The sequence below is a fragment of the Tenrec ecaudatus genome, chromosome 7 (genome assembly GCF_050624435.1).
Source record: "Tenrec ecaudatus isolate mTenEca1 chromosome 7, mTenEca1.hap1, whole genome shotgun sequence".
In the NCBI taxonomy this organism is placed as follows: domain Eukaryota; kingdom Metazoa; phylum Chordata; class Mammalia; order Afrosoricida; family Tenrecidae; genus Tenrec; species Tenrec ecaudatus.
Genome location: NC_134536.1, coordinates 55,581,096 through 55,725,274, shown reverse-complemented (window position 1 = coordinate 55,725,274; position 144,179 = coordinate 55,581,096). Strand labels below are relative to the sequence as shown.

General features: G+C 42.2%; 1 protein-coding gene, 1 non-coding gene and 2 pseudogenes across 5 annotated transcripts; 1 reads left to right on the top strand and 3 right to left on the bottom strand.

The window, feature by feature from the left end:
• Positions 1–14,355: 14,355 nt before the first annotated feature.
• On the bottom strand, positions 14,356–15,384 carry LOC142452755 (glyceraldehyde-3-phosphate dehydrogenase-like; annotated as a pseudogene).
• Positions 15,385–47,804: 32,420 nt separating this feature from the next.
• Positions 47,805–47,934, bottom strand: LOC142454134 (small nucleolar RNA SNORA76). Its single transcript, XR_012785655.1, has one exon. It is a non-coding gene; the product is annotated as a small nucleolar RNA SNORA76 (small nucleolar RNA).
• A 10,790-nt stretch (positions 47,935–58,724) lies between these two features.
• LOC142452371 (bifunctional phosphoribosylaminoimidazole carboxylase/phosphoribosylaminoimidazole succinocarboxamide synthetase pseudogene) lies at positions 58,725–68,295 on the bottom strand (annotated as a pseudogene).
• Positions 63,305–143,893, top strand: DSE (dermatan sulfate epimerase). Of its 4 annotated transcripts, none has more exons than XM_075554643.1 (6): positions 63,310–63,661; positions 106,000–106,468; positions 132,850–133,103; positions 136,190–136,429; positions 138,984–139,191; positions 141,171–143,893. In XM_075554643.1, the coding sequence occupies exons 2-6, from the start codon at positions 106,053–106,055 to the stop codon at positions 142,939–142,941; spliced, it is 2,889 nt and encodes a 962-aa protein (XP_075410758.1). In that variant the 5' UTR covers positions 63,310–63,661; positions 106,000–106,052; the 3' UTR covers positions 142,942–143,893. The 4 variants fall into 4 exon arrangements, with proteins under 4 accessions (XP_075410762.1, XP_075410758.1, XP_075410759.1 ...); XM_075554644.1 differs by lacking the exon at positions 63,310–63,661 and adding an exon at positions 81,847–81,990; XM_075554647.1 differs by lacking the exon at positions 106,000–106,468 and having other exon boundaries at positions 63,305–63,661.
• Positions 143,894–144,179: the final 286 nt, after the last annotated feature.

Genomic DNA, 144,179 nt, shown 5'->3' with positions numbered 1-144,179 from the left:
GTCTAAGTTCTTCTGGTTATAAAAATGCTTTACAATAATGCTCTGCCCTAAGCAGATTTTGGAAATCAGCTGGTACTGTATATACTCGTGTACAAGCCAAGTTTTCAGCACATTTTTAATGCAGTTTTTGTGGTAAAATTAGGTGCCTCATCTGATATTTGAGTCAGCTTATATTGAGTATATACGGTAATTCTTAATCATAAGATAATTCTATTTTACTCGAGGGAAATTTCATTAACAATGATAACTATGCTAAAGTATGTTAACAATGCATTTTATTATCTCCTTTAGTAACTGCTGAAATACTTATGATATAGATTGTAGCTTTAATTCATGATATTCAGTCATTTGATTTGCTAGAGTTGACTGGAACTGCAGGCATGGTGAGTTCATTTTATCCATTCCCACAGGGGTGTCCAATAAGTTTCATTTGGCAACATTTAACTCTAAAGAATGGCCCCTGAACAAGCAATAGTCAGGTACAGGACTCTGTGTCAAGAGGAAGGCTCTGACCCGGTTCTTTTGCCATCTGTCTTTCTGTTCCAGATTGAGCTTCTGCTAGGAGTTGAGTAGGGTGGGGGAGGGGAGAGTCCTGGTTCAGACTTGCTTCCAAACTCTTAGAGTCATTTGGGTAGATTTCTTCCTCTTTCACGATATCAGTCTCATCTCAGTCCTCTGGGGTGGTAGTAACTTATCCTTATTGGACACGATGTACTAGGCACTATTTTAGCATGTTGTACATATGATTATATATTCATCTAATATTCACAATAACGCTATAAGGGTGGCAATATCCAACACAGAAACACTCTCAAAACCTCCTCTATGCTTCCCCAACTCTACCTTGTTGTCTTATGGTCTTCAAATATATATTTTCATTTTCAAATATACATATTATTATTTTTGCTCTTGTTATTTTGTCAGGTTTCATGTTCTAGGATTTCGATGTCAGACTCACTGCCATTGAGTCAACACCAACTCATAGCAACCCTATAGGACAGGGTGGGACTGCTCTGTGCATTTCCAAAACTAACACTTTTAAAATTTATTATGATGATGATTATGAAAAGTTATGGAGTTTATTATGGATGTAACAGGCTACATAAATTCATGTTCCAGAAAAGAGGATCTGGTTCTTTGATCCAGATCACCTCTTCTCAAATGTGCCCACATGTTTGTCCTTCTGTGGTCCTTGACCCCTTCGACTGACCCCTACTCAACTTGGGTGAGTGTTTCAAAGATCTTCTGACTTGACTCTATCAATAAGTGATCAGAGGCAACCCACTATCATCAGCAAACCTTCTGCCTGAAGCCACTCAGCTTTCTTGTTTCATGTGCCAGAAGGCCCGTTGCTGTGTCTCCTGCAGCCTCTCGGGATCTGCTGCATCTGCTGCCGCCACCATTTCTTCTTCCTTTGCCTGGTGTCTCAGCCCTCTGTCTTCTGGATGGAGAAGGTTCCCAGTGCAGGGACTCCAGATGCAAAGGACAAAGTCTGCTCCTGGCTCTTTGTTCGTGATCGTCTTGACACCCACCTGTCCACTAGGATCCCCCAACCAAAGTAAAATTCGCTGTCATCAAGTCTGTTCCAACCTATAGCGATCCTATAAAAGGTTTTCAAGGCTATATACCTTTATGGGAGTAGATAGCCTCAATCTTTTCTTTCAACAGATTTATTAGCATAAAGTTCACATCTCATACAATTCAATAGTTCAATCACATCAGGAAGAGTTGTACAACCATCACCACAATCAGCTGAAAAAGAACACTTTCTTCATTCTTTTACTGATCGTTATTAGCTCCCCATTTCCCTGCAAACTCTGATCCATACCTCCAAGGAATCGTTAGTCCAGCTGCTGTCACTACATTTACCTGTCCTGAGTCCATCTAAGGAGCCCTGGTGGCATAGTGGTCATGTGCTGGGCTCCCAACCACTGGCTAGCAGTTTGAAACCACCAATCACCCTGAGGGGGAAAGATGAGGCTTTCTATTCCCATTAAAAATTGCAGTCTCAGAAACCCACGGGGGTAGTTCTACCCTGTCCTATAGGGTCACCAGAAGTCAGAATTGCCTCAATGACAGTGAATATGGTTTTTTGGTTTGGATTTCTTATACCTTAAAAAATTACAAAACTAACAAGAGTAACAAAGTAAAAGAGATAGAAAAACATCAACAGAAAAGAAAGCAGAAAATATTAAAAACTAGAACAAATTTAAAGGGATCATAAGGGAGAACAAATATTAAATTTTAACTTAGCTGTATCTACAACAATCTACGTTCCAATGCATGCTTCATGTCAGGAAAGGTATTCACATCCCTGGTCCAAGGTCAAGGACTTAACCCAAGTGTATTTCCTCTTCACTTAAAAAAAGAAAAACTGAAATAGCTCTAAAATGTGTCAAAAGGGAGATAAAATGATAAAATATTACTCTTTGACCTAACTATTTCTACCATAATTAACTTTACCTTGCTCTCTGTCTGATAGCAGGGCTATTCCTGTCCCACAACTTTTATCCTAGGGGATTCCAGAGGCTTACTCCATGTGGGCACCCTGTAAATGGATTTGGGGCTTCTACAGATATAGACAGCCTTCTGCAAACCAGGTGCTCACAATTTAAGCCTTGATACCATTCCCTCTTTCAGATTTGGGTGATATTATTTACAGTCCTTGGATCACACAGGCTGGTATCGTTCTTCCATGTGAACTTGGTTGACACCTCACTTAGACGGCTGTTTGTTTGAGAATAAGCCTTTAAGACCCCAGGCACTAATCTTTCTGATAGAAGGGAATCACCTAGTTTTTTCAACCATAGACTCTTACTCTTTATGGGAGTCGAAAATTCCTTCTTTCCCCAGAGGAGCTGGCTCATATTGCTGACGTGTGGATCAAGCCCAACTTGTAACCATTATGCCAACAGCCTCCTTAAATGTCACACAGGCAGGGACTTCTATACTTTTTGTTTACTGGTAAATACCTAGACTTATACCTGGTCAAGTACCTAGACTTGAGCCTGGCAGTCAATCAATATATATCAGATGCTGAATGAGTGAAGAACAAAGAGATTAAGAAATATACTAATGTTCATTTTGCTGGTGAATGGCACACCTGATCCCAAGCTGTTTACTTCCAAAACCTGAACTCTAACACACATAAAATTGGATCTTGATAGTTTCCAGTCATGACTTAAAATCTGGTTTTATATCAGAATTATATATTTTTTATAAAATGCTGATACCTGCTGCTTAGAGCTACTACCTTTGCTCTCTATTTTTTTGAAGTTTGCTATCATTGTGGGGGAAAAGTGTTTTGATTTGCATTTCCCAAATGGTTAGTGACTGCGAGAATTTCTGCATGTTTTTGTTTGTTTGTTTGTTTTTGCATTTGAGGATCTTCTCTAGTGAATTCTTTATTCATGCCTTTTGCTCACCTTTTAATTGGATTATTTGTTTCCTTCTTGCTGAGATGTTGCAGAATTCTACATATTTTAGTCATTGGCCCTTTCTATGTGTCATTGCTAATGACTTCTTCCCATTTGATGTGTTCCTGTTTGAGTCTTTGAATGAAATCTTTTGAGATGCGTGTTTTCTTTTTAATAGGTCCCAATCATGTATTTTGTCTTCCGCTGTATGTAATTCTTTTATTATGCTTGGTAGTCTGTGTATTCCCTGGAATCCTGCCCTTAAGTTTACCCCAGTATTTCTCATTGATGAGATATTTTTGATGTAAGATTTAAGGTTTATCTCAGGGAAAGTCCTTGGAGCCCAGGAGAATTTGAATTTCTGTTATCCAGTTTCTCTGTTTTGGTCAGAGTTCTTCAACATAATTCTTGTTCAAAATGGTCCTGAATGGTAGGCAGGCACCACCCAGTTTTTCTGGTCTCATGGGAAAAGAAGTAATTGCTCAGGGAGGCAATTAGCCACACCTTCCATTTCTCCCTCCTACCCCCGAGTCTCCTTCTTATTTTCAATAAGAATATAATAAATTATATTTACATATAATTGTTTCCTTTTATAAGAAAAAAAAGTACCCATGTAAAAAATCCCAATAGTGTCTTCTAGAAAGAGAGAGCTGATGGTAGTTTACAAAACTTTTTGCACTTTGCAGACATTTCATTATTGAATCCCCACATTTGTAGAAACTTTTCATAATATAGTATTTTCTAATGTTACTTTTTAAAAAGTCAGTGGGGGAAAACCAAACGTCCAGTTTCCTTGTAAAGTGAAATTGCATATCAAGTATAAACCAACTTTTAAAGGGTTTTCTTGTAAAACACTTTCCCCCCACAATTTGTTAGCAAGTCCATATCATTTAGCCAGTAGGAAATCTTATACTGAAAAAAGAAAAGAAATGATCATTTTTCACGTTTTGTTCGAGGGATGTGCTCAGTTTTATTAAATTCTTCTACTGTTAGGCCAGCAAGTACTTTGGTTGTCCATCTTCTTGTTATTGAATAGTGAGGTTTTTACTTTACTTGCTAGAAAATTTAATAGGTGGAATTGCAACAACCACAAAAAAGTGGAATTGCAACAGTGCAGATAAGAAATAATGTTCAATCATTAACTTAATTGGCAGGTTCTATGGTATGCTTTTATTGTACATGTCTATGTTAGACAGGGTTCTCTAGAGAAACAAGACCAGGACAGCCTGGACAAACAGCTAATTAATCTATAGAGCAGTACAAATGGCTCAGTGCAACTCACTTCCATGAGACAGCTAATACACTGGCAGTCCTTCAAGTCATGAGGGCCACCACGTGCAAGTCAAGGAAGTAGACAGCTGAGTCCTCTGAAGAGCAGTTCAGGCAACCCAGTCACAGGCAGCAAATTGCAAGGCAGGTAGGTCACCAACAGTCAGCCAGATGACAGGGTCAGACAGTCCCCAGTTCAAGTGATGTCCACCAGTAGCATGGCAAAGCAGGTCTAGAAGGGTGCAGCCACCTTAACTAGTTCCCTGATTCAGCTAGCAATGCCCACTTTCTGCAAGACATCCCCAAGGAGAAGCCGCATGGACCTACCCCGAAGCAGCCCTGGGTGCTGGAGCACCCATGTGGACACCCCAGCCAGCGCTGAGATGCTTACACATTCATTGACTCAGCTTTCCTCCTGCAGTTGGCATCATTGTATCTGTTTTGTGAGATGGAGGAGGACTTTGTGGATTGGTGTTGGACATATGGGTTAATGGATTAATGTTGGACTTGTGGGGTTGGGATGTTTTCTTGATGCACACTTAACCTTTATATAAAACTCTCTCTTCTACATGAGTTTCTATGGATTTGTTTCTCTACGGTACCCAGACTCACAGTGTGGGCATCAGAGGACTCTTTCAGACACATGAAATGCTTACATTTCCAGGCCAATGGGAAGAAGTAGATTGACTGCAGAAAGAAGATCTAGTGGACTGCACTTGGAGAGTCATGTGGCTCATGGCCTTAACTTTGTAAAGTCCTGAGCCCGTCATATTATTTCAGCAGGTTCACAGGGAGACTTAGGCAACTTTTTAGAAAATTATCCACTACAGTTTTGGTGTGCACTGCTGGGAATGACCGCTGTGGTGAGTCCTCTTTAAGACCCCATCCTAGCTCTAGGGGCAGTCAGTTATAAACATGGGCTTGCTCACATACTGTATTGGAGAAAGTATATAAAATGTGGTTTAACTTCTGTCTCATCTTCAGTCTTCAATGTCTAGTGTTTTTCATCACATATCTTAGTACAGAATACCATGTATGACACCTGGGACAGGTAGATGATCTCCTGCAAACCCAAGGTATTGATCCAACTTCTGTTTGTCACATTCCGGTGCATGTTGAAGCATTTTCTTCTGCCTCACTTATAAGAACCCCTTCTTTCTCTTTTCTAACTCAATTTTATCAGATCTGTAGCTCATTTATAATTGCTGTCTGATTACAGCTTACTTTCAGACTTTTTTTCCCCTGGTCCTTCACTATAGTAACGGAGATAGCCATCAACCTAGAGAAGCTCGGAGGCGACAAAGGCAGGATGCTGAGGGGTCAGAGCACTGAGCCAAGAAAGGAAAATATCAGATGTGGGTTTCCTTCAGTTCTTCCCTTGAAGGTAATCTTCGTATTTGAAATACCTTGGGCTGCTTTTGCCAAGAGCGATGAAATCTTTTGGCAGTTACTGCAATCTTCAGGCTGCTGACCTCTCTCTACTGAGAAGTATTAAGTGAAACTTAGATGCTGTGTTTGACCATCTGTCTTCCACTGCCATGTGCTTTCAAGCAGTTCTGTGGCACCACAGGTGTCTCTTCGCTGGTGGGGAAGCAGCCAAGTCCTGACTCACTGTTGTCATGCTCCATTCCCCTTTTGCTTGGCCAAGAAAGCTGGTAGGCTCTCTCTTCATTCATCCAATGAAAGGATATTTGCCACTCCATGAAACTTATAGCTGAACTGCAGGTATGAATTTAGGTAATGATTTAATAGAAAGAAAAATAAAAATGTAAGGTCTAACCATGGGGAATCATATCTAAAAGTAAAATGAACTAGAGCAGTTACTAGTGAGATTAGAAACAAATGCATTTTTCTAAACTCGTTCTTGTGGAACAATCTATTAAAGTCCACATCAAAATAAAATGCTAAGTACGTTTTTCAAAATGATTGTAATCTGGCAGTAACATTTTTATGATGCTTCACATTTATTAACTCGGCCTATACTGTACAAATGTGCCTGAGACAACAGTTGCATGTATGGATTGTGATAAGAGTTGTATAAGCCCCCAATAAAATGATTGGGGAGAAAATAGGCAGACCTTCCATATAAGCCTTTTAACCCAAAATAAAATAGTGGGTCCAAAGAGAGCTGGACATAAAGGACTGGTGGTCCCATGGTAAAATTCTCACCTTTCATAGAGGAAAGCTGGGTTTGATTTATGGCCCACGTACCCCAGGCCCAGTCATAACCTGTCCATTTGTCAGTGAGGACTCGCCTGTTGCTATGATGCTAGACGGGTTTTGGCACCGCCACTAGACTAAGGGCGATGAAGAAGAAAGGCTTAGCATTCTGTTTTTGAAAATCAGCAACCCATCACAGGGATGGCCAGGACCAGGCAGTGTTTGGTTCTAGTGGTCATAGGGTCACCAAGGGTTGGGGTTAATTCAGGGTGACTAACAACAAGCACAAGCAAGGGGCTTGGCCATGTAGACAGACAGCAAAAGAAATGCCAGGGAAAATGCATCTCCAGTTTGCCACCAGAACCCAACAGAAAGCACCAAATACCCCTTTCCCCAACTGGTCTTGATTGACATATCAATCATATAATGCAGACAGGATAGCTTTCTTTCTTTCTTTCTTTTTTTGAGAGGGAGGGCAAGTGCAAAGTCTAGTTACAAAAGAATGTAATGCTCTTTTACTAGTTATTTTACTCAGTAAAATATAATGATGAATTATAAGGAAGTTGGAATTTTTAAGAAAAACTAAGTAGACCCCAAATGTCCTTATTGTTTTGCAACTATTAACCAGAAGTGGCACTTGCTGCCGCCATCTAGCAAGGTCCACATTCTGAGTCACTTAGACTTTAATTTCTGTATTTTTTCCAGATAAGCTATCTAAGATAGATAAGCAGGACACTTTCACCACTCTTTAGTTTCTGATAGGGCTCAGAAAGTTTCTGGTAAAACCAGGAAGTAATCTCAAGTGACATGTCAGCTGTCTGTGCCTAACCCAAATGTCTAACCTTGGTGTGTCAAGAGTAGTGGTGTTATCTTTAGGGTCGCTATGAGTCAGAATCAACTAGATGACAGCAGATTTGGTTTTTCAGTTTGGAGTGTTATTTCACTGCCAGATGGTAGCTTGTCAACTGAGGCACAGAGCAGTGATTCAAGCCAAGGACAGTGTGTATGACCCGAATTTTTATGAATCTTTCCAGAAATTAATCAGCATGCCACTACATTATTTTTATGATACCTGGAATCTCTTAATTCCAGAAGGATCATTGGTATGACACAGGAAGAACTCCCTAGGATTTGCTAACTGAAGGATCAAAGAAAGCAGTCTGGAAGGATGGCAGATGGGCAGAAACTTAAAGGCAAACAACACTGAAAATGAAAATGCAGGTAGCTAAAAGCTATGGAAGAGGACAAATTGGGTATTCAAAACCAAACCAAACTCACTGCCATTGAGTTGATGCCGACTTATAGTGATATTATTACAGGACAGAGTAGAACTGCCCCTGTACATTGCGGAGATTCGAACCCTTTACGGCTGTAACTCTAAGAGAGTAAAAAACCCCTTGGTTTGCACTGTAGACTTTGAAGTTAGCAGCCCCATACATAACCATCAGCGTACTTTTGGAACCGGGTACTCTAAAAGATGCTTCACTAGAAACCCAAGTCTGGTTGTAGGTCACTGCTGAAAGGAGGGGGCATATCTACCAAGATCACAGCAAGCATGGGTGATATCCTATAATAAGCCTTGGCTTCTGATACTAGAAGCCCTTATGATCATGATTCATCTTAGAGAAGAACTTTACATGCATCCTATTAGCAGAGTCTTGCCTATTCCAAGAAAACACCAGCTTTTGCCCAGATTTGAATGACTATGGATAACATCCCTGCTGCACTTTGGAAGGACAAAAATCCCACTGGGGAGATGGCGGGGTGGGGTGGGGTGGGGTGGGTGGGGAGAGGTAATGGGGAACTGATAACAGAGGTTACGAGAAGGAAGAGAATATTTCGAAACAGAGTGTGGTAGCGATTGTACAACACTGCTTGACACGACAGAACTATCGGAGGGTATGGTGTCCAGATGATGCCCTAATAAAATGGTTGGGAAAAACAAAACTAAGCTAAACCCTGCTAGCTTCAGGAAGACAAGGAGGTGCACTGGTTAGGCCCTCCTCATCTCTGCTGGCTGTCATCGTCTGTAATAAACCTTCGTGTGTTTGGAAACTGTGCTTTGTCATTCTTGGTCAACAGAAGGCCAGAATCCTCCTTTTTAGGGGTGGGCTGAGGACAGTGACACGGCTGGCCACAGAGGTGCTGGTTAACAGGAAGTGATTGCTCCTTTTCCGCATACTTCCTGAGCTTTCTGACCCCTTCAGTGCCGTAGCCTGAAAGAGTGGCCCATCCTCTATAGGAAATAGAAGTGCTGTGTGTGAAGAGAATATTAAAGCAGTAAAGCAAAGGTAATAAAAAAGCCAAACTATTTTTGTTATCACTATGCACTGATAATTGTAAACAAATCTATGTTAATAATCCTCTTCTAGAAGGCAATCTTTTATTGGCACTATTGATGAAGAGCTGTCATGGTTCATGATGAAATTTAATAATATATATAAGAAGCAAATCAACATGTCCTTATTTATTATCCTTTTTAGTTTATTTTAATAAATCATCTTATTGGGGGCTACTTGTCCTTCAGAGTTATAGAATTCTACATGCAAATTAAGTCTAACTCTGAGGTGCACATGCACTCACCTATACATGTTTGTTGCAAGAATAAGTCAGTAGTCAAAGTCTGTTTATTATCTTTTAGTTACAACTTAGTTTTAACTTTATGTTTAAATACACAAATACTTCCTATCACAGGGGTTGAAGATATGAACTTGAAGTGAGTTCAAGCAATTCAGAACCATTATGAGCTCTGGAAATTTTAGCAAATGTGACTGAAATTTATTACGAATTTTCTGTTGAACTCATTTGAATAGAAAGTTTTCAACTGCAGAAACATTTATGAGTTCCTAAAAGCTATCCTACAGAAACACAGACATGAACAATATTGTGATGTCTGGAATTTATTGTGAAATAGGATTTTATGACTTCTAAATTTTAAGACTTCTCTATAAAAGTGGTGAAGTGGGTTGTGAGTTGGGCTGCTAACCACAAACTCAGCAGTTCAAACCCACCAGCTGCTCTGCAGGAGAAAGATGAGGCTTTCTGATCCCTTACAGATTTGCAGCCTCAGAAATCCACAGAGACAGTTCTAACCTGTCCTCTGGAGTCACCCTGATTTAGAACTGACCCAGTGGCACTAAAAACTACCTGATAATCACTGGGTTTCTTACCAAAAGGCCAAGTGGTTCAAATTCCAAATACTCTGTAACCCCACAGAATTCTTTACCCTGGAAAATAATTATGGTTTTCTAGCAAATTATTATGGTTTTCTGCCATCCACTCTTGGTAAAGCAGACGGGTGAAAAAGAGGAAGCCTCTTCGTGAGATGGATTAGATGGACTGGCGCAGTGGCTGTAGCAATGAGCTCTAACATAGCAATTGTGAGGATGGTACGGGACTGGGTGGTATTTCTGTTGTACGTAAGTGCTGTGGGTCAGAACCAGCCTAATAACAAGAACAGCAAATCAGTTGCCCAAGATCCTAACTAGGAATGCGTCCTGCTCCGAGTCTACCCTCTCTGAAACCCTCGCATCATAGGCAGGGAACTGACAGCTCAGTCAATGCTTTGATCTCCCGGGGCCACATTGAGGAGTTCAGAAGCTTATTCTAACCTTGTCCCTCAACTTAACCCTCCTCTTCATTACTTACCTATGGTGGGAGTACAATAAATCAATGAAATATGTATATATTTCAAAAGGTTTCTGCCCCACAAGGATTTACACTCTCAGAAACCCTGTGTCAGGCTGCCCGGATGTAGAATTGACCTGATGGCAGCGAATACGGTGTGTGAATAATATCTATATCTGTTTCTCCAAGTTAGAAAAGCCTTCTAAACTAAAATTAGTATAAAAAGGAGTACAATCAACGATAAGTGGTGGTAGGTTGACACATTTAGCTATGCTGTCTTTTGACAATATATATGTAAAGAATATCAGTTTTGACAAGGTCAATGACAAGATTGCAGGCCTTGAGGCTCAGAAAAGACAAATATAGTGTTATTGTTTATCTCTAAGGTAGTCCAATATGTATGGCATGTATTTTTCTTCTTTAATGTAAGCATTCATGTGCTTAAAATATTAATTTTGTTATTTCTTTTTAAGTTAAAATATGTATTTTATTTTCACTAACATGCTTATATGTGCAAAATTTAATGAGATTGATAATATACCAGTAACTGCATTTCTTTTCAGTCCATGGTAATTACTACTCTTTTTAATTTCATGATTACTACTGAAAATAATTTTGTCATATAGAGGAGAGAATATTAAGAAATGATGCCTTTTAGGGACCTTCCTTCAGTAACTCAAACAAAATGCGTTCTTAGTCCTTTTAGTACCACATCTCTGTTTATGAAAATTATAAGCTTAATGCAATGATACAAATGCAAAAATTGGACCTGAATACATAGAAATGATAAATACCTCAGAATGACTAAAGATGTTGAATTTTTAATTTAAAATCCTCCACTACCAGTCCAGATGATTTCACCATCGAATTCTGCCAAATGTCTAGGGAACAAATAAACCAAATCTCACATTTTTTCAAAAAGCATCAAAAGAGACAAGATTTTCCAACTTATTTTATGAGTTCAGCACAACCTAGAAATAAAAATACGAACAGGAAATGATGACGAAGAAAGGTTGTTGGCAGCCTCACTTCAGATGCATCTGCCAAGAGCCTTTCTGTCAGCTCCCCAAGCACGCTGACATAGATGCAAAGGGTGATATGTCACAAGCACTCGGAATGCATTGCAATTATGAAATGTTACTTTAACGCTAGAAAAAGCAAGTAATCAAATTTATCACATTTAATAATATAAATGAGGAAAATTTACAAAAGTACCTCACCAGATGCAGAAAAACAGTTGATTATGGTCAACATTGTTTATGATTAAAATACACTTTTTTGAAAATTAGGAATAAAAAAGGACTTCTTTAATTTAGTAGAAGATTTTACAAAAGGTCAATTCTGGGTGGCACAAACAATTAAGCACTGCTACTACTTGGCCAAAAGGTTAGATGTTTGAATCCACCCAGAGGTGACTTGAAAGGCAGAACTGGCAATGTGTCTGTGAAAGGTCACCACCTTGGAAAGTCGATGAAGCCCTTCTGTTCTTCCCACATGGGGTCACCCTGGGTTAGAATCAATTAAGCAGTCACTAAAAACAAAAACATGCATAAAATAACAGCAGCTGATACCACAGAAATGTTGAAATCTTTCCTTCTGAGATCAAGCGTAAGACAATCATGTTCACTGTCACTACTTCTAATCCACCTTGTACCAGTGGTCCCAGTGAGTGTGGGAAAGAAAGAAAATAATGAAAAGGTCAATTGAAATGGTCCTTATTTGATATGCTGTGTGTATAGACTATTCAAAATAGAATGATCTATTTTTAACAAAATTTGTTAAAGAGCACAAGATTTACAATAGGATGAAAATATTGAAAGCTAAATCATAAATTTAACCCCCAAAAAAAGGTTTAATGGAAAAACCTCACTGAGGTAAAAAAGACAAATTAATGAGGTCCTATAAAGAATAAACTCATGCTATTAATTCTGATTCACAGGGACCCTGTGACCACAGATCTGTCCTCGTATTTCCACAGCTGCAATCTGGCGGAAGCAGACTGCCACATCTTCCTCCTCAAGCGTGGGTGGCGAGATTAAACCACTGACAGGATGGCTAGCAGTTGAGCGCTTTAAGCACTGTGCCACCAAGATTCCTTAATGAAGGGATGGACCTTGCTGCTATAGTAGGAGACGCTATTTTAAATACGCTCGTTTCCCTGAAACTCAGCTTTAGAGTCAATGGCATTTCAATCAAAGTTCCAGTTTTATGTGTATGTTTAAATCTGTATGTATGTGAGAGAAAAACTTGAAAAGATTCTAAATTATGCATGAAAAATCAGAGAACACTGTTGAATAGGAAGAAAAAAGATTGAAAGTATTTCTGTATTAGATATTAACCTTGTTATATGTTTATAATCACTAATATTGTGTAGTTTGGGGTAAAGGGGTACTGGGTACTGAGTTAAGCATTGGGCAGCGAACATCCATGCTGGTAGTTCAAAACCACCAGCTTTTCCTTGGGAAAATTGATGAGGCTATCTGATTCTATAAAAATTTAAAGTCTCAGAAATCCCAAGGAGTAATTCTACTCTGCTCTATAAAGGGAAAGTACCACGGACTGCCCAAAAACAAAACAAAACAAAACAAAAAACTGTTTTACAAGTACAGCCGGAATGCTCCTTAGTGGCAAAGATGGTGAGACTTTGTCTTACTACTTACTCGGGACTTACGGTCTGGAGAGACCAGTCCCAGGAGTAGCAAGTCATGCATGATAAAGTAGAGGGACAGAAAAAGCGAGGAAGGCATTCTGATGAGATGGATGGACACACTTGCTGTAACAAAGGGCTCAAACATAAGAGCAATTGTGAGGATGGGGCAGGACTGGGCAGTGTTTGGTTCTGGTGTATGGAGGTGGCCGTGAGTCAGAAACAACCTGACAGCACCCAGCAGCAACATGAGTCCGAATCAATTCAGCAGCAGGGATGAGAGCACAGGATAAGTATACACAAAACGATCAGTGAAACACGTGAACGCCTAGACAAAGATCCACCTTTGTAAAAAAAAAATCAAGCATTCAAAAGGTCCTTAAAAAATACAGGACACGGGCAAAGGGAGCCCTCGGACAGTGCTATTTATAAATGATCAAGGGTTCATGAGGGAGTGGGGAGCAGGGATGGAGGGAACAAAAGGAGGAGCTGATACCAAGGGCTCGAGTAGAAAGCAAATGTTTTGAGAATGATGAAGGCAACAAATATGCAAATGTGCTTGACACAATGGATGTGTGTATGGATTGTGATAAGAGTTGTACGAGCCCCAAAGAAAATGATTTGAAAAAATTAAAAATGATAATAAAAGTATCAGAACTTCATTTAAAGGGAAAAAAATTACAGGACACAAAAGGTATCAGACATAAAGATATAGGTTGATAATTAGGTTATATTAAATTAAGACTATCCATTTTTTAAAAGATGCCATAATTGGTAAAATGTCAAGTCCCAAAGTAGAAGAATTTATTACATAGACGTAAGTCTTGCTTCCATCATGGACAGATAGATAGATAGATAGGTAGATAGACTCATAGATATATAGGATATATAGGATATATAGGTGGAGAGCCAGGAGGATGTTAAAAAATGCTTCTAGGGCTCCAGTTCATATGTGCAAATATTTATTCCAAACAAAATGTGTTTAAATATCTCTGCACTCAGTAGACAGATGCAGAGAAGTTCTTTCAGCTATATATATATATATTGGGGTGCTGGGTACAGTGTACTTTATTGATGGTACATGACAAGATCGGGCTCTCTAAGCCCCTCCCCTTCCTTCAGGGCGTTTGGATGTTATATTCTCAGTATGTTGGGGGATTGAATTGGGGGCAGGCTCCCCAGCAGCTAAGGGCCTCTCTTCCTCCAGTGCTGTTGCTGGGACTGCTGGTCCAGGGGGCTCTTACTCCTTGGAGGCCATGTGGACCATGAGGTCCACCACCCTGTTGCGGGAGCCAAATTCATTGTCATACCAGGAAATGAGCTTGACAAAGTGGTCGTTGAGGGCAATGCCAGCCCCAGCATCAAAGGTGGAAGAGTGGGGGTCATTGTTGAAGTCACAGGAGACAACCTGGTCCTCGGTGTAGCCCAGGATGCCCTTTAGCGGACCATCGGCCGCCTGCTTCACCGCCTTCTTGATGTCGTCGTACTTGGCAGCTTTCTCCAGACGGCAGGTGAGATCCACGACGGACACATTGGGGGTGGGGACACGGAAGGCCATGCCAGTCAGTTTCCCATTCAGCTCCTGGATAACCCTGCCCACAGCCTTGGCAGCGCCAGTAGATGCGGGATGATGTTCTGGGCAGCCCCACGGCCATCACGGCAGAGCTTCCCAGAGGGGCCGTCCACGGTCTTCTGGGTGGCAGTGATGGCATGGACGGTGGTCACGAGTCCTTCCACAATGCCAAAATTGCCATGGATGACCTTGGCCAGGAGGGCTAAGCAGTTGGTGGTGCAGGAGGCATTGCTGACCATCTTGAGGGAGTCGTACTTCTCGTGGTTCACGCCCATCGCAAACATGGGGGCATAGGCAGAAGGGGCAGAGATGATCACCCTCTTGGCACCGCCCTTCAAGTGAGCCCCGGCCTTCTCCATGGTGGTGAAGACACCGGTGGACTCCACGACATACTCGGCACCGGCCTCGCCCCACTTGATGTTGACAGATCTCGCTCCTGGAAGATGGAGATGGCCTTCCCATTGACGACAAGCTTCCCACCCTCAACCTTGACGGCGCCGTTGAACTTGCCGTGGGTGGAATCATACTGGAACATGTAGAGAATGTCGTTCAGATCAATGAAGGGGTCATTGATGGCAACAATCTCCACTTTGCCGGAATTGGAAGCAGCCCTGGTGCCCAGGTGTGGCCAAATCCGTTCACTCCGACCTTCACCATCTTGTCTCGGGGATGCGGCTGGGATTGCACGGGAACGGGAGGGGTGGCTATCAGTCGCACGAGGAGGAGCAGAGAGCCTGTATTTTTTGTACCCAAATAAGCAAACATTTTTGAGGTCAGGGTTCATATAACATTTTTTTTTCTTCTTTTACATTTTATTAGGGACTCAAACAACTCTTACCACAATCCATACATATACATACATCAATTGTATAAAGCACATCCATACATTCCCTGCCCCAATCATTCTCAAGGTATTTGCTCTCCACTTAAGCCCCTTGCATCAGGTCCTCTTTTTTTTCCCCCCTCCCTCCCCATTCCCCCCTCCCTCATATGCCCTTGGTAATTTATACATCGTTATTTTGTCATATCTTGCCCTATCTGGAGTCTCCCTTCCCCCCTTCTCTGCTGTCCCTCTCCCAGGGAAGAGGTCACATGTGGATCCTTGTAATCAGTTCCCCCTTCCCAACCCACTCACCCTCCACTCTCCCAGCATCGTCCCTCACACCCTTGGTCCTGAAGGTATCATCCACCCTGGATTCCCTGTACCTCCAACCCTCATATGTACCAGTGTACAGCCTCTGTCCTATCCAGCCCTGCAAGGTAGAATTCGGATCATGGTAGTTGGGGAGAGGAAGCATCCAGGATCTGGGGGAAAGCTGTGTTCTTCATCAATACTACCTCACACCCTAATTAACCCATCTCCTCTCCTAAACCCCTCTATGAGGGGATCTCCATTGGCCGACACTTGGGCCTTGGGTCTCCACTCTGCACTTCCCCCTTCATTTAATATGATATATATATACATATATACACATACATATATACATATACACATATATACACATACATACACACACTTATATCTTTCTTTTTTGCATGATGCCTTATACCTGGTCCCTTGGGCACCTCGTGATCGCACTGGCCGGTGTGCTTCTTCCATGTGGGCTTTTTTGCTTCTGAGCTAGATGGCCGCTTGTTCACCTTCAAGCCTTTAAGACCCCAGACACTATCTCTTTTGATAGCCGGGCACCATCAGCTTTCTTCACCACTTTTGCTTATGCACCCATTTGTCTTCAGCGATCCTATCATGGAGGTGTGCAGTCAATGATATGATTTTTTGTTCTTTGATGCCTGGTAACTGATCCCTTTGGGACCACTCGATCACACAGGCTGGTGTGTTCTTCCATGTGGACTTTGTTGCTTCTGAGCTAGATGGCCGCTTGTTTATCTTCAAGCCTTTAAGACCCCAGTCACTATCTCTTTTGATAGCCGGGCACCATCAGCTTTCTTCACCACATTTACTTGTTCACCCACTTTGGCTCCAGCCGTTGTGTTGGGAGAGTGAGCATCATAGAGTTCCAATTTAATAAAAGAAGGTATTCATGCATTGAGGGAGTGTTTGAGTAGAGGCCCAAGGTCCTTCCGTCACCTTAATACTTGACCTATAAATATAGACACATAGATCTATTTCCCCATCCTCCTATATATGTTTGCATGTACATGTCTTTGTCTAGACCTCCATGAATGCCCTTTGACTCCTAGCTCTTTCCTCCATCTCCCTTGACCTTCCTCCTGCCCTACTACCATGCTTCATCGCCACCTGGGCTAGAGTATACCTCTTCTCTAAGCAACCTTACCCTTGATCATTTCCCACCAGGCCTGCCACTCCCCCTTCTCTACCATTTGGGGTCCCATGTTGTTCCCTTGTCCCTGGGTTTGTTAACACCACTTCCTTACCCCCCCTACCCCCCCACCCCAAGTCCCCCCGGAACTGTCGGTCCCGTTGTTTTTCATCCAGATAGTTCATCCAGCCTGTCCTATTCAGACAGACCTGTGGAGTCACTAACATGCACGAAAACTAGACAGAGGAAAAACAAAGCAACAGTATACAACCAGACAACAAAACAACCAAGACAAACCACTGAAAAAGAACAGAACAAAACAGTTCACAAGAGAAAAGCTTGTAGTTAGTTCAGGGATCGTTTGCTGGCCCTTAGGAGCGTTTTCCAGTCCAGTCTGTTGGGGCACCACGCCCTGGCCCCAAAGTCCACTTTCAGCATTCCCTGGGGACCTTGCCACTCCATTCCCTTGCTGTTCCGCTGCACTCCCCCAGTGATTTGCCTCGGTGTGGTGGGATCAGGTCAGGTGCAATTCCCACACTGTGTCTCCGGTGCTGTCCCCTGTATTGCCCTTAGTAACTGAGGGGCATCATGTCTCATAGTAGGGCCAGCCATGTTGTTCTCTCTGTGGACTGGCTGCTCTACTCAGGAACATCATCATCACGGCCTGGTGGGCCAGGCTGTGCTCCACTCTCTCCTCCTGCCCCTTCATCTGCTCCCGTGTGCTCTGATCAAATATGTCCATCTCCCATAGCTGCAGAGTCAATGTCGTCCTTTGGAACAAGTTTCACAGGGGCAGAAATCCGAATGGCTAACAAACATATGAGAAAATGTTCCCGATCTTTAGCCATAAGAGAAATGCAAATTAAAACAACAATGAGGTACCACCTGACACCCTCAAAGGTAGCCCAATTCAAAAAATCAGAAAGCAACAAGTGTTGGAGGGGCTGTGGGGAGACAGGAACTCTCATCCACTGCTGGTGGGACTGTAAGTACGTACAGCCACTATGGAAATCAATCTGGCGATACCTAAAACAGATGGAAATAGAGTTACCATATGACCCAGCAATCCCCCTACTGGGCATATACCCAGAAGAGGCAAGAAACAAACCAAGACCAGACATCTGTGCTCCAATGTTCATTGCGGCACAGTTCACAATTGCAAGGAGTTGGAAGCAACCCAAATTTCCATCAACTGACGATTGGATTAAAACACTGTGGTATAGACATACAATGGAATACTACGCATCACTAAAAAGCAGTGATGAACGTATGAGGCACATAGCGGCATGGGAAGAACTGGAGGAAATCATGCTAAGCAAAGTAAGTCAGGCACAAAAGGACAAGTACAACATGAGTCCGCTGAGGTAAGAATTAAAAAAAATTTTTTTTTAAAAAGCAAAAGTGGCATAGGGAAAAAAGCTACTGTATACAAACATTTTAGGGGTGAAGACGGTGTAGTATGGAAGAGACCAGACCAAAACCAGGGATGTACATGGTAGACAATGGTGGAGGAGGTGGGGAAAGGAAAACAAAAGGATGAATACAAGGAAGAAAAGGGTAGTGGGGTCATAGGGCATTAATCCACCCAAGGGGAGGGTATTGTTTATATCTCCACAGGGAAAGTGGGACCAGACTTCAACCCACTGTCGCAAGGTGTGAATGCAATATCCCGGCGTGGAGGAGGGAACCGGTGGAGAGGTCTGGGAGGCTGGCCCCAGCACCATAAATTAAGTGGATTCCTGCCCCTCCCCTGAAAAGAATTTGTTCCAAAGGACGACATATAACATTTTTAACAAAACTCAAGTGGACATCTCTCCAAATGGCTGAAGTTTTGCAACAAATTTACTGGAATTTCCATAACACAAGTTTCTAAATGGATCAAGTGTTTTATGGTCGGCGAGAAGCCCTCAAAGGTGAGTCAAGAGAAGGGAAACCCTCAGCCCCACCAAGTGAAGGAAACATGGCTGAAATCCAGAAATTAGTGGAGCAGGACTCTAGAACAAAGGTCATTTTATAGAAAAAAACAAACTTAACTGGGACATTGTTTGGTTGTTCCAATCCAATCCAGAGAGCAAACTCCAATCAAAGCAGTGGCTTCTGTAGATTCTTGCTGGACCAGTTACATTCAAGGTAGAGAAGGCAGCTCAGAGGTAATGGTGACTTTATTCTGAGATTCCAAATAGCAATCTTCAAAGATTTTCCTCAAAAGGCATGGGATGATCACAGGAGCTTATTAGGAACAATTAAGAATATTGAAACTTTCACTGGTGAAGAAAAGGCCAAGGAAGTTGTACTAAGAAATAATTTTCTGTCACAACAATGTACCTGCTCCTTCTTGCAGGGTAGTAAGGGTAATCTTGTAAGAACTTTGTTGGGAAAGTGTACCCCATTCACCCTGCAGCCTGAACTTGCCCCCTCAGACTTGTTTGTTTCCCAAACTCAAGAACATTTTAAGTGAACATTATCTGAGTCTCTCAAGAATGCCAAAATGACAGTTTTGAAGTGGTATAAATCAAAGAGCAGAGAGTTCTTTGAGGAAGACTTAGAGAAATGGAAAATGGGCAAGAGATTTAAGCAAGGCATTTTGCAAAATAAAGGATACGCCAATTGTTTCCTAAAATGATGTAAGAAAAGGCCCTCGGTTTCTATAGTAACCAGGGAAATACAACTGAAAACCACAGGTTAATACCAGAATAACTAAAATAAATAATGCTGTCAATGTCAATGGTGGGTGAGAATGCAGAGCAACAGGAGCACCCGCACATTGTTAATAGGGTAAGGTGCTGATAAAAGGATAATGGGATTAACATGTACTTACATCAATTCATGCATTCAGATGGTCACCAATGACCATGTTTTGTCATGGTAGGTACCATCTAGTTAAAAGATAAGGAAAATGACACTAGAAATCAAAGATCATTAAGAAATCTATAAATCAAAGCTGAAGAGTCAGCACCTAAGCCTGTTCTTTTTGACTCTCAAACTTGTGCTCTTTCCATCTTCTCTGTAAAAAACATCTGTAAAAACTCTTTTCTCATTAACTTGCATAACTACATTGCTGGCTGTCCTCTGTTCCTCTTAGAGGCAAGACATTTCAACTTACAAGAAAGAAATCCAACTATGTAGGTCTCTACCGAAGCTACTGGGTTTTACTTAGTGGCTATGACTGTGCTAATCTGTTTATAAAAGGAGTCCTGGTGGTGAGGTGGTTATGCGTTTGGCTGCTGACCACAGAGTCAGCAGTACAAAACCCCCAGCTGCTCTGAGAGACAAAGATGAGACTTTCTACTGCTATAAAAAGTTACAGTCCTGGAAACCCGCAAAGGTATTGCAACCCTGTCTTATAAGGTTGCTATGAGTCAGAGTAGATTTGGTGGCAGTGAATTTGTTTTGTTTTTGAATCTGTTTCTACATTTATCTCCCATCATGAGATCCTAATATTCTTGAGCATAAGCTGTTACCTTTGTGTCCTGTGTTCCCAGTATTTCAACACAAATGTCCATTGAATGAGTGGACATTTATTCTTGATATCTTGACCCAGAGTAAGTGCCTATTTCAACCCTTTTTAAAAAGCTTGAAATTAATTATACTGCTACATTTTAGAAAAATTAAAGTCAAATTATATTCGGGCAGATAAATGATTCTTCTTCATCCTAATAAAATTTGAAATTTCAAATACCAGTGGACTTTAATTCACATATTACCCAAGTTTTATAAACTATATTTAAAAGGAAAGAATATCTTTATTGAAGGAATATTTTTTCTTTTGTTTAGATTATTGTTCATTAGTTTCAAATTTCTCCCTCAGAATTATATTTATTTCACATATGCTCCTGGTATACAGACCTATTTAGATGTCAAGTTTTTTGGAATTTAGTAAGACTTTTATTTGGGCTGTATTTTATTATAAACAAATCTCCGTTTGAGGAGAAGATGGCTATGACTCAAGAAATCGTATTTTCGTTCATCTCATATGCATGTGAGAGCTGGACTATGAACACAGCTTATGCATCTGAATTATATTGTTGGAGAAGATCTTTGGAAGAACCATGGACGGCTAGAAGAATAGACAAATCTATTTTGGAAGAAGTAAAGCCAGAATGTTCTTTAGAAGCGAGGATGATTAGATTTCATCAAGACATATAATCAGGAGGGACCAGTCTCTGGAGAAGAACATCATTCTTGACAAAGTAGTCAAGAAGAAGAAGCCCCTGGACAAGAGGGTTGATGTGGTGGCTATCACAAAGCTCTCAAACATAGCACCAATTGTGAAGATGGCATAGGGCAGTGCTCCATTCTGTTGTCCAGAAGGGTCTCTGTGCGTTGGGACCAACTTAATGTCTCCTAGCAACAACAACAACAACACGGCTCTGCTTTATTTAAAAACAAAACACCTCAGCCTCACTGCAATGAATGGGCTTCCAACTCAAAAGAACCCTTCAGGACAGAGTAGAATTGCCTGTGTGGGTTTCTGAGACTATAAATCCTGCTGGAAGTAGAAAGTTTCAACCTTCTCCTATGGAGCAGGAGAAGGGTCTGAACCACCCATCTTATGGTTAAGAACCAAACAGTAATCCCAAATTTAGTTGTTCTACTGCCCCCTTTTTGGGAAAAACAAACAAAAGCAACCTCAGCGTGCCGCAGTAATGAAACCCTTGTATGATAGCCTACAATCCAGGATAAAGTGTAGACACCTGCTTTTTGCAAACCCCATGGATCATTCCTCTGTCCCGCAGGGAGCTGAGTCACTCATTTTGGGAAATGTTGTTATCGCTGGAGCCCTGGTGACATAGTGGAAACACATTGGGCTGTCGACTAAAAAGTTGGTAGTTTGAAACCACCAGCCCCTGCAAAGGAGAAAGATGAGGTTTACTAGTCCAGTAAGGAGTTACAGTATTGGAAACTCACAGGGGCAATTTTAACCTGTCCTCCACAATTGCTATGAGTTGGCTTCAACTTGCTGGCAGTAGGTTTGGTTTTTTGGTTAGCCTCTGCTTTATAGAAGAATATACAAGTGTGAATCTTAGAATATATTAACCGAAAGTACATTCCTATTGAAACGTTTCATAAATGATCTAGGGTACATGTAAACAGCTGAATCAGAAATTTTCCAAAAGCTGAGTTAAAAATGAAAAAAAATGTGTTGATTTATTAGGACTTTTTACTTCAGTTTTCAGGACACTGTGAAATTTTGGATAATTATGCAGATTGTTCCTTTAGCAAGTGCAGCATAAATCTGCAGTTACCTCGAGTCTGTTAGGTCAGAGAAACAACCATCACAGAAAATAAAACTCTTCAGTTCTTTCTTGTAACGGGAGATTGTTGTTTTTCAAATCTCTGTTTAATTTTCTAATTAAGCTACCTTGTTCTGGCAGTCTCCATCTTTAATGAATGTGCATCCTTTCCTAGTGAAACTTTTTAAAGTTGGATCTTACGATTTCAAAATTCATTATAATTCATGAATGGAACCAACAATCACCTTTGGCCTAAGTACAGAGGCAGTAGAAGGCTGAGCTAAACAATCTGATGCAGTCAACCAACAGCTACAGGTTTTGTTACTGAATCTGCATAATTTACACTTCTTGTTCCTTTCACCGAATTTTAGATTGATAATGATTTTGGCTTTTGTTTCTTTATCTGTTTCCCAGCAAAGCACTGCCCAGACAGCAGCATGTTTATAAATACGGTGCAGCTTCGTACCAGTTAATCAAGGTTGTCCAGCTTTGCATTGTCACGTATCTTTGGACCGCAAAGGGTTTACCCAGACATCCTAGCCTGATCCTTCTGGAACCAGTTTGTCACTGGTGCCAAATAGCAGAACACAGTATGCTACAAATGTTTACTCTCATATTTGTCCTATTTATCACATACACTCTGCACTAGAAGACCTCTGTTCATCTGCATCCATGTATTAACAATATGCTCCTGTTCAGTAGATAAATCCGTTTGTCTTCACGTCTGAAACTGGCTGAAAATATCCAGGGTGGAGATCTCCACCTCAGTCCATCCATCTGCTCACCAGATTCCACAGCCACGTGTCCTGGATTTTTCATCTCCAGGAGCTGATGTGGCCACTCCATGCTTCCAAGAACTTACATAATATTAAATCTTAGAACATTTACAAGTTGTAAGGGAACATACACCCACCCACAAGTAATAGCCTTTTTCCTTCTTTCTTTTTTTAACCTCATGGATTAATTGAAAAAATCTTCAAGATTTTGTCACAACTGGAATTTGAGGTTTGTGAAAGCAATTGTGAAGTGTGGTTTGGAAAATAATATTAAAATTTTATTTTCTGAACCTTGGAGAATCAATGAATCTCTCTCTCTCTCTCTCTCTCTCGCTCTCTCTCTCTGTGTGTGTGTGTGTTTAGAACAGGGAAAATGTCAGAGCTAGTTTTTAGTCATATTAATCTGACGACTATGTGTAGGTTGAGTTTTAGAGAAAAGAGAAAAAGATCATGAAATATAGCTAACTGCTCCAGGGCCAGCCTGAGTGAGAAATTAATAAAATCATGAACTAGGAAATGACAGTAGGAATGCATAAGAAGATGATAATGGTCAATGGAATTGCCAGATCTCAGTAATTGGATGAGAAGGAAATGTCGAAGGTAATTGAGGTCTCAGGTTACTTACTACCCACTGTTAAGAGTGATAAAAATGAAACAAAACCCAGGTGCCACTGAGTCCTAATCAATTCACGGTGTGTCAGAGCAAAGCAGATCTCTACAGGATCTTTATGACTGATGTTTTAATAGTCGTGTGCCATACTTTTCTTCTTAATTACCTCTTGATTGACTCAAACCTCCAAATGTCAGTTAGCAGCACAATACATTAAATATATGCACCACTCAGAGACTCCAAATACTGATACTATTTTAGAAATATGAAGCAATAGAAGACTCCCTTTTGTGCAGTTAAAATTCTAGTGAAATAACCAAGATGAGATACTTACAAACATTATCAGCATATAAGTCTTCATATAAAAAATGTTAAATCTCTTATGGTCTATGTGAGTATATTAGTATAAAACATAATAATTTTGTGGGACTTGTAAATTAATTTACAATAGAAAAGGATTGTGGTAGTTATATAATCTGTTGTCAATTTGAGAGGATTAAGAGTAAAGGGTGGAATTTTGCCTGTCAATCAGGTCGCAGATTGATGACCTCATTTGGAGGCACTAAGTCAATAAATATCTTGCTGGAGGCTGGATGCTAGCTAAACTCTCTGGGAGATTTTGAAGCTGACAAGATACATGGAGCTACACTAGTGCCCTGAGCTGAAGGAACCACATGGAGACCCTGCCAGTGCTTAGATGCTTACAACACCACTGGATCCACAAGACTTACCACCCACTGGCCTGTGATCTTCCTGTATTCAGCATTATTGCCCATGTTTTGTGAGTCTGTAGAGAACTTTATAGATTTGTATCAGACATATGGGCTAATATCGGACTTATGGGCTTGGTCTGGACTGGGCCGGGATGTTTTCTCAACTATAATTACTCTTTATAGAAAGCTCTCTCTTATACACATATGAGTGTCTCTGGATTTGTTTCTCTAGTCAACTCATACTAACACAGGAAGGAAAAGACATAAGGGACGCACAGTCAAGGAGATATGAGAAGATAATTTAAGTATATTATCACAGACAGCCAGAGAGGAGAGTGCCAGGCAAAGTTTTATCTTATATAGGGTTAATTGACCCTCTTTAATATGCAAATCAATGCTCTAAATTAAATTTGGTAAAAATTTGGCCACTATGTTTTCTGGCCCATTTCCATCCTTTTCTGAATTTCCATACCATAAATATTGGTATAGTTGATATTGTCCCACAGACATCTCTGTTCTTCACGTTGGATAATTTCTACTATCCATCTTCAAATTTATCTATTTTGTTTGTGATTTTGAGTCTATTGAGCTATTTTAGTAAATTTTTCACTCCATTTATATTTTCTTTAAAAATAATTTTATTGGGGGCTCAAACAACTCTTATCACAATCCATACATACATCAACTGTATAAAGCACATTAGTACATTCATTACCTTCATAATTCTCAAAACATTTGCTCTCCACGATGATGCTTCTTTTAAAAAAAATCTATTCTGCCACTCTGTGGGGTTTTTTTTTGTTTTGTTTTATTTAGCACATTTGTACATTCATTGCCCTCATCATTCTCAAAACATTTGCTCTCCACCTAAGCCACTGGCATCAACTCCTCTCCATTTATATTTTCAACCCCGGGATATATAAGATAATTCAAAAGGGTTGTAGCAGTACATCAACTGGGAGCTGCCAGAAATTAAAGCAAGATTCAGAGGGGGGGGCTGGCATAAGGGATACTGTTGCTCATGTCAGATTGGTCTTGGCTGAAAGCAGAAAATACCAAAAAGATGTTTACTTGTGTTTTATAGGCTATACAAAGACAGTTTGGATCATAACAAACTATGGATACCGCTGAGAAGAATGGAAATTTCAGAACAGCACATCATGCTCATGTGGAACTTGAATAAGGACCAAGAAGCAGTAGTTCAAATAGAACAAGAGGTTACTGCCTAGTTTTAAATCAGGAAAGATGTGTGTCAGGATTATGTATTTTCACCATACTTATTCAATCTGTGGGCTGAGCAAATTGGCCTATATGCAGAAGTTGGCATCAGAGTTGGGAAAGGCTTATTAACAACCTGCCATGTGCAGGTGACAAAACTTTGCTCGCTGAAAGCCAGGAGGACTTGAAGCCCTTGCTGATGAAGATCAAAGACGGAAACTTCCGATATGGATTGCAATTCCATGTAAAGAAAACAAAAATCCTTGCAATTGGATCAACAGACAGCATCATGATAAAAGAAGAAAAGATTGAAGTTGTCAAGGATTTCATTATGCTTGGATCCTCCAATCAAAACTCATGGAAGCAACAGTCAGGAAATCAAACAGTGTATTATTGCACTGGGCAAATCTGCTGCCAAAACCTGTTTAAAGTCTATTAAAGAGCAAGAACGTTCCATCAAGGATTCAGGTATGCCTGGTGCACGCCAGGGCATTTTCAATTCCCTCATATGCATGTGAAAGTTGAATTTTGAATAAGGAAGACCAAAGAAGAATTGGTGCATTTGAATTCTGGTGTTGGTGATGAAGTATGGTGTTGACACTCCCTTGGATTGTCAGGAGAACAAACAGATGTGAATTGAAAGAAGTACAATGTAACGCTCCTTTGAAGTGAGGATGTGAAAAAGAAAGAAAGAAAACAAGTGGACTTGTAGTCTTTAGTAACAAGTTCATCTCAAGGAAACAGAAAAAGAAGTGAGCATGACAATACTTTGTCTCATGTACCTTTGACACGTGACATGTGATAAGGACAGACTAATCCCTAGAAAATGACATCACGCTTGTATGATGTCAGCAAACAAGAGGAAGACCCAGAAATAGAAGGCTTGACACAGTGGCTGCAACACTGGGCTCAAATGTAGCAACAATTGTAAAGATGACACAGGACTGGACAGTGTTCTATTCTGCTGAACAGAGGTCCCTATGAAGTGGGGCCAACTCAGTGACAACTAACAACAACAACATGAGAATATATAGTTAGTTCTATTAAAAATTATGTTTATCTCCTTATGAAGAAATTCCATTTGTTGATTTATTTTTGTCATATTCTTTTTAAATTCTTTAAGGATAGTTTCCTTTATTTCTTTAAAGGAGTCCTGGCGGAGTATAGTCAGGTTAGCACTGGTCTCCTAAATGCAAGGTCCGGGGTTAAAACACACCATCCAATCCACAGAAGAAAGGTGAGGATATCTATCTGCTCCCATGGAGATTTACAGCTTCAGAAACTCTTTTATAGGGTTAAGTGAATTGGAATCAAATTGATAATAGTGAGTTTGGTTTTTGGATTTAATTTCTTTAAACACTTGGTTAGAATCTCCTGAGCATCTCTTGCCACCACATGACACACCCTTGTGCTGCCCAAGGACCTGTGTGACTACCGCCATGCTCTCTGGAAGAGAGGAATATTACATCAAGCCTCTGCCCTTCATGGGCATGCTACCACCTTGTGGTTGTTAGTTTCCATTGAGTGGATTCCAACTTTTAGTGACTCAATGTTACAAAACAGAACTGTTTCCTAAGGAGTTATCTTTATGGAAACAGATAACAAAGTATTTTCTCCTGTAGTGCACTAGGTGGGTTTGAATTGCCAACCTTTCAGTTAACAGCCAAGTATTTAACAATTGCCCCAACAGGACTTCTTTACAACTCTTTAGTATCAGGCAAACCTCCTGTATGGATATACCGACTTCTCTCTCCATGATCCAGCAAACCCAGTGCAATTGATTATCACTCTGTGGATCAATCAGCCCACTGTCTCTTCATCTTCAGTGTTACAACTCTCTCTTGTAGGTCTAGAAGTTCTCAATAAAGGTAGCTTGGGTCCAAAGCATGCACCCTCTTCCAGACTCTTCTAGATAGTAGTGAGATTCCACTGAATCTCTTATTTCATTCGACTGGGATGGCAAAATTTATTAATCCCCTAGTTGGTTCACAAGGCCCTCAATTGTTTGGGTAGATTTTTCAAGCCCCTATTTGCATAGTGAATTGACTAGTTCTTTGCAAGACTGTGCGCTAACCCAATTTCGTGGAAGTTACGCAGCTAGAAAGGCCATATGAAAATGATTTATTGTACCACAGTCACTTCCACCAAAAGCGTTGCCCAGAATGGTGTGTTTCACTTCTCCAAATCATCGGCACACCCATGAACTAATGTAGAGAAATAGCCAATCCTAATGATCTGCCCTGCGTTGGCAGGACCTTTGTGCTTCCTGAGATGGGGGAAGAAATATGAACAACTCAGGTCAGAATACCACAAAGCCTCATTAAATTTACCCCAAATTTTCTGCTTTATAAGCCTAAATAATTCTCAGAGTGTTTTATACTCTTGGTCAAGTTTCTCCTTGCTGACATGATTGTTTTTGGTTAATTCTGGCCAGCATTTATACATGCTATTTTGGAGAAAAGATTTGCCATCAGCAGCAGTTCCCACACCCCTCTATATATGTTAACTCTGTTTCATGTTCATGTACACAAAATTTAAGAAATCTTACCTAAATATGCTTTTCTTTTTAAATATTTAGGAATCTGACCTTGCAATCAGCCCAAATCTGTTTCATTTTCAAATTGTGAGTGCTGCTTTTTTCTCTTTCAAAATGGTTCATCGGACTTCTGCTACCAACTGTTCTGAAAGGGCAGAAGCTCCTGGGTAAGAATAGCATGAACATGTGGAACAAAACTCAAAATCATAAAAGAGACCCACCAAGACCATGGCTCAATTTTCAGATGAATAGTAGACAAGTTGTGTTAGTAAGGAAGGTGCATTTTAGAACAATTGATCATTTGAGACCGGAAGGGCACCATTGACCCAAGAGCAAAGTTCAGAAAGGTTAGAAAATGTAACAGTGGTGTTACATTGAAGAGATCGCAATGAGCAAAATAAAGCAACAACTCTATGAATAATGAACTGCAGAAATGATTATCTGCCCTATAAACCTTCACTCACTTTACATTGAATAGTTCAAACAAAGCGATTCACGTGTCAGTAAAGGAACAAGATATTTAAAAATTATTAATAATTGTGTCTTATAAACTGTCCAAAACATAAATGAGGAATAGTAAAAGGTCAAAGTAAGACAGCTCTACAGTGAATGAGGACCAACTTGCTTCCCCCACAAAAAAGGAAATTCTGCTCCCTAGTTCACGAGGCAAAACTCTGTTTTAAAAGAAGCCTCGTTATGTCGGTACTCACTATTCAGAGACTCTCTTTTCACATCTCACGAGCTAATTCCAGGGATCCTGGTCAAGCCAATCAGAAAATAAAATTCAGAAGGTTTAGATTCTTGAACTTCTTTCAAAAATTTCTCAAGGTAAACTATTAATGAGGTCCATGACTGACCCAACAGTTATCGGCACAATCGACCCACTGGCATAGCTGTCTGTTCATTGAGAAGGCAAAGAATCAAGATGAGCTCTGTGTTGTATTCAATAGGTAATTATTATATTAAACTAAAGACCATTCTTCAAACAGACAGTGTCAGGCAATCCCCCATGGCTGTGATAATAGTCTCAAAGAGAAATCATGCCTTACAAACATAACTTGAGAACAATTGAATCTCCTCCAAGACAGAAAAGAAAGCTAAGAAAAATGTGGGTGTTTTCCATGACTTTAGACATGATGAAGATGGAATATTTAATAATACAAAGATGTTCTTGGGAAATCTTTTTTGGTGGGGGGTGGCTGGGTGTAGTGGAGGGGTGGAATGTTGAAAGTCCCTGAGTTTCATGAAATGCTTTTGTCTTGTTCTGCATTTCCCTGTTTTTCATGGAACTTACAGTATTAGGAAATAATTTTTGTTTACTTTTTAATAGCTACCCGAACTGACTACTCAAGAGGACTTCAAAAATTTGTGGAAAACTTCCATTATCCACTCATTCCATCATCTCCACTAACTATTTGCAGTCCCCTTATATGATAAAGTTCCTAAGGGTGGAGTCAGCCGTGGGTTCATTGACTTGTGTACATGAGTCCTAGTGGTGCTGTTAATCACAAGGTTGGCACTTCAAGCCCACTAGCCTCATTGTGGGAGAAAGATGAGGCTTCCAAAAAGAATTACAGTCTGAAAAAGGAGCGAGGAAAAACAAAAAAATGGGGTAACAGGGCACTTACCCACCCAAAGGGAGGGTATTGTTTATATCTTCACAGGGAAAGAGGAACCAGACTCCAACCTGGTGCAGCAAGACGTGAATGCAACATACTGGTATCCAATAGAGAGATCTGAGGGGCCAGTCCCAATCCGAACTACGTAGACAGCCCTGCCCTTCCCCACGGAAGAATTCACTTCAGAGGCCAGCACTGAAGCTACAGGTCAGGAAGAGGACTGATCAGAGCACACAGGAGCAAATGAAGGGGGAGGAAGAGAGAGTAGAGCACAACCTGGCCCACCAAGCCCTGATGACGATATCCTGCTCAGAGCAGCCAGTGCACAGAAAGGACCATAGGACCAGCCCCACTATGAAGCACGACATCCCTAACTGATCCATAGTGGAAGGGGACAACACTGGACACACTGTGGAAATTATACCTGATCTGACCCCACCACACTGCGACAAAACACTAAGGGCGTGCAACAGAACAGCAAGGGGAGCAGAACAATGAAGTCCCCAGGGAATACCAAAAATAGACTTTGGAGACTTGACTGGAAAACAGTCTTAAAGGTCAACGAACAGACCTTGAACTATTTATAGGGTTTTTGTGTGTGCTTGATTTGTTGTTGTTTTGTTTTGTTACTTTGTTTTGCTCTGTCTTGTGTTTTGTGCATATCATCTCTGCATGTCTATTGAGATAAGATAGGCAGGATAAACAATCTGGAGGAGAAAACAATGATTCCAGTTTCTATGGGGGTGGGTGGGCATGGGAAAGGGAGACATGGGGGAAAGGAAGTGGGTGTTAACAAACCCAGGAACAAGGGAACAACAGGTGATCTAAAATTGATAGCAAGGAGAATGTAGGAGGGCTAGTAAGGCTTGATCAAGGGCAATGTAACCGAGAGGAATTACTGAAACCCAAGTGAAGGCCGAATATGATAGTGGGACAAGAGGAAAGTAAAAGGAAATAGAGGAAATAGCTAGGAGGCAAAGGGCATTTATAGAGGTCTAAATACATGTACATATGTAAATATATTCGGTCTATTAACCTGACATTCCATGATATTCACCTTCCCAACATGATCACTGAAGACAAGACAAAGCAGGAACATAGCAGATGTGATGAAGAAAGCTGATAGTGCCCAGCTATCAAAAGATATAGCATCTGGGGTCTTAAAGGCTTGAAGTTAAACAAGCAAAAAATCTAGCTGAAACACAAAAAAGCCCACATAGAGGAAACCTGTGTGATCATGAGGTGTTGAAGGGATCGGGTATCAGGCATCAAAGAACAAAAAATCATATCATTGTGAATGAGGGGGAGTGTGAATTGGAGACCCAAAGCCCGTTTGTACGCAACTGGACATCCCCTTACAGAAGGGTCACAGGGAGGAGACGATCCAGTCAGGGTGCTGTATAGCACTGATGAAACATACAACTTTCCTCTAGTTCTTTAATGCTTCCTTCCCCCCACCATGATGATCCCAATTCTACCTTACAAATCCAGCTAGACCAGAGGATGTACACTGGTACAGATAATAGCTGGAAATACAGGGAATACAGGACATATAAACCCATCAGGACCAAAAATGAGAGTAGCAATACCAGGAGGGTAAGGGAAAGGTGTGGTGGTGGGGGGGAGAGAAAGGGGGAACTGTCATAATGATGTCTATGTAACCGCCTCCCAGGAGGATAAACAACAGAAAAGTGGGTAAAGGGAGACATCGGTCAGTGTAAGACATGAAAAAATAGTAATAATTTATAAATTATCAAGGGTTTGTGAGGGTGGGGGAGGGAGGGGAAAAATGAGGAGCTGATACCAAGGGTAAGTAGAAAGAAAATGTTTTGAAAATGATGACGGCAACAAATGTACAAATAGATGTGCTTGGCATAATGGATGGATGGATGGATTGTGGTAAGAGTTGTACAAGCCCCCAGTAAATGATTTTAAAAATAAATAAGTAAAATTATACCAGATGATTCTTCATAACTGATGTCCAAATAATAAACATAATTTTACAAAAGGAAATATTAAAATTACTACTTAACAAGACCTTAATATTGCATCCTGGTCAACTCCATAACACGTTTCTCATTATATGCATGTATTTTATTAAAATAATTTTATGGTTTATAAAAATCTAGAATGGAAAAAAGGAATTACAGTCTGGAAAACTCTAAAGAGCAGTTCTGTTTTGTCCTATAGGGTTGCTATGAGCTGGAATTGACTAGATGGCAGTGGAGTGAGTTTATTGTGTATATAGTAAAACAAACCTGTTGCCATTGACAATATAACATTGTGAGGAAGCAGGAATGTTTTCCTTTGTTTCCCTGTCTCTTTGATTCCAAACAGGCAGACCCATTAGTTTTCTGCAGTTCCCATTCCTTGCAATGGTAGCCATCCTTTGTTATGACTCACACATTCAAATGTCTCTGAATAGTTTGTAAAACACAGGTAAACATCTTTGGTATTGTCTGCTTTTACTTGCATATGATACACATATTATTGTTCAATTAAATATATTCTAGTGGATCATCTTTCTTTGGATGCAGAAGTTTTTCTCTTTCTCAATTCCCAGTCTCTGGGATCCTTGTTTTAAGAGAACAGTCATTTGATCTGTCTGGCTACCCAGATTTTTTGGCAAGCAGAGTAACCCTTGCTGGTACCTAGGAAAGAAAACAGAGAGTCTGTGGTAAAGGGTAATAAATAAAATCAAAACTTCATCTTCATCATTTAAAACCTCTGTTTCGTTTTTAATTTAAGAATTAGTGATCATTAACATTTAAATTTGTGGTAGCCATTTTTAGATGATTATAGTATTATACTCTAATTCAGTGGTTCTCAATCTTCCTAATGCTGTGACCCTTTCATACAGTTCCTCATGTTGTGGTGACCCCCAACCGTAAAATTACTTTTGTTGCTACTTCGGAATTGCAATTTTGCTACTGTTATGACTCATAATGTAAATATCTGATATTCAGGATGTATTTTCATTGTTACAATTGAACATAATTAAAGTATAATGCTTAATCACAAAACAATATGTAATTCTATATTGTGAAATATTTATTGCTAATTACAAATAAATGCAATTTTGTCGTAAAGCATGATGTAGCATGGGTAACAGTCTTTACGCCAAGTACTTGTATGTGGACATATCTGCATGTGGGCGGATCTCCCCTGGAGACAGACAGAGCAGCAGTGTCTTGGTGCTAATTCCATCAGAAATATGTGCTTTCTGATGGTCTAAGGCAGCCTCTGTGAAAGGGTCATTCGACCCCCAAGGGGGTTGCAACCCACAGGTTGAGAACTGCTGCTCTAATTGATATCACAATTAGATTTATTACAGTACAATAATTTAAATATATTTGCTTCATCTTAAAATAGCTATTTATATAATGGCTATCCTAGTTTATAGCATACGCAAGTTATAGGGAACTGTACTTAACACCATTATAGAATTTTAGTAATTTCAATATTTTCATGTTCACATGCACATCTTAAAATATATATGTAATTTTACACATCATGGTTTCAATCCCTAAAGACAAATATGATCACATTTATAAAGACACTGGTAATAAAAGGCAATAGGAAAGGACCCCCCCGCCCCGCCTCCAATAAAAAAAAAGAGAGAGAGAGGCAATTCAATTTATTTCAGACCCAACTAACAAGGAAGTAAGGGGAAAAGATCTCATCATGCATCATGGCCTATTGTTAGTGTCAATGAGTCGGTTTTGACTCAGTGCAACCATATGTACAACAAACAAAACACTGTGGAGTCCTCAGAGCATCCTCATTGCTAAATTTCAGCCCATTGTTGCAGCCACTGTGTTAATCTATCTTGCTGATGATTTGCCTTTGGTTTTTGGCTGACCCTCTATTTAACCAAGCATGATGTCCTTCTCCGGACCTTGGTCCTTCCTGAGGACATATCCAAAGTATCTGAGAGTAAATCTCACTGTCCTTGCCTCAAGAGAACAACTATACTTCTTCAAAAACAGATTTGTCCATTTTCTGGTAGTCCATGGTATATTCAATATTTTTGCAAATATCATAATTAAAAGACATTAGTTCGTCTTCAGTCTTCCTTATTTATTGTCCACTTTTCCCATGTATAGGAGGTGACTGAAAATTCCATGATGAAGGCACATCTTAGTCTTCAAAGTGACTTCTTTGCTTTAAAGAGGTATTTTGAAATGAATGTTCCCAACGAAATATTGATTTCTTTCCACCTGTTTCCTTAGGTGTTTATTGGGGATTCATGGAAAATGAAGGATTTGAAAACCTTGGTATTTCTTCATTTATCATGATGTTGTCCAGTTATAAGAATTTCTGTTTCCTTCATGTTGAGGCGCAATCCATGCAGAAAGGTTTGGTTTGTTTGTTTTTAGCAATATCAGTTGAGTATATGGAGTTAGAAAAACAGCTGTAGTCTTTGATATTCATCAGTATATGCTACAAATCCTCTTCACCTTCAGCAAGCAAGGTTGTGCCATGTGTACAGGACACATTGGTCACATAAAATGCTGTGTTCTTCATGCTAACCAGCTTCTCACTTAATTTGCTCAGCATACAGATTGAAGGAGTACAGTGAAAGGATAGGGCCCTTACAATATCTTTCCTAATTTTCTACTAGGCAGTACTCATTTGTTCTGTTTGCATGACTGCCTCTTTGCCTTGGGCTGTGTATAGATTTTGTATGAGCACAATTACGTGTTTTGGAATTCCCATTATTTTCAATGGTATCCATAATTTGTTATGATCCACACATTTGAAAACTTTTGCATTCAACAAAACACAGGCTACTAAAACCCAGTTGCACTCAGTAAAACGCAGCTAATAAAACAAAGGTCAACATCTTTCTGGTTTCTTCTGTTTTTACTTGCATGCAATACTAATGATATTTTTCATTAATTTCAATATTTTGATGAAGCCCCTTACTTTGGAAATGTGCATATTTCAATCAGTCAGTCAGGTTTCTTAACAGGGACAAGTGATCACTTCCAGCATTGCATCCACTTTTCGAAACATCTTAAGTGGCATTTCATCAATCGCTAGGGCAGTGGTTCTCAACTTTCCTAATGTCGCGACCCTTTCATACAGTTCCTCATGTTGCGGTGATGCCCAAACTATAAAATTATTTTTGTTGCTACTTCAAAACTGTAATTTTGCTACTGTTATGAATTGGCCAACCTCTGTGAAAAGGCAATTTGACCCCCAAAGTGGTCGCGACCCACAGGTTGAGAACCACTACCTAAGGCCTTCTTTTCTCCAATCCTTTCGGGACAGGTTGGACTTCTCCTTTCAATATAGTTAGTTATGGTATCATAACTAACGGTATCATAACTATGGTATCATAACTTGATCAAATGCTATCTCCTGAAATGGTTGAATGTGCTGAATTCTTTTTGGTTCGGTGACTCTGTATTCCTTCTATTTCCTAGGTGCTTCCTGTGTTATTCAATATTTTACCCATAGAATCACCCATATTAAATTTTAAGGGTTGAAGTTTTCCTTAAAATCTCTGATGTTCTAATTCCAAGATTTGGCACATTCATTGGAATATTTTGCTTTGTCTGTCCAGCTACTCTTTGAAGTCTCCTGTACATCTTTTAACTTAGCCATCTCTTCCATTTGCTTCAGCTACTCTATGTTCAAAAGATCATGCAATGTACAAGCCACCACCCTTCAACCAGCTGTCAGACAAGCTGTGGAGCCAGGGACTACCTGTACTCACGTTTTTAATACTGTCACAAACAAAAGAAAAGGGTAAGGAACACTAGCTTCCTTGTGAATATTATCTTGAATTGAGGCTTTGGGTATAATTTTAGAAACTCAATTTTATCTACATTTTAAAAATTATTAATCTCTTCTGATCAGGAAAAATATGTTTCTGTCACCCAGCATAATGCCCTTCTAATCCCAGGGGATTTAGGAATTGGGCGGGGGGTGGTGGTGGTGGTGATAATCAGACAATTCCTTGGTGAACTGAAGCCATAGGTCTTAGGGAATAATCTGTTTCAACTCTAATACCAGTAACGAGTTATTGTTGAATCTACTAGAACTGTGCTCTATGGGGTTTTCGTGACCATTCAGTAACAGATTGCTGTTCTGAGGTGTCTCCGCGTGTATTTGAACTTAGAAGCTTTCTGTTAGTAAATAAATGCTTTACTGTTAATGTAAGGAATTTTGGGGCACGAAACAGAACCAAAGATCCAATCGGCAAAATTTAGAAGCAGGCTTTATTGGGAGGCTTGCGGGCGGATTCAACAACTCAGGGAATTGAGCTATTGAAACCGCGCTTTGGGAAATTTAGGCTGCGGTTTTTATACCACTGCTGGCAGACAAAGCTGGGAAGGGTCCAAGCTGGGGAGGATCTGTGCACACAGGTGCTTCAGAAGGGAGAAGATCTTTGACCTTATCTATATGCCAAGGACGGCTAGAGTGGAGTGTGTATATCTTCAGAAAACATTCTGGCTCCAGGAGGAGCCGGCTCCAGGAATTTGAAGGTTGAGCAGGGGAGGGGGAGATCAATGAGAGAAGGAGGTCAGTGAAAGGGAAGTCTATGAGAGGTGAATTCTGAGGGCCAAGCTGAAGGCACCAGATTCAAAATGGAGTCCCTTTTGCCAAGACCAGGCAGTTAAAGCACCCAGGGACTCCTCCTAACTGGTAGTTGGGATAATTTTCTTCTATATCATACACCTTTCTAATGACTTCAGTTCTCCTGTTGCATGGTGGTTCTCTTTAACGTATGAGAACGCCAAGTTTTATAACGAAGCCTTCCTGGTTACACTCAGTTTCCACTTTATTGAAGACAAACTTAGTCCAGTCTTTGGGAAATTGGTTAAAATGTCTAAACCTCAGTTCTCTCTGTAAATAACTCAAGCTAGACTCCATTTATAATATTTGATTAGCTGTTTCTACATTCTCAAAATCAGAATTAATACAGAGTGGTCTCTCCCCAAATGTTTCTTTTAAAAAAATTAATAAATCTTTTTATTGGGGCTCATAAGGCTCTTATCACAGTCTGTACATACATCAATTGAGCAAAGCACCCTTATACATTCGTTGCACTCATCATTCTCATAATTCACCTTCCACTTGGGTTCCTGGAATCAGCTCGGTTTCCATTTTCCCCCTCCCCCTCCCTCCCCGTTCCCCCCTTCCCCCTGGTCCCTTGATAGTTTATAAATAATTATTATATCTTATCTTACGCTCCTCGGCGTCTCCCCTCACCCGCCTCCCCATTGCCCATCTCCCAGAGAGGAGGTTACACATAGATCTCCGAGATCGGTTCTCCCTTTCTACACCCACTTCCCTCCTGGTGTCGCCACTCCTACCGCGGGTGTTGAGGGGTTCATCTGTCCTAGATTCCCTGTGCCTCCAGATCCCCACTGCACCGCTGTACATCCTCTGGTATAACCAGGTCCGCAAGGTAGAATTGGGGTCATGATGATTGGGAGGGGAGGAAGCGTTCAGGAACTAGAGGAAGGTTTTGAGTTTCATTGTTGCTACACTGAACCCTGAGTGACTCATCTCCCCACTACCCCTCTGGAAGGGATGTCCAGTTTCTTAAGATAAACAACCATATCTCTCTTTGGCACAGTTGATCAGTTCAGATCTTAGTCTGTTACATTATCAGGTATGATGATCAATTCCACTCAATCACAAACAGTTCCCCAAGCACAGGGCTACCTCAAATACTAAAGTAATTAATCTAGAAGAATCTCACAAAGTGGTGCAGAATATCACATGACTCCTGGCTGTGGGTGTAGGTAGCTGTGCTTGGAGTGAAATGATGGTACTGAAGGCATGAGGATTTGAAGGGCCCAGGGTTAGTGCTACGGTGAGGCCAAGGTCAACAGATTTTGTACTGAACGGTAAACACCACGGACCGGGGCTGCCTGGAGGAGAGAAGAGGAAAGGCGTACACTGAACCCTCCCACGCTTTCGAGATGCCCCCACTATCTTGAGAGGACGCAGAAGAGATGGTCAGCCAGGTCTGTGAATGCACTCATTCCAAATCACTGCCCATTTTGCAACATCACCTTAGGGCAAATCTGGACAGGCTTTGGGTGGGCAAAACCCAGCTTTCCAAACTGACTCAGTTTACCAGCCTAATCCATACATATGCCCTCCTCGGCCCTACTCCAGAATCATTCCCTTCACTACTACTCCTTTTTCCTTCTTTTGTTCCCCCCCCCCCCATTTCCTATGTATATTGTAAACTCCAAGTTATTCCTTCCTCCTTTTTGGGGATTATGGAATGTATTTTTCAGACCAGTCCTTCAGAGAGAAAAAGGCAGTCTTGTGATCACAAGTGGGACTGACATCAGTGGGTGGGGCGCTTCCCTCCTTCCATTGAGTTTTGCTTGCTAAGTACTAAAATCAAAGTCCTTGGTCATGTATCATTCAATAGACATGTGCGTGCATGTGTGTTTCTGTGTTTCATTTGGAAGGAAAAACGTGTGGAGTCGTTGATGTGAAAACACTGATGGGTATTTTCCTACATGAACTGAGGCTGACCTCTGATTTGTGGTTTAGGAAAAGGAACTTTATGTTCTACTTTTTCTCTGGAGAAATGAAAAGGTTGCTGGACGGAGGGGTCATGAGGAGGGAGGTGGAAGAAGTGTGTGTGTGTGTGTGTGTGTGTGTGTGTGTGTGTGTGTGAAGTAATATTGGGTGGAACTAAAGGGATATTTTCCTTTGTAGTAGTCCAAACCAATATACTAGGTCATGGATAATTATTTGGAAAAATATGTTTCTCCATGAGGGCCTTCCAAAAAACCTCCTAAATGTTCCTCAGTAAAATCCCTAAATAGATTTAAAAAAATAATTATAGCTAGCACTGAACATTTACTCTGTGCTGACATTTTGTCAAGCACTTTTCATTACGTACTTCTTCCCCTCGTGACCTCACAAGACGGACACTCACACCCCCAGAAAACGTTGCCCAGCTCCTATGTGAACATATGTCTAATTGACCCCTGCACACTTGACCACTGTGACCGGATGGGATGCTGATGGACTTGGCACATATTTTATAATTAATTTTTCTCCGTCAACGAGAGTTTGTCCATAAAGATATTTGCTTTTCCTGGACGCTCATAACTGTTGTAACATAATATTAGAAACTTCATTGAAACATACTCATATACCATGAATTAGGATTCTTAGAAATGCTTTTGGAGTGGAAGTGAGAAGACTTCAGACATGAAATCATATTGGCAACTGCTTTAAAAGGGGGAGGACGCACAGCTTCTCAGAATCGACACTTCCGGTAGCTTCCAAAAGGATACGTGTATCAGAAGCAATCTCTGGATGTAGTACTTCCTGAAACAGCGTCTTTTCCTTGAAATGCAGCGAATACTCAGTGCTGGCTGCACAAGAGCAGCATCTCCTTTCTCATGTCCGTCACATAGGAGGCAAAGCTGAGGATCCATTAAGACAGTGTTAACTCAGACTACATAAATGTAATGATCAAAGTCATATTTACATTTTCTTTAAGATTGGTAAAAATAAGTATGCTTATTTCTTTTAATTAATATTTTGCTGCTGGGCACTGAGACAAGTAAACCTTGGAACTCACTGAGGGACAGTCACTGTTCTCAAGTTAGCCTCGTTTTGATAAAAGAGTCAAAGTCACCTCCTCGTGCTACCTCGCAGGAGGATGAGTTGCATCCTCACATCACCACCACCGTCTAATTGGCTACGAGGTGTGTTTGTGTGTCTGTCTTTCTCTTTCTCCTTACCTGTGTCAGTCTCCTGCTCTGTCTCCTCTTTTTTCTCTTCCTGTTGGATCTGGTTTTTTTTTTTTCCTTCTACTGACCATCCACAGCATTCTCATATCTATATAATAGTCATTCTCCACTTGGGGTTTTATATCATGATACAAGTTCCCTGTGTCTTTTCTCACGAATCTGTTCTATTTTATGGCCTGCTTTCAGCTTCAGTTCTTACCACTAACAGACTTACCTTTGGCTTTGTTTGTTTTCCCCAAATTCTCATCTCAGATTCCCAATGGAGATAATTAAAGAATCACTTTATCTTTTCAGAATATCTAGTCACCAGCCATCTGGGGAATTGTCTGTCTGCACAAATGACGTCTATCCCTCTGCCCTGTTCACCTGTGATTAGGTCAGGACTGAGATACATGTATGGAGCAGTTACCCTTAGAAAGGTCACTTAACCTGCCAAAGAACTCATGACCATCTAACTGATTCTGACTCATAGAGAAACTAGAGAATGGGGTAGAACAGCACTGCGGGATTTCAAGACTGTAAATTTTTATACGAGTAGAAAGCCTCATCTTTCTCCCTCAGGGTGGCTGATGTTTTTGAACTGCTGACTTATAATTAGCAGCCCAACACATAATACACTACACCACCAGGGCTCCTTTAGTTACCCTGATATGCCTAAAACAGTAGTCTTGTCCTACTATACCAGCAGGTACAAATTCAGCAGGATGGAAGACCTCGAGCATGAGTATACAGCAGTCTGGATCCAAAGACCATACTGGGGAATGACTGACCAACCATGCCATATGGTTTCTATTCTTGGACATATTCTGAAAGTCCTATGTGTCACCAATCCTCACAAAATATGTGCAACAAAATCAAACAAGAAGCAGCCTAGCTGCAGTTCCAATCTTTAAAGTGTTTAATTTCTCTGGTCCACCAATTCTGGGCACCAGAATGTTACAGGTAATACTTTGCTGGTACAAGTGTCCAGATATCTATCTATAACCAAACCTGGAATTGTTCTGAACTCAAGACTTCAATAAATAACAGAAACTAACTAAATGTTCAGTGAAGAAATGGTATAGTCAGGTTACTATACCATTCACTTAAGCATATAAAACAAATCAAATGATATACTATCTTTAATTTTTTTTTACTACGGAATGATTGAATATGTGTGGCCAGCTCTGCCTTGGATGTTCTTCCTAATTTTAGCTATCTATATTATGTTGGCTCTCTTTTCTTATCTGATGAAATATTCATTATATCAGATTAATACCCATAGTAGAGAATTATGTCTCTGTCTAAATGGTTTTTAAAAAATCATTCTTTAAGTAAGTATTCATCAGCTAATTTACTAGGAAATTTTCTTTCTAGTACTAAATTTTGCATGATGTCTGCCATCAGTTACTTTCCTTTATTGGCTATGTAATAACCTGTTAACCTCCGGGTCAGTGGTTCATTCCCACCAGCGACTCCACAAGAGAAAGACAAGGCTGTCTGCTTCATAAACTTTTAAGAGGAGTCCTTGCAAACCCTAAGGAACAGTTCCATCTGTCCTACAGGATCATTATGGATTGGAATCAACTCGATGGCAGAGTGCTTTAATTTGTACAATCATGGGAACGGGGCTCTATTTCAGGATTTGGATGAAAAGATTTATGTTGAGAATGGGATCAATCTGAAAGCAGACTCCATTGGGCAGAAAGCTAAGGTCTATTATATATAATAATAAATTAAAATGCATCTGTGGGCAACTGGACATCCCCTTATAGAAGGGTCACGGGGAGGAGATGAGCCAGTCAGGGTGTGATGCAGCAACAATGAAACATACAACTTTCCTCTAGTTCTTAAAGGCTTCCTACCCCCATTATCATGATCCCAATTCTACCTTGCAAATCAGGCTGGAGCAGAGGATGTGCACTGGTACCGGATAGGAACTGGAGACACAGGGAATCCAGGACAGGTGAACCCCTCAGGACCAGTGGTGAAAATGAAGATATCGGGAGGGAGGAGCAAAGGTTGGGGGAAGTGGGGAGCTGATTACAAGAATCTACATATGGCCTCCTCTGGGGGATGGACAACAGAAAAGTGGGCGAAGGGAGATGTCGGAGAGTGTAAAATATGAAAAAGTAATAAAAATTTCTAAATTATTAAGGGTTCATGAGGAAGTGGGTAGAAGGGAGGGAGGCAGGGGAAAATGAGGGGCTGATACCAAGGGCTCAAGTAGAAAGCAAATATTTTGAGAATGATGATGGCAACAGATTTACAGATGTGCTTGACACAATGGAATTATGTATGGATTGTGATAAGCATTGTACGAGCCCCAATAAAATGATTAAAATAAATAAATAAATGAAATGAATGAGGGGGGATGGGTGCCGTGGCAGGAGATGACCAAGGAATATCTGCTTCTACAAGGAGACAGAATCAACCATGTGGTCACTTTAAGGCAGCCTAGCTGTTAGGGGAGAAACTGTAGGAATGGTACTTAAAAAGCATTGTTATTTTTACAACCTTTATATAAAAAGTAAAGAACCATGGTGACACTGTGGGCTAGGTGTTAGATTGCTAGTCCTAAGGTCCAAAGTTCAAGCCCACCAACTGATCCATGGTGTATAGATGAGGCTATCTGTTTTTATGAAGATTTATTATCTCAAAATCCCTATACAGGGCTACTGTGAGTCAGGCTCAACTTGATGGCAGTAGGTTAGTGTCCTAGGCTGGATTCTGTTAAAAAACAAACAAACACCCAAACCAGTAATAAATAAATATAAAGCAAAACCAGTAATATATATATATATATATATACATATATATGTATATATATATCATGGAGGGAAATATCACTAGGACTATATTCCCTAATTTATAACAAAGGTAATCTGAAAAGCTATTATTCCATGGTAGGAAAACCATCACTTTGGTAAGTTAGAGATAAAGTCCAAGTACATTATCCTGCTTTAAGTATCATTCCTACAGTTTCTCCCCTAACAGCTAGGCTGCCTTAAAGTAAGCACATGGTTGATTCTGTCTCCCTGTAGAAGCAGACATTCATTGGTCATCTCCTGCCACGGTACCCATCCCACCTCATGCCTTCTCCCAAGGCAGGTATAAGGTTTCCTCACCTGTGAGCTCAGGGACTTTACTGTGTGATGTACATAACTGTTGAATATGCATGTCTTATGGCTACCTATAAATAGCCCAAGACAGTAAAGGCCCGCTCTCTCTGCACGGACCTGCTGAGCTCATGGCCACCCCTGAGGTGAGCATGCTACCATAAAATGTGTCTCAGCTCCTTTATTTTATTCTCTCTGCGATCTCTCCTAATTTCGATGACTTTACTATGATCTTTATTTATTATAAATCATACAATTGCACCTATGGACCCCTCAGTTGTTAAGGGCTGGTTTAGTGTGTGTGTGTGTGTGTGTGTGTGTGTGTGTATGTGTGTGTGTGTGTGTGTGTGTGTGTGTAGAGAGAGAGAGAGAGAGAGAGATTTCTACAAAGAAAATCACTCACACAGTTGGAGAAGCAGACAAGTCCAAGTCTAGGCACGTTCTAAGCCCATGAGTCAAGTCCAGGTAAATTCTGAGTCTATGGGTCAGATATTGGGCTGGACACTCCTCCTGACTCTCATAGCTTCAGGGTTGACTAACCCAAGATCAGCAGGAAGACAACGGATTGCCTACAAAGGGAAATACAGAAACAAATGGATCTAAGGTCAGCAAATCAAATGATTGGCTGCTGACGGCCTCCAGGATCAGCAGGCAATATGGTACACTGCTGGATCAAAGTCAAAGGGCTGGAGGCAGTTAAGCCAGGCACAGAATCCAGACCCAGCAAAGAACAAGTGAGTATTTCCACAGTGTCCTCTTATATTGGAAGCAGGCCTAATACCCAAGTAAACTTCCTTTTAGTTGACTGCATCCAGACTGTGATCTAAGGAAAGGTGTTACATCCCACCCAAATCTTACAGCTGATGGCTCTCACAACAGATCCCATTATGAAGATAATACATTGGGTAATCATATCATGGGGTCTTAATTCCCAAACCACTGAGAATCCCGGAGCAGCCAAGTTAACACATACCTATTATAGTTGGGTATATAAAAAAGTAGTTTTCCATAAATTCTTCTACAGATTTTTTTGCATATTTCATAAGGAAATATTAATGGGTGTTATAGAATATATATAATTGGCTTTTTCATATATTTTCCAAAGAAAATTTCCACATCCTATATCATCATCATTCAAGTCAATGTCATTTCATACACAGAAATGCTTAGAGAAAACCAAAAATTCATGTAACAATATTTTATAAGTAGATATCATTTGAATAAGTTAATTTCAACCCATATTTGGAAGGCACACTGACGAGGGGACAATGACAGTGGGTTATACAGGTTATTATATAAATTTCTCAGATGAGAACATCAAACATGAGTAGAATTTCAGTGTTCACCAGTTAAAGAAACAAATCACCAAGGACATGACATATAACACAGATCCCAGAGTTTCTGCTCTGGAAGCCAGCCAGCTAAATGACTTTCTGAAAGAACACATGCCTATGACCAAATAATGTCTGCTTATCTGCTTACCAAGCTATTATTTGATCGCATTGTGATTCCAGCAGTAACCCCAGTGACATCGTGCACACTACAAATTGGGCTATCAACCACAGGGTCAGCAGTCTAAGACCAGCACAAGCTGTGCAGGAAGAAGAAGAGGCTTTCTGTGTCAGTAAAGATTCACAGTCTCGCAAACTCAAAGGGATAGTTCTACTCTGTTGGAATTGACTCACTGGCAGTCGGTTGGTGACACCAGAAAACCAACTGCTTCAATGATCAAAAGGGTTCCCACAGATCAGGTGTGTCTCAATTCCATGAGTCCAGAAATTTGGATTCCAAGAGAACCAAAATGATTTGTCACCTTTGAACATTTGGATTGTTTCTCCTATTTTGCTATTTTAAAAAGTTGGGTGACTATCCTTGCATGCATGTAATTTCATACATGTATGCATATACACTAAGTCCCCAGGTTCAAAACCTCTCACTCCTACTTGCCCTTTTATGTTAGGCAACTTTGTCCTCACGTTGAACTAAGGAGACCTGGTGGTGTAGTGTGCCATTCCTTGGACTGCTACCTGCAAGGTCATTTGTTTGAGCCCACCAGCTTCCCTAAGTGAGAAAGATGAGGCTTTTGACTCCTGTAGATTTACAGCCTCCAGGCCAACAGGGGCAGTACTACCCCAGCCTACATTTTCCCTAGGAGTCAGAATTGACTCAATGGCAGTGAGCTTTGGTTTGAGTTTTGAAACTATGGAACCAACTTCTCCACCTACTGGAAACAAATTTTCATCAAAATCCTACTTCCCCTTAAATCTTATGTATATTTGCCCTCACTTTGAGGCAATTGAACCAACTAGCACTTGTAATGAATCCATCACAATCATTTTCACTTGCTCCACATGCAAGTTATCTGTGGCTTGTAATTTCTGTTGTTTGGTGGGGCTTAGTCCAAAAAAAATGGTTCAAAGGCATTTTCATGATTTAAAAGCTGCACACACGCACCTAGTGAAAGCACTATGGACATATATTCCTAATACTCACTGTCATTGAGGCGATGCCGACTCATTGTGAACCTATAGAACTAAGTAGACCTGCCCTCGTGGGTTTCCGAGACGGTCACTCTTTATGGTAGTGGAAAGCCCCGCTAGTGCCACTCTAGAAGGTACTAGTTCCATAACTAAGAAATTTTCAGTTATAGAGCTCTAAATTAAAGGAAATGTGTAGATTAAACAACCCCCTTTCCCCCCCCTCTTTCTCTTTTTTAACGTGAGGAAACTGATGACCAGGAATGCCATGTGACCTTTTCAGATACTTTGAGATGGTGACAGAGCCAGCACATTTCTGAATCGTAGGTCCCTGACTCCCAACCAATGCAGAAGGATTTCAGTAGCCACCCGGAGTGTTTCAGAGTTCCTTCGACTCTGGACACACCAAGACTCACCGCTTGCAGCCTCGGAGGCGGGCTCTGCTCACCAGCTTGTCTGCCGAGTGCGAGCTTCCCTAACTTATTACTGATAAGGCCTACATAGACCTTGGCATTGCTGCCTCTCCTTCTCACCATGTCACGCCAACTATCAGTATTGATTCCAAGCAGAGCTGTGGTTTAGTATCATGTCAAAGCATGACACTGAATAAATAAACAGTGCTCCCGCTTACTGAGCAATGTGAACTCATCAACTTTACTGAAACGGATGTTTCCACGTACACTTCCTAGCACTTTGCTTTCTCTGGCCTAGAGGAAGGCTGCCCTTCTCCAGTGTTATTTCGCTCTTCAGAAGGACAAAGTGCTGGTAGGTGGTGAGCCACTCCTGTCTCTTGCCCTTTAGCCTTAAGAACACAGTATTTCTTTCATGTCATCACAAGAGCCTTGCTTATATAAGGCTTTTATTAAGCCTAAAAATATTTACCTCTTTCTCATCCTTCAATATGATTTTTGAGAATGTCACATAAATAATATTATTGGCAGCATCTAAAAATATTCCAAGAACAATCCTTTTCCCACAGGGATATTTGCTGCCCTAAATGATACATTCCAGTTGTCTACATTCCCTCATGATGTCTAGTCTATTGAGATTCAAGTACATACACGTCCAAAAATGTATGAAAATGATTGTGATGTGTGTGTGTGTGTGTGTGTGTGTGTGTGTGTACCAAAGTCAGTAGAGATGCAAAGACATAGTCTGGCTGATGTCTTTGAATTTTGATGTACTTCCTTCTGTTTAAGCTGAGCTGTCAAGTTTAGAATTTATAGGAACTAATTTAAACCAACTTGAAAATGTGAATAAACCTGACTTAAGGAATCCCTAGATCAAAAAAAGGCTTTCCAACTTCAGACCTGTTCTATCTGGTTGAATCCTTACAGATGGTAACCGATAGGCAAGTCTTCTTTCTCTGGTTTCAAATTTCTTTATACAAGGCAGCAAGATGTCTGACCACAACCCTCTTACTCTTATAAGTTATATATATAATTATAGTACATAGACATATTCTAGTATAATTATAGCTATATCATAATTTAAAGTGCTGCTGATTGTTTCTCACTGTAGCAATCCAGGGTAATGATTCTCTTTGGAAAAAAATTACACCAGTGGGCCCAGTATCATCTTCAAAGCAGTGTACCTATACTACCATATATATGGCGATACAAGAAGATGAAAATGGAGAAGATAGGAGGAGTCTCTTTGTTGAGGCGTCCTGCGTAGAACAGCCATTGATGGGCTCAGATGTAAACCGAAGGCTTACAAGTTTGAGCCCAACCTTTATACCTTGGGTAAAGGGACTGGCAATCTGTTTCAGAGAAAGCATCCATGGAACATCTTAGGGAGCACAAGTCTACTTTGATGCACATGGGGTTGCCATGAGTTAGAAGTAAGTCAAGAATAACAGATTGGCTTCTCGTGGTTTATCCTTGTTGAAGAGGAAAGAAATTCTTAGCTATTGAAATTCTGAGATTTACTGATGAAGACTATGGCAGAAGCGATGTAAGAAATGTAATCCTTGGAAGTGTCCTCACCAGTAGCAGGGATTGATAGATGATGATGTCTAGGTTGTGGGAACAGCTGACGCCTTACGGTGCGAACTGTGAAAATTCTTTTTATCTTCCTGCTGGAAGATCTATGAGGGTCAGTAAAAAAGTATTGCTCCTAAGTTTCCAGTTAACATCTGCATATATTTGTTCTAAATAAAATGTGTTCAAACACGTCTCTACAATGAGTCCAGGGTCCTACAGTAATATGAGGATACATCACCAAGTAATGATGAAAAAAAAATCACAGAAATCGCCAGAGCATGTTTCTAAATGCTACACGCTGTTTGACCTTCAGCAAGGTTGGCTCTTCTTTTGCCTCTTCATTAGCAAAAGCATGAAGGCATCTTCGTGTGTGTTTATCAGGAAGATGTACATAGGTTAGCATGGTCTCATATGAAGTAAGCCTGGGGGATCTCCTCTGACCATCGACCAAGAACAAGCTATTGCCTTGCTATTGGACAGAGTGCATGGGAAAGTGGATTATTGCCTATATAGTGAGGATAAAACGTAACGCCTTATCATTTGATCTCCCTTTGATCCATTTTAAATTTGTACTAGTGTTTATTATTCTCTGCTTTAATTTTAATAGGTTTTCCTGTTATATTTTGTTATATTTTATGGTGTGAATTTCTGTATATGGAAATACAGGATAGGTAAATATATAGAGACAGTAATTGGCTTAACAGTTTCTTAGGATTATGGGAGGGGAGGTTGGGAGAAAATGGGAGCCTAATAATGAGTACAAGAAATAGAATGTTTTAAAATTGTTTTCTTCCTTTTTTTTCCTCCCTTTTCTGCCATGTCGCTCGCGGTTAAAAGGGCCGCCCGCAGAGGCTTGGCAGCCCCAGTTATGCGCCAGCACTTGCTCTGGCGCTGCAGCTTAACCCCCTGCGCCACGGGCAGGCGCGGTGGGTTCAAAGGCAGTGCCCGAATGTTTTAAAATTTAAGAATGTTTTAAAATTGTGGACATGCTTGTGCAATTCTTTTAAAGATAATTGAAATATTGAATTGTATGTGAATCATATGCTAACAACACTATTAAAAAGGTAAATAGAGAGTTGTTTTTATTTTTAAATCAATTTATTGGGGACTCATACAACTCTTATCACAATCCATACGTACATCAATTATATAAAGCACATTTGTACATTGGTTACCCTCACCATTCTCAAAACATTTGCTCAAAGAGAGAGTCTTGAAGCCACTGTTACCATTTCACAGAAGGTGATTATGAAAAGCTTTTATTCCCTTGAGGGCTATGACATGAAACTTTTCAAGTGAATTTGAAAATTATTTTTGAATGCCTATGCGATTGGTCTTAAAAAAAGGTAACAAAAATGGAATTAAAACATAAAATTGAAAATTCAAACTTTATTTCTCAACATAAGCTCCATCAAAACTGAAGCACTTTTTCCAAGCAATGGTCCCAGCCATTCATTCCACCCCTAAAGACAGAAGGTCTCGGAAATTCAACCTTGTTAATGCAGGCTCTTTTTACTTCTCCATTATTAAATGAAGAAAAATCGGTATCCTTAAAAGATTTTCTAAGATTAGTAAACAGAGAGAAGTGAGATGGAGTCAAACCAAGGGCTGTAGCGTGGATTCCTAATGATTTCACGGAAGTGCTCTCAAAACGTCCCTTGCTTAATCAAAGGCGTGAGCAGGAACGGTGCTGTGGTGGACAAGGACTCTGAGGAGCTTTCCCAGGCATTTTCCTGCTCAAGTTTTGGGTTTTTCAAAACACTATCATAATGAGCAGAGGTTATAGTTCTTGGCCCTGTAGAAAATCAACAATCAAAGTGCCTTGAGCGTCCAAAAAATCCTGTTGCCACGGCCTTTGCTTTTGACTTTGCTTTTGCTTTGACTGGCCCAATTTCACCTCGTGGAGTCCATGGAGTTGATTACGCGTTGTATTCAGGATCGTAATGGGGCAGCTGTACTTCCTGTGCTGTAACAATCTTTGGAGAAATGCTTTAAAATCTTGACCCCACTTATTTAAAACGTGCACTCTTGTCTGCAGCTGATGTAGGCGCCATAGTGTGGTCACTCACTGAGCAGAGCTTTCATTGTTAAACGCAGAATTATGTACTCTGAACCAATTTAACTTCTTGCTGTATTGGGTTTTATTTCTACTGTTAGTTGTTGGGCGTTTTCAATTAGAGCAGGAATAAGATTAAGCTTCCCTCCCTGGTTCATGTGGATTGCCTCCCACCGCAGCCTTCATCTTCTTGTTCCTTCTTGAAATGAGTTATCTGTTGTAGACTGCTCATAAGCTTTCATAAAGCATAAATGGTTTCACCACTTATCCATTCAAGCCTCACCATACATTTTATGCTTTGTTCTTATTTCAATTTTAGCAGAACTCATGTTGATCCTCTAGGAGCTCTTTTCACAATGTTATTTTATTCTTCCGCATGCCTCAAATTAGATTCTGTTCAGACATGTTATAACAAAGTAATACGAGTTTACTTGGGTGCAAAAGTTACCGTTTTGAAGCCCACGCATAGAATTTTCAGAATATATATTTTCAAAGAATTTTTGAAGACCCCATTCATACAATAACCTCCATGTGATATTTTCAAGCTACAAATTAAAGTCCACTAGTAGGTTTTGAATTTTAGTTGTTCAAAATCTGGTTTTAAAAAATGAAATACCGTATATACTCGTGCATAAGCCCCATTATCTGGTGGGTGATTGCCATTTCTCCGCTGTTCATTCAAAGCCCTGCCAACACTGCAGGGCTTTGAATGTTTGTTTACTCACATCTAACCAATCAGCGCCGTCCTATGACGTGGATGGCTCCTATTCGCAGAAACCCCATAGTGATTCACTTAGGCCGGCAGCTGAACTGGTAAGGATGTGTCTGTGGCTGTGCTCTGTCTCTCCCATCTGGTCTCTGTGTTAATTCACATCCTGCATCCCCTTCCCACATGGACTCCCCCTCCCCTCCTCCAGGCTAACATGTCGTGGGGGTGGGGCATTACCATGAAAGTTCTTTTTCAAAGTCGTGTTTTTTTATCCTATTAGAAATTGAACCAAAGCAAAACGGCGATCATATGAGGCTTGTTTCAAAATGAAGGTGTGTCAAGAGCAGAAGAGAGCAATAACGGTATTGCAAGTAGGGAATTCTGTGTTGAAGAAAAGCAAGTGAGGGAGGGGCGGAAAATGAAGGCTGACTTGGAACAGATTCCAAAAGCTAAAAAACTTGTCGTGGTTTAATGTCTTTTTATGGGGCTCTAAAGAGTGAATTGCATAAATGAGTTGTGGAGTGTCGTCAAAATGGTTACTGTATAATACACATGGGAATCTGCATACGTGCTCTACAAATGGCTAAGGATGACAAATATAAAGCACCTGGCATGGAAAAATTTGCTGCGTCAGCAGGATGGTGTACCCGCTTCATGAATAGGTTTTGCCTACTATGTTTGAGACAAATAATAAAGATTTCCAAGAAATTGCCACAAGACCTTGAAGAAAATTATGTGATTCCAGTTAATTATTATAAAACAAAGAAGGATTTATAATTATGACCTGGCAGATATTGGGAATGTGGATGAAACTGCCATGACTTTTGATCTTCCAAGCAACAGAACTGTGGCAAGTTTAGGAGAAAAAAAACATTTTTCTCAAAACCACAGGAAATGAAAAAAAACACACACTTTACAGTTGTTCTATCATGTTTGGCTAATGGAACTAAGCTGTGTCCTGTCATTATTTTTAAAAGAAAGACTTTGCCTAAAAAGATTGATTTCCCACTAAGAATTACTGTGCATGCACATGTTAAAGGCTGGATGGATGAAGACTGAACAAAAAAATGGCTGGAAGAAATTTGGAACCGACAACCAGGAGCAGCCTTAAAGAAAAAGCCATCATTCCTTGTTTGGGATATGTTCAGAGTCCACCTATCAGATGACATAAAAAAATTGGCAAAATCTAGTAAAGTTACTTTAGCCATTCCAGTTGGGCTTACATCTATACTGAAGCCTCTGGATATATCTTTGAGTAAGCCTTTTAAAGACCGTGTGCGAAGGCTGTGCATGAATGGATGTCATCTGGTCAAGCCCGACTAACAAAAGGAGGAAATCTCATGAAGCCTGACATGGAGTTAATAGCAAAGTGGGTTTGAGATGCATGGGAAGACATCCCAGAAGACATGTGTGACGTGCCTTCCAGAAATGTAGTAGTAGTAATGTTATGGATGGCAGTGAAGATTGCGCTTTGTAGGAAAATGACAGCAGTGAAGATGATGACAGTGATCGACCTCATACCAGCTGAAGCTCTGCATTGGGATACGGCTGATAATGAGGAATCCACTTTTGAAGGATTTTAACTCTTTACATTTTAGCTTGGTAGTTGATTGAGCTCAGGGAATAGTACTCTTAAGGTATCATTGTTGATACCTTATTGTTTTTGTTGAACCTATTTTCCACTTACTGTGCTGGTTTACTAATGTTAACTGACTTGTCCTTTTATTTATGTTTTTATTTAAAATAAATATTTAAATACATTACCCCACTGATGTCTCAATTTTTAGTAACTTTATTTTCATTTGTTTTGGTTATTTAAACTCACCAATTGCTTCTGCATTTTCCACCCTAGGCTTATACTCAAGTCAATCAGTTTTTCTGGTTTCCCAGGTAATCAGGTACCTTGGCTTGTACTCAGTTCAGCTGATATTCGAGTATATACGGTAGGCTGGGTTGGAAAAGGGGAACCAATTACAAGGATCTACTTGTGACTCCCTCCCTGGGGAACGGACAGCAGAGAAGTGGCTGAAGGGAGACATTGGATAGGGCAAGATATATAAATAATAATTTATAAATTATCAAGAGTTTAGGAGGGAGGGGTAGCGGGGAGGAAGGTGAAAATGAGGAGCTAATATTAGCCAGGGGCTTAAGTGGAGAGCAAATGTTTTGAGATTGATGAGGGCAATAAATGAACAAATGTGCTTTACACAATTGATGCATATATAGATTGTGATGAGTTGTATGAGCCCCTAATAAAATGATTAAAATAAATAAATGAAGATAAAAGACTATAAAAAATAAAAATGAAATCGGCTACAATAAACTATAAAGAAAAATACTAGTTTCTGAAACTTTGTTTTATGTGTACCCCTGTATTTCTGTATCTCTATCATTCATCTCTATCATCTATCCATCTATCTTTAGTTTATAAAAAAAGTTAAAAGAAAACCTGCCTAAGAGCAACTTTCATTAATAGATTATTAAGTAGGAAACACTTCCAATACACACATTTCTGGATTTCAAGATGCACTATATTGTCTTATGGACATCTAGCTAAATGATCAGAGGCCTTTCTGTGGAGGGACTCACCTGTATACAACCTGTGTCCAACCGCACTGACATCCAGAAGCAGGCAGAAGGTTGCTCCTTGGGATCTTGGTGGCACTGCCAATAGGCAATAAATGGAAGAAGTTGTAGAAGAGTGTGGACACGTGTCTAAGCACTGTGCCTTCCCTATATCCCACCTCATACCGTGGCTGACAGTCAATAGCCATGAAGACTTATTATGCTTTACTTCGGGGCAATATGAACACTAAATTACTGCAACTAATTGAAGTGAAAACTTTATCATGGTATACAAGGCAGTGTGTGATTTCTAAAGGAATGGAGATCACTAGGTATATTGATTTCCTATTTAAAAAATGGCTATTTAGAATAGCTCCTAGAAGTTTGTATTGTCAATCTAGAATAATTGGGCTGCCATGAATCATCTCAACGTCAAAGTGAAATGACATGACAAACAGAAGCCAAAAGTAATTAGTTCTTTCCAATTTATTTTTTAAAGACATGAACATATCCTGCAGTCAGTTCCTGATAATGTTGGCAAGTACTTTCTTACGTATGTACATTTCTAAAGTAAGAATTGAAGGAATTAAACTGAACAGAGAACAGAGAAACCACGTCACTGACTTCACGAGGGGAGTAGGGGCGGGGCGGGGGTGGGGAGCTGACCATACTAGGTGGCACTGTCAGAAGGAGTGACTCCAAAGCAATCATTTATAATTTTTTGTGAAGTGTTTCAATGGATATATATTATTTTTGTAAAAACCCTCTGTAGTTAGTTATAATAACAAGAACATTTTCGGAGAAAGAAGAGCTACCAGCAGAGAGAAAAAAAAAAGAACATTTTCAGACACCAGCTGTCACTATCATTTCATTACAATGGCCCTGTGTGTCGCATCCTTTCATCTGCACGTGCTACATGGTATCCAGTTGTTTCTGATGTTTTTATAGTCACTGATTAAGTTAGAATGTATTGGGTTTCCTAGCTTCAATGTTGTGGTAATTGCCTGGATGAAAGTGAAGTTTTCATAGCAATCACTCTTTTGAGAATAAATAGTAATTAATAAAAAAGAGAAATACAGAAATTATAATTTACAGATAACATAACTACCCCGCCCCCCAAAAAGCATTACTAAGGTTTCTGTACTGCATGACAGTATGGGTGTGTGTGTGGGGGGGGTGCTCAGAGTGGGAATGACACAATGGGAGAACTCACTGGTTGTCACCAACCTAGAGATACCACTGAGGCAGGTTCCTGGGAGACCTGTATGACTGATGTCTGTTAAGTTAGCGTCAGCAATAAATTAAGGAGAACAAAATTACATTGCTTTTGGTTTTTTTTTTCAGACAGAAAGAACATAAAAGGGATGTGTCTGTTTGAAAGAAATGGATGATGAAACAAGTAATTCCTCCCCTTTTCCTTGTCTTCTCTCTCTCTCTCTCTCTCTCTCTCTCTCTCTCTCTCTCTCTCTCTCTCTCTCTCACACACACACACACACACACACACACATTAAATCAAAAAAGTAAAATTAACTTTGCAAGAGTTAATCCAAGACTAAGATAGGGGAAAATGTTGTAAGAGGGAAAAAAACAAACCCTACTTCTCTATTGCTTATCTTCTTATCTTCTTTCTTTGATTTGAAAGATTACACGTCAAAGAGAGTTTACACATGAGAACTTGCAGCTAAGATCAGTAAGAGAGAGATGAGCATTAAAAGACTAGAGATGGGCAAATGGGGCTGCAATGTTCCAAAAAGCTTTGTTCCTGAAACCAAGGCAAGGGATTTTTTACACATATTAAACAAAATGAATAAGCCTGTTATTAATGTAACATCCATAGCCACTTAGAAAAGGAAGACGTGATCCAGTAGAAGTTAACAAGAGTCCACTAAATCGCAATTTCCTCGTTGTGACCAGGTTGCTGTACCAGTGAAGCAAGGACATGTAATAGACAAAACACATCTGCTCTTTGGGGCTGCATCTGGGTGCACGGGGTCACTTTTCTTAAAAAGCCCTCGGCCTACGTGAGGGGCGTCTTTTTCTAATTCTTCATCCACACGACCTGCTTCCCTGTCACAAGGTAATAAAATACAATTAAGTGACATTCACAACTGATCAGATTATTCATCAACAACCTACTAAGTAAGTGTTAGTCTGCAATGGAAGACGCCTGAAAATGAGACCATGAATGATGATACGGCACACAGACTGGAGTGCAAAGGACAGGAAATTGGGTTTAGAATCCCCCTATTGAACATGTGCAGCAACTAAGCAGAGGCCTGACTGAGCACAATACAACTCGATAGAACCCTGTATTAAATGATGAACACAGAGTAATGAGCATGCTGTAGTAAAGATTGTGGAAAGACTTTAATACTTCAGGACAGGGGTCCTCAAACTTTTAAAATAGGGGCCAGTTCACTGTCCCTCAGACAATTGGAGGACAGGACCAAAGTTTTAAAAAAAACCCCCAAACTATGAACAAATTCCTATGCACATGCATGTTTTTTTAAGGGTGGAGACAGACCCAGTCATGGACACGGCAGCCTGCTGGGTCTCCTTGCTTTATTAGTTTCCAGCGATCAGTTCAGAAAGCTGGAGAGGGTGAGGCGGGAGAGGAGGGTGAGGCCACCACCAGGAGCTCTGGACAGACTCTCCTGGGGCAGGCTTGGCAGGTACAGACTGAGGACAAGACCTTCCAGGCCCCACCAGGGACTGGTAGGAAGACCACGGATCAGTGGCTGCTCTGCCACACAGATGGAGACCTGGGACTCAGGGATTGTGCCATGGGCTTGCATGCCCCAGCAGGTCACAGACCATCAGTACCCTGGTGAGCCTGGAAGGATTTGACAAGAGTGATTCATGCAGTGACTGGGCTGGAGCCGCCGACTGGGACATGGCCTTGTAGTAGTTGCATCTGCTCACACAACTTACGGGGTCAGCACGGGCCCTGGTGAGGGCTGCAGCCCCTTTGGGAATTGGGGCTCATAGGGGTGAGACCAGACAGGCAGTGGGGGCCACCAGGCTGAGGAGAGAAGCCAAGGGCGTTATGACTTTCAAGACACAGACACCCTCAGACCACAGTCCCAGCCTCAAGCCTGGGAGGCCAAGATGAAACAGACCTCGGCCCCATCCTGGCACAGGGGGAAGGGTCTTCAGGAACTCCCCCACCCCCATCCAGCCCTCCCTGCCTGAAGGTCAGTAGGCTGTAGTTCTAAAGGGGGGTGACCCATGCCTGTGGCTGCTTGGGGTTGGGCTGCCCGCTTACTTCCCTTGGGAGGGATGAACTTCAGGGAGCTGCTGAATATTCAGACGCAGGACTGCCCCGCTAGGGGCCAACCTTGAGGAACTCGTGGCCAAGCCCATGGCCGCATTTACCGCAGGACACCTTAAAGGTATCAGGCTGGTTGCACTCAGGCCGCTTGGCCACGCTGTCATCGTGGACGATCTTCGTGAAGGCTGGCCATGGCGACGAGCGCTGTACTTGGAGCAGCTGGAGAGCGGCTCGTAGCTGCACTTGGCACACATGTAGACAGCGGGTTCAAAGTGATTCTGGAAAACCTCGCCCCTGGAGAAGCTGCAGAAAGACATAGTGCTACCAGGTTCCCATCCCTCTCTCACACTCCGACAGCTACGAGTGCACCGACCCCACCGCACAGATCTTATTTTGAAGTGAAAAAACAAAACGGGCACAAACTCCCAGCGGGCCAGGCAAATGTCCCCAGGTGGCCGCATGTGGTCTGAGGGCCGTAGTTTGAGGATCCCGATTTAGGGTTTGAATGTTAGGCTGCATTGTAGAAGTCAATAGGGTAATACATGAAACCAAACCACACTCACTGCCATTGAGTAATTCCAACTCATAGTGACCCCACAGGACAGAGTAGACTTGCCTCTGTGGGTTTCCAAGATTATAACTCTTTATAGTTCTAAGAGTAGAAAGTGTCATCATTCTCCAGCAGAGCAGTTGGTGGTTTCGAACTGCTGATCTTTTGCAACCCAATGCATAACTACTATACCTCCAGGGTTCCTAATAGGGAAATACCAACCCAAACTCAACTTACTGCCATCGAGTTAATGCCAACTCATGAACTCTGGAGGTGTTGTGGCTTCAGGTTGGGCTGCTAGCTTCAAGGTCAACAGTGAAAAACCACCAGCCCCTCTATGAGTGAAAGACAAGACTCTCCCAAAAGAGTTACAGTCTTGGAAACTCAGATGCAGTTTTACCCTGTCCATATGGAGCCCTCTGAATAGGGTAATATCACTGCCATGAAATTGATGCCAACACATAATGACCCTATAGGACACGATAGAACTGTCCCTGTGGGTTTCCGAGACCATAACTCTTTACGGGAGTAGAAAATTGAATAGGGTAATAGTGCTGCCTAAAACATTTCCAGGATGAAAATAGGGAAATCAAATAATTCAAACAGAGGAAATTAAAAAAAATCCTCCTACTCTGTATTACTTAGATAAAACCTGGAATGGTATTGCATTCAATTCTTAGAATCAGATTTTGAGGAGATTGGCTAAGCAAATCATTCCTAAGAGCTTTCAAAACTGAATAAACGAACGTTGATGGAGTTGCAGCGTTCTTCCTGTGGAATCAAGGGCACCTGCTTCACTTAAGGCTCTAGAGGGCAGAACTGCAGATCGGTTGAGCTCTATACTGAGGGTCAGGACCCTTCACACAAAAATGGATGTTATGCAGCAGCAGCTCTCTTTGTCAATAGAAGACAAAACTGGGGGCGGGGGTGAGGGAGCAGATAAGAGTGAGTACTATTTCAACTGAAGTGTTCTCCATGCAAGTTGTACTTTAAGATAACTTGGGTGGTGATTTTAAAATTTGGATGCTTAAAGATTCTGATTTGGTGGGGTTTGATGTGTGGCTCTGACTAAAAAGGTATTTTATACAAGGCTCCAACCTGGTTTATTATGGTTTGAATCCCATCCCAAGAATTTGCCTTTCCATTCCAGAAATCCTGAATCAGAATCTAGTTTAACAAGATTTCCCAGTACGTCATATAGATTCCTAGTCCATTGATATGCAAACTCCAGGTGGTTCTTAACATTTGTGGAGTATACATGGTAGTCATTTTTACAAGTTATCTTCTTTAATTATTGAATTAATACATGTAAATTCCTTAGCAGATGCTTTCATGCAGTAAGACCTCAATAGCTATTATTATTGTATCCTCTTCATTGACATTCAATGAAGGTGTCATCCCTACATCTACACACACACACACACACACACACACACACACACACACACACACACACACCAGTTATTGTCAAGTCGATGAAGGTGCAGGGTAAGCCTGTGTGTCCAGAGTAGGTTTGTTTTCTCTGAGACCTTTCTTCTCAGGACCCTGTGAGGGATTCCAACCACCAATCTACTGGTTATAGTCAGCGCTTAGCCCTTTGCGCCACTCAGGGATATCTCTATATTACAGATGAGCAAACTGAAATTCTAAACTTAAGCTAGTTTTGCAAAATCCTCTGGGAGTGAACTATAAAATTGAGATTTAATGTTCTCTCTCTCAATACAATCAAATCACTTCCGACACAATGCCCCTTGTAGAACGGGGAAGAACTGGCCCTGTGTGTTTCTGAGACCCTAAATCTTTCTTGGGAGTTTTGTTAGATGCTGTCAAGTTGGTTCTGCCTCCTAGCAACCTTATACACAACAGAACACACTCATTTGAGTCCTGAGCCAGCCTCACAGTGTTCTGTTTGGGCCCATTGTTGCAGCTACTGTGTAAATGGAACTCCTCGAGGGTCTTCTTGTTCTCTGGCCTTCATTTTATCAAGCATGAATGATGTCCTTCTCCAGAGACTGGTCTCTTCTGATAAATACCCTGTCAAAGCATGGGAGACAAAATCTTGTCATCCTTGTTTCTAAGGAGTATTTTGGCAGTATTTCTTCCAAAACAGGTGTTTTGTTCTTTTCATTGTGTGTGGTACGTTCAGTATTAATCACCAACACTGTAAATCAAACGCATTTTTTTTCCCGGAGTAGACAACTTCATCTTTTTCTCAAGAGCCAGTGGTTTGAATGGCTCCCTTATGGTCAGGAAGCTCAGTGAGTAGTCTACTAAGCCACAGGGCTCCTGTTTTTGTTTGTTTGTTTTTTGTAAATTAAGTTTTTTTTACTTGGTGAAACGTCACTATGAGGAAATAAAAGCTACAGACTGGGAAAAATACATGCAAGCCACATATTTGGGAAAGGACTTCTGTCTAGAATATGTAAAGAACTTCCAAAATTCAACAGAAGAAAATCCAGCAAGCCAATTAGAAAATGGGCAAAACCCAAAAGAAACAAACAGATACATTTCACTTAAAAGGATATATGGACAGCAAGTTGCTGCCATTTTGTCAGGTGCTACTGAGTCAATTTCTACTCATAGAAACTCTCATGTGACAATGCAGAACTGCCCTGTAGCGTTTTTTAGCCTGTAATCTTTATAGGAGCTGATCCTTATGCCCCCTTTGCATTTTTATTTTTAATACTTACCTCAGCGGGCTCATGTTGTACCTGTTTTAAAGTTAGCCCACATCAATTCCAGATTCTCTCCTCTTTTCCTCTACCAGACAAAAGATGCAGTTTACCTGCATGAACGCTTTAACAATTCAATTTAACAAACCAGATCATCCCAACCTGTTTTTTTAACAGTCTTATTGGCATATAATTCACATATCATACAATTCAACAATTCAATCACATCCAGAATAGTTGTACAATCATCACCACAATCAGTTTTAGACCATTTTCTTCATTCTTGTCCTCATCCTTATTAGCTCCTCATTTCTCCTCAACTTCCTCTGCCATCTCTGCAAGGAACCATTAATCCAGGTACTGTCTCTATAGCAGCAGTTCTCAACCTGGCGGTAGAGACAGTGTCAAATGACCTTTTCACAGGGGTTTCCCCAATCACAATAGTAGCAAAATTACAGTTATGAAGTACCAACGAAAATAATTTTATGGTGGAGGGGTCACCACAACATGAGGAACTGTATTAAAGGGTCACGGTATGAGGCAGGTCGAGAACCACTGTTCTATAGCTTTACCTATCAACGATTTCATATACTGAAAAACATAAAAAAAAAAAACGAACAACCTAACAACAATAATAAAGTATTTGAAAAGAAACTATTAAAAAGTAGAATATATTTAAATAGATCATATGGGAGATCAAATGCTAAAATTTAATCAAATTGCATCTGCAACAATCTACTTTCCAATACCTTCTGTAAGGTTATTCACATCCCTGGTCCATGGTCACAGGGCATTAACCAAGGGATTAATGTACATGTATTTCCCCTTCACTTTATTTAAAACATTTTTTAACTGATACAACTTTAAATGGGTCAAAGGGAAGATCAAATTATATTGTATTTCTTTTTTTAATTCAATGCATTTTATTTTTCTCTAACTTAGAGAATTTTTTCATCTTACATTTTTTCCCTGTAGCTAAATTAGGAATTGGTAATATTTTTGGTTTTTCCAGAATAAACACTATGAAGTTCTCATAAAGTGTATTCACTGATTTTCCTGTCAGCCTATTTTAAGGAAATACATTTATTGAAGATGCTTCTTCGCAGTTGCACATACCAAATGATTGTTCAATCCAAAGATCTGAACAGCAAACCAAGTTGATCCATCCGGAGGAAGTATGGTCAAACAGCCGAGAGCACTGGGCAGCCAGAGAAGACCACATGTCCTCCCCCCCAGTCTGGTGTGAGGGGAGGACAGCAAGTTACTGGATATTGAGTGGTAACAAACAGCACTGGTCCTAAACCATTGCTCTGCCTGCTACTGTCTCTGAGACAGTAGGAATGCCATACACTTCATACTCAGCTTAAATCCTCAGAGTTTCATCTGGGCCTTCATGGGCAGATATTACTTAAAGTTCATATGGTGAGATAGTTAGTTTATTGTGCCAGCCTGGCCGATAAACACAAGTGGGATTAATTGAAGGGCAGAGAGATGAATGGCTTCGCCTTTCTTGTCTCTCGCTCTTTAATCATCGGACCAGTATGCGGCTGCCTTGCTTGTTCTGTGCCTCAATTTACAGAGTACACTACTTGTGGGACGCCTAACCTGTGGACTATAAGTTGAGGTCCCTTTAAGACCACACGATTGGAATTTACATCTTTGGAGCTGGGGACTGACAGTTGGTGACCTGGCTGACAGTTGGTGACCTGCCTTGCTGTTTGCTGCCTGTGCTGGGATAGCCTAGCTCTCTCTACAGAGGACTACCTGGCAGCCCTCAAGACTTGAAGGACTGCCAGTGTCTCACAAATGTCTCTCGGGAGTGAGTTGCACTGAGTCATTTGTACTGCTTTATAATTTAACTGTTCCATTTCTAGTATCATATATCTATCTGTATATAACTTAACAGTTCATTTCTTTTGCTATATATCTCTATCTATCTATCTAAAATTATTAGCAATCTGATTTTGTCTCTCTAGAGAACGCTGTCTAACACATATGGGATGCCAAAATTTCCACAAGTCTCCTTGATTTTCTCACAGTGACGGAGATCAGAGTTTGCGCTCATCAATATCACAACCCTGCACTGACTTTGCGATTTCACAAACAGCCATAATCTTTCTGCAACCCTTTCTTGACCATCTTCAGCCCTTCAGGAGTTACTTCCTTGAGGTCATGATATGGCTGTTTGTCTTTCTGTTGGCTTTGATCCCTCAATGGCCAGAGTCTGCAGGAATTGTTATCAATAACTTCAGCAAGAATAAATTTCTTTGGTTAAATCAACACCAAATCCAACCTCCATGTCGACCAATGTAAAGTCCTGGTGCACCCAAGATTTGTCCAGTATTTCAAAAATTACCTGTGTGGCCAGATTCATGACATCTACTTCAGTTTGACCTATGTCAAGTGCAGCAAAGTAAAATCTGGCAGCAATTAGCTGTTCCTCAGGCCATCGGAGGTCCTTATTGGCAACATCCTTGATGCCTCCGCTTTGGGTGGGTGAAACTTGCAGCCTTCCTGGACACCAAGGTTCCTTTGTAGAAAAGAACCAGTTGCCATTCATCTACACATCCATTCAAAGGGAAACATTCCACACTGGGGGACAATGAAAACTGTCCTCCAGCTGTGCGCTTTCTTGAAAGCAGCTTTGATACCTGCTTCCTATAACATCTGAAAAATACAACCGGTAATTTTATTTCAAATCGTAGCTTTGCCTTCCAAGTTGTTCTTTCTAGCTGCATGCCCTACTGTAATCTGGTCCTTGGACTTCAGGAGGACTTTCCCTGAATCACTGACCAACTCATGGACTTCTTTTATTTTCCCCTCATAGTTTTAGACCCATGAGTAGCACCTCAGAGATCATGTCACCGTTATCTTGAGTAGGCTGGGCACTAAGTAGAGAAGTTGGAATCCAATATCCCATTTCGGCCTAACCATATCTGCTCTAATCAACTTTACATTGTTCACCGTCTGATAACAGGCTATTCACATCCCTCAACTATGATAGGAGGGGAGTCACCATGTGGGGACCCTGCAAATAGATTTTGCACGTCCACTGTCATCCAGAGCCTTCTGCAAACCAGATGTTCACAATTTAAGCTCTGATACCATTCCCTTTGTAGATTGGAGTTATATTATTCTCAATCCTTCAAACAGACAGGCTGGAGTGTTTCTTCCATGGGGACTCAGTTGAACCCTCACTTAGAGGGTTGCTTGTTTGAAGACAAGGTTTTAAGACCCCCCACACTATCCTTTCTGGTAGAAGGGGACCATCTCGTTTCTTCCCACACTTGGCTGTTGCACCCATATATCTTCAGTGATCTCTTCATGAACAAGAGCATTATTAGGGCCGTGTCATAAAAACTAATTATTGTTAGATTGGGGCTAGACCAACATCCATTCGTACATCTAGGAATACCTGATATTCACAGAGGCATCATTGTCTTTCTATATTAGAAACATTATCAATCACCCCTCTGAGTTTGTTTTTTTAAAGGAGTTTCTGCACTGCAGTTTCTGGAAAAGAGAACCAGCAAAGAAGGTATTTACTTTTTGTTCCACCACGGTCTGATGGGAGCTTCTCCGTAGGTTTTGAGAAGCTCTGAGAGTAAGGTGAAGGAAGAGAGGTAGCTCTTCCTAACCTAGAGCACTTGAAGCAAACAAATAAAAAAGCCTCTTCTTATTAAACACTGTCCATACTTGTGGACAGGTAATGCACATAACTGTCATTTCTGTAGAGTCTAGCTCTGTTAATTACATGTTAGCATGGAGGAAGAGGAAATCAGGTTACAGGTGATGGCCTGGTCCTATCTGATGACATCTCCCCTGGCCAGATTGAAAGTTGCAGAAGATCACTAAAATTAGGGACTGATTTAATGGCAGCGGGTTTGGAGTTTGCTTGTACACAGTGGCTGGTGTGAGCCTACAAGAGGAACCGTTTCTAAGGGACTGTGACTAAAAACTGTAAACACTCCAACCGAAGACTTCCTCCAGGCTTTTCAGATACACGCAAGCTTATGCGATAAAGTAAATGACATGTCTTATCGTTGGCTGCACACGACTTCAAGTTCTAGCTTCCTCGCCCCTTGCCTTTTAGGATTAAAATCTGTTCCGTTTGCAAGGTTCAGTGCGTTGAGATTTCGTGTATTTCCTCACTACAGTTGGGTTGAGAACTGCTTCTGCGGAGATGAGTCCCTCCCCATGTCTCTTCAGGAAGCGAGTGAAACTTAGTGGAGGGCAAAGGGTGGTACCTTTCCGAAGACAGCGAGCACAGTTGGCCCCTCGTTGCGTGCAGTATGGTTCTCCAATTTCTCCACTCTTTCCTTCCCCACCTGGGCCTTCCAAAGCGCACGCACATCCTGCGGTGTTTGGTTATTAGGAACCAGATCCACTTAGAGCCCAGAAGGCCTGGCCTGGAGGGGCGCCTGGGCTGGGGCCCGGGTCGGGGGAAGGCGGAGCGCCGCTCTGAGCTGCGCGTCCCGGGAGAGGAGGAGGGGGAAAAAGTGAGGCGGCTCTGAGGTCGGGGTGCGGCCGGGCTCGAGGGGTGGGGTCCCGGGTCCCCCCTTCCCACCCTCCCGGGCCCGGGCTCTCGTGACGTTGCGGTTTCCTCCCCGCTCGAAGGAGTCCCGCCCTCCTCCTCCTCTCTCGCCCGCCCGGCTCGCAGTCGCGCCGCCCGAGGAGGCTGCAGCGGCGCATCCCGTGGCGCGGCGCCCACCGGCACCCATGGCGCGGCGGGCGCGCTGAAGCTCTGCTCCGGGGGCGCCCGGGGGAAGGGAGGCCCGGAGGGGGCTTCAGCGGCGGAGCCGAAGCTGGGGAGGCGTCGCCGGCGAGGACGGAGCCTTGGCCGGGGGCGGTAAGCGGAGGGGCGCGCGGGGCGCGGGGCGGGCGCAGCTCTGGGCCCCGCGCGGCGCAGCGCTCTTCCGGAGGCTCCGGCGGGTCGCCGGCCGCTCGGGTCGGGCCGCGGCGGGAGGCGCACAGCCACGTCCCCGGCGGGCGCCCAGTGCTGCGGGCTGCGCGCCCGGGCCCGGCTGGGGTCCAGGCGGACCAGCGCGCGCCGAGCCTGGGCTTCCCCGCGGCGGGGCGGCTTTCTGGCCGCCTCGGGGGACGCGGATCGGGCGGGCGCCGCCGGGATTCCGCAGCCGGCCGGCCGGCGGGGCTTCGCTTTCTCCGTCCCCAGGGTGGGAGAGCGCAGGGGGGCAGCAGCCTCCTCCCTCCCTTCCCCACGTGCCCTGGAGGCGGGGATGGTATGCGCGGATCCTGGCTGGGCAGCCCGACTCTGCGGCTGCAGAAGCCCAGGAAGCACTTCCCGAGAGCCTCCTCCAGACGCGGGTTCTGGCCGCGCTGGGCCCCGCGGACCCTGGGAGGAATTGCCGGTGAACCTCACTTTGGGACGCTGAGCGGGGTGCGCCCCAGGAGCAGCCGCCCACCGGGGAGTGTGCCCTAGGGAAGTGGGGGCGTGAGCCCTGGCTGGCTGGGAAGTTCCGTAAGCGATGCCACTTGGACCCAGGCATCTGCCAGGGACTGGGATCTGAACTGCCTTGGTGACCCCTGAACCTCCTAGTTTTAATCCATCATGTTAGGCAGCCTCCCCCTCCCCTGACTGTCTTTAAGGTGGACACGGAATCCTTTATTTTTAAAGCATGAGGTGAACCTCCTTTCCCTGGAATTCCTGACTCTGGTCAGGGAAGGACACTTGGCGTTTCTAGGGATCTTAATGCAATAAAGTCCTTCGAAAATGATTTTCGTTAGTTATAGAGGAAGCTAGTTCATGAGACCCAAAGTTGGAGAATGGACTTTCTCAGAAAGCGTTTTAAAATGGTTTTTCCCGCACTCTGATTTTTCACAGAGGACTTCACCTTTTAAAGGAACCCGACTTCTTTTATTTTTATTTGATTTCTCAATAAACAATTATCTATTCAAGGTGAAGCATTGCTTTGCAATATTCCACCGATCATTTAGACCATTAACAAATGGGATCACAAAACCTTCTGAAACTGTCATGGAAGAACCAAAGCAGGATTTTCTGATCCTTTTTGTCTTTTTTTTTCCCCTCTGAAGGTCAGGATACAAATCCAAGTCTTTCTTTTTTTTTTTTTTTTTGAAGTACATAGGTAAGATGTGCTCTAGGAAAATGTAGAAAGGAAAGTTGGAGTTTAATGACTTTTTCATCTAATGTGGGTTAGCAAACAATGCAAGATAATGTTGGTTACTCAGAGACAGAGGCAGAGAGAAGAACCAGACAGCACTAGCTAGCTCCCTTGGAGCTGCTAATTTAGACAGGGAGAAAGGCATAAGTAAACCACAGCCTAGAATTTGAGCTTGGGAAGTGTTCCTCATTGACTGCTGGATGAAAGGATCCTTGATGGCCTGTGGGTTAGGCCTTGGGCTCCAGTTCAAACCCACCAGCCATTCCAAGGTTGAAAGATGAGGCTGTCTGCTCCCTTAACTTGGAAACCCTAAGGAGCTGCCTTAACGGAAATTCTATAGGATCAAAACGAATAAGTGGGGTTTTTATGTGATGCCAGTTTCTTCAGCTTTTATAGTAAAATAAAAAGAGTGATCTACAAAGTTCTTTTCAACATTCAGTTGAAAAATGATACTATAAACCCCCAAACGCAGTGCTTTGGAATCAATTCCCACTCACGGCATGCCCATGTAAATTATAGTTTTACTGGGCTGTAGGTTTATCTTTGTGTGGCCCTCAAGGAAGCAAACCACTAGGCCTTCTGCAGTGCCACTGGGTAGTCTTGAATTGTCAGCCTTTGCGTTTAGTAGCTAAGCACAAACTATTTGTTTGCCAAAGGACATAACGTGTATTGGTAACGGAGTCAACAAGTATAAGGAGATTCTCAGTAGAAGAGATGGACACTCGCAGACCTTTGCTTTGTGGCTGTTAGGAAGTTCTGTACCTGCTCCTGCTAGGCTCAAGTTAGTCTCTCCGTGGTTGGGGACCTGGCTGTGCAAAGATACGGGCTAAGCTAGTTAGAAATCAACTCGTTTTGCCATGTGTAGGACCATTATGGTGTTAGGTGCCACGCAGACATTAAAGGAGCCCTGGTGGCATAGTGGTTATGAGGCGGGCTGCTATTCTCATGGTCTGCTGTTTGAAACCAGCAGCATTGCTTCCAGGGAAAGACTGGGCTTTCTACTCCAGTAAATAGTTTCAGTTTCACAAACCCACAGGGGTCGCTGTGAGTCAGCATTGACTCGGTAGCAGTGAAACCTAGGCAGTTGTAGATCATAACATTCCCTCATACAGCAGAACAGCAGAGCTGCCTGGTCCTGCACCATTTTCAAAATTGTTATATTGGAGGTGCTTTATCATATGACATTGTGGTAGTTACATAATCTGGTGTCAATTTGAGGATTCAGAGTGAAGGGGTGGAGTTTAGTCTGGAAATCAGGTAGTAACTTCCTGACCCCATTTGGAGGCAGTAAGGAGATAAAGAGCTTGCTGGAGGTGGGACACATGCTCACTCCCTAAGAGACGCCCCTAAGCCCCTGCTCGAGTACTCCCTCAGCACAAGAACGCTTTGTTCTAACAATTCGGCAGTCTGAGATGATCACCTGCCTGGCATGATCACTGATGACAGTGGGTGCACAGGCAAATGTGGTGAAGAAAGCTGATGGTGCCCGGCTACCAAAAGATATAGCACCTGAAGTCACTGAAGAGAAGGGGTGCACAAGCATATGTGGTGAAGAAACCTGATAGTGCCCAGCTACCAAAAGATATAGCACCTGGGGTCTTAAAGACCTGAAGATAAACAAGCAGCCATCTAGCTGAGAGACAACAAAACCCACATAAAAGAAGCACACTCACCTATCCCAACTAGATCACTGAGGACAAAGTGGGTGCATAAGCAAAAGTTGTGAACAAAGCTGATGGTGCCCTGCTAGCAAATGATATAGCATCAGGGGTCTTAAAGGCTTGAAGACAATCAGATGGCCATCTAGCTAAGAAACAACAAAGCCCCCAAGGAAGAAGCACACCCGCCTGCCCCGACGACGCGAACACTGACTACAAAGCGGGTGCAAGGGCAAGTGCGGTAAAGAAAGCTGATGGTGCCCAGTTGTCAAAATATATAGAATCTGGGGTCCCATAGGCTGGAAGATAAACAAGGGGCCATCTAACTGAAAAACAACAAAGCCCACCTGGAAAATGCACACCAGCCTGTGAGATGACAAGGCATCGAAGGGATCCGGTATCAGGCATCAAAGACTAAAAAAAAAATAAAAATAAAATCATAGTATTTGAATGAGGGGGAGTGCAGAGTGGGGACCCAGGGCCCATCTGGGGGAGAATGGACATCCCCTTGCAGAAGGGTTGTGGGAGGTGACGAACCAGTCAGAGTGTAGTGTAGCAACGATGAAACATACACTTTTCCTCTAATTCTTGAATCCTTCCTCCCCCCCCAATATCATGACCCAATTCTACCTTATATAACCGGCTGGACCGGGAGATGTACACTGGCATGGATAGGAACTGGAAATACGGGGAATCCAGGAGAGATGAGCCCCTTAGGATCAGTGTTGAGAGTGGTGATATCGAGAAGGTGGAGGGAGGGTGAGGAAGAAACAGGAAACAGATGACAAGGTCTACATGTAACCTCCTTCCTGGAGGACGGACAGCAGAGGACTGGGTGAGGAAGACGTCAGATGGTATAAGATATGATAAAATAAGAATTACTTTAAAATTATCAAGGGTTCGGGGGGAGGGGGGAGAAAATGAGGTGCTGATGCCAGGGGCTCAGGTGGAGAGTGGGTGTTTTGAGAATGATGATGGCGCATACTTACGGATGTGCTGGACACAAATGATATATGTACGGATTGTAAAAAGAGTTGTATGAGCCCCTAATAAAATGATTAAAAAAATAAGAGACGCCCCTAAGGAGAAGCCACATGGACCTACCCTGATGCAACCAGAGTCCTGGGAGCTAGAGAAGCCACATGGAGACCCCTGCCAGCGCTGAGATTTTTACACCACTGGACCCACAAGGTTTCCCACCCACTGGCCCGTGATCTTCCTGCATTTGGTGTCATTGTATGTGTTTCATGAGTCTGAAGTGGACTTTATTGATTGGTATTGGACATATGGGCTAATATCAGACTTATGGACTTGATCTGGACTGGTCTAGGATGTTTTCTTAATGTACAATTACTCTTTGATATAAAACTCTTCAGTGTCTATGAATTTGTTTCTCTAGTCAACCCAGACTAACACATACATAGTGACTAATGTGTATGTATTTACTTTAATATATGTCATATTAGCTAATGAAATTAATTCAAATGGAATTGTGGACTTTCCAGTCTTATATCTAGTATTTACAAATGGTGCCTAACTATTTAATTATGCAGATTTCTTTCATTAAAATGTAGTAAGATAATTGAAAATATATTCTGAATTTAAACAATAGAATATATAGATATTTAAAATGTTACTTGTGACAATATTTGGAATCCATTTCTACTCACCTTTGACCACATTGTGCTTCATAAAAAAAATGTTCCCACTCAACATTATGATTCCAACAAATGATTGGGGAATAAAAATGGAAGATGACATTTAATATACCGTCGCAGTTTCCAAAAGGGGCAAAAAGCCAAACAAACCAACTAACATATCATCAACAACCAAAAACCCCAATAACAGTAAAAGTCTGGTACTTTGTTGCAGCATAGACTGAATTTTAAAAGTTTGTGGAAAAAATGGAATTTTAGAAAAGCAATGGAAAATGTCCACCAACTGTTGGAAGCCTCCTCATATTAAACATTACTTAAGCTTTCGGATGCACGAGTCTTAATTCATGTAATTACAAAACCATTCTTCTCATGGCCACCATCTCTCCTCCCACTCTTTGCCCTGCAAATGAAAGAGAGAGAGACCTGGTTATTGTCATGGGATGTGTTAGTGGCAGATCTTTGCAGAGCATCTTGTGGAGGGAACTCTGTCCTCCATGTACTTCCTTTGTTGTGGCTGAGCGAGTGGAAAATCAAACCCCCAAACCCAAGTAACTGCCATTCAATAGATGCTGACTCATAGGGAGTGGCCTCATAGGATAGGGTAGAACTGCCCCTGTGGGTTTTTAAGTTAGTAACTTTACAGGAGTCGAAAGCCTCACCTTCCTTTTGAAGAGTGACCGGTGGTTTCGAACGGCTGACTATTAGGTTAACAGCCCAAAATATAACCCACTACACCACCAGGACTCCTGGAGGAAAAGAAAAGGGCTGAGATCATCAACAGTTCTCCGGAAGAATGTGCGTAAGCAGAGGAAGAACTCACTGCCATCAAGTTGATTCCAACCCCGTAGGACAGACACTCGCTGGGTGTCCAAGGCTGTGAGTCTTCACAGGCACAGAAAGCCTCATCCTCCCACGGAGGGGCTGGTAGAGCAATTTGTAATCCACTACGGGGACTCTTAAGCAGCGAACAGAGGTGTTCTTATCCTGTAGCAGTAGTAAATGCATTACCTTCCTTAGCAATGATTTGTGGACCGAATCTTAGGAGAATGAGGGGATCACCCAATTACTAGTAGTTGTTTGGATGACACAACAAAATTCTCTGGACCTCACACCTGCCCACCATGGCTATTAGGGCAGGAAGGTCAAGGAACTAAAAGGGTAATTCTGCCCCCACCATCACAGGTCCCATGGTGAATTAGTGGCAGAATGGGACATGAGATTAAAACACCAGACACTCAAGGCACTTCCAAGAGCAATCTCTCTTGGAACAAGGATGGCCAGAGTGCTCCTTAGAGACAAGGATGCTGAGACTTCCTCTTCCATACTTCAGACATGTTGTCAAGAGAACCCCGTCCCTGGAGAAGCACATCATATTTGAAAAAGTCAAGGGGCTGTGAAGAAGCAGAAGGCCCTCAAATAGATGGATTGGTACAGTGGCTGCAACCATAGGCTCAGGGACAAGAAGAACTTAGAGGATGGTGCAGGACCAGAGAGTGCTTCGTTCCATTGTGCACAGGATTTCTGGGAGTCAGAGCCCACTTAATAGCACCACCAACAACAAGGCACTCAATGCACATTTCCAATTGGTTATGGCAATAATTATAAACAGGCGAGTTTCAGAAAGTCTCAAATATTTTATGCTCAATTCTAAACGAAATTTTCCTGTACAAATTAAAGTCTACATTACATGGGTAATATTTTAATTGAAATAACAGTTCTTTACATGGAGTGAAAAATTTAGTCCTAAATTCTGACCTATCTAACTTCAATGTTTCAAAGCCTCTAGTTATGCGGAGAACAGTATTTTGGTTAGCTGATGGTGAGAAAGAGATGCAGAAAAGATTAAACTAGAATGAGAAATAGAAAGTATGGTGGGTGGTCTAAGGAGGAATTATTAGGATTAAGAAGCTGCTTTTAAATTCATACGCCTTTGGACAATGGAAAGAAAGGAATAGTTGGTGACAGATCGTAGTCGCCATACAAATACTTGTGTTACAGGATTGCTTCGTGCTTTTTGCTTTCTTCAAAGTGTATCTTTCTTCTAACGTTATTTTAGCCTAGCGGAAGGAGGCAGGTAGAGCGGACACACTAAGATCATTTCCAAACTAAACCAAACCTAGTGTTGCTGAGTCTGTTGTGACTCATAGGAGTGGGAATGTCATGTTAGGGCTGTGGCCATGCAAGTACTATGAACATAGAGCGCTTACCGCATTTTGAAGGAGCTGTAAAATGCAATTCGTGATATATATACATATATATATAGATATCTCTTAAATATGAGATTCACTTAACGTGCATGTTTACTTCTACCTTTCTCTTTCATGACTCTAAATTCATATTGTCAAAGGCTTAAATTTCATTTTCCTGCCGACCTACTTTTTCATCCCTTTAACTACTCACTACGACTGCCCACGAACTATGTCAGCTCCCTAGAAAGTGTGAGCTCCTGACTGGTTCCTGCAACTGGCTGTTTGAAGTACCTTCCTGCAGACACTGCCTACACCCTCATACTCACTCACTCTCTCACTAACCCATTCACTCAGCCACCACCCACCGCCCTCTCTGCCACATCTCTCCACTTGCCCCGTCGGGATTCCACCCGAGGCTCTTCTAATTCTTGCGGAGCCTTAGGCTGAGTGCATAGTTCTCGGGTGCTGACTTCAGGTCCTTCCCTGCTGGATACTTTACCTGTCAGGTTGCTGTTTTTTATATGGATCTAGGCAAGCTCCAGCCTGTTGAGGCTCTGGATACCAGGCCGCTTTCAGAGGAAGTGTGGAAAGTGTGCTCAGAGCCTGTTGGGAGTCACACACCGAGAAAAGGCAATGGATTTTATTTGGAAAAGGTAGAAATGATTGTTGAGCCCATCACTTGCTTGGGTGGAGTAGTTGGTTCAGTCCTTAATTCAGAAGAACACATGGATTTATTGTGAATTATGAACTATATGTTTACTTCTATTTGGTTCAACTGCCTTGAAATTGTCTTTAAACATTATTTTGGTGAGTGTTGTTTGTCATCAAATGGCAGTAAACAACTCCTGAATGAACAGCATTTGCCTCTTAAGTAACACGTTGACACTGTGAGCAATACTGATGCAAGCAAGGCTTCACTTTGGTGTTTTATATTGAGAGCAGTGATGACCAACCACTAGGTAAGCATTTTTGGTGTTTTATATTGAGAGCAGTGACCAACCAGTAGGTAAGCATTTTCCTCTTTAAAAACATATAACCAATGACATGCCACAGGCCTTCAGAAAGTTCATGGGGAAAATTCCAGTATCTTTAATTCCATTTTGTCCGTTCTTTATAAAGCCCCTCCTCGGTGTCTCCTGAACTATTTCTGCTTAATTTCGCATGTGTAGCTTGTCCTTTGTAGACTGGCTGTGCTCATCTGCTTTTTCTGAAACAAGGTGAGAAGAGTTTGCAAGTAAATATATGTGTCTGCATGTAAAAAATTATATTTGTGCTGTTTACAGAAAGCGTAGTGCCGTCTGATGAGTATAAAAAATGGCAGGGTAATTGCAGTAAGATTTTCTGTGTTTAAATTAGCTCACATACCCTTTTAGTCGAAGTTGAATAATAGACCTCTCGTCAGCTAAATCTGTCATTTAAACCTTGCACTTTGAAACATGGTATTAGTTGCACACACAGATGCTATAGATCTGTAGAGTTGCTTTTTGTTGATTAAATCAGTGCTTTTGCAAAAATGTTGGCATTTTCCCCCCCATGCATCATGAACTAAGCTTCTAAGTAATCGGCATTTAATGCATGCGGATGTTACACCACAACAAAGTGCAATCAGCATTTCCTAACTCTCAAAAGGAATGTGTAGAGGCAATGGACTCACCACGCGCGCGGGTCTATAATATTTTTATTGATGAAGTAAGTACTCAGGCAGTGTACTGGCTTTAGTGCAGGGGTCAGATGGCTGTTGCCAGAGAAACGAGGAGGTGAGTAAGCGCTTTCTAATGGGGAGATGACCTCTTTAGCATTAGTTGTACAATTCAGGTGAAAATGGAGTAAGCGCCCTAACTGCAATTTCTCTGCCAAAATAGATCAGTGTTGGATTCTGCCCTGAAAACAGTATTGAGGACATGGACTAGGAGCCATGTCTGTCTACCACACAAAGGGGAAGAAGAATCCAAATCCACACCTGCCCAGTGCTGATTCTGTGCCTCCGTCTTCCATTCTTTATCCTCCTGTCTCCCACCATCCCTCCCACGGCACTCTCCTTCATTACTGGGCTTGACAACCTGTGGCCATGGCCACCCAGGCCCATGGGCAATCCTTCAGGTGATGGGAGTTTAGTAGGGAAGTTAACACACAGCAGGATCAGAAAACATCCTAAGGATGCAGTCCTTCGGCCCCCAGCAGTGGGTCTTCTCCAGCTTCGCCAGCAGGCACATCTCTCTGGTCTTCAGCCTCTCAACCATGTGGCCCCTTGGCCTCTGCCCTGCTCGGGCCAGGCTTCTAAAGCTCTTTCTGTGCTACTCAATGCCCAAAGGCACCTCACTGGACAAGTCTGCCTCCTGGCCAAAGGCCCGCAGTTTTCCTGCGGCTGTGGTCTAGACAGTCCATAGATCTATCTGCTCCTGGTCCTGGTGCTTCCGCCTCTGGTGCCGCTGCCATTTCACACAGAGGATCAGTTCCTCCGATGCCTCGTCTTGATGGTGGTGAGGTGGATACTCTGTTCTTGCTTCTGAGAGATTGACTTATATAGAAAGAAAGGCAAACGTGGCCAGGCACTGGGTGGGAGCGACAAAGGCCCTGGCTAGAGGAGCCATACTAAGTAACGTCACTTCACCCCAAGTATAGATTGTTCATTTACTGAAATACCAAACTAGAAATAGACACCTTAGTCCTTCGTTCAAAAAGTAGTCTTTTAAAAGATAGGAGTACCGAAAAAGTTACTGAGTTTCTAGAGTTAACTTACATCCAGAAAGGTACCTTCCTGACAGAAAGTCAAGCCTCGAAGGCTGAAAAGCATTAGGTAGTTTAACAACGTCTCCGTCCCAGATGCGCAAGCCCCTCACACTGAAGATCAAGATGCTATGCAGCGTCAGGACAGCACTGTGGACCTCTTTCCTGCCTGTGAACTTTTCTGGTCCAAGCTGAGCTTTTCCAAAAAATGTTTTATTGTAGGAAAAATAAATAATAAAGCATTTGCCAATTCAACATTTTTCGCATGTACAATTCAAGGCCACTGAATTCATTCATAATGTTTTCAACCACGAGTGCTATTTCTAAATGATTCTGCCACCATGAACAGAAACCCAGTGTCTTCTAAGTTAAGAGTCCTTCCACCTGTCTGCTTCCTAGCATCTGGCAAGCAGTTAGGTCTCTATTGATTTGCCTATTTCATAGAGATAGGATCATGTAATATTTTTCCTTGTGATCGATTTATTTTACACACCATGATGTTTGAAGGATTGTCATGTTCAGAATTTTTTTTCTATATGGCTGAGTAATATCCCTTTGTATGTATTTATCCGTTCATCTGTTGATGGGCATTTAGATTATTTCTATATTTTGGCTATTGGGAACGGTGCAGCAGTGAACATTGATGTACAAGTATCTATTTTCGTTCCTGCTTTCTGTTCTTCTGGGTGTACGTATTCCTAAATCTGGGATTGCTGGGCCATGTGGTTTAACTTTTCCCACAGTTTGGGTACCAGTTTGTATGGACACTAGGCAGCATGTGTTGATTTTCATTGTTTTGATCATGGCCATTCTAGCGGGGGTGAAGTGATGTCTCTGTGGTTTTGATGCGCATTTCCTTGATGACAGAGGAACAGCTCTGCTGTCCTCATGGGTGACGCATTGGGTTGCTGACCACAAGGTCAGCCATTTGAGCCAGCAGCTGCTGGGAGAGTAGAGACTTCCTGCTCCCATAGAGATGTGCAACCCTGGAAGCCCACAGGGTCTGTCTCACTCTATTCCCGCGCTTCTCAACCTGCCGAATGCTGTGGTGACCCCCAACCATAAAATGATTTTCGTTGCTACTTCATCACTGTCATTATGCTATTGTTATGAGGTGGGTGACCCCTGTGAAAGGGCCATTCGACACCCAAAGAGGTCACGACCCACAGGTTGAGAACTGCTGCTCTATTATCTAGGGCCATGGTGAGTTGAAATCGACTTGAGGGCAGTGGGTTTGCTGTTATTTAGTGACTAATGAAATCGAGTATATTTTCATGTGCTTGTTTGCTATTTATAAACATCGTCTGTGATGAAATACCTGTTTCACTCCTTTCGCCCCCCCCATTTTTGGATTAGCTTGTCTTTTTGTTGTTTTATAATTTCATTATTTTTCTCCCAATCTATAGGTTGTCTCTTTGTTACCCCACAGTTTAAAGTTTGATAAAGCCCAGAAGCTGTGCAGTTTTGGGGAACTTGCAGTTGTGTGAATTTGTCTTTACGCAGACCTAAAGCGATGGGTTCTAGAATTCCATATATTCTGATGAAGAGTATTTCCTGAGGCCTTTGCAATTTAATGATGTCAGCCTGCCGGGTACGAGTGGGCCCAGCGTTACGAACCCCACGGAGAAGCTGGCATGGGCCAGCTGGCTCGTGGGGTCACCTGCAGCGATTTCACTTCTCCCTTGGGGAATGGCTCTGACAGGAAGGAGAACGCAGCCTGAAAGGGAATGTTCAACAGCTGTTTTCCATCTTCCCCGACGAGAGAAGAGGAAGTAGACTTAAAGCAAGCATCACGAGGGATTTATGGCAAATAGGAGGACTTAGAAAATATCTATATTTTTTACCTTTACTATAGATTTCTAAAGGAGGCCGTTGAAATCCGTTTAGAGTGGGAGGTCCGATGTCTCAAAGGGATGCTAGAATGTGGAACTTCTGCTTTCGTGGGAATTTGAAAATCTGAGAGATGAAAAATGACTTACTTGTGTGACTGCAGAAGAAGTAGTTTTGGTGTTTGAAGTACAAACTACCTTTACAGTTTCTATTGCTGGCTTCTGTGGAGTCCATTGGATTCATAGCGACCCCGTGTAACAGGGCAGAACTGCCCCTGCGGTGTCCTGGGGGTTTCTTGTGCACTTGTCTAGCGCAAATCTCCAGGCTTTTCTTCTGCAGAGCCGCTGGGTGGGCTTGAAGGCTAACCTATTGGTTAGCAGCGAGGTGCTTAACTGATGATGCCACTAGAGTATCGCTCCGGCTTCTTCCGAGCACTTTTATGGCATCAAAGTATTTCTTGACTGATTACATACAGATCAGATGAGATTTTTTTTACCCATTCCATTATGTAAGTATTACATTATCTTAAAATTCTTTCATGCTCAATCTATTTCACTTTTCTCTGCATTTTTTAATATTCTAGAAAACGCTATAAAAATATGTAACACTCAGAAAACTAACTTCACTGCCATCAAGTCAATGCTGACTCCTAGTGACCCTCTGGGACGGGGAAAACTGTCCTCTTTGAGGTTCTGAGACAGTAACTATTTAAGGGACTAGAAAGCCTCGCCGTCCCCAGCAGCCGCTGGTAGTTTCCAGCTGCCGACCTCGTGGGTCGCAGCCCGACAGGTAACCACCACCGCACCAGGGCTCCTAGATGTGAACACTAGACTGTAGTGCTTGATTTGGATATTCGCCAGTATTTCTGTATGTTTCTATTCTCCACGTTTTATGGTGGAGCCAGCAGGAGAGGGTGTCAGCGGTCTTTTGGATGTGTGAGGTGTTCATCGGTCATGCCATCAAAATATGGCGGGTGCCTCAGACAGGTGAAGGCGAAGAAATCTCTCATATAACAAACTTCTTATAGCAATGTATACATGGTTAGCAATGGTGATATATCTCAAAATTGAATGTTAGCCTTATTTTTACTTCAGAAGATAGAATGTCTCGGAGAACTGGTTCTGTGGTTTCGGGCCAGTGCTTCTTTTCTTCCTTCGTGTTAAATTAAGTAGAATCGGAGATGTAACTGTTGTGAACCCAGGTTGATTTTGATAGAGACACCCATAGAAGCAAAACAACCCCCTTGGGTTCCAATGCTATCCCACTGCTGCCACCGACTGTGTTACAGAGTGGAGCGGCTTCCTAGGGCATTCTTGGCTGTGATCTTTATGGCTACAGAACCCCAGGCCTCGGTTCTCTGGTACCGCTGAGCAGGTTTGAATCACCAACCTTTAGGTTAGTGCAAACAAGTTCGCATCACCAGGGATGGTGCTGGGAGATGCACTTCCGGAAGATACTGGATCACTGGGCTTAGAAGGAGATACCAAGAAAATAGAGGCCTCCCCCCTGCCCCCCCCCCAGTCAATGTTAGGCGATTGGGGGTGTTTCAATTTAGCTTTTCAACCTATAATTTCAAACAAAATTTAAGTGTTTTTCCACTGCCTTTAAAAAGGAAACTCAGGGTCTCGAAAGCACTGAAAACCCTGCAAATGTCCTTGGGTAAGAGTGGCTTTTGCTGGCTCCTTTAAGTAATCATGAGCTCAGTTCTTGGTTTTGGGGTCGCTTCTGCCATGCATAAGTTAAGTCCTATTAGTACCGATGAGCAAACTAAGACTTACTTGATCTGTTGCTGTTACTCAGTAGCCCTGTTTCCCCCTTTTTAAATGCTCCTGTGGGATTTTAAGATCTACCTTTTTTCTAAGGAAATCAGTCTTGTCCAGATCAGACTCATCCTGTTTTTCGTGTGTTCTGTTAGAGTTCTGCGATTTTTCACTCTCAGAAAGCATACACTTCTATTGCGGTTTGCATGGAATTATTCTGGATATGAATAAAACTTAAATTAACAAGTGGTATTTGAAATATGTCTGCGATGGGATCTCCAAAAATGCAGTCCCACCGCTACTTGGTAAATTTCAGTGTACAGTTTCAGATTGAATTGGATCACTCCCCAAATCTATGTGCAGCAAGATTTGTACTGGGGAATTGCCATACAGTGATAAACCCTGTGCCTACAGCCGCTGAATTGCACTGGCGATGTCAGTTATATTACACATTGTTCTTTGTGTGTGCCGTGTTTTTATCTTGATGGGGCAGGCACTGGGGTTTGGTTCAGTGATCGCAAACTTGAAAAAGGAGGATACGTCTGTGTCACCTGGGCATAAACACCTTGCCATTTGCCTATGCAGGCTTTGTCCATGGTCCTTTTGAATGGGGAGAGTGTGAGAAAAGGACATTACGCTTTAGTGGTCGAAGCCCTGCAAGGACTTAGTATTCCACAAGGATTTGCCAGGTATTGCTGTGTTCCCGGGGCATATGATTGGAGGGGAAAGGGAGGCATGTAAACTAAACGTGACACAGTCTCCAGCCTTGCGCAGCTATGAAGTGGTTGGGGAAACATAACTGACTATAAAACTTTATGAGAAAAATTAAGTGCTGAGCAGAGATAAATATAGGCAGCAGAATATGGTAAGGGGTCCGTGCACAGGGAATGCGCAAGTAGTGGGGAAGGATGAATTGGTCTCAGAGGATTTTCTGATGAAAGGGGGAGGGGAAGAAAGCACTGTAGGCTGTCCAGGCACTGGAAGGAGAGCAAGCAGAGTGGGGCAGCTGCCAGGTCAAAGAGAAGTTTCTGGAATTATCCTGGGGATTCACGTAACTATTTTATGGCATTCCCTTTCTTTTCTTCCTCCCTTTAATGTTTCCACAAATAAGCCGTAGTAGCGTCTACTGTACGTTTGCCTTCATGCATGACTGTGTAGGAGAAACCAAGAAGACTCAGATCTGCCTCCAAGTAGCTTACACCTGAGTCGAGGCGATGTACCTCAATCCCCTTTGGATCAAGAGAAGACTGAATAATAATAATAGTAAATAAATGTGAGCAAGGGAAAAAAAGGGCCTTACCGCTGGTGATGTGTACAGACCTGTTGGGGCTGAGTGGATTCCAGCCCATAATAACCCTGCAGGGTCTCTAAGGATGCCATCTTCCCAGCACACACTGCAATGTCTTTCTCCTGTGGAGCATGTGGTGGTTCGAACAGCAACCTTTTGGTTAATCTCCAAAACCAATGCCTGCAAGCTGATTCCCTGTGTCCCTATACAGGGTTTCTGAGACTGTGGATAACTTCCTCTTTCAATCATGGAGCAGCTGGTGGGTTTGAATCATCCATCTTTCAGACTAGCCCATAATGCCACCGGAACGCCTTTGGTTTTGCATATCATCAGTACTATGTATAGTCCTTGTTATTTCTAGCTGCCATTGGGTCAAATTCGATGTGATGGAATGAAATATTGCCAGGTCCTGAGCTGTCCTCCTGACAGGTGGTCTGTTTCAGGCCGTTTTCTTAGCCACTGTGTCCGGCCAGCTCACTAAGGGCTTCCCTTGCCTCTGCTATCCATCCATTTTACCAGTCGATGTTCATTGCCAGCAATAGTCTTTTCTGATGGCATGTCCCAAGTAAGTGACCTAGCGCCATCTTTGCTTCTAAGGAACATTTGCTTGTATGTAGGGGCTTCAGAAAGCTTGTGGAGAAATGAAATTAGAAGTTAATGAAACTTTTCCATGAACTTTTTGAAGCCCCCTTGCATTTCTTCTAAAACGGATTTGCTCACCATTCTGGCAGTCCGCAGTGTACACAATATTCTACACTTAAACTGCAGTTCTAATGTATCCATTCTCCTTTCTTTCATTTTCATTTGTTCAAGTTTTGCTTGCATATGAGGTGATTGAAAAAGCTGGCTTGGGTAGATGGAGAGCAAATGTTTTGAGAATGATGAGAGCAATTGATGTATGTATGGAGTGTGATAAGACTTGTATGAGCCCCTAATAAAACGATCTAAAAAATAAATAAATAAAATTGGATTTGCTTCTGAATTTAAAAAAAAAAAGAAGGCTGGCTTGGGTTAGACTCCCCTTAGCCCTCGAGTGACATCTTTACTGTTTTATCCTGTAATGACCTCTTTCCCAGTGCAATACATTGATTACGTGACTGCTGCTTCCCTGGGTGTGTATTGTTCATTCAAGTCAAATGACCATTGGCAGCCTCCGTTTTTGTCTCGTGGATGTTGGCGAAGGAAATGGGAAGCGCTGTGGACTGCCAGAAGAACAAACAAATGTCGTAGCAGAAATACAGCCAGCAAGCTCCTTCGGGCAAGGATGGCTAGACTTCCCGTCACAGAGACCAGTTCCTGGAGAAGGACGTCAGATTTGGGAAAGTGGAGGGCAGCAACAAAGAAGGAGATCTTGGACCAGTGGATGGATTGACACAGCGGCTGGAACAATGGGCTTCAACATAAGAGCAATTGTGAGACTGAGGCCGGGCTGGGCGGTGTTTCATTCTGCTGTAAATAGGGTCACTCTGAGTCAGAACAGACTTAACTGGATGGCACCTAACAACAACACCTAAAGCAATGAACATTGTTTTTCATTCTTTTTAAAAGATCTTTTTATTGGGGGCTCTTTCAGCTCGTATAGCAGTCCATACTTCCATTGTATCTAGCACATTTTTGCCTGTGTCGCCATCATTTTCTAAACATTTACTTTCTGTTGGAGCCCTTGGTATCAGCTCGCCCCACCTCCCGCTTGTGATCCCTTGATAAGTTATAAATTATTGTGATTTTCACATCTTCCACCGACCGCTGTCTCCTTCACCCATGTTTCTGTTGTCCACCCCCCTGGCGTGGAGGGTTATGTGACTCTTGGTGACCGTGTGTGGACAGGACAATCTGAGCGGAAGTTTCAGGACTTTAGTTATCTGTCCAGCAGAGCGACATGCGATGGTCTGGGCCTGAGCAGATGAGGAAGAGTGTGGCGGCGTGTCTAATCACTTGTAAAGCGGACCGAATGGTTTGCGCTGATGTTTTTTAAAAAGACCCGGAGAAGGAAGACCCACGACAACTATTTGTGGAATGTCTGGGAAGTAGGAATGTTCCAGACGTGGACTGCTCTCAGAGGGGCCACCCAGGAAAGTTGACGAGGCCATGGCCAGGCTTGAGGGCAGTCTTCCAGAGCCAGCAGTCTGAGGCCCTCATCATGACGGCCTTGCAAGTGCATCGGAGGGCCACTTAAGATGGTGCGGGTGTAGGGCAGCTCTCAGTAAATTCGCTAATAATCACCCTGAGTAACTTTGAAACCTCCAGGCATTGTGTCACCTTTTACCACTAAATGGTTTGTCCTGCATGCAAAGATTTTCATGGCTTCTTTGCATCGAGTTGCATTTTATATAGCTGTATGATTATATGAGTGTTTAAGGGTTTACACCTTGACGCCTTAAATTCAGTTAATCTGCTCGAAGTGTTCTCGGAGCGTTCAATCGGTGCTAGGGGCTAGACTGTAGGAGAAAATGCGCTGCCGTGGCATCAGAGCTGGTTCATAGCCTCCTCCTATGGCTTTCCGAGGCCACAACTGTTAACAGAGTTGAAAGCCCACTCTTTCTTCTGTGGAGATCCTGGGGGTTTCGAACTGCCAACCATACAGATCGCAGTGCAACCGTAACCACTGCAGCATAGGGCTCTAGGGATAGAAAATAAACTGTAAAATCCCCTGCCCTCCGGGAGATTATGTTCTACAGTGGAAGCGGGGAAACAAAGTATGTCAATTGTTAGCATATTGAAGTACCACAGCTGTTCTTGCTAGCTTCTCTGAGTCAGTTCCAGCTCAGGATGGCAGTTCCGTGGGCTGCAGAACCAACCCCTGCCCGGTCCCGTGCCATCCTCACCGCTGTTGATCTGTATAGCAAATGGGAAGGCAAACATACAACCCCAAAGGGAGTTAGGGGATGGTGATAAAAATGTAATTTAAATCAGATGATGCTGCAGCCTTCACTCAGAAAGTCACGTTCGAGCAGCCCGTTAAGGAGCGAGGGGCAGCAGGCCACACGGCTGTCCGAGGAGCATTCTTTGGTTAGGCCGGCAAGTCGGGTCTGATCCTGTGTACAGCCGAGGAAACACTGCCGGGTCCCGAGCCGTCCTTCACAACTGCTCTTCTACCTGATCCCATGGATGCAGCCCTCCTGGCGAAGACCTTCCTCTCTTTTGCTCCCCAGTCCCATTACCAAGCTTGATTTCCTTCTCCAGGGACTAGTCTCTCCTACCAACATGTCCAACGTTTATAAAACTGAGTCTAGCCGTCCTTGCTTCTAAGGAGCCTTCTGGCTGTACTTCTTCCAGGGTACTTGTTCTTTTAGCGGTCCAGGTCCTGGCAATATTCGTCATCAGCACCATCATTAAAATGAATCAATCCTTCTTTGGCCGCCCTTATCTAGGCAGAAGGAAAATCAAGTGCCCAGTACTGAGTTGGTGCCACTGCTGCGTTGTACGGGGACCACAGAGAGTGGTGTGTGCAGGCAGAGCAGTAACAAGACCAGACCATGTTGGGCGTGTGAAGCACTGGTCAGGACATTAGTGCCTACGCTGAAGGAGCTGGGAAGTCATTGCTTCAGGGTTTTGTTTGTTTGTTCAGTGTGGTGAAAATATGCAAAACATAATACACAACATCTCACCAATTTCTACATGTTCCACTCGGTGATGTTGATTGCCTTCTCCAAGTTGTGCAACTGTTCTCACTGTTGTTTTTTTCAGATGATTTTATCACTGTTAGCATAAACTCAATGTCTCTTAAGCAGCGCTTGGCTCCCCCCACCCCCCCACTTCCTTCCACCCTGGTAACCACAGATAGTCTTTGCCTTCTATCACTGGAGGGCGTGAAACAGAGCCATGGCGTGACCTGAAGGAGACTGGAGGAGGATCAGTCTGCCTTGGGGATCCAGGGTGAAGGCAGGGAGACTGGCTAGGAGGCTACTGTGAGAATACATACAAGGTATGTTGTGGCTTCGGGAATGGCTGGATTCTGAATATATTTTGAGGATAGAGCAACAGAATTTGCTGGTGTTTTTATCTGGCCAGGGAGGGAAGAAAGGAAAAAGGGGAATGAGGGCAGGAAAAGATCAGTCCTGACTTACTGGCAGGATTGGATGAAGACTAGAGAAAGCGGTGCCTGGTTAATGACATCGATGTATCATTGCTTTACAAACCGAGACTGGGATTCTGAGTGGAATCATGATTCATAAGAGGAACTTTGGAAAGTGCTCCAGGACTTTGATGCCCAGGAACTGTGAGGTATGTGACAAAACTGTGGACCAGCAGAAGGACACATAAAAATCTCTGAGAGGGTAAAAGACAGCAAAAAGAAAACTTTTATCATCGGCGAGTGTTTAAGTACTAAGAAAGTGAAAGGATGTTTGAGTCTAAAAATAAATGACACGAATCCAAGAACAGGAATGGAGTAGCAATACCAAGGGGAGGGGAAGATGGGGAGAGGAGGGGAGGAAGGGGGAACCGATCGTGATGGTCAACACATAACCACACACACACCCCCTTCCAGGGGGACGAACAACACAAACCACGGTGGAAGAGAGATAGCGGTCGGTGTCAGATACAAACATAATAATAATTTATAATTTATCAAGGGGTCCCGAGGGTAGGAGTGGGGTGGGAAGGGGAAAAAGAGGAGCTGATAAAAAGGTCTCAATAGAAAGTAAATATCTAGAAAATATTGATGGCCGCATATGTACAAATATGCTTGTTACAATTGATGTTATAGGAGCTGTAAGAGCCCCCAGTGAAATGATCTTCAAATTTAAAAAAAGAGAGAGAGAAAATGGAAACAATGATCCTGTGGAGTAATGAAGCATCTGTATACTCATCCAATTAATTGAATTTTCCTTTTCATCAAGTCACTGAGGCAAATTATGGCTTTACTGACGGCAAATTGTTTCCCTATATAGGTATTTTGAGCCTTTTTAGCATCAACGCATTTCATTTTTATACAGCATCTAAAGCATTTAAACACTCTGTAAATCCAGTCTGTTTAATAGTGTCTTTTGCAACATTCTTTGGCAGAATCATTATTTTCTTGTTGGATGTCAGAGAAAAATAGCAAGAAAGAGTAGAGAGAAAGACATCGTTAAAAGTATCAGAAATTTTAATTTTCTTTGATTATAGAACGATATATCATGGGATGGCTATGAGTATAAAATTAATCTTTAGAGGTATTATGTTAAAGAATAAACTTCTAGGGCCTGCTTTCTGGAGGAGATGATATAAAGACTTATCTAAGATATAAATCATTTCATTTAGCTAAATTCATTAATGAGTAAATCTTAGTAGCTCACATGAAAAGTTAGCTATATTTTATGATAAACACAACAAAAACAAATCCACTGCCATTGCGTCAATCCTGCATCATAATGTCCCTGTAGGACTGCCCTTGTGGGTTTCCAAAAGATAACTTTTTATGGAATTAGAAAGCCGCATCTCTCTCCCAAGGAGAAGCTGGTGGTTTTGAACTGGTGACTTTGCAGTTAGCTGCCCGGTGCGTAACCACTATGCCACCAGGGCTCCACTGTGTTTTATGATACTTCCCTGAAAAGCTGTCATTGGCACCTTAACTCATCTCACAAAAGTTTACAGATACTAGACTAGAAAGGAGGACCAGACCTGCGTGGCACTGATCATGTGACATGTGGTCTTGATTATTGTCAAAAGGAGCAAAAACTGAATCAGTTGACACCAAGTCAACACCAATTCATGGCAACCCCTGTGTGCCAGAGTAAGACTCTGCTCTGTAACGACGGACTTCCAGAAGGACACCACGATGTCTCTTTTCCTTAGTATCTTTGGCTTGATTCAGTCTTCAACCGTATGCTTAGCAGATGAAATTCTTAACCATTTACATCACCGAGGGACTTGTACTAATGTCCGATTCTGGAACACAGTGGTGGCATAAATGGAGATCTGCTTATAAAACTGCATAGCAAGGAAATGTTGCCTAATAAGAGGGGTAGGTCTCTGGAGAGAATATGGAGAGGGATAGGCGAAGGACGGCTTCCAGTTTATCCATTGGCAAAATAGACTGGTTCTGTGAAGAGCGGGAGGAAGTGTGGAATGGCAGATAAACTTGGTTTAGACATAAAATGTCGTTTGTGTACACAATGGAAGCTGGCGAGCAGCTTGGGCAGCAGGGTCTAAGGCAGTGGGAGTAAGGACAGGATTTGAGTAGTCAAAATCACTTCACAGGCAGCTGGAAGGGCACATCCTCATCAAAAGCCCCGGGACTGAAGCACTGATAGCTGATCGTGGGAGACAGGAAGTGAGATGTGGGGTTAGGAATCTTGCCTGATGTCAAACCAACCTGGAATCAAAAGCAAACCTGAATGAATACTGAAGGCCATTGGGTGAGTTATTTAAACTGCTAAACCTCACTTTTGTCATCTGTTTGAAAGAAAACAAGTAGCTAGCCTGTGCTGCTATAAACAGATACAGGCGGGTATCCTTCAAGAACAGAAATATATTTTTCTCCCAGTTCTGGAGGCTAAAAGTTCAACCCAGGGTTTTGGCTATATTGATTCGTTCCTGCTTAATAGCCTCGGGTTTCTTTCTTGCTTTCTCCCAGTATTCCATCCTTCTGCTCATTTTAAAACTCAGAAATAGATCCAATCATTGTGCAAAGTGATGTGGCCGCTACCTCAAACAATGCGGAATGGAAATTCCACATGATCCAGCAATACCGCTGCTGGGCATAGATGCTAAACAACCAAGAGCTGTGATACGGTGTTCCTAAAGAAATAGCCATGGAGTTGAAGCCTTCTCTTCAGATGTGCTCAGCCACCTGGAGGACTTAGCCTGAAAGTTATAAATGGGCATGGAGTAGGAACAAGAAATCTCTTGGCATCGAATATATCATATTTGTCAAAATGTTTTATATTTTTGGACTACCCAAAAATCTGAAGGTTATGAATACACAGTGCATTGTACTTATTTTAAAAATAACTTCCTGAGGGTTTCCTCCTGATGTCATATTGCACTCACTTCCTCTCAGTTGGCTGGGCCTTAGTGTTCTGGTAGAAAAAAAATGGGTGATGGAGGAGAACTTTCTGGACTGAATCCTAAGACAACAAGTAAACAAGCCAAAGCTATTGCTGTCCAGTCAAATCTGACGCATGGCCATGCCAGAGGTTATGGAATCGAAAGGCCCCGTAGGATGTGCTTGGCTGTGACCTTGTTGGAAGCAGATGGCCAGCACTTTCTTCTGCAGTGTCACGAGGTGGCTTCAAACCACTGAGGTATAGGTTAATCGTTGAGTGCACAGCGTTTGCACTGTGAGCTCAGGAGGTGGTTGTGGGTTAAACATTGAGTTATTAATCTTGAAGTCAGCAGTTTGAACCCACCAGCTGCTCCATGGAAGAAAGATGAGGTTTTCTGCGTCTGTAAAAGATTTACAGTCTGAAAAACGCACACGGGTCATTCTTGGGTGTACCTGTCCATGAGGTCACTGTGAGTTAGAATTGACTCCGTGGCAGTGGGTTTGCTTTTAGTTAGGGATCTTCTACTCAGACCAAAAAAGTCACCAGATCACAACCATCAAATCGATGACAACTCATAGGCACTTCTGCCCTGTCATACACAGTGGCTCATAGTCTAAATTAAAGAAATGTTCAATCCATGTAATTCCAGCTCATGCTGGCCTTGGTGACCGCTGTGTAACAGAATGAACTGCTGCCCAGGCCTGCACTGTTCTTGTGACCATCGGTCTGTCTAAACCCATGAGTGTGGCTGTTTTGATCCATCTCGTGCACACCACATGTAGGAAGGTACTGCTGTTTGATCCATCTCAGACAGGCGGAAGCAGGGATATGAAGGTGGGGCATTGACCTGCGTTGTTTATTTGGATATATGATAAAAATCTTGTTTGTGGTAAGACAATTCTATTAACTATAAACTCACAAGCTCTGCCCATCATATTTTTCAGGACAGTGTTTTTACTGTGAGGCAAATAGGGAAAAGTCATACTGTGTCGCCTTGCATTTTGGTTCTAAAAGAAGCTGCAGAGAAATCTATGCACTGAATAATTTGTTGCCATTCGTTTTTATCAGGGGAAAGAAGTTCTGAAATATTCCCAAAGCAACCTATTCCTTAATTGGAAGTCCTCTGAAACACAGAACTTTGGGAAACCGTGGTATGTGCCATGGAAAAAGAAAAACTCCTTCAGGTTTTTGGAAGGAATGACTTTCAAAATACTTAAATGGCAAATTTTCTTGGTGCAGCCAAGAATGAAACTTTCCAACTTTAACATTGCCATTATATCTGAAATCAACTTAGGTGATGGTCTTGTTAAAAAAAAAAATGTAATACTGGGATCCCATTCTAGGTAGTCTTGCTTCTACCCATGCCTTCTCAACCACTGATGGTGTTCTGAAATGAATAATAATATTATAAAAAATATGTGCCTTACAGGTCTGATCTTAGTTCCTCTCATAACTAGCTTATGGACAACTCTGTGTTTGGGATGAGAAAATTGAGTTAAGTAGCTCGCTGGTCCACAGGCAGGCGGTGGGTAAAAGCCACCTGGCTACACTGCCTTCTTGAATCTGTGATGGGAAGATGAACATCATTTTAGTTTTGAGCATTGCACACTTGAGCATCATGGTTGACACCGAAAAGAAAAAGGCTTCCGCTTACATGATCAGAAAATTTGCTGATCAGAATTCTTCACGAGGAATTTCCAGGAGATAATAGGAATGTCCTTTGACCGCACTTCCTTGGCAAACCTAACTTAAAGTTTCTCAAGCGTTGTGTGAAAATCATGAGCACTGTGATTATACACAGTGTGGTTTGCTGTGTGGGTACAAGGTTGTAATTACTCCCTCAGTCCTGTAAATTCTTGAAGGTTCCATATGTTACCATTTTATTTTGTGGATTTTTGTGTGAGATTTACTTCGAGGGGGTGGGTATTTGTCATTTGACCCTGAAATAAAGAAACAATAAGCCCTCAGTATAAGAAATGTTAGCATTTTGATTAAGAGTTCTTAGAGTTGAGATTTCCTTTTCTTGCTGAGGCCACATGCTTTACAGATCAGAGAGTGTAACTGTAGCTAACAAGTGTACAGTTCCCAAACGAAGTGCTCTTAGAATGTGAAATACCAAAACATAAAGTTAGATTTGTTTTACTAAAACAATTTATAAGGGGGACTTGAAAACTTTTTTATATTGAAGATTATTTTTCAGAAATGTTTGTATGTCTTTGATATAATTGAAGCAGGCATCATCAGAACAAAAACATCTTACCATAGTGAATGAAGGGGGAAGTGCAGAGTGGACACCCAAAGCCCATCTGTCGCCCACTGGAGACCCCCTTGCAGAGGGGTCTAGGAGAGGAGATGAGTCCATCAGTGTGTGATGTAGCACGGATGAAGAATACAGCTGTCCTCTAGTTCCTAAATGCTTCCTCCCCCACCCCCACTATCATGATCTGAATTCTATCTTGCAAGTCTAGATAGAGCAGAGTATGTACACTGATACAGATGGGAGCTGGAGGTACAGGGAATCCAGGGCGGATGATACCTTCAGGACCAGGGGTGTGAGGGGTGATACTGGGAGGGTAGAGGGAGGGTGGCTTGGAAAGAGGGAACCGATTACAAGGATCTACATGTGTCCTCCTCCCTGGGGGATGGACAACAGAAAAGGGGGTGAAGGGAGATGTCAGACAGGGAAAGATAAGACAAAATAATAATTTATAAATTATCAAGGGCTTATGAGGGAGGGGGGAGAGGGGAGCCGGGAGGGAGGGGAATAAAAGAGGACCTGATGCCAAGGGCTTAAGTGGAGAGCAAATGCTTTGAGAATGATGAGGGCAAAGAATGTACAGACGTGCTTTACACAATTGATGTATGTATGGATTGTGATGAGTTATATGAGCCCCTTAAAAAAAAGAAACAGAAAACTGATGAATATTTTAAGCAACATCTGTGTCTCATTAGTTAACATGTGTAGAAGCAGTCAAATAGCACGTGCCGGTAAGATCCAAACGTGATGCTCCCGGAGCACTTAGAAATAAGCTGCTCCGAGTGTTATATTCTTATTGCAGGGATGCCGCCCAAGTCCCAGCAATGCTTCCCGACTAAGCCCACCAGGAAGAGCTGCCTGATGTGGAGGTCTGCTTCTGAAAGCCAGTGAGAACTCTACATGATCCATTCAGTCTGCCTGGGGTGACCTCAGTGGAAGGCCAATTCAGTGACCCTAACAACAGTCTTGTAACTGAAGCCCCAGCCCTCTTGAGGACAGCATAACAGCCACTGGTTCATCATGTAACAACTTACTGGACCTATCTGTTGGGGTGGCATCGGGGGCAACCCCTCTGGAGCTGTGTTTGGTAGCAGGAGCTGTGGAGGATGGACAGTAGTTTATAAGCATTTTTAACATTCACCAGAGAAGTTCTGTCAAGAGTGTCCCAGGGATGTCTGTGCTAACAGCACAGTTCATTTCAAGTACAGTTATGGCAGTGATCTTGACTGGTGGAGCTGCCCCCAGCCTAGGGCCTGATTCCTTCACAAAGGAGTTCATCTATTACTTTTGCTTCCTGTGGAAGCTTCCTACAAAGATCTAACATAATTCCAAATTTGCCTGATAGTTGTATGTCTTGTTGTAAATAAATACTTTGACATTCAAGCTCTATATCTATGTGGAGGAGAGGGCTTAGCTTGACTAAAGTCCAGTAACAGTTTCCCTTGATGGTCATCTGAGACCCTGATGATAGTCACTACCAGGCAAGACCAGGCCATGGACAGGGGCTGACTTAGCAGCTCTGGCAGTGGCAATGAGTGTCCCCTTTCGGTTTATGCACCCCTTCCAAAATTTATGGTACCCTGATGGTGCAGCAGATTAATTGTTGGGCTGCTAATCACAAGGTCACCAGTTCAATTCCACCATTTTCCTCAGGAGGAAAATGAGACTCTACTCCTGTAAAGATTCAGTCTCAAAATCCCTAAGGAACCCTTTATGAGTCAGAGCCAACTCCATGGAAGTGAGTTTGGTTTGTTTGTTTGCTTTAATATATGCTCTTCTCTGCTAAATAATGCATTTGCTGTGCACGGTGTGTATGCCCAAGAATCAGAGTATTGTATGTATGTTTTAACTACTCTAAAAAGCAGCCTAGCCGCGCGCAGCCCCAATCAGTTAACACCTCGTGTTTTCACACTCTTTCCTGTGTAGTATGAAGATTTAGCTTCTTTCAGATAAGATATTTTACAAGTACATGACTCTATTCTCACATGTGTAGGACACCTTCCTTTTTATAAAAAAAAAAAAAAGCTAGTTGTTCATTTAGGACATTGTGCCAGCTTCTGCACTAAGGGCATCGCCACTACTGAATCACCCTCTGAAGTAGGTGCGTTTCATGGCTGTGAGAACCACAGCCTTGGAGAGGCTAAGTCAGCCGGCGGAAGCCCGCAGATACTTCTGCTAGGATTCGTGCTCGAAACTGCTCGACTGCCCGAACTGTTCATCATTGCGCCGTGCTGCTTAGAGTTGGCACACATTGTAAGAGGCTTCTTAATCCGTCTTCATTTGAGGACATGTTTGACTGTCTGCAGAGTGATTTCTCTTTGCTATCCTTCCACTTGCTATATTGGGGAACTGAAAGAAGGTTTGTATTGCCACGCGCTTCGTTCCATAAACAGTCTCGGACCATTTGGAAGCCCACACCATTTTTAAAACTCCCTGTGTGAGCTGACTAGTCAGCTCTTTTCCTCTCGGCATAATCTTTCTTTGTTTAAGGATGGGAACGTTGACTGAAGTTCTTGAAAATTGTATCAAGCTAGTTTGGTTACAAACAACCATGAGAGATGTACGTTGACTAAGGATGTAGGAGATTCAAGGCCTAGTTCTGCCTCTGGAGCTGACGGTCATATGGAGGAAACAATAATTGTTTTGCCTTGTAAAATTATTGTAATGTAAAAATTGAAGTAAGGAAAAAGCATGTCGCATCATATAAAAGGCCGTGGCTGTGTGTGACTTAGTAATCATGATAATAGTGATCATTGGGACCAGAATTTAAAGGAAAAATAATTGGGGCATATTATTGCTTGATGAAGACCTCCTTAAGAGAATTAGAATGTAAATGGCGTATTAAATGCTTTTCATGTCATTTCACTTTGCCTTAGCTAGTACCAAAGTCGGGTTGCTGCCTGTAGACATGGGACATGCACGCAGGTTCCAAGCAAAACCGCTGTGCCATGGAGTTGATGCTGGCTCTCGGTGACCCTACACGGCAGAGAAGAACTGCCACTGGAGGTGTCTGCAGCTGTAAATCTTTATGGGAACAGAAAGCCTGACCTGTCTCTCTCAGGGCGGCTGCCCGGTTCTGATCACGGACCTTACAGGAAGCAGTCACAGGTGTAACCCAGTGTGCCACCAGGCTCCGGCAGAAAATGCTCACATTGGGATCTGAGTTATCTGGCGGCAGCAGAATGAATCTGAAATGATTTTCTCTTTCAACGAAGTCAAGCTTTTGCTTTGAGTTGTCCTGGAGTCCACTCCAACCCTGGCGACGGGGAGTGCCTTTGAGTCCTCTGCTGTGGCTTCTGTGGCAGTCCCGACTTACAGAGGTTTGCCGCATCCTGATGACCTTACGCTGCCAGATGCAGGAATACTGTATTCTCAGGGTTGTGGCCTGTCAGAGGGGAAGGGAAGGAAGCAGATGGTGAAAGTTAGGGTATTACAGGGGAGGAGAGAAGCGAGCAAAAGCGCTTCAGGGGAAATGCAGCTCATTACGGTCACTCAGAAAAATCCTTAGTTCAATTATTCGTGAACTGTTTGTTAGGAGCATGGACGCCTGAGCATAACTCATGCACGTACTGTATTGAAATTGCCTGTTCTTGAACTTGTTCGGGACAACCACAGTTTAAAGGAGCTGGAAGGGCATGGCTCAGTCTGGAACTGAATAAACCAGGCCAAAAGTACAGATTTTTTTTCTCTGAGCCATGAATATGCATGAGTGTGAAAGAGAGAAACCATTTGTGTATGAGACAGACTGTGTGTTTGGGTATTGTGTGTGTCTATGTTTATCTTATGGTTGGGAGGCCTAGGTTTGGTTATTCAGGTAAACTCATTAGGCTGTGAAGGCGGTTTCACTCAGGATTTTCAGTGTTTCTCAAACATTATTATTCCGAAACTTTATTATTGTTGAAGGCTTCACCTTCAAAAATATTTGTTGTTTATCACCCATTTTAAACTGTATTTGTTTAAACTTTAAGTTACATGTATTTTATTATTTTTAAGGTGCATGCGTTTTTTTATTTCTTTTTTTTTTTTCTTCTCTCTACCTGTAGCCAGCTCAGAGGCTCCCGAGAGGAGGAAGCTCCTCAAATCAGGCCTGCCTGCTGGTCCCATGTGCTCTGGGCTCCCTTTGCTTGTCCGCATGAAAACCCTGTCCCCACACCGTGGACGAGGGCACAGAAGGGGCCACATGCAGAGCCCAGGCTTGGCCCGGAGCCTTGGGTGCCTAGGCGTTTTTTTATTTCATACACAATAACATTTTAAAAATAACTTTTAGATTTTTCACCTTTTCACCATAATTTTATTTATTTACTTAAATTTTATTGAGCTATAATTAACATCCTATCAAATAGTTCAGTAATATCAAGAAAGGTCATACACTCATCACCACAACCAACTTTGGAACGGTTTTTCTTTCGTGTACATATTGATGTTGACTCCTCATTTCCCCTCCCTTCCCCTTGGTGCCCCAGGCTTCCCATCAATCCATCCGTCCTGGTTTCCTATACAGATAAATATACATAACAAAGGGCAACCAACAGCATCGACCCAGCAACAATGACCATATGAAACAGATAAAATCCTTAAGCTAAGAGAAAGCAGAGACTATTAATATTTAGAATGCATTCACATTGAGGCCAGAAGGTAATCAAATTACCAGGTATTACATTCCAACCTAAATACATCTGATAAAATCTTCTTTATAAGGCTTTTTGTCCAATTTAAGGCTGTTACCATTCCTAGCCTAACTCCATTGGGATTCACTGAGGACTCAATCGAGGCAGGGACACCGCAAATGGATTTGGGGCTACCAGTATCAACCAGAGCTTTCCCAAAACCAGGTGTTTAGAATTAGGCACTGGTACTGTTCCCTCCTCCAGGTTTGGACCTTATTGTTTGTAATTCTTGGCTCACAGAGGCTGGAGTGCTTCTTTTGTATGGACTTAGCTGAATCCTCCCTCACTGCTTGTGTTAGGCAGGATTCTCTAGAGAAGCAAAACTAGGACACTTAGGATTTTACATATATACATAAAGGATAGGTTTATATAGCAAAGGAAAACAATAGCTACTTAGTCCACACAGCAGTACAGAGGGCTCAGTTCAACTGACTTTCATGGGGCATTTAATATACTGATGCCTTCAAGTCACACCAGCCGCTGGTCCAAGGTGAAGAAAGGAGACAGGGGAATCTACCCTCAGGCAAGATGAGCAGAGCCTGGGGGCAGGGGAAGGGGGGAGGCAGTAGACTCAGCAGGGTAGGGTGGCAACAGCAAGAAGATGAGAAGTCCAGGTGTGGTAGAGGCCAGAAGCAAGGCAGCATAGCAAAGCAGGTTCCCATGGAGCCTCACATTCACAGCCGGCTATATAAGCTGCAGGTTGGCTCAGCCCACAGGTAATGCAGCACATGGTTGAGGCAAAGGACTGGCTCCGGCAGCAGCACACTGGTCTGATTACCAGGGAAAAAGAGACAGATGCTGGCCTCTGAAAGCCATTTTTTTGAAAGCACTCCAATCAAACTGCAACCCAGGTGAGAGGATAACTCTGTCCACGTGTTCCCAGGAGCTGTGCAGGCACAGAAACTCTAATTATCGCACTGCTTTGTTTTGAGACAAACCTTAGAGACCTCAGACACTGTTTTTCTTGATAGCCAGGCACCATCTGAGTTCTTGACCATACTTTGCTACAGCACCCATGTCTTCAGTGGTCTCCTCATGAGGGTGGGGAACAGGCAGGGTCCTGTCATAAGAACTAATTGTTCTTATATTAGGGTTACAATCAAGTGGGAGCTCAAACTCCACTCATATAACTATTGATTCTACAGTCTGGGGTTCCCTTTGGAGATAGCCTTGTCATTTGAGTGCATCACAGATCTTCCCCATGGGGCTTCAGGCAACTCTGTTGACCGCAACATTATTTTTATCATCGATGAAGCACTGTTGAGCAAAGGATTTTATACATGTGTAGGACTTCTTATCAGATCCAATACATGCATTGTTAACTTGTCTATATCTTCTAAATGTGGGTTAGTGGACACTAGTTACACATGCCACGAGGGTTGAAGATATGGCAGTACTTTAAATAACCCTCATTTATGCGGGCGGCACCGTGCCTCGTAGACAACGTACAACACATAAAGTCAGAGGGAGTGTGAAAACAGCAAATACGTGTTGTTCCCAGGCCACTGTTCATTGGGCACTTTCAGAACAATAGTTCTCAAACCCACCCAAAGTCCAGAGACCACCACTTCCTTAATCTCGGGTAGCTTCTTCCACTCGGCCATTTTCCTTCAGTGTTCGAGGGAATATTTCTGTTCCTTGGTTCTGTTATAAGTGAGTATAAAATCAAGTCCAGTTTGCTTAGTGGGGTTTCCAGTTTGGGTCCTATGGGTGTGGTCTTTGAAAGGCAGTGTGTACCTCAGAAGGACAGAGTCTAATGTCTGAGTTGTCTTTAGCGTGTTGCCGGGGGCTGGTTAGGAACTGGGTCAAAAGCACCCACTTAGGAACCTAAAACGGGGCACATTTCCCTTGGAGTCTTGACAAGCAATATTAAGCTTTTTGTCACCAATGGTGGGGTTCCCCACTCAGCCCACCTACCATTAGAAGTGCAATGACCCCTCCAATACAGACATGAACCACCTCCTCTTGATCCAAGCTCCCAGTAAACTTCAGTAAGTTTGAAGTGTCTGTAGAACATTGCTATGTGGCGGAAAGTAGTTGGTCTTCCCAGTCCCTGCCACTGAGATGGGAAACTAACCTCATGTGTAGTGAAGCCACCACTCTCCAGGTGTTCTCACGAGTTGGGTGACAGCTTGTTTATGGGAGCTAGGTGGGCACACTACATTCTTGCTTGGCGACCAGAGTAGAAAACTGACTACATGACCTACAAATTGGAGCTTGTCTTTGTCTTGATTTTTAGTCTTATAGTAGTGGACTTATACGATATTTGTCCTTTTGTGATTGATTGCTTTCACTTAGCATAGTGGTTTCCAGGTTCTTCCAGTGTCATGATGTGTTTTAGGGTTTCATCGCTGTTTTTTAGGGATGCATAGAATTCCATCATATGTATGTACCATAGTTTCTTTATCCGTTCTTCAACTGGTAGGCATTTGGGCTCTTTCCAGATTCTTGCTATTGTGTACCATGCTTCTATGAATATGGAAGAGCTTATGACTGTGTTCTGTTTCTTACTACTTTGAAGTATAGGCCTGGCAGAGATATTGCTGGGTCATATGGTATTTCTGTTCCCAGTTGGTTCCGAAAGCTGCATATCATTTTGCACAATGGTTGTACATGTTTGCAGTCCCACCAGCAGGGTGTGAGAGTTTCTCTATGCCCTCTCCTGCATTTGTTGGTCTCTCTCTCTCTCTCTCTCTCTCTCTCTCTCTCTCTCTCTCTCTCGTTTAGAATTATCACTGATGTTTTGGTTCGCATCCTCTGGATGGCTAGGGCCCGAGAGCACTTCCTTATATGTTTAACCCGTCTGAGTCTCTTCTCTGGTGAATTCTCTTTTCATGTCCTTTGACCACCCTTTATACAGATTATTTGGTTTCTTCTTGTTTAGATGTGGCAGAATTTTATGTATGTTGATGATTTGTCTCTTGTCCAATTTGTCCTTGCAAATTCTGTTCTCCCCATTCTGTGGGTTCTCATTTTATTCTTTGGGTGATATCTTTTGATGTGCAAAGTGCCTTGTTTTTAATAAGTCTCCGCGATCTATTCTGTCTTCCGCCGTGTGTGCCTCCTTTTTATACCTGGTGGCCAATGTGTGTCCTACAGTGGAACCCTTAAGTTTGTCCCAGTTTTCTCATTAATGATCCTTACTGCTCTGGGTTTACAATTAGGTCTCTAACGCATCTTGTTCCTTTCCTTGTTGGGATGGGGAAGGGTCCCTGTTTCATTCTTCTGAGATGGAGAGCTAATTTTTTCAGCACCATTTGTTGAAGAGAGTGGCCCTTGCCCATTTACTGTTTTGAATCCTTTATCTACAATCAGTCGCCTGTCGGTGAATACTTTCATTTCTCATTTTCTATTGTGTTCCATTGGCGTATGTATCTGTCATTACAGTGCACTGACTAATGTTCTATAATGTAGCTCCTCTACTTGAGCTCTAGGTTCTGAGATCCATTGCAGTGCTATACAGAAACTCACAGACAAAAATTCATTATCAAAGGGTTTATTAACGAAGTTAGCAAATTATAATGCCAGTGAGAAATGCTCAGAAGTTAAGTTGTTCATCAGGACATGTTACAAAGTTCTGCCATGCCTACTAAGAAATGCCCAAAGGGCAGACCACACTGCTGTAAGTCTCAACCCAAAGATATTCAGCTTAAGCTCCATGGGTCAGCAAACCCAGCTCCCCGATTTAAGTGCTCCAGAAGTAGCCCACTCCAGAATGCCTCAGCCTGAATGCTCTCCGCCCTACTGGCATGGGCCAGCAGCCCCAACTACCCCATCAAGTGCCCAGAGGCACCCCGCCCTGTAAGCCAACCTCTTGCACAAAGCATTCAACTTTACTTGCTCTGTGGGTTAGGAAAACCCATCATGCTCTGGCTCCTGGTTCTGCTGTTGCTCTTCTGATGTCATATGGATCCAGAAAGTTCACGGCACAGGAATCTTGGGTCCAGAGGATGTGTTCCACTCCTGACTCTTGCTGGTAACGAGAGCCTTCTTTTCAAAGGACTCATTTTACACCCAGCAGAATGGTTTTCCAGGGAATCTTGTTCGCAATTACTCTCAGATGTGTCAGTATCTTTCTCCACCTTCTTACCAGACCCATACAGGTAAAGGTCCTTTGGTGGGAATTAGACTGTGGCACTTACATATGCTTCTCAAAATCAGAAAGTTGGGTCTTTTGTTTCTTTTGTTAGGGTTATTCCTATGTATTTTTGTGGTGGTTACATAATCTGATGCCAATTTGATTCAACTAAGAGTGAAGGGGTGGAGCCTAGCCTGTCAATCAGATTGCTGCTGGTGACCTCACGTGGAGTGCTACAGAGATAAATAGCTCGCTGGAGGCAGGACATGCACACTCTCTGCTTGGTATTCCTGATGACAAGACAACATGGAGCAACGCTAGAGCCCTGGAGCTGGAGGAGCCACGTAGAGACCCACCCAACCCTGAGATGCTTACACCGCCACTGGATCCACAAGACTTTCCACCCACTGGCCTGTGATCTTCTTGCATTCAGCATCATTACATGTGTTTTGTGAGTCTTAAGAGGACTTCATAGATTGGTATCGGACATATGGGCTAATATCGGACTTCTGGACTTGATCTGGACTGGGTTGGGATGTTTTCTCAGTATTCAGTTGCTCTTGTATATAAAGCTCTTTCGTATGCACATGAATGTCTATGAATTTGTTTCTCTAGTCAACTCAGACTAACACATATTTTATTTTTCATGTGGTTACTGTAAATGATATTGTTTTCTTGATTTCTTTTGCATCAAGTTCTTTTCATTGGTACACAGGAATCCAATTGACTTCAATTTGTTAATCTTGTATCCTGCCACTATGCCAAGTTTCTCGATTATTTCCAACAATCATTTTGTGGAGTTTTGGGGGTTCTTTTTTTTTTTTAAACCACTTGTCATTTGCAAATTGTGAGAGTTTCACTTTTCTTTTGCTCAATTGTATTCCCTTTTTATTGTCTCATGGTTCTGGCAAAGATTTCCATCATGATGTTGAATAAGAGTAGTGATGGTAGGGGGATCCTTGCCTAGTTCTCGTCCTCAGGTGAAATGTTTTCAGTTTGAACATGATGTTGGCCATTCTTTTTTTGTACATGCCCTTTATTATGTTGAAGTTTCCCTTCTATGCCTATTTTGTTGGGTATTTTTATCAGAAATGGCCACTGGATATTGTCAAATGCCTTTTCTGTATCTATTAACATGATCATGTGATTTTTATTCTTTGTTTTGTTTGTAGTAGATTACATTAATTATCTTTCTGATGTTTAAAGGTTCTTTTTGTCCTTGGTGTGAATCCCATTTTAGTGCGGTGCTTTTTAAAAACATGTTGATGGCTTCGATTGTCCAGAATGTTTGCATATTTTGTCCTGGGGGAGATTGGTCCGTAGTTTCTGCCGTTGTGGGGTCTTTGTCTGGTTTTGGTAGGAGGGTTATGCTCACTTCATAGAATGAGTTTGGGATTTAGTTTCCCTTTCTATATTCTTTTTATTTCATTGGCATTTGTTGTGAGGTTGCCCTTTGCATCTCTAATTCTACATATTTGCATCTCGCCTTTCTTTTCCTTTGTCAACTTGTCAGCAGTTTGTCAATTTTGTTGATCCTTTCAAAGAATCAATTTCTTGTCTTACTGATTTTTCCATTGTTTTCTGTTTTCTAGTTTATTTCTGTTCTGATTTTTATGATTTATTTTCTTCTGTTGGTAGAGGGATTTTGCTGTTACCATTGCCCTGGTTGTTGGAGGTATTGTGTTAAGGTTTTGGTTTTCTTGTTATAAATTGTCCTCTGATAATTGGCTTTTGCTGTGTCCCAAAGGTTTAGGAATGCTGTGTTATTGTTCTCATTTGTCTCAGGAAATTTCTTCAGGTCATTCCTTATTTGGTTTATTAACCAGTCTTTTTCAAGTAGTGCGCTATTCCATCTCCATGTGTTTGTCTTTATGTTTCCGTTCTCTCTTTTATTGATTTACAGTGTTGTAATATTGTGATCTGGGAAAATGATCGTAGGATCTAAATATGTTTGAATTTGTTAAGGTTTCTTCGTCGACTAGCATGTGGTCTGTTTTAGAGTATGTATTGTGAAGTTAGAGGAGCCCCACTGGCAAGTTACACATTTGCTGCTAACTGCAAGGTCAGCAGTTGGAAACCACCAGCCAGCTCCTCAGGAGAAAGAGGAGGATTTCTATTCACTAAAGAGCGACAATCTCTGAAACTCACAGGGACTGCCCTATCCTGCCCTATTGGGTTTCTATGAGTGCTTCCATAAAGAATGAAATTTATCTGCTGATATATCAGGTTTGAGATGCTAGGTATAATTTTCCCTAATGCATACTGAAATAAGTACATAAATTATCATTAAAACCTATCTATTCTTAGTCTATATTTTGTGTATATCCTTGGGTATATCCCACCTGAATTTCAAGAACATCTCAGTAGCAGATTTGGCACCGTGAACACGAATGACAGAAGATTTGAGCTGAGGGAGGAAATCAAGGACATCATCCATGAAGAAAGCAAAAGTTCATAAAGAAGACAAAAAAGAGAAAAGATCGAAGTGGATAACAGAGGAGACTTTGAAACTTTGATTGTACGGTTGCTAAAACAAATGGAAGAAATGATGAAGTAAAAGAGACGAACAGAAAATTTCCAGGGGCAACTCACGACGATGAAGTAAAGTATTCTAATGTAATGTGCAAATACTTGGAGTTAGAAAGCCAATGAAAGAGGAACATGCTAAGCATATCTCAGAGTGAAAGAACTGAAGAAAAAATGTAAGTCTCGACTGGAATAATTGAAGGATTCTATGGAGAAAATATTGACTGGGTGCAAGAAGCATCTAAAGATAATGAGCCTATAGAGTCAGCAAGTAGAATTAGAGTTCCTGGGGCTTATAGTGGGGGAGGGAGGGCTAAAGGGGAGCCAATGTCAGGGAGTTCAAAAAGGAAGAGAATGTTTCAAAACCATGGTAGCAACTGTACAATACTGCTTGATCTGATTGAATTATGGAATACATGCATTAGCTCCCATTTAAATGATCTTGGAAAATAATAAAATAAATAGGAATTGTTAAGCAGTTTTGGTGGCGGGGGGCGGGTGCGGAGGTTCATGGAAAGGAATATGGAGTCACTATACCATAAAGAACCTGTCAATCATCTACTGTTTCAAGAAGGAACATGCCTAAGCTGCACTGAAGACATTAGCCAATAGCAAGGCTCCATGAATTGACTGAATACCAATTGAAATGTTTCAGCAAAGTGATGAAGCACTGAAAACACTCACTCACTTTTGCTAAGATTTGGAAGATGGCTACATGGCCAGCCAACTGGAAGAGACCCATGTTTGCATTGCAAAGACCCATTGCAAAGAATGATGACCCAACAGAATGTAGAAATTATCAAACTTGACCCAAGACATGGTATTTTCCCTTGCCTCAGATGCATGTGAACATTGAATAAGGAAGAACAAAGAAGAATCAATGCATTTGAATTGTGGTGCTGGATAAGTATATTGGAAGGACAAACCATCTGCTTTGGAAGAAGTGCAGCCAAAGTGCTCCTTAGAGGCAAAGATCGGCAGGACTTGGTCTTACATATTTTGGGCATGTTGTCAGGAGAGACCGGTCCCTGCAGAAGGACATCCAGCCTATTAAAGTAGAGGGGAGGTGAAAAAGAGAGGCCCTGGGTGAGATGTACTGACATGGTGGCTGGAACAATGGGCTCAAGCTTGGGAACAATGGTGAGAATGGAGCAGGACCGGGCACTCTTTCATTCTGTTGTGCATTAAGGTTGCTGTGGGTCGGAACCGACTTGATGGCACCTAACACCAACAACAGTCATTGCATGAACAACAGGTCATGGTTTGAAGAGAACAGGGGAATACTTTGTGGCTTAAATTCAGGAAAGGTGTGCATAAAGGCTGTATCATTTCACCATATTAATTAAATCTGTATGCTGAGCAAGTAAACCATGAAGCTGTGCTACTTGAGAGAGGTTTGTGTGCAGCTGACACTGCCCTGCTTGCTGAAAGCAATGAGCACTTAACGCTCTTGCTGATGAAGATCAAGGACTACAGCCTTTCATATGGATTAACCTCAAAGTAAAGAAAACTAACACCCTCACAACTGGCCTACTAGGCAACATCATGACAAATGGATAAAAGATTGAAATTGTAAAGGATGAGATTTTGGGTAGACCCATAATCAATGTTCATTAAAGCAACAGTCAAGAAATCAAATGGTGTGTTGCACTGGACACATGTGCTGCCATGACACTTTCAACCACCTCGGATGCATGTGAAAGCTGGATAGTGACTAAGGAAACACGAAGAAGGATCCATGCCTTTGAATTAAGGTGTTTGCAAAGAATATTGAAAGTCCTATAGACTGCCCGATCAAATAAATCTCGTGGAAAAGGTACAGCCAAATCTTCCTTAGAAGCCAAGATGGCCAGGCTCATGTATTTTGGATATGTTGTCATGAGAGACCAGTCCTTGGAAAAGGACATTATGCTTGGTAAAGTAGAGGGGCAGCGACAAAGAGGAAATCTCTCAATGAGATGGATTGGCACAGAGGCTGCACCAATGAGCTCAAACACAGGAATGTTTATGAGATGGCGCAGGACCAGGCAGTGTTTGTTTCTGTTTTGCATAGAGTCACGATGGGTTGGGACCAACCTGATGGCACCTCACAACATCATCTTGTTCACCTAAAATTATCTTGAGAAACATGATATATTTTATCATGCATGAGCTGGTTCAGTGTATTGCAAGGTAATCATAGCAAGACACACCATTAAAATCTCTCAAAATTCATTTGGAACCAGAGAATCCAAATGAACACTTACAATGTTATATGGCTAAAGTCCATATTTGTAGCCTTCTGGGGTTTATCTTTACAAAGAAGTTTTTGAAGAAAGACAGCCACATCTCCGACAGTAGAGGTCCAATTTAGCTGAGGCCCCAGGTAGACAACGTCAGCAAACTCTCAGTGGGCTCTTCGTCTCCTACAAGAGTAACTGCAGAGAAACGTATTTTCCCCTCTACCGTCTCTCAGGCTTTAATATTTTTCTTGTTCTGAGAAATTAAAACTAAACTGTTATGGAAGCAGTGATTTTATTTGGCATGATGGGGTCACACAGCATTCTACAGAAGACTGAAGCAGATGTCCTGGCTTACAGGGGAAGCAGTGAAGTTTTTATTTGGCAAATCAGACAGAGGCAAATGGTTTCATATCAAAGGAAGTGCAAGAGAAGGTGGGACAATTTACAAGGAGTTGTCAAGCCATGACCACTGGACCTCAGTGTCTCTTCTGACAGAGTGGGAAGGCAGGGCCACAGGTCAAGGGGGAAATCCAGAGACTGGAAATAGAGCCTTTTAAGTGGAATTTTCCAGACAGTTTGAAGACGATGAATGGAGAGTAGATCGTCCGTAGGTCATCAAAAGAAACCCAGTGGCACAGTGCTGCAGTGCTCCACTGTTAACCAGTCAGTGGTTCAAACCCACAGACTACTCTGCAGAAGAAGGATGTGGCAGTCCGTTTTCCTCAAGGTTCGTGTGGGCCAGTTCTAATTACTCTCTCCTGTCAGAACGGACACAGCGGTAGCAGGTGATTTTGTTTTCATTTTTAGGTTGTCGATCCAAAGTAAATATGGGTTACCCTTTAGTTAAGTTTATTTTATTTTATTTTAATGACTGATTAGTTTTTAAGCTATGAAAGTTTCTAGGCTCTGTGAGGGCTTTTGCCATTTGCTTCCTTTTCCTGGAAATTCCCAAAGTCTCAGCTCAAATTCCGGGGAAAGTGACTTCTTGCTTATGTCATTTAATAAAGATCTCACGGTACCAGTTCCTAAGCCCCCAAGTTTAGCCCCGTTCAGCCAGCACCCTGAGCTGCCTTTCATAGCCTGATGCAGTGCTCAGCCTTGTGAATGCAGCCGTGACACTATGCTCTGGCTTCTGCAAGGCACAGAAGCAACGGTCCAGTGTGATTCGGCTGCTTCCAGTTTCGGGAAAAGTAGACTCTCTGGGTGGATGAGCAAAGTCTTTACTAGCTGCGAGATCTGGACACTCTGAGTGGGACGTGCGGAAGGCAACGCAGGATTTGTGCCACTGCGGCTGTTGAACTCAGGCAGTCTTTGTGGGGAATGTTTACAGAATTCCTTCGGGTTCTGCATTCGCCCACATGGTACCCCAACAAGATTTATGTGCAGAAATGCATAACATTGCTGTCCTGTTACTCTTCCATGAATTTGAGGCAGTAACCAAGGAACCTTTAATAACAGTTGGCGCATTTCGATGGCATGGTTCCCACATCAACATTTTAATGAGGTTCTGTGCTTCAGGATCAGCACTTCTTGTTGAAATACACTCAAGCATGTCCTGCGTTAGTGGAAGCCATGTGGCACAAATGGCTGGGATCAGAGTCTGAGCTTTGTCAGGGCAGGCATATAGACCCTCTACTGAGAGATTCTTGGGAGCAGCCTTTGGTAGGAGGGAGTATGCACAGGGGAGTAGAATTGGAATTTATATGCGCACATATTTGCGTGTGTGTGCGTGTCATATACATATATCTGGAGACCTGGTGACTTAGTGGATTGCATATTAGTCAGCACAAACTACCAGCTGCTCTGCAGGAGAAAAGGGAGGCTTTGAGAATAATAATAATAATTTATAAATTATCAAGGGTTTGTAAGGGAAGGTGGGTGGGGGAAGGAGGGGAAAACTGAGGAGCTTATACCAAGGGCTCAAGTAGAAAGAAGTATTTTGAAAATGATGATGGCAACATATGTACAAATGTGCTTGACATGGATGGATGGATTGTGATAAGAGCTGTACAAGCCCCCAATAAAATAATAAAAAAGAAAATGACAAAAATAATAAAGAAAAAAGAGAAAAAGTTACAACAACAAAAAAGAGACTTTCTGCTCCTATAAAAATTAATAGTCTCACCCCTAGAGGCAGTTCTAACTCTGTCAATAGGAAGGCTATGAGTCAGAATATGTGTGTGTGTGTGTGTGTGTGTGTGTGTGTGTGTAAAAGCTCAAATAGGGGCTAGGGGGCAAAAAGGGGGCTGGGGGAAAAAAAGCTCAAATAAAAAGATTATATATATATATATATATATATATATATATATATATATATATATATATATATATTAATATGGGCTCAGCCAGCTCCAGGGAATTTGTATACTGAGGGGAGAAATTCTAGTCTCCAGATAGCAAGCTATCACCCCACCACCTAAGCTTTCCACTGTACCCAGAACTTGAGTTCCCACACACGCGGAGTTGAGAGAACTTGTCTTCAAGCCTGTTTGGGAGCGGGGGTGGGCAATTGAAGGAGAAACTTCTAACCCATCTTCATCTTGCATACTGAACCCCCCACCATGCAGTTTCTGTGATGAACGCATCCAAGCTTAAACCTTAGGGCACTGGTTCTCAACCTTCCTGCTGCCGTGACCCCTTAATACAGTTCCTCATGTGGTGAACCACCCCCAACCATAAAATTATTTTTGTTGTTACTTCATCACTGTCATTTTGATACTGTTTTGAATTGTAATGTAAATATCTGATATGCAGGATGTATTAGGCAACCCCTGTGAAAGGGTCATTTGACCCCCAAAGGGGTCACAACCCACAGGTTGAGAACTGCTGCCTTAGAGCCTGTAATATGTGCAGAATTTTTTTGTGTGTGATTTTTAAAATTAGCAATATTATTCTCTGAAAAAAGGGCAAGAAGTAAGGTCCCAGGAGGCTGAGCCTCACTTCCGACCTGCCACGTCTCTGTGTTCCCAGAGGCCATGTCTCCCTCCCTCAGACTTGTTCGCTGAAGATTGTTTTATTTGGGTAGGGCACAGACCTTGAAGGATTCAGTCAGCAGCCTAGAAGCGCTGAGTGCTAGACATGATATAGGTAGAATCCTAGAGTTATTTCTGTGTCGCATGGATAAATTTTTTTACTCATAAATTCTGATCTCGAGATAAATTTAGCATGCTTTCCAAGACTGCTGCCACTGAGTTTGGTATTTCTAGCCAAAAGCACATTTAGAATGATTAAAAATTAGCATAATTTAAGGTAACATCTGCTGGTGATGCTTCAGTGCCTTGCTCTGAAACTCAGCCAGGTGAGAGTTTGGATTGATTTTCAGAGTGTGCTCCATTCTTTATATACACATTTTTCCTTTCTGAATGTCATTAGGCAGTTTTTGGAAAAGCACTTTGTGATCAGCCTGGGAGGTTGGTTTCTCTCCATCAAGTTCTCCATTTAATAATTGAAAACGACTGCTCATTATTTATATAAAACTGTCTTTTTCTGGTCTGCTTTCTGTAACCTTTCCCCTTTAAGGAATTTTAGGAATTCCCTTCCTTTCCTCGGGGGTTTCATGGCCGCTTTATCCCAGATGTGGGACACAGACGTGGCCAAAAGTTTTTGCTTTTTATGTGTCTACATTTGAAAGATGTTCTTTTATTCTGTGAGCAAATCTACCACTGGAAAGAGGGTGTTTAAGAAGAGTAGTTAGAAAATATGTGAGCTCAGTGTAAATTTTTGACTTACCGAGTAACACCAAAGTCCCATATGCAAAATGAAAAGTAGATAGCAGCCTCAGATTTTGAGAAAATACATTCAAGATCAGAGCTTTTTAGCTCCCGGGCTTTATTTTCTGAATGCAGACATGTCGATCGGTTTTGAGGAACTGCAGCCCGATGTGCCCTGTATTACTGCACACTTGCTGATGTGAGCCCTGGGCTGCCTGGCTTGGTAGATACTTCCCCCACTCTCTGCCCCCAGCCCCCCTCCCCCTCGGCTCATATAAAGAGGAATGATCAACATTGTTCAGTCTTTTTACTGCTTACATTCTTAAAACTATGTTGATTTTCATCCCTGCTTCAGATTGTAGGTTTCTAGGAACGGAGCAGACAAAGAATAAAGGAGATACTATTGTGAAATGTGCAGGCGTCCCTCTTATCACCTGGAAATCCACTTAGATTTCCAGAAGACATGTCACCACCAGCTGTGGTTACTGTGATTTCATTACTACTGTCTGCAAACGTAAAACGTGGATCTTTGTTGCATGATCAAATGCAAAAGGAATGTCAAGGGGAGGTTTTTTAATTTTAATTCTTTCTTGTTGGCACAAAGGTTATACATTTGGCTGCTGACCACAAGGCCAGTAGTTTGAACCTACTATCTGCTCCGGGAGCAAGACAAGGCTTTCTGCTCCTGTAAGAGTTAATCTCAGACACCCACAGGGGCAGTTCTCTGTCCTATAGAGTCACTGTGACTCTGAATCAACTCAATGGTCGTGAGGGGTTTTTTTTTGGGGGGGGGTGACAGGGTGGGGTTATGTTAGTATGGTTTTCCCAAGCCCAAATTTGGTTTTTATACAGTGAATACATTTCTGTTTCCTTAACTAGTTGCCAGCAAGTCAACCATGACTTACGATGGCAAGATGTGTGTCAGCAGAACTGAGCCCGGTAGGGTTTCAGTGGTTGGCTTTGCTAAAGGACATCTCTAGGTCTTTCTTTCCTGAGCCACTTCTGGGAATTCTAGACTTCAACTTTTGGGGTATCAGTTAAGTGTGTTAACCCATGTTTCTTTCACCCCAAACAAAACAACCCCCCAAATTCACTCTGAGCGTATTCTGACTCAGAGCTGCCGAGTAGAACTGGTCTTTGCATTTCCAAGACTGTAAGTCTTTACAGGACCAGAAAGCCTCGTCTTGCTCCCGTGCAGTAGCTGGTGTTTGGGAACTGCTAGCTGGGTGTTAGCAGCCCAGGGTGTAAGCCTGCACCCCCCCACCCCCCAGGACTCCTTAGTTTTATAAAATCAGAACATGATAGGTCTTAGCAAGTCTTCTCAAGTGCTGGTTTCTTCTTAGTGCAAGCTTTTGTTGTTGAATTTCAAAGATCTAAACTCAGAAGCCCATCTTGAGCCCTTTCCCAGTAGAATCACTTCAATGACATAAGCGAGGCCTCGCCCGCCGTGTGTTCCCTGCTGTGCCAAGCTCCCTCGGTTGACATCTTCTTTCCCTTCTACAGGATCTTTCGAAGATGGTTTGGCTGCCTTGGAGGTTTGGAGATCGGATACCACGATGAGGACCCACACACGGGGGGCTCCCAGTGTGTTTTTCATATGTCTGTTTTGCTTCGTGCCAGCCTATATCACCGACGAGGACCCCAAAGTCATGATTCCCTTCATGAATGCCAACTATGACAGCCACCCAATGCTGTACTTCTCCAGGGCAGAGGTCGCTGAGCTCCAGCGCAGGGCCGCCAGCACGCACGATCACATCGCAGGGCGGCTCACCGAGGCTGTGAACACCATGCTGTCCAGCCCCTTGGAGTACCTCCCGCCCTGGGACCCCAAGGACTACAGTGCCCGCTGGAATGAGATTTATGGAAACAACTTGGGCGCCTTGGCAATGTTCTGTGTGCTCTATCCTGAGAACCTCGAAGCCCGGGACATGGTCAAAGACTACATGGAGAGGATGGCAGCGCAGCCTAGTTGGTAGATTTTGGTCTTTTCCTTCATACCGTCTCAACTCTGCTGTTTAAAGAAACACATATGTGCTCGCAGACGTTCACGTGCCTGTTTGGTTCGGTCGGGTAAATGCGGGGTGTTGTTTATGATTTGATTGGCCAGTGCCTTATGAGTGGTCGAAAGAGTCCTAAGACCTACTTACTTCCATGTTTCAAGGTGAAAGGAAAATATTTAGATACAGCCCAACCAAGGGAAAAATAATTTGCTGAATTGCATAACTAATCTCATCTTGATTACAGAGAATCCTTAACCCCTGGTGTCAGGTTTTATTAGAATGGCAGTTAGGTGAAGCCTTTTGCCCACTTTAGTTAGAATTTACATTAGTTTTGTGACATTGAGGAGCTAAAAATCAATGGAAATGACTAACTTGGCAGTCTACTGCTATTGAGACCGTTCTGACTCCTAGTGCTCCTTGGGAGGACTAGGCCTTGTAAAGCTTTAAGGCACTAGACAGCCTCATTTTTCTCCCAGGGACTAGCTGGTGGGTGTGAACCAGTGACCTTGCTGTTGCCGGTCCAAAACTTAATTGACGGTGAATGCCACCAGGACTCCTTTTGGAATGACTAGTAGTTTATGAAACATTCTATCCAGGAACAAGGGAATTGCCCGAACGTGTAGAACTCTTACTGTATGGCCATTTCCTTTCCTTTCAGAGACTCCACATGAGAACCCACTTGCCATCCTATCTGATTAAGTTATGTTTATTTTCTGTGTTTATAATTATGCTAATATATATATGATGAGTTGCATAAACTAGAGATGCCATAGGTGCTTTTACTTACAATGTATTATAATAATAATAACGCAGTTGCACTATAAAAACGGCAGACTATATGAAACACTCCTTCAACGTTAAGTAAAGTGCCATTTGTATAGGGCTGGCCTAGAAAATGCTTTTAAATGCTTAGAACACCGTGAATGCATGTAGGGTTGTGGTGAATTACATCTCCCTTGATGTCCCAGGGGTTTCCTGGGAGCACACACAGTTAACACACTTGCCTACAAAGTGAAAAGTTGGTGGTTCAAATCTACCAGGGCATGTCTTTCAACAAGGCCTCCCCATCTGCTCCTTAAAAATCACATCGACAGCCCTGTGGGGTGCAGTTCTACCGAACACATGGCGTTGCCATGAGTGGGAATTAACCCAGGTCTCTGGGTGAAGATCATAAGCTTTCATAGGTCTTCAATGTGATAGAGGTTGAATGACCTCAACATTTCCCCATTGAGTGAAGTTACGGACGACTTGACATTAAAGCCACATCAGAGCTCATTTTTGTAGAATCGTGTTACACCTGTAAGACCCAAACCATCCTGATTCAGTGGATTCTGATTTATAGCGACTTACGCTGACCCTTTAAGCAGAGTGTCTTACTGGTTATACACAGTGAGTTTCTATCAGCAGGGTCAGCAGTTCAAAACCCCCAGCCTCTCCGAGGGAGTAAGCTGAAGCTCTCTACTCCTGTAGAGAATTACAGTCTGGGAAATCTACAGGGAGCGTTCTACCTACAGGGTAGAACTATGAGACAGGATAGACTCGATAGCTATGGGAAAAGAACAGGCGGGGTACAGCTGTCCCACAGGGTTTCCGCGGCTGTGATGCTTATGGGAGGAGCGGGCCACATTTGCCTCCTGTGGCGCTGCAGCTGGGCTGTGGGGCTCAAACAGCTGACCTTTGGGGTAGTAGCCAAGCACTCCACCAGAGTACAGCCAGGGACCCTTACGTTTCTAGTTAGGTGCACGTATAGTCATTTAGAAGTTTATAATATTAAAGGTTGAAAAAATTCCTTTTATTGGGCTTATTTCACCTCACAGCCATAGATGAAATAGTTTCTGACTTTGAGTCTATACCTGGAACCAAGAAAGATAGTAAAAGATGTATGAAAATTTATAAGGTTAAATGATTAAGTATTATAATAACTCACCACTGTGGATTCAACTAATTAAAATAATCACCATACTTCTACTACTTAGAGAAAGCTCCCATTGTCTCTACAGTTACTCGTTCTTTTAAAATTCTGTTTTAAGAGATACGTGGATTTTGGGAGATGAAAGTTACTGATAAAAGTGTTGTCAAGGGAGAGTTGCTACAAAGTCATCTATTTCATCTCATCAAAGAATAGCCTACTCCCAAGTATTTTTCTTTTTTTTGTAAATGGATATTTTTAAGCCTAAACATAAGAGTGTTATGAGAATCGTACAAGAATAGTGCAATTTCAACATTACATTACAAAACATTCGGGTCATATAAATATGACTGTGAATATATGTTGTCCTTCAGATTAGAGTCCTTCCACGATAAAAAGGGAAAATACATAACTTTAAATAAAAATGATACTTTTGTGTAGCTGTTACAAGTTCATATTAACTAATTATTCGTGCTGTGTAGAAATTTACTAAGATCCTAGTGCTTTATGCATGCAATACTGGTATAAACAGGTGTGCCTGCTTGTCTGTGTCCAATAAGCAAACAGGGCCCATCCGTGATGCACTAGAGCCTGGCAGCTTCTTCTTTCCCTTTCTCTTTTGGAAGATGAAGGTCAGAAACGGAGGATTTACCAGTATACCTGCTCTGTAGTTCTGGCAGTGACCTCGTTGTTAAGAAGTTGAGCTGCTTGTACATTTCTGTCTTAACAGGTATATTATTAGGTCATGATTTGTGATTATTTTAGAGAAATTAAAAATTTTTTTAAACCATCACTCTCAATCGTGAGACTGTTACATTTTCCATTAGATCCGTGTTTGGATATAATTGTTCTTATACAACTTAAGGTGTTAAATACTTTTACATTTCAGCTGTCACTCGTTCTTTGAGCCGGCTCTGCCTCATGGCAGCCCCGTGTGCATCAGAGAAGCGCTGTGCTCCCTGGTGCTATTCACTGGTTCATTTGTCAGAAGTGGATTGCCAGGCCTTTCTTCTGAGGTCCCTCTGGGTAGACTTGAACCTGCAGCCTTTCAGTCATCAGCTAAACCTGTTAACCCATAGACTCTGCAGCTCAACTAACCTCTGTTCAAATTGCTAAACTGAACATATCCCTACAAAGAAGTAGGCTGTCTTGGATACACAGTTCAGTTGCATTTGATTTCAGAAAAATAAAGACTAGCTTTTATTTACAAAAAGATAAATAACTGACATTAGAAATAACTGCCTACAACGACTTTGTCAGACTGAATAACCATTTTAAAAGCCAATGGCTAAATTTTATCCACACATGTGTTCACTTGATGAGCAGGCAGTTATTGAGCGTGTACTGTGTGTATGCACTGTGCTCAGACTTTTGCCGTTGGCACCCAGGCTAAGGGAGCAAACATTGAGTGTTTGAAACCTAAGCTAGGAATATCTCCTTTGCTCTGAAGTGATCTAAGGATCGCTCGATAAGGGATTTCAGTAGTATTTGTGCCTGACCTACTGAAAGATGGCATCCTGCTCTATGTACTCTGGCACCACAGAAAAAGCACCAACTGTGCAACAATCACACGGCCTGGGTTTGAATCCCAGCGCTCCTTTCTTCAGCCCTGTTACTCCAGACAGATTTACTTGTCTGAACTTTAATGTCCCCGCGTGTAAAGTGGCAATGACGACAGTGTAAACTTCCCCGGGGTGGTGCGGATTAAATAAGATTGCGATAAATGACTTAATGCAGTCCCCGTCACAGCAAGCTTCCCATAAGTGACTGTAGCAGCAGCCATGTTAACTGTTGCTGCTGCTGTTTCATCTAGTACCTAGACCCTAGTTGGGATTTATTCAGGGGTTTTGCTCATCTTTATTCAGCGTGCTCTCACAACCAAAACATCTGTTTAACTCATAAAATTCTTCTTTTCACTTTGTTCCCACAAAACTTTCAGCCATGTTCCTCTGGGCTTTTACTTATTTGTTAATTTTCTTGAATGCATACAAGAGTCTACTGGCAACCTCAGCGGAGGCTTAGAGGAAAGTCGTGATGATGTGTTGTTTGTGTGGTAAAGCAGTACGAGTGAGCCGTGCCGTTCATCGTTCAGACATTTAATATAAAGAACTCACTCACTGCCACTGACTTGATGCTGATGCCTAGCATCCGCACAGGACGGGCTAGAACTGGCCCCGTGAGTTTCGCAGACTGTGACTGTTGACGGGTGTGAAGAGCCCTGTCTTTCTCCCTTGGAATGGCTGGTGATTTAATAAAGCAAGTCAGTTCAGAATTACTGCTCTGAAGCTAAAGATCAAAAGGAATTTTTATTCTGGGGCTGTCATGACGTCTACACACAGCATTCTCCGAAACATCCCTCGAGTTTTCGTGAGGGGTGTGGCACCACTTTCCACGTGAGAACAGATCGAGAGCAGGTCATGTCCACACTGCCACTTGGCATAGCATTGACATCCAGTAGATTCATGCTAAAGGAATGGATGATTTCAGCTTTCCTCAGTGGGGCCTCTCCAAAATAAAGGTTATTAAAATCAACACCTACTTGAGTGAGCAATAGGATATGGCTTAAGCCCCAGGCCACACTGGTTTTCCTGCTCCACTTGAATCCTTCAGTAGAAATTTAAATACATAGAAAAATGAAGTGCCTGCTTACCCATAGGACAGCCTTGCTAGCTCCGGGGCCTTCCAAAAAGTTTGTGGAAAGATTCCATTCTCCTTTTTTTCCCCAAAATTGTTTTAATCACATATCATACAGTTCAATGTTTTAATCTAATTAAAAAGTTGCGCAATCATCACCGCAGCCCATTTTAGAGTGTTTTCTGGTTTCTTGTAGCCACCATTGTTAGCTCCGCATTTCCCACCAACCTTGCCTGGCAGAGTCCTATGACACTATTAATTCAGGTACTGTCGCTAAGGGTTTACCCATCGTGAATTTCATATACAGAAAAACATACCCGCAACCCAAACAACAAAATAAGACAGAACAGCCTCAATCAGAAAGAAGACAATATATTAAGAACTAGAACAAATTTTAAATGGGTCAAAAGGAATTGTTAAATTTTGACATAACTGCATCTTCATGAATCTGCTTTCCAGTGCAGGCACATGTTGAAGCGCCCGGGTAGACTGCGTACTGTGCTGTCTCAGCAGAGGGCTGCGACGTGGTGCATGGAGCCGGTCAGTTTCACTTTCAGCAATTTCTGTAGCATTAAATCAACAAAACAACCCACGCTCTGTTATTTGAAAACACTGCTGATGTGTTGATCTCGCTTCATTTAATAGTTTGGGAAGGAGAATACAGTAAAAGAATTGTGGAGTAATTAAATATTATTATCAAAGCCATGCGGGACACATTTTGAGCAGGGGGCTGTTCCGTGCTGCCTTCTCGCTTGCTGAGCCCCAGGGGACAGCGCGGTGGAGGAGTAATAGTGGGGGTTGGACTGCAGTTGTTTATTGCCTTTGTCATGTCCTTTGGCGGGCTCCTTAACCCAACCCACTTTCTTCATCTATAAAATATGAATGATTCCTCCCATGTAATTCTGTTCCAAGGATTAGATGCTATAATGCAAATAATATTGTTAGCATTCTGTGCCTATCACAGTTTTATGAAGCTGTTTATTGTGCTATTGTTATTAGCTACCGTGAGTCAGTTTCAACATACAGCATCCCTCTGTTCAACAAAACAAAATACTTCCTGCCCGTATGTCAACCTCACAATTGTATTTATTACTCGACAGAAAATAGAGATTAACTTGTAACTTTATCCTTGTTAAGTCTTTCTGATGCTTGTCACCCCATTTAATTTGCTGTCTGTCACTCTGGGGCTGTTTTGTGAAGTATTTATTGTGGATCCTACTTCCCTTTCTGTACGTAGCGTTTTGGCCTGGCTATCTTCAGACAGAAAATAAATCACAGAGGAAAGAAATGACTTCACTTTTGCATTGGAGCCAGTCAGCTACAGGAAATCAGGAGACGTGGTTGAGGCAACGGAAGAAAGTGGAACTTTTGGACAGAGAAGTAATTGTATTTTTATTCACAACAGACTGAATATTAAAAGTAATGGATGGTGACATCTGACGCTATATTTGCAAAGTAGGATAGAATAATAAGTGTGAAAGAGAGAGCGAGGGAGAAAGAAAGAGAAAGAGAACCCTGGCTGAGGGAAACGAACCCCTCAGTGTCGATGCTGGACACACCCAAATGGACATGTGACGGACTCTGAACCCCGGCCAGCTAGGACATTCTCCTACAGCTGCTTCACAGCCTCTTGGATTTTTTAAATTGCAAGTGAAGGCTGGCAATCAGGGGTGGGGGTGGTGGTGGATATGGTTGGGCCCCAGCATGGGAATAAAAAAGATGGTCTTTTTGCCTCTGACCTGACAGTGAGAGGGCCCAGAATGCACCTGGAATCCATTAAAGTGGAACAAAGGCTAGGCTGTCAGAAAACCCAGGCCCCAGTTCCCCTGGCTTATTCTCATTCATGCTCTCCTTTCTCTCCTTCTTCCCCTGCACTCTCTTTCTGCCTCTCTTGTTTCTCGGTTTCTTTCATTCTGTGGCCTAAAGAGAGTTAGCTCCTATCACCTTGTTTCAGAGCCACAGAGAGCTAACGTAGGTGCTGACTAAAGACTTTTTACAAAGATCAAATTCCTTAGAAGCTTCTGAAACACATGTGTCAGGAAACTAGCCACTGGGATTCCCATCTTGAAAATCGTTTACTCAGCAGGTAGTTCCCAGCTTCGTTACAAATAGAGAGGGTTGGGCAAGGCCACGGATTAGCGTCCTGTGGACCGTAGAAGTCACCAGCCTCCCATTAAGAATGTACTGGTTCCTTAACTGGCAAAGCATTCTGCGTCTGTTCAATTGCAAGTGAAGATAAAGCAATTCTAATGTTTCATCCTAATGATAATCTTAAGATACTTTATAACAAATATGAACCAATTTAGGGGCCGTCATAGTCCCAGTAGGAGCCCATGGTGTAGTGGTTACTCACTTGACTGTGATCCGCAAGGCCAGCAGTTCGAAACCACCAGCTGCTCCTCAGGAACGTTCTACTCCCATAAAGAGGTACAGCCTTGGAAACTCACAAGGGCAATTCTACCTTGCTCTATAGCAGTGGTTCTCAACCTGGAGGGTGAACGACCCTTCCACAGGGATCACCTGATTCATAACAGTAGCAAAATTACAGTGATGAAATAGCAATGAAAATAATTTCATGGTTTGGGTCACCACAACATGAGGAACTGTATTAAAGGGGCATGGCATTAGGAAGGTTGAGAACCACTGCTCTCAACCTTCCTATGAGTCAGCTTTGACTTAATGGCAGCAATTTTGTTACTATAATCCTTACGCACTTGACTGATGACTGTAAAGTCAGCAGTTCAAACTCACCAGCTGCCCCAAGGCAGAAAGATGTGACAGCCTGCTTCGATAAAAATATATAGCCTTTTAACCTCAATGCATTTTACTTTGTCCTAGAGGGTTGCTATAAATCAGCGTAATGATAGTGTATTTGGTTTGGTTTGTAACCAATTGCCGTCGAGTTTATTTCAACTTCTGGCCAACCTGGCGGGGTCAACGTAGAACTGTGCCTCTAAGAGGCTGATTTTTCAGTAGTTAATTGCCAGGCCTTTCTGCTGAGACACCTCAAGTTCCCGTTCCATCTCCAGCCCAGATAGCTAATTGTTTGCACCAACCAGGGACTCAATAACAGCTATAATCAGACAACTGAAAAGAAATAGAAGCTTAATTTTCTTTGTGCCATCTGTTATCTGACTTACCTCTGCGTCTTGGAAGAAGTGTAGCTCGGATGGATACTTCTTAGAGGCAAGGATGGCTTAGTTTCACATACGTTGGACACGTTGTCAGGGGATACCCATCCATGGAGGAGGACGACATAATGCTCGGTAAGGCAGAGGAGCAGCGACAAAGAGGAAGGGCCTCAACAGGATGGTTTAGCACAATGACTGCAACAGTGGACTCAGACAGAAGAACCGTGTGAGGATAGCATCGCGTCTTGTGCGGCGGCATTTTGTTTGGTCGTGCGTAGTGTGGCTATGAGTCGGAATCGCCTCAATAGTACCTAGACACTGCAGCAATGATCTTCAGCTTATCTCTCTGAGTCTCTTACTCAGAATATCCACAATGATCTTCCTTGAGCCCCTTTCTCACTTTTAGTGCTGTTGCCTTTTTCCTTATAAAGACAATTGAATGCTTGACTTGAAAGGTTGAGGATTTGAACCTACATAGAGGTAACTTGAAGGAACGAGCCAGCAGTCTGCTACTGAACAGTCAGCCATTGAAAACCCCGTGGAGCACAGTCCTACTCTTCCCACCCCTGCCTCATCCCCCCCACCCCACCCCCCAGCCCCGACTAAGTGCCTGCAGACCACCCACTCTCCAAGGCAGCCTCCAGTCAGGAGGCACTCCTTTTTACCCTCTGTGGGCCAGGAAACCTGATGCTGTACCTTGCACTCTGCCTCATGATTCAACTGTCTCTGCTACCTCTCCCTGGTGTTCCTCTGGGGTCACAGCTCTGTCTCCTGGATCAAGGAGGTTCCATGCACAGGAATCTTGGGGTCCAAAATGGGACCAACTCCTTCTTTCTTAATGGCAGTAGATCCCCCATTCCTATTTATGAGATGGCTCTTGGAGTGACAAAGCTGATGAATCCCCTCTTTAGAGTTCCCTAGACCTTATTTGCATTGTCCCAACAAATCAAGTGAGAGGAATTTTCAAAGGTGATGGCAAAAAACCCCCAAAACATAGCAAGTAATTCATTGCACTGCACATGCTCTATGTTGCTGTTCTTGACAGGTGTCCTTGAATCACAGCAACTCTGGGGACACTAGAATGACACACTGCCCGCTCCTGCACCATCCTCACTATTGTGACGGTGAGCCCACCATTGCAGCCACTCTGTCAGTCTGTCTCCTTCAGGATCTTCCCCTTTTCACAAGCATGATGTCCTTTCCCTGGTATTGATCACTCCCGTAGCCTGTCGGGAAAGCATACTGGATGAACTCTTGCCATCTCGACTTACAAGGAACATTCTAGTTACCCTTCCTCCGAGCCAACCATGTTCTTTTGGCAGTCCAAGATATGCTGTCAGTGTTCTTCGCCAACACCATAGTTCAAATGTATCATTTACTCAGTAGTTTTCTTTATCCATTGTCCAACTGTCACATGCACATGTGAAACGATTGTACATAGGTTGGGTGAGGTGTACTTTAGTTCTCAAAGTGATTATATTTGCCTTTCAACACTTTAAAGAGGTCTTGGACAGCAGATTTTCCCAATCTAACACATCCTTTGATTTCTTTAATCTAATGCATTCTTTGATTTCTTGACTGTTGCTTCCATGATCATTGATTGTTGACCCAAGTAAAATTAAATTCTTTACACTTTCAGTTTTTATCATCATAATGTCGTAAGGAGTTCGGTGGTCTCTATGTTGAGTTATAATCCATCCAGAAGGCCGTCATCTTTTTGTCTTCATCAGCACATATTTTAAGTCCTCATGCCGTCTGCATACGGCAGGTTGCTAATGAGCCTTCCTCTGATCATGCTGCTGCGGTCCTCGTCATGGAGTGCAACGTCTTCAATTAATTGCTCAGCACAGAGAATGAATAAGTTAGTGAAAGCATTCAACCCAAGGCCCACTTTTCCTGATTTTAAACCACAAAATCAGGATGAATGTTCTAATGACTGGCACTTGGTCAGTGTTGTTTCCACACAAGTGCAATGAAGTATTGTAGCATTCCAATTCTTTGCAGTGTTATCCAGACTTCCATATGAATGCACTTGCAGTCAATAAGACACAAGGAAACCTCTCTGGTATCCTCTGCCTACAGCGAAGATCCGTCTGACATCAGCAACTATGTCCCTGTTACATGTTCTTTTCTGAATCCTGCTTGAATTGCTGGGAGCACCTTGTCGATGTAACTGTTGTAACCATTGTTGAATGATCTTCAGGGGAAAAAAATTCTTGCATGTCATGTAAATGGTAGTGTTTGATAATTTCTGCCCTCTCATGAGTCACCATTCTTTGGAATAGGCACAGCTGACAAATTTCCTGACATAAACTTTTGCTTGCTGTCAGCACACTGCATATATTTGCTGAAGCATTTCAGTTGGCACCCCACTGGTATCCTGCAGCCTTATTGTTTGCAAATGCCTTCAATGCAGTTCAGACTTCCTTCAGAACTATTGGTTGTCAGACATTTGCCAGCTATTGAAATAGTTGAATGTCAACCAGTTTTGTTGTGGTACTGTGACTCTGTATTCCTTCTGTCTTCCTGTGATGCGTCCTGTATCATTCAGTAATTTTCCCCTAGAGTCTTTCACTATGGGAATTTGAGGCTTGAATTTTTTCTTCTTCACTTCTTTCAGCTTGATAGATGCTGCCTGTTCTTCCCTTTTGGTTCTCCGACTCCAGGTCTTTGCACGTGTCCTTATAATGCATTATTTTGTCTTCTTGAGCCACCTTTTGCAATTTCCTCTTCAGTCCTTTTCCTTCATCATTTCTTCCTTTCATTTTAGCTCCTCTACTTAACGAGCAAGCATAGAGTCCCCTCTGGTAACCTCTTTGACTTTTTCTTTATTTTTAATGATGCTTTGCTTTCTTTTGGCTTGTTTTTGATGTTGTTCCACAACTCATCTGATCTTCTGTAATTAGGGTTCAGTGCCTCCAATCTGTTCTTAAGGTGGTCTCAGAATTCAGTTGGAATGTTCTCAGGGTTGTCTTTTGACTCTTGTGAGTTTGTTTTAATTTCCTTAAGCTTTAATTTTCTAAGCTTATGCCGAGCAGACGTCCTGGATCTGGTGCCCAGTGCCCTGTTGGTGCTCATGTGCAGGTGTAGGTAGACCTGTCTCTTGTCAGCCTTTTGTCTCTCTGTGGGCTGGAATCACAGTTATTGTACCGCTGGCCCACTTGGAGGCAGGAAGCAGGAATGTCAAGATTCGACAGCTCAGGAAGTAGCTCACCAGGGAGTCTCCAATTACCTGCTTTTGAAGTGCTCCTACTGCAGCTGGTCCTTCTTCCTCCCTACCACCTTGAATTTTGGCATCCTCATTTTGCATGATGTGCTCCCTGACACAAGTCATAACAGAGTTGGTTTTTATTCACCTTTAATCTTTGAAGAGAATGGTACTGGTATTAGTAGTGGGAGGTGCTATCTTACTGGAACGAAGAGCAAGAACTCTGAAGCCAGATTGCCTGTGGTCTGAGTGAATTGGGGTAGATTACTTAACTTCTCCTTGGCTCAGTTTTCCATCTGTAAATTGAGGCTTATGAGAAGAGTTAGTAGGAGGTTGTTAAGAGGGTTTAATGGGCTGATGAAACAATGCCTGACACTTAGTAAGAGTTAGCGATTCTTGTTATCTCTATTGCTATAGTTTGTGTTTTTGCAGTTTGATATTACAAACTTCGAAAGGAAACTTTAACTTATAAATACATAGACGTATATATTCATGCATTTAATATAAGTTGAATGCTCCATTTTTAGGCATTTTGCTAGTGATTAGTAAGACAAATGTTGAGGGCAAGTTATGCATCTGTTTACCTGTGGACGACATGAATTGATCCACAGTGGTGGTCTGGGAAAGACAGTTGAAATGGGGCACTTAACCCAACCTTAGAGTTTCGGGGAGGGCTTTCTAACTGGGAAAAGCCCTGGCAGCACAGTGGGTTACTCTTTGGGTTGCTAGCCACAAGGCAGGCAGTTCAAAGCCCACCAGTGCTCCTCCGGAGAAAGAAGAGGATTTCTACTCCTGTAAAGCCTTACAATCTTGGAAACCCAGAGGGCAGTTCTACTCTGTCCTTTAGAGTCAGTATGAGTCAGAATTGACTCGATGGCAGAACACTGTCCAGCTGATACCTGAAGCACAGCAGGAATCCAGCAGGTGAAGGAGGAAGGGAGTGGTCTTTTACCGCCATAAGCAGGAGCTGCTGAGGCTCAAAACCATAGGAGAAGTCAGACAGAGGACTGGCTTTTGAGGAAATAAAGACGGAACTGACACAACTCATTTTAAAAGTGATTTAACCATGAAAAAGAAAAACAGTGTTCTACAATTGTGGTCATGATTGTACAATTTTTCTTGATAGGATCGATCTATTTAATTGTATGACATGTAGATTATTTTTAAAGAATAAAACTGTTTTTTTACTAAATGTAACTGAGATGTTAATATAGCGGGGAGGAAGCCAGCAAGTGTTGAGGCTGTAAGAAGAGAAGCAGGTGCCATCAGGCTGTAGCCCTCAGGTGTGGACACAGCGAGCCCAGGGCAGGGCTTACACAGCTGAGGGACGGAAGCAGCGTTGTGATTTAGGAGGTATCTCTCTGGCTATAGGTGGAAAGTCGGTTGCAGAGATCAAACCAGAGCACAGGTGGACTAGTTAGGCCTTTTGGGTTTGTTTCTCCAAGAGACAGTGACACCCCAACCTCTAGGGTATCCGCTGGGAAAGAGAAGAGAGAGTTTAAGAATAAGCATTTATAGGACTGGCCATTGAGTTTGTGGACCAAAGAGGGCAAATAATTTTCTTTACATGGCACTAAGGAGCTGCTTGGGGCTTTCAGTGTGACAACTTAGAGATGTTTGACAATTCTAGTGCAGAGCTTGCTCTGGATTATTTGAGAAGACCTGGAAAAGTTCATGGAAAAGTTCCATTATCTTTTAATTCTGCTTTTTCATAAACTTTTTAAAGCCCCCTCGACAGGTAGTCCCCAGCTTAAAGTAGGGTTTCTTTTCTGATGACCCCCTTGTAACTCAGGTCTGACATGAGCCAATTACTTTTTAAAACTTTTATTGTGGCCTTCTATTGCCAGTATCTTTAGAAATTTGATCTGTATCTCTGGGGTTGGAAACATTACAGATAACTAACTGCCAGTGAACATCCGAGAACGATAACATCAGTAAATTACTCATAGCAGTGTTGCTTATATTACTGATAAGATGTATACCCACCCCCTCCCCCCTAAAAAAAACCAAGTTGCAAAATTGGCTTCAGTGTGAGTACATCATCCCTCTAATATGCCCCACTTAGGGACTCCCTGTGCGAGTTAGAGGCTCCTCGGGACCCACGAGATAGTCAGTTCGCCTCCCTCAAGCTTTACTTTGCGCTACCTCCTGTTTACCAGGGGTGTGTGGTGGCTTAAAATGTTATTACCCTCACGAGCAAAAGAGATTTCATTTAGACGAAAGTATACCTTGGGGTATAATTTATGTTGTTTCTGTTGATGATGGAAAGAAATGCTAGAAGGACACCTGGGAAAGGGCCCGATTTCATGGAAGCCCTGCAGCCACAATAAATGCAAGCCCCCGGGAGGAGAAGGAAAGGCTGGGTGCTGATGGAGCACCGCAGCCACCTGCAGGGCGTCCTCCACTCCCTCCTGGAGCGGAGCCTCGGCTGGAGGGCATCCTGGTGCTGCTTCGCAAGTTAAAGGAGCTGGGTGAAGCCTGGGTCGTGATTGGGGCTTGTGACAGCTTTGTGAGCAATTTTTAATTCCTTTCTGTGACTCATTTAGACTGAATTAACTACTACAAGAAACAATCTGGGGAAAGGATGGGCTAAGAATAAATAAATCTCATGCATGCTGCTGACCTCTTTATTTTCCTTTCCTACCATTGTGACCGTAGTTGTGGGAACACATGGAGTTTAGATTGTTTGGCAACCTTCCTTGGGGAGTCTTTTGGCACAGGAATGGGCCCAAAGTATTACCCAGCGCCTGTCACTTGGTCAGAAGTGTTTGGGGAGCATTTGGAGTGAATCTGTATCTTCAATATGTACAGAAAATTCTGGATCTAAAACTTGAGAAAGTGTTTAATGCTCATGACATATTGACAGTAGCTCTTGGCTAATAATCGAATTCAAATTTCCCTTGTGAATCCTATTGTCAGGCAATAGAGGAGATAACACATCCATCTATTTATTTGTTTGTTTATGATTCATAAAGAAAACCGCCAAGGGCCGTTTCCTACTCTTCTGCCAAATTACGTTTTTAAAGAAAGACACTTTCAGGCTGTTTCACAGGACATGAAATGAATATTATTGGCATAAGTTACTGCCAGAGTCGTTATTTCATTTTTATCACTTGAGCATAAATGACTTCAAAACCCTGCAGTTACTTTGGGAGTTGGGGGCAGGGTGACGTTTCCTTGCTAGTTTTTTATTTTTTTGTGTGTGCAGTTTTTCCACATCGGGATCGTTTTTCTTCCCAAAGTGACTGGCGCCTCATTGATGTCTATTGGGTGTCCCCACCCTTGTCTGCATCATATGGTACCTTCCAGCCTCCACTTTAGATAAGCCGGACTCCTCTCCTTTCCTGGGCGCCTTCCTGATCATCTCCACGTAGGATTTCCCCACCATGATGGCTACAGACCCTCCGCTCTGGGGTAGCCCAGTTGCAACCCAGCTCTTCGTCCCACAGTAGGCCCTGGATCATCTCTAGGCCAGCAGGATGTGTCTCCTGGGCTAATCATTTGATATCACACTTACCCTTTGCAACAATTCAAACTGATTACAACAAGAAACACATTTTACTTTGTAACCTACCAGTGAAACACCAGTTGCTGTTGAGTTGACTCCAACTCTTGGCAACACCATGTGTATCCCAGTAGAACTGTACACCTAGGGTTTCCAGTGGTTGACTTCTCAAGAGTAGATCACCAGACCTTTCTTCCAGGTGCCTCTGGGTGGACTCAAATGGCCAACACCAGCCTTTAGGTTATAGATTGTTAACCACGTGTTGTACCACACAGGGGCATCAAGACCCAGTGCAGTCCTTATACAATTCAAGTCATGTTTCATACTGTGTTATTTCCTATATGATTATGCCCTATTTAAATCAACCAACCACTAGTAAGAACCTATTTTACTCATTTCACAATCTAGTAATAGTTTGTGATCTAGAACTTTAATTCCCTGCCTAATATTCTGATGAACCAGTGATTCCTTTGCAGACTGAGTTCTCAGTCTCTCTCTTAACCACCACCAGCGAGGGCCTCTTCCTTAGGGAGCCCCATCACTGTGAGATTCTAGTGGCTAGAGTCCTGCTTCTTTGGAAACATTACAAAGCATCTTTCTTCCATTCGGATCCAGTGCAAGTCTGTGATGGATTCTATTTCAGCTCTCCACGCCTGAGTGGGAAAAAAGCTGCCATACATTACATTATTGTCTGTTGGCCCCCAGAACAAAATCAGCTACAGTGCAGCTTTTGATTTTTCAAGACTCCTGAATTTTATGAAGTTTCATATACAGCTTCAGCGGGGCCTTCAAAAATAAGATTCTAATATGTATGTGGAGCATGCAAATATTTACGTAAATATTCTACTTTCGTGAGGAGACTACAAGTGAAAGCCACCTCATTGCATGTATCCTGGCACCCTCTGCCTCACATTGGGCCAGATGGCTACTAGTTGTCATTGTCAGCAGTGCCTCTCACATTTTAAAACGTCCTAGCTGAGGTGGCATTTTGCTCTTTTGTGGGTTGTTAGACCGTTAGAGGATGGCTTTTTAAGATAAAGTGTGAAATAGCTAAGTGTTCAGATCATAGCAGGAAGGGGAGGGGTGGGGTACAAGATGGCCAGAGTAGCTTTTTGTCACAGGGTGTGGTGTGGCCCCCAGAATTCTAAAGTTAAGGAATTAGTAAACATGTTTGTTTTTCCATGCATGAGCTATAAAACTAGATCAATTCCAAGGCTAGCCCGAGTATATAATTTTTCTCAGGAACAAAAAAATGGGGAAAGGTCTCATAAGTCATTAACACAGATTTCTCCCGTTAGCTGAGAGTATCCTGTGAAATCTTTCATAATCCAAAATGGCATAGTGTAGAAAAAAGCCACCATTAATTTACGTGGGAGTCCATTTTTTTAGCCTTCCCAGGTCCAAAAAATGACCTAGCAAATCATACCAAATAACATGCAACACCTAAAAGAACCCTACCACATCGTGTCCACAGAAAGCGCGGTCTGCTGTGTGTAGTCCCAGGGGAAGGTCGGGCAGTGCTGCCGCTCAGGCTGCCCGGCTGCCACGAACCAAAAGCTGCGCACTACTTCTGCTTTTCGTCATTTTTTGTAAAACAGACAAAATCCTCTTCTGGTTCCCCCAAACAGGCACTAACAGTGTGGGTCATAGGTAAAAGTGTAATGTGAGCTCATTGTTTTTCAAAGTGAGCTTTCGAAAAGTGGGGTGGCTGGTGGGTTGGAGGGACCTGGAGGGGGCAGAGACAGTCTGGGTTACGTGCAGCACGTACTTTTTGGTCTTGTGACTTCATTCGTTTCATTTAAAGTTCCTGCGCCTTCTGTTAATTCCCCGCTTTGCAGATTGTGTAACTTGCTTGTGGCTTAGACAATGAGCAAGATGGGATTTGAATACGCAGCTGTTCGACCAACACTACCCTCCCAGCAGAAGAAATACGACTAATTAATAGCATACTATCAACCACACTTTTTAAAATATTTGTTTTGCTTCATATTCTTTTGAAACTCCTATTTTTATTTATATTTGAGCCCTGGATACTGACCTATAGGTAAAGCCCCCATTTTTGACACCCCCACTTACCTACTGCTTCGGATTAGTTTTGGTGTTTCTTAATGATCTAAGTTTTAGTTCATAATGCTTTCTACTCGCACATTAGCCTCACAGTCTTCATTAATGAGGTTTTGTCAGAGGTTCTCTCTGATAGGTCTAGTCACCCTTCATCATTACTCTTTGTTGAAAAGATCGTTAGTTTTGTTCTTTTAAATATTTTCTTGTAATCAGACTGATGGTTTTCCCAACATAGTTTACCCCTGATAACTGGGTGCTTGCATATTCATTGAATATCAATAAATTGTCCAGTTGTGCTTCTGTAAACATACTTCAAATTTTACACATGTAAATGTAAAACTGTTAAACCTATAAAATACCAAGTTACTCTTGTCAATGGAAAAATATTTTTTATTATATTTTTGTAATCCAAAACACACACACACACACACACACACACACATGCAAAACAGCCCACTGCCATTTAGATGGTCAGACTCATCGCCACCCTATTGTCGGTGTCCAGGGCTGCAGATCTTTATGGGACCAGTTGGCCTCATCTTTCTCTCCTGGAGCCGACAGTTGGTTTGAACCACTGACTTTGCCAACAGTTACCCAACATTGCTGCCAGGGCTTTTGTTTGTGTGAACATCACCCCCCAAAAAGAAGAGGAAAATCCACACAACCAAAATCTCTGCCGCTGTGTCGATTTCATTTCATGGTGACTCTGACAGCCGAATGCATAGGACTGGTCCAGGTTTTAGAATTTCTCCATTGTGATAGATTCTTTTGGAATTTGTCACTGGGATTTGACATGTAAGACTGATTTTTAATTCTAGCTCTTTGTTTTCTGCCATTCCAATGAAACAGGTCTTTTATCGAGTTTGAATCATTTTACTCATCCTAGTTAGCCTTGCTACCTTTTCAGGTTGGACAGAAGCCCATAGCATGCTTGGTCAGCTAAAAAGGAGTACGTTCCAAATGCTTGCATTTAAGTAGATTGTGCTTACGCGGCGTACTTGGGTTCTTGGCTCCTAAGGCTTCACGTCTTTGGGATAAACGTTAGAATAACAGCATAGCAGCCCCTGTTCCCTTTGAACAGCAATGTGCTATTCTCATTCGTTTGGCAGGTTTTAACACTCACATTAACTCATTTTACCTACAGACCCTCTAGACGACTTCATTTTTCAGTAAAAGGGAATATCCGTTCAGCATGTGCTTCGACACAATTGGTGACCCCTAACTATTCTGCTTGAGTGGGCTCCAGCGGAGCTGCCCTTTCTGTTTCAGAGTTTAATGGGTGGGATGCTGAACCCATAGCTTTAAACTGAGACGCAGAGTCATACTGTGGAAGGTGGGAGGCGGAAATGGATGGAGGGGTGTGGCTTGTGAAGGCAGACAGTCTCGTATTTCGGGACTGTTTGGTTCTCCCTGAGCAGCCTGACGGGATGGATGGATGGGCAGTGCTCATTGTTCGGTGCTGTGCTCCTTCTAGCAAAGATTCCGAAAGGAGGAGCACGGGAGATGTTGGAAAGGCACGCTCACTGCTCATTTCCTGGCCACGTTCTGAATGAGCTGCCTGGCCCAGACTCGCCATCCCTGGGGTGACTGAGCCAACAGAGGAGTGGGGAGACGCGGTTGTCTGAGGAATTCTGCTTGGTGGGTAGCTGAGGGGGCTTGAGTGGGCCCAGAGCAACCTGGTGAGCACTGAGACCCCTTCTTCTACCGCTGTCGATTTTGCCAGATCTCGTGCTTGGATTCTTGTCTTGCTGTCCCGAGAATGGTATGGCGTGGAGCCATGCTGGGTTACACAAGTACCTCTGCCGTCCTCTGGCGAGATCTGCGATCGCTGCCACTTCCTTCTCGTTTTTATTGCAAGCCTGGTGCCTCTCCTGAAAGCACAATGGTTTCCCAGAAGGGCATCGTCAGTATTGCAGCTGTTTAGTCCTGGATTTCCATTCTTGACTCTGCACTTTAATTTAACACCGTGACCCTGGAGCTCAAAGTCCAACAGGTTATAGAGATTCCCTTCCTTTGGCTAAATTGTGAAGCCCTGGTTTGGTTTTCTTTTTGGCTAGTGGCACTGTGGGGTAGGTGTTGGCTGCTAGCAGCAAGGTCAGCGGTTCAAACTCACCAGCTGCTCTGCAGGAGGAAGATGGACCTGTCAGCTTTCCAAAAGATTTACAGTCTCAGAAGCCCTCCACAGGGTTGCCATGAGCTGAAACCGGCTCACCAGTAGGGGGTTTGGTTTGGGTTACCGGTAAATTTTGTAGGCACGGCTCACAAAATTTAGCATTCTGCTGACACATAATATTCATGGTTAGTTTGTGCTTTTAATTTACTGGAGGACAATTAAATGAATTACTACTATATTAGGCTCTTTTTTTTAATTGGCAATTGTTTCTGAGCATAGTTATGTGGGTAGACATTGATTAACTTTCTATCAGGTTATTGTCTGTAGAGCTCTTTTATATTGAAGTGACTAATTTGTCATTTGAAAAATAGAACTGGTCTTATTTTGGAATATTTTGGAGACTTGTCCACGGCAGAGGTTCGGCTTATGGGCTGGCAGCAGACACAGCTGCCATGAAGCTAGCTCCAACCTTTCAGGTTTACAGTTAGCAACCGCTAGGCAATTTGTTACTGTGTTTTCAATTTAAGTAAAATTTAAGTAAAAGTACATTCAAAATGGGTGTATACACTCATAGCTCTTTTAAAGTTTATTTCATTTTTCCTTATATATACATTTACATAAATATCTTCAGTGTGAAATAAACCAAACTCATCAATTTTCTACTTTATGAATCTACTAAGTACATATTTTATAAAGCAATTTGAAAGAGAAAAAGAAGACGGGTTTGTGTTATGGAGTGGTGCTGCTTTGTCAGGAAGTTTTAAGTGGACGTCACACCAGACTCAGACATACATAAAATGCTCACAACTCATGGCCACTGAGTCAGTTCCCACTCATCGAACATTGTAGGGCAAAGAAGGTTCCTTTGGGGTTTCTGAGGCTATAAATCTTCACATGTAGAAAGACTCATCTTTCTTCCTCGAAGCTGTTCATGGGAATTTTCTAATTAAATGGATCAAATTATGCCTTTCAAAATATACATAAACATGGAAAAGCCTGGCATAAGATTATTAGGCAATAAAAAGTGCTAGGAAATGGGACTAATGATCATAACACGATGAAGAAAGTTACAAATTGCTCCATCGTTTCCAGATTCTCTGTCTTGCATACTTTAGTTTAAATAAACGTGAAAGAATCACCACTCTCTTGGCACCTCTTAGATTTTAAATAACTACTTTTATTTCAAGATTTTATTTTATTTTTATAACATTGAGTCAATTAAACAGTGTAAAAAATTAAACAGCACTGTGCAAGGAATATTCTGTGAACCCTAAAATGAAAACTATAGATCTCTCTTTACAGATACATTATCTTCTACAGATTGGCGATTTTTATGAAAAACTTTAAAATAGCATCATGTTAAACCAAGCCTACGCAAATAAAAATACATGCCAGCATTGTTGCCGGACTTCTTTTTATTTGATCAAGCAAACTATCAAATTTTAACTAATAACAATTTTTATATTCTACTGTTGTGCAGTGTACATAATGATCCAGACTTTTGTGATCATGGAAACTGTATAAAATTTGGGATTAATGAAACTTAATTTTGGAATAACTTGTATCCCTCTAATTCACCTTTCACCATTGTCAAGTTTGAGTCATGGAAACAGCCTACCGTGACTTCCCTACCAGATATTGCTGTTCTCTGCATTGAAATCATTCTGCTTTCCAATTTCCCATAAATTTGCCTTTGAAAATATTCACAATCCCTTTTACACTTAATACCTCTTAACATCCTTAAAAATGAATGAAGACATAAAAAAGTTTTCTTTATATGGGCAAAATTTAGTGATATTAGAAATTAAATGTATTTATATTTATATACACACATACATATGAGGGGGTACCCCCAAAAATAAAATGCACTGGGCAGAGTGGAGCTTTCGTAATAAGCATTTTCCCACTAGGCGAACATCGAGTAACTTGCTCTGAGTTAGTGCACCCAGTGGTGTCAACTGGGAAGGTTCTCTCTGGTCACAGTGAAATTATTTTTTAATTAATAATTTAATTGGGGGGCTTTTGCAAATCTTATAACAATCTATCAGTAATAGTATTAAGCACACTTGTACATATGTTGCCATCAGCATTTCCCAAACAATTTCTTTCTACTTGAGCTCTTGCATGGTGAATTTTTTTGTCAAAGTTTTGCGTGAACCTCGTTTTTTGTGATGGCTGACAAGAGAACAGTGTGCAGCTGTGAAATTGTTGTTTCCTCCTCAGGAAAAGTGCCGCCGAAACTGTTGTGATGTTGAACACAGATTACTAGGATAGCACTATGGGAGGAGACAAGTGTGTAAGTGGTTTTCTAGTTTTAAAAAAAGGTGAAATGTCAACCAATGACATTCTGACTGTCTGTCAACTTCCCGAACAGATGAAAAGGTTGACTTGTAGTGCATCTGGAGTGTGTTCCACCAGGTCAGACTATCAGTCAAGCGTTCTATTTAGAGATTCTGAAAAGATTGCCTGACAGTGTGCTACATAAAAGGCCTGATTTGTGGCAGACCAGAGGCTGGTTTTGCCACCACAACAGTGCGCCTGCTCAGGCAGCCGTCTCAGGGCACCAGTTTTGGGCAAAAAGCAGCATGCCTCTCTTGCCCCACACACCTTACCGACCTGACCTTGCTTCTTTTTGTTTCCACAAATGAAGAGGGACTTTAAAGGACAGGGGTTTGATGACATTGAAGAGGTGAAGAAAAAACAAGGGAGGTGCTGCCAGCCATCCAAACAGATCAGTTTGAAAAACGTTTCCAAAAATGGAATTACGTATTTGACAAATACGTAATTAAATGTAATGGGGAGTACTTTGAAAGTGATAAGATGGTTTTGTAAAAAATATTTAAATACATAGCTTTGAAAAAATTCCTGGTTTTCTGATATGTACTCACACACACACACACACACGAAGGAAGACGGTGTTTTCAAGTTGATTGTGGTGATGAATGTACAACCCTTAATAATATGATTAAACTATTGACTTATATGTTAACATGTCAATAAAATCATTAAAAATAAAAGTCATAAGCCCATTTTATAAATAACTTGTTTACGGAAAAACAACTTATTTTTGGAACTATTGAATGAGAACGATGGCATTTTGGATTTGGCAGTTTCTGTTTCTGTGTTCAGTCTGTTGTGACATGTGGCGTTGAGTGAAGTATATGAGGAAAACCCAGCCTCACAGTGATGTATGAGAATAATTGAAAGTGCAGTACTTTTTAGATAATTATGAATACTTGACTTTGATACTGTACCAGAACTTAACTAGAGATAGTTTCGTAACTGTTAACTGTTTGGGTATGGTGTTTGAAATCATATTAATAAATTCATAAGTCTTTTACATCAGAATCCATTGGTGTATTTTGCATATAGATAGCTCTTCTGTTAACATCATGCCTGTGTCATTTTTTGTACATTTTATGTTTACTGAGTTATTCAGTTACTGAGTTATTTCATTCTTCCAATTGTTGGTACATCTAGCTATGTATTTATTTTAAATCACAAAATCACATTCCTTAATTTTATCATGATTTCATTAAAAAAAAAAAGACTCAAGCTCACTGCCATTGAGTCACTTCCAACTTGTAGCCCCCAGAGGACAGGACTGAACTGCCAGGGTGGGTTTCTAAGACTGTAAGTGTTGGGGAGTCGGAAGCCACGTCTTCTCCAGAGCAGTTAAATTGAACTGCTGACTTACTGTGCCATCAGCGGCTGATTGCATCAGAACAATCTTTACATATTAGTAAGCTGCTAACCTCTTGGTTGTAAATACAAGTCAAGTTTTCCAAATTTCTAATTTTTGCATTAAAACCCAAATTTTATCATTGGCAACAAATGCTGTCGGTTTTCCTTGAACTGAATCCACAAAGTAATGAATCCAGCCAGAATAATTAGTCATTTAGTCATTCTTTACATGTAAGAGTAGCGGCAAAAAGGGTTAAAACATTTGATTGCTAATCAAAGGGCCCACAGTTTGAACCCATCAGCTCTGTTGGAAAAAGATGCAGCAGTCTGCCAACCCTAAGATGGCCAGCCTTGGAAACCCTGAGGGGCAGTTTACTCTAGCTTATAGGTTCACTGAGTCAGAATCACCTTGGCGGCAGTGTCGTTCAGCTCTTAACTGGAGCTATTGCACAAGTACTTTCCCTTGTGACAGGGATTGTACTTTGGAATGCAGCATATGAATTTTCCATGTCCTCTCATTCCATCTTACAGAATATTAGACATATGTACTCCAAGTGTGATTTTTAAAAAAAATTTATGTTTACTACCTCATCAGGGACAGTCTGAAATGAAAGTGACGTTTGTTTATTGACAGTAAGTGCTGTCCGTGCAGGATACAAGGACAACTAGTACCTTTGGTTCCCTTGCCTGTTTTCTTCCAAGGCGCAAGTATTTTTTACCCACTATTGCTTTTGCACCATCAGTGCAAATATCAACCTACGACATCTAAAAATAATGTTACTCCTAAAAGTCAACTGAGCTCTTAAAAACTCTGGGGATCCACAGACCTTGCTTTGAGGACACTTTCTCTAAGAGGCAAGGGGTACCCTGTAAGAGAAATACAGCAGTGGCTTTCCTAACCAGCCTCCTCTTAATGGACTTTCCCAGGAATCAGGCTCCATTCCTTATGTAACATTCTCACAGCATGCTGACCCCAAGTGTCAGCGGGGAGGCTGCTCTCCAGTATTCTACTCCCACTATTACAGTTTGTACTTCACAGGTATCAGTTGTATTTGTTCTTAAACCCGTTTATGCGAGCTGTATGCGAGCTGGCCTCAGACCTGTACTTATACAATTTTAATAATATTATGTTTTATTCTGAAGTATGAGTTCAAGAATAAAAAAGATTCAATGCTTATAAAAGCAGTGCTTATTTTGTAAAGAATTATTATAAAAATTGGGGCCATAATTTACTACAGATGAGATTTGCGAAAGATTAGGGAAAACCAATTCAGAATTCTGTATTACTTCAAAAGTTTCTTTAATGTCTTCCTATAATTTAAGGAAACCAAAGCTGGAAAGTTTTATTTGCTCTCAGCAAGCAAGTAAGAACAAGAAACTCTAGTCAGTAGACCTGTATTCAAAGAAAAGGCACCAGCTCTCTTTCAAAAGATGGGTGAATATGTGTATATATGAAACCACTCATTAATATCCCTATATCCTTTTTTTTAAATTTCCCCTTAACCAGCATATCCAGTGAATTGATTAATCACTAGTGGGGATCACACTGAATAAAAATAATTTCTCTGCTACCCATGAGCTGGGAAGAAATTTCCTTTTGTTTCCCATGACAGTAAAGTATTGTCCTCTATTAAGTGTATTTTGTCTTGATATCTGAGTTTGGACAAGATGATATTTAAAAAGGTTTTAGTTCACCTTTAAGAAATATAGATCCAATTTCATAATATGATAAACCTGAAGGTACCATAAACAGTTTTTGATAGTATAGTAGTATGTTCTTCAATTGGAAACTACTTGAAATAGCAAACTATATAGGGGGTCTTGGATATTTTCTGAGAAATTTTATTTCCCAATAATAGTATTTCCTAAAGGACAAACATTAAGTTAAACTAGATGTACTATCTATAAAAACAAAGCGCTTGGCTAATCAGACGCAGGGGAGTCCAGTAGTAGTTCACTGGCGTCATCAGCATTGTCAACAGCGGAGAGTATAAGCTGTCGTTTATAGAGGCTTTACAACGTGGTTCAAAGGCACCCACCGGACAAGGCAAAGCTTGGATTCTCTGCCTGGCTCACTTCACATTGCGCATCAGTGAAGATTCTGTTCCCAACATTCGGGTAGTGGCCCTGCCCTGTGAGTTCTTTGCTTATTTTAAAGTTGGGAATTGATTCCTGCTCCCTGGCTACTTAGAGAGCCCGCTCGTTGACTGGCTAGAACAAGATGGCTTTGTCTATTTCCAAATGGTTAAGGAACGCATCAACATTATTGTGTTTAGCACCAAGTGAGGATGGCTAACCAACTCTTGAGAATATCAGTTACAAAGGAATCCCTCCAGGTTTGGGGGTCCATAATGCCCGCGTGTTCCTGGTCCCCAGTGCTGCCTATGTGTGCAGTCATGATCCTGTACACCTTCCAAGCATGTGCAGGGAGACTCCTGCGTACCACACAGTGTTATCAGATCGAGGCACTCCATAGTGAATACACAGGGGGAAATGGCACCCTGCAATTAGCTATTCTAATAGGAAGTCTATGTAATATGTTTAAATGGTGGTAAGAACTGAGGGTACCCCAAAAATGAGGAGGAGGAATGAAATGTATTGTTCATTGAGGGGAATGTTGAAATTCTGACAGGTTGATCGGGGGAGGCCTAAGCAAGAGATCACTTCTTGAATATAAGCTTGTAAAGAAAAATGAGGACACTTTTAAGGATTCCTAACTTGGATTTCACAAACTTCTTGGTCCTCTGGTTTTTATGGTGAAATATTACATCTTAAAATCCACGAATTCTAACTGAAATTTAGCATTTCTTCCATCATCATTATAATATAACATATAAATAATGTTAGTAAACCCGAAACCGTCATACTAGACATCTGCAGTGCTTTCATGCTGTTACAGCTGTAGACACCTCAAAACCTAGCTGATGCTCATCACAACTTAGCAATTCTGGTAATCACTGTCCCTGCTGCTAAATACTGTTAATTAACGCCCTCGTAAAGGAGCGCCTGGCTCACCAGTGTAGAACAATTCTATCATGATCATTTTATTTCAAAGTAGCCAATTATTTTCTGTTTCGAAATATTGTATTTTATGAATTTTAAAACATTTTGAGAAAGGGCCAAGGCTTCACTTAATTGTCAAAAGATGTGTATGGCATGACAGCGTTACGCTTTGCTCTAATCCCTAATGGAGGGCTTTCTTCCACCTCGCCTCAGTGTGGTACCGCTTCCTTGTTTCTCTGGAGAGTACTCAAATGCATCTTGTCCCATGGGGAGGCTTTTGTGGATCTCGGTGGAGTTCTGCCTGGGGAAGCTCCTTTCCAGCATCCTGTTTAGCACAGACAGCAAGTACGATATTAAAATGCTTACAGAGCAAAGTAGCAGGCATTTGCTTCCTAGAAAATGGCAATACTTCCCAGAAGATCAGCTCTGAAACTTCCTTGGAAGATAGCTTACGCACTTGAAGGCAGTGCTGTTCGTTTGACGCTAAAGAATGAGGCCCAGACATGCTGAGGTGGAAGCTCCTCACCTTACTCGCTTACATCAGCCCTTCAGCCCCCCTCCCCACCCTGTCTTGGTGCTGACCAGGTAGGTTTGTCCAGATTGAGAGGGGATGAGCTACATAACATGGTCCCGTCCAACTGATCAGCCCATGAGAAAGAAGATGGAATATACTTTTCCACTGTGCTAGCGAGGCAGCCACGGGGCGAAGGGGAGAGCCTCCTCCCAGGGTGGGGTGAGCCAGAGTTGCAGAGATTGAAGGGATCTCGCCCTGTTGCTACATGTTCATTCGCTTTCCCCTGCTGCTTCATGAGCCTCAGATCTCGGAGTATATGCGAGTGTCTTTCACCAGAAGTGAACAAATAAAAGAGAAATTCTCAACATCTTGCTATTGCCACATCCTGCGAGTAAACTGCTCACCGTAATTTTCACATGACACCTACATTAAGCTTGTGTCTTCCGGGGAGTTAAGGCAGCCCTGAGTGGTAAACCCTTTGGATTTTGCCTTCTGTCGTGTCCTTAAATGCCAAGAAACAGACCTTGCAAGAGCGCGATGAAAGCTGAGGCCTGCTCACTCATTCATTTGTTTCTTCCCTCCTCCCAGGTTAGTAAAAGATGCTCCTTGGGATGAAGTCCCACTGGCCCACTCCCTGGTTGGTTTCGCCACTGCCTATGACTTCTTGTACAGCTACCTGAGCAGGACACAACAAGAGAGGTTTCTGGAAGTGATTGCCAATGCCTCGGGCTACATGTACGAGACTTCTTACAGGAGAGGATGGGGGTTTCAGTACCTACACAATCATCAGCCCACCAACTGCATGGCGCTGCTCACGGGAAGCCTGGTCCTGATGAATCAAGGTGCGTCTGGACACGGCAAGGGAAAACAAGGTTGTGCGTATGCGTTGTTGTAACTGTTCTTGGGAACATGTTCATACTTGGATCTTAACTGAGTCTGTGGGATGAAGTAAGGAATCCAGCCTCTCAGCTAATTGAGAGACATCATTTTCCTAAATTCTATTAGTCAGCTTAGCCCGAGGCTATTTCTTTGTGGTTTGTGAATGTCCATGGCTGTGTTCTTACATCACAGAGTGAGTGATGAAGGGTCATGTTTTCAGTGAAAGCAGCCAAACTGCATTTTTAAAAGGAACATTCTTGAAACGGATGTTCCTGGGAGCGCACCCCTATCGTCACGTCCCTAGTCTTTTTTTCTCAGAAGACTTAAAACATCCAGTGTGGGTCACTTAGGCCATACCTTCCCGAACGTACTTGGCCCTACTGCCCCCTTTACAGGGAAAACAAAAAAGAGAACTAAATAAAGGAATTACCCATCACTACTCTGGAAATTAGAAGCTTTTGTACTCTACCCCACAAGCCAGGTTAAAGTGTGTTTGCTTCTGCAGCTCCCCAAGATCATGCCAGCCCCCCCAGGGGGTCAGTATCACGCACTGAGAAAAAATGGTTTACAGTCAACATTGGAATCAACTTTTGTGGCTTGTACTGCTGCTTAGCCTAAAGCATGCTGTAATTGACAGTATTTTATTCTGATCTTTCTTATAATTCTGCCTTCACTATGATGCCTCTGGATGTCTCTAAAGGAATGCATATATTGAATTTTAAAGAAAAGCCTTTACATCACAATTAATAGAATATTAAATACATGCTTTCAGCTATAATTCTGAGATCGTTTGACACTTGACTATGTGGACCATAAATATCAGTACATATTTTATATAATTTTCACATCACCCATATGAGGTAGCTGGGATTTGGACCTAATTCTAACCAAAGTCTAATCTCTTTCTGCTCCGGTGTGTTTTCTCTTTAGAGATGGACATTTAATGTACAATAATCTACAAACTAGAAAGGTGACTTTTCGTTATATATATATATATATATATATATATATAGAGAGAGAGAGAGAGAGAGAGAGAGAGAGAAATAAGACCCAAAGTGAAAATTTATTATCAAATCATTTCATACATTTCAAGACCCATAGAAACATTTCATCTTGAAATGGTGGTGGGGAAAAAGGAGCCAGATCTCTGGAAAAAAGGAGCCAGATCTCTGGACCTTGGAGTTAAGTCTAGCAGTTTTGTTTTCTTAAGTAAATGTTCGTTTCTCTAGGGACAGAATAGAATTTATTTTCTTGGTCTTTGGAAAGCTAAAATCATTCAAAATCATAAATGGGCATCCAGAAAACGAATTCATATTCCATCGAAATATGAAGTTCTTCCAAGGCAAGAGATTTTCTTACTTGTTTTGTTGTTGTTGTTCCGAGGCAAGAGTTTTTATAGACAGTTATTTTCTGATGAAAGTAGGAAGTTAATCTGAAATACACTGGCAGGTCGCCCACATGAGCAGTGTACACGTTTATAAAAAGACTGCAGAAAGAAAGATAAAATCTATAGTTTTGGCTTTCTTGACCTACTCTAGTTTCACGAGCTACTCTGGCCAGACTGTGCTAGTAAACCCATGCCTGTCAGGGTCTGATGGCACTATGGCTTAGGCTTTGGACTGCTAACCACACGAGTGGCTGTTCAAATCCATCAGCCACCATGGGAGATAGAGATGAGACTGCCTCCTCCAATAAAGACTTATAGTCTCAGAAACACTCTGTAGAATCTCACAATATCAAAATTGTTCCCATAGCAGTGGGTTTGGTGCGACTTCAAGGCCAGCCCTTATAGGTATTGACTGATATAGCTAATTTTGTTTTAGTCTTGTGCCAGTGGTCTTAAACAAGTCAATGTTTGGATTTCTCATCTGAAATGTTGTGGGTAATAATGCTTGGTTAGATTGTTAAAGAGATTATATAAGATTATTTCCAGTGCTGTATAAATGCAAAATGCTATAGATAGACGAGTTGTTAACTAAAATATAAGAATTATAGACAGCTAGCAATTTGGAGGCAAGGGAATATTTTAGCATTTTTTAGAAAAACAAACAAAATGTTTATTATTTGCCGTCTGGATGGTATTTTTAAAAAATAATTTTATTGGGAGCTCATACAACTCTTATCACAATCCATACATCCATCCATTGTGTCAAGCACTTTTGTACATTTGTTTCCCTCATCATTCTCAAAATATTTGCTTTCTACTTGAGCCCTTTTTTTTTAGACCTTTAATTTTCCATTGAGATTTAGAAAATATGGCAGCTTGGAGAAATACTTGGACAGACTCATGCAGATTATATGCATCAGATTCAGGACTCCTAGTTCATTTAATTTTGTGCTTAGATTCCTAATTCAGTGGCCTCCCACCCCCCTGTGCTGCTCGTTAGACCCTATGGAACCTAAAAGCCCAATAAGGATGGGAGCTTGTCTTTCAGCAGTAACACAGATTGAAGCCTGTTCCTTTAGCATCTGTAGTGTCGGCATCTTGGTATATATTTTGTACAAACATTGGTGAATATTTAATAAAATGATAAATCTACGAAAATATTTTAAAGTATTATTTTAGGAACATTGAATAAAGTCTCAACATACAAATTTTGTTTTGTAGACACAAAATTATAAGTGATTTTGTAGACAAAATGATAGGTGATTTGTGATCTTGGGTGCGATGTGGCTTCAGTTTATTAAGGATTAGGAAATGACTGATGCGCCTTCAAAGGTTTGTCTTCACATAATTGAAGAGTGAATGAACGACCTCTACTCAAGAACCTCTTACCCAGCATTGTGGACCCATCCCAAACACGGGTTAATTGTAGGAGAAGGACCAGGTGATCTGGCCAAGAATGGAGCTCAGTTCTCTGTGGCTCATGTGGTCCCCGTGAGATGGCATTAACTAGATGGCAATGGGTTTGTATTTGTTTTCTAACTAGTCACTGTGACACATGAAGATGTTTGCTGAATGCAATATGTATTATAAACGAGTTAGACAACTCAGGATTTTATTCGGACAACCTTTAGTCCATGTTTCCTTTTATTTTTTGCCCTGCAGGGTATCTTCAAGAAGCCTATTTATGGACCAAACAAGTTCTGACCATCATGGAGAAATCTCTGGTCTTGCTCCGGGAGGTGACAGATGGCTCCCTCTATGAAGGAGTTGCTTATGGCAGCTACACCACTCGATCCCTCTTCCAGTATATGTTTCTCGTTCAAAGGCACTTTAACATCAACCATTTTGGCCATCCATGGCTTAAGCAACACTTTGCATTTATGTATAGAACCATCCTACCAGGTACAGCGAGGCGTCAGAAATGGGAAAACATGAAAAGTATTGTAATTGTTTCTGATTAATAAAGAAATGAGGTCTGTGGGTCTTAAATCATATTAAGATTAATGTTATTAAAAATCAAAGAATTGAATGCAAGCATTACAGGTTGTAGATGCTTTGGGGAACTGATGTTAGGGTTAAAAATTTACTGTAAAGCTTGGAGCCTAGTGGACCAAATACAAGATCTAGCTTCCACAGTATTGCAAATTTTATGTGTACATAAACTTGGATACATATGTAAACCCTTTCATGAATTTACAAATGTAAGTATTTATGCTAATTTTCCTCAATTCTAATTTTTTTGCTCTTAATTTTTTCTTTCAAACAATGTATGCAAAGTTCACCAAAAAAATTCTAACATTTTTGTGGAAGTATTTTTTTAAATATTTGTTTTCATTAAATAATATCAATTGTAGAAAACTTATGGAAAACTAATTGCCACAAAACCTCTAATTTTTTTTCTATGCAGCTTATTTTTCTAATATAAAACTAATTCTAGCATTTCCATGTATATATATGATTTTATTCATTTCATTGAGAGTTGTATAACTCTACTTATTTCCAAACAGTACTTAAGAAGTTATAAAAAGTTTAGGAAGTATTTTTTTCTCACAAATGTATAAACTTCAGTGATTGCCCTATGTCTTTCTCAGAAAAGCTGTCAAAATTCCAAATTTTTGGAATTCCAAAAGCCAGTTGCCATAACCGTCTGAGACGACCTCTCTGCCTTGAATTCAACTGGCCCGGCAGATAGCCTCAGAATCCACTGTCTTGAGGGGGCCTTTTTTTCTTTAAGGCATCTTAATGAGACTTAAGACAAATGGGTCACCCAGAGAAGTTGTCTGCAATTATTTACTAATCGGAGAGCCATGTTAAATATATTTTGTTTGAAATAAATCTCTGTCTTCTTCACTTTCCTTTGTGCTTTTGTAACCTTTGGAATGGGTTTTCATTTTTAAGTCACTATGTTCTCAAATACATTTTTCTTTCTTTTCTACAATTGATATTATAATAGTGTTTGGACTAGGGTTTCGCCCATTCTTCTTCCTCTGGATTATATTCGGTCTTATCTGCTTCGCTTTTCCTGACCCTATGACCTGGCATTTTCCTGATTTTTTTTTTAAGTTCCCAGCAGTCCAGTACAGCAGTAGAGGCATATCTTACCTGGAAATTATGAAGTTTCTTCCTGTACTAGTCAGATTTCTCCTCTTGACCCTAGATACAGCATAACTTCTAATTTACTGGAAACCGTTTCAAAAGTGAGATACGCATTGAACTGCTAACTACAAGGTCAGGTGTTCAAGCCCACCAGCTGATCCGAGGGAGAGCTATGAGTCTGTCTACTACTGTAAACATTCACAGCCTTGGAAATCCAAAGGGGCAGTCCTGTTCTGTCCAATATGTCACGCAGGAGCTATGGCAGCATAGTGGTTATGCATTGGGGCTGCCAAGTAGATAGTCAGCAGTTTGAAATCACCAGTGACTCCATGGGAGAAAGATGAGGCTTTCTACTCCTGTAAAGAGTTAGTCTGATAGGGGCAGTTCTCCGCTGTCCTACAGGGTTGCCAAGAGTCAGAAATCAAGTCAACGGCAGTGGGGGCTGTGTGTGTGTGTGTGTGTGTGGTGGTTTATAGCATCCCTATGAATCCGAATGGACTCGATGGTGGTGCGTTTTTTACGTGAGATATTATCCTCCTGTCTGCCGTCCAGACTGAGTTGGTGAGAGAGCTCGCGTTCATTCCAGGTCCATGAGTTCACTGTGCACAAGTGTAGCCCCGGAGATGTGTAGATGTAATTGCACACAGGGTGGCCTGTGGTTGAAAGGGAGTGGGCAGCAGTATACATGAGCATAAGGAGGGGTGACATTTTTGTTTTCAATGATAAACTGTCATCATATCAGTGATAGACAACTGGCGCCAAGATTCATGAAAGATATTCAGCAGGCCTCTAATGAATTAGTCTGAGGTAGCACATAGAAAATGTGGTTTTGTTTGTTACTTTTATCCAAGATAAACAATTGACTATAATTTAGAGCCAGGTTTAACCCTTTCAAGACGGAATTATTTTCTGCTTTTTTTGTTGTTGTTGTTGAAGCCATGTGTTTTCAGTAATGGAGGCATTTCGAATTTAATGAGAAGGGAATTATGAAGTACTGTAGGTTTTGATGCAAATAATGGGACATATAATGAGAGGACTTTTAAAAGTTTGGGGGGAATATACCATTATCGTTTCGTTCGATTTTTCCATGAACTTTCTGAAGCTTCCTAGGATGTTCCAAGGAATCCCTACTGCTTGGGTGGATTAGATGAGTTTCCTTATAATCACAGTTATACTGGCTCTTGTCAGATAGCAGCATGCATGAAACGTGGGATAGGAGCTTCCCACTAAGCCCCCAAAATGTTAAAATGTAGGTAGGTACTGCACACTACCTCGGTTACAAAAGGGTGAAAGATCGTTGAGTAGATCTTCATAGAAGTACGCAGTTTGACATTTCATTCTCTCACACATTTCCCTGCAGGGTTCCAAAGAACAGTGGCTATTGCAGACTCAAACTACAATTGGTTTTATGGTCCAGAAAGCCAGTTAGTGTTCCTGGATAAATTTGTCATGCGTAACGGCAGTGGTAACTGGCTGGCCGATCGAATCCGGAGGAACCGAGTGACGGAAGGTCCAGGAACCCCATCCAAGGGGCAGCGCTGGTGCACTCTTCACACGGAGTTTCTCTGGTAAGAATCATTGAACTTGAAAGAGAACTCGTGGCCAATGTCGTGATGGGTGCCGCATCCTGCTCGCCCATTTAAAACGAGAAAACGAACACTCTGAACCCCTTCTCTGCGCAACCCAGGGACCTGCGGCTTCCATTCCATCTGTGTCACAGTATTTGAAGCTCCACTAGAAAGACTCCCTTCTGTTTAAGAGCTAATTACTCTTTACCCTCTTGGGTTCTTTTAAAAATATTCTTATTAGAGATGTCAGAGATTTACACTATTTCAATAGGCAGGTTTTGATTTACATCAGTTTTGAAATCATAAAGAGGAAACCACAAAAGTTATTTTGGTTACTACACACCCACACAGCAGTAGTAAAACGTTTTGGTCAAAGGAGCATTATAACCGTTCAGTAACAAAGCTGCTACTAAACTTACAAAACTGTTTAACACTGTCTGACAACATTGGACAGATTCATTTTGATAATAAAAAGAACCATGTCATTTTTTTCACTCTATTCTTTTTAGCCCAGGAAGAAAAGCATGGGGTTCCCCCCCCCTTTTTAAGTAGTGCCAAATATATTGTTGGCACCTAATAAGATAAAAGTTGAAATTATAGGGAACGAGTTAGTCATCAATTCCTGGTGTCTTTTCAAACTCTTAGAATTGTTTCCAATTCCAAAGTTAGCTTGTTATGATGTTATTCGTGCTTTTTATCATAATGGAATAATTTAGGGGGGAAATACTAGTAATGTGTTTTCACAGATGAACTCCCTGTCTTAATATATAACTATTCCTGATTCCTTTCATGGGTATGGAATAATTGCCTAATAATGTTATCAATTTACGAATAAATAACAACTGAGAAAATCCCACAGAGCTCACTCCAGGGGTCAGATTAATGCTGTTGAACGTGTTTCCGCATCTGACTTTACAGGACTATGGGCACAGACCAAAGCTTGCCTGAGAGAATGTTGCCCAATGCAGTTTGTGTCTAGATTTGTCCAATCACATTAATTAGGCCAACATTACACTAGACATCAGTAGAGAAACCCTTTCGGAAGCTCTAGACCTATGGGTGAAGCCACACACACAAATTTAAAAATTAGTAAAATGAGCTTCACTGAGGGGGACTAATTCACTTTTTATTAAAAAGCAGCATTTCTTTACCTGAACCCAAATTGTCTGAATCTCTCCAAGTTGTTAACTGATATTGGGGAAAATAGGCACTCATCCTTATTTTATTGTTTTTGGATTCCTACTGAATTCAGAGCCTGTGCTCTTAATCACAGAGAAAGTTGAATGTTAATTGTTGTGTCACTTTGCTAAGAAACTGGTTACCGTCCCAGGGACATGGCATCATTGGTAGATTTTTTAAAAAGCAACCAAATCCTTCGGGTCTAAGGTAGCGATGGTAATCACAACGATAAATTCCTTTATAGTAAATACTCAGCTCACTGCTGTCTAATCAATTCCAACTTTAGTCTCCTAGAATTCCACCTATTTAGACCCCCAGGTCTGGTGTTGGCAACGAATTTTATCTGATATGTTCGACTCTATTTGTATGTTTTAAAGCACACCTTACTCTACCTAACGTTCAGTGGTAGCAGTGAGCAAAGCACAGCGTGCCGTTGCAGTTGGGGTTTGCTAGGTGGAGACCCTTCCGTGCGTCTGCCAGACTAGGAAATGTTTGGGTGAAGGACTTACCGCTGGCAGCTTGGGTGAGGGTTCTAGCCAAGTACAGAAGGCCCATGTGATGAGTGTAACAGCCGCTTCAGGGAGCAAATCATAAAGATACGCGTCTTTCCCATTTGCCAAGGCTTTCCCCCAAGCGGGCGAAGAGTCTCTGTGGCTCTTCTCAGAACTGTCCCCATCAGCAGCCTGTGGCGCCCGCCCGGACCATCCGGCGCTTGTGTGTTCCCTCCGCCACCGTTCTAAAGGGGGGGTTCTTTATTTCCACCTCGTTGACGTTTGATTTCTTTACATTGATGCTTTCAGGTATGATCCCAGCTTGAAATCCGTTCCTCCTCCAGATTTCGGGACGCCGGCGTTGCATTATTTTGAAGACTGGGGTGTGGTGACTTACGGAAGTGCGCTTCCTGCAGAAATCAATAGATCGTTCCTTTCCTTCAAGTCCGGGAAGCTGGGAGGGCGTGCAATCCACGACATCGTGCACGGGAACAAATACAAAGACTGGATCAAAGGCTGGCGCAATTTTAACGCGGGGCATGAGCATCCCGATCAAAACTCCTTCACCTTTGCTCCCAATGGCGTGCCTTTCATCACCGAGGCGCTGTACGGGCCAAAGTATACCTACTTCAATAACGTGTTGATGTTTTCCCCGGCGGTGGCAAAGAGCTGCTTTGCCCCCTGGGAGGGCCAGGTTACGGAAGATTGCTCATCCAAATGGTCTAAATACAAGCACGACCTGGCAGCTAACTGTCAGGGCAGAGTGGTCGCAGCCATGGAGAAAAACGGGTTGGTTTTCATCCGCGGAGAAGGTGTGGGCGCTTATAACCCCCGGCTCAGTCTGAAGACCGTTCAGAGGAACCTGGTCCTCCTGCACCCGCAGCTTCTCCTCCTGGTGGACAAGATCTCCCTGGGGGAGGAGAGTCCGCTGGAGACAGCCGCCAGCTTCTTCCACAACGTGGATGTTCCTTTTGAGGAGACGGAGGTAGACGGTGTCCACGGGGCGTTCATCAGGCAACGCGATGGTCTCTACAAAATGTACTGGATGGACGACACTGGCTACAGTGAGAAAGCCACCTTTGCTTCTGTGACCTACCCGCGGGGCTACCCCTACAATGGGACAAACTATGTCAATGTCACCATGCACCTTCGAAGCCCCGTCACCAGGGTGGCTTACCTCTTCATAGGGCCATCTGTAGATGTCCAGAGCTTCAGTGTCCACGGAGACGCTCAGCAACTGGATGTGTTTATAGCCACTAGCGAACATGCCTATGCGACCTACCTTTGGACAGGCGAGGCCACGGCGCAGTCTGCCTTTGCACAGGTCATTGCAGACCACCAGAAAATTCTTTTCGACCGAAGGGCCGCCATCAAGAGCCCCCTGGTCCCCGAGGTGAGGGACTATGCTGCCATTGTGGATCAGAACCTGCAGCGTTTTAAGCCGGTGTTCCAGCTGTTGGAGAAACAGATCCTGTCCCGGGTCCGGAACACGGCTAGCTTTCGGAAGACCGCAGAGCGCTTGCTGCGGTTTTCAGATAAGCGGCAGACCGAGGAGGCCATCGACAGGATCTTTGCCATATCGCAGCAGCAGCAGCGGCTGCAGCAGAGCAAATCGAAGAAAAACCGGAGGGCAGGCAAGCGCTACAAATTTGTGGATGCCGTCCCTGATATCTTCGCGCAGATTGAAGTCAACGAGAAAAGGGTTAGGCAGAAAGCTCAGATTTTGGCACAGAAAGAACTGCCTGTAGATGAAGATGAAGAAATGAAAGACCTTTTGGATTTTGCAGATGTAACATATGAAAAACACAAAAGCGGTGGCTTGCTGAAAGGCCAGTTTGGCCCGGCCCGGATGCTGACAACTACACGCAGGAGGGCCTCGTCCTCATCCCTGTCTGCCTCATACACCAGACTGTTCCTGATCCTGAACATTGCTATTTTCTTTGTCATGCTGGCAATGCAACTGACTTATTTCCAGAGGGCCCAGAGCCTACATGGCCAAAGATGTCTCTACACCGTCCTTCTGATAGACAGCTGTATCTTACTGTGGTTGTACTCCTCCTGTTCGCAGTCTCAGTGCTAGCGCGATGCTGTAAATTGCTTGATCGCTTTGTGAGCACAAGAGTCTATGCAAAAAAAGCCAAAACAGAACACACAAGAAAAGCCCAAGTTTGTTGTTGGGCCTTTTTTCTCATTCATTTTAACAAATTTTGGGGGTGATCTTTCCAGGCAAGAATTCAGGGACATGGCGAAATCAGGATCAGAGCAAGTGGTCAATGTTATCGGAGGAATAAGAGTAGCTCAGTTGTCCCTTGGTGTTGCTGGAAGTGTTTGACCTTGCTAATTTAGCAGACCACGTGATAGGACTTACAGTAGAAACGAAAAATCAGTGGTGTTAAGTAATTATTTTTCTTAAGAGAAGCAAAAATTATTTAAGTAGGATTTGAGTCATGTCTATTTAAAGCTATTGGCAATATCCTGATGCTGTTTCATGAGAAAGACTGCGGAAGCACACAATTTTAAAATATACAAACTCTTGAAAATGGTGGAATCGTGTTGAGAATTAAGTGTTGCTAAGTCTTAGTACAGGGGTGTCAGCTTACTGGGAGAAGTAGTACTTAATTGGGTGCACAGAATGGTCTTACTGATTTGTTACTCATATCACACAGTAAAGAGGATGGCTGAAAATCACCAAAAATATTCAAAATACACTTCTAGTAGAAAACATATATCCACTAATGAATATGCCCTTGAAGATCCAGGCTCTGCATGCGTATTACTTTTGCCCATTCATCAGTTATCCCGTAAGCCAGATAATTACAGATAATGCAATTTTATATTTTTCTTAGGTGGAAAACGATTTTGGATCCAGTGACCAAACTATTCAAACTAAAATATTTTATATCCTGAAAGTGGATTTCCATACCAAAGAAGATGGGAAAGCCAAACTTTGAATATGATATTTTATGTGTGTTTTTTAATAGAAGACTTCATCAAGTTTATTTTGCTAAATAAACATCATAATTGTGATTTTCTACAGTGTCTTTCTCCTTACATGTTATTCAAAATGGGTGAAACTTTTTCTGAATTCTTTGACGAGAGATGTTTATTTGGATCTGCTCTAATTAAATCTATACAATAGTGTTTGAATCAAAGCAAATCATCTGTTTATTTTGCTTTTTTTCTTGTCTAGACATTTAAATCAAAAAACAATGTCAGATATTTAGAAAACACCAAAGCTAAAAACAGACAACTGTAGTTATTTTCAGCCAAGCCTGCAGCGGTGTAAAGTAATAGAGACATATCCTACAGTTTATTTAG

Coding starts and splice junctions, on each gene's coding strand:
- DSE (XM_075554643.1), top strand. CDS start 106,053: ATGAGGACCCACACACGGGGGGCTCCCAGTGTGTTTTTCATATGTCTG. Junction 106,469..132,849: donor ATGGCAGCGCAGCCTAGTTG/GTAGATTTTGGT, acceptor CCCTCCTCCCAG/GTTAGTAAAAGATGCTCCTT. Junction 133,104..136,189: donor CCTGGTCCTGATGAATCAAG/GTGCGTCTGGAC, acceptor TTTGCCCTGCAG/GGTATCTTCAAGAAGCCTAT.